At 38.9% G+C, this 142,808-nt stretch overlaps 3 protein-coding genes across 3 annotated transcripts; 1 reads left to right on the plus strand and 2 right to left on the minus strand.

The window, feature by feature from the left end:
- Nucleotides 1-1,578: 1,578 nt before the first annotated feature.
- Nucleotides 1,579-11,245, minus strand: LOC139742079 (uncharacterized). Its single transcript, XM_071652643.1, has 5 exons — nt 9,626-11,245; nt 7,326-7,478; nt 5,739-5,927; nt 4,790-4,919; nt 1,579-2,264 (listed from the first exon to the last, which is right to left on the minus strand). The coding sequence occupies exons 1-5, from the start codon at nt 11,075-11,077 to the stop codon at nt 1,579-1,581; spliced, it is 2,610 nt and encodes an 869-aa protein (XP_071508744.1). The 5' UTR covers nt 11,078-11,245.
- Nucleotides 11,246-34,611: 23,366 nt separating this feature from the next.
- Nucleotides 34,612-105,619, plus strand: LOC139742077 (myosin-VIIa-like). Its single transcript, XM_071652636.1, has 44 exons — nt 34,612-34,941; nt 38,103-38,201; nt 47,754-47,867; nt 49,878-50,030; nt 51,735-51,919; nt 53,033-53,154; nt 55,141-55,283; nt 55,774-55,887; nt 57,904-58,134; nt 58,395-58,654; nt 59,314-59,392; nt 60,090-60,221; nt 62,380-62,515; nt 64,093-64,337; nt 65,032-65,093; nt 65,822-66,005; nt 68,515-68,694; nt 69,689-69,784; nt 70,431-70,553; nt 75,830-75,937; nt 77,072-77,266; nt 77,936-78,145; nt 79,120-79,203; nt 79,629-79,724; nt 80,609-80,850; nt 81,739-81,856; nt 83,898-84,029; nt 84,884-85,057; nt 85,729-85,956; nt 86,347-86,517; nt 87,994-88,238; nt 89,329-89,501; nt 89,916-90,103; nt 90,589-90,713; nt 91,390-91,538; nt 92,024-92,180; nt 93,518-93,776; nt 94,791-94,905; nt 95,371-95,457; nt 96,555-96,844; nt 97,436-97,552; nt 103,346-103,429; nt 104,297-104,416; nt 105,462-105,619. Exons 2-44 carry the CDS (start codon nt 38,184-38,186, stop codon nt 105,537-105,539), a joined length of 6,522 nt encoding a protein of 2,173 aa, XP_071508737.1. The 5' UTR covers nt 34,612-34,941; nt 38,103-38,183; the 3' UTR covers nt 105,540-105,619.
- Nucleotides 105,620-113,119: 7,500 nt separating this feature from the next.
- On the minus strand, nt 113,120-117,472 carry LOC139742080 (2-Hydroxyacid oxidase 1-like). The gene is made up of 5 exons (XM_071652644.1): nt 117,310-117,472; nt 116,279-116,370; nt 115,565-115,726; nt 114,437-114,506; nt 113,120-113,190 (listed from the first exon to the last, which is right to left on the minus strand). The coding sequence occupies exons 1-5, from the start codon at nt 117,470-117,472 to the stop codon at nt 113,120-113,122; spliced, it is 558 nt and encodes a 185-aa protein (XP_071508745.1).
- Nucleotides 117,473-142,808: the final 25,336 nt, after the last annotated feature.

A 142,808-nucleotide genomic window follows, 5' to 3' on the forward strand; every position in this document is an offset into this window, starting at 1 on the left:
CCTTGTTGAATAGACCAGTGGCTTATCTTGCGCCTCGTGCGATATTCGTGCCTAATGCACTCACAACTCATAAATTATTCGTATAATAGCGATAATTTTGGGACCAGAAGCTTTACTTAGTTATAACGAAATTTCGTTATAGCCGTGTTCGCTGTAACGGGAGTGCACTGTATAAGAAAGTGATATCTCACAGGTACAATTAGGCTCACATTATTGTACTTTAAGACAGATGAAAGAATCTTTACATTTATAATACATAGAAACATATTTACTATATACAGTGTATATGCACTTATACTCTTTGGCGACATACTGTTATCGGTACATGCGGTAATAAAATGATTTGAAATAATTCACACGAGCAAAGAAGTGATACTCTGAGCATGTATGAGTTGTCTTTCTGTAATTGAGTTCACAGAAAGTTAGAGTGAGAGTACAGAGACTATCAGGGCAGTCAACAAATTTAGGACATGTGTGTCAGGTTCTAGAAAATGTGTACGCCCCTAAAGAGAGGGGAAGGTAATGAAATCTGGGAACAAAAGAGTAATACAACTGGAAGAAAGAGAACCATAAGTAATGATATCCATAATCAAATTCTGTAACATTTTCTAGAAATACTGGGATGAACTGAAAACCAACCAAGAAAATCTTTGATTTGGCTCTATCGTAGGCACAAATGCTCCTGTGAACCTCACACTGACACATGTTGGTCCACGTGTATATTATTCTACAGGAGAGATATTCTCTCACAGCATGACCGTACACATTTCAACAAATTAGCATGTTGTCTTGTATGTAATGCTCTCAATAACAAGAGAACTTTACATTTTAAGGGTGCCAATAGGCACAGCACGAGGTACAAGTAGGCAATAACAGATGAATACAAACATATTTAAATCATGCTGTCAGAATTGCAGCATAGTGAGCTCCTCAAAGATGTATACATATGTTTTAAACAAACCTTAAAGTAACACAAACATTTTATGAATAAAGGGGATGCTTTGGCTTTTTGGGTGAATATGGGTATATTCATCTGACAACGAAGTTGGCCAAAAATATGCAGAACTGTGTATAAAGTGACTGAATAATACGTGCAGCTACTATGCACCTAAGCCATTCATATTTTTGTTGTCCATACTTATGTCACAACTGTTAATCAGCTGAGTTAAAAAAAAATAAATGGATAAAAATCTTGCACAAAATACAGTGGCAGTGGAGACCCAGTAAAACTACACTGTATTCTGTACATCCTTGAGACCATCTTATTACCATCTTACAGCACTCTCTTTGTCCAATCTAGGTTAAAAATACCAGAATATGGCTACAGAGCTAATAAAATATTGCCATATAATATTAGGAAAATTGTATTCAGTCCTCTTCATTCAAACTTTCTACTACTTATCATGTCTTTTCATCCAGTTTAATACTTGTACAATACACACATACGAACTGTCTATTGCTCATGTCTTTTCATCATGGTAATACAGAGTTTGTATTTGGCAAAGAAAAAATCCAACTTTTTTTCAGAGGATTAGCTCGACTCTTTAATCAAACATTAGCACACCATGAATTGGCTACCTAGGGACTCTGTGGTTCTTCCTTGCAGACACGTTTTACTGGTGGTGGTGTAGAATCACGTGAAGTCGACAGAGATGACCCCGATGTGACATTACATTGGTCAGATGACTCGACAGCAGACCCCTCCTCAACCTTGAGTGTGTTGGGATTATACCCTAACTGACTTACAGTCGGGTCATCGTGTCCGTCACCGTCACCAACAGCAGACTCCTCCTCAACCTTGAGAATGGTGGGATTATACCCTAACTGACTTACAGTCGGGTCATCGTGTCTGTCACCGTCACCAACAGCAGACTCCTCCTCAACCTTGAGAATGGTGGGATTATACCCTAACTGACTTACAGTCGGGTCATCGTGTCCGTCACCATCACCAACAGCAGACTCCTCCTCAACCTCGAGAATTATGGGATTATACCCTAACTGACTTACAGTCGGGTCATCGTGTCCGTCACCATCACCAACGACAGACTCCTCCTCAACCTTGAGAATGATGGGATTATACCCTAACTGACTTACAGTTGGGTCATCATGCTTGTCACCATCATGTCCATCACCATCATCTCTGTCACCATCATCTCTTTGCTCTGAGAAGTCCTCAAGGGGATCTTTGGAAAACTTCTCGCTGAGTATGCATCTGACGCCAGGTTCTGATAGAAGTTCTCTCATCAGCTGAACAAATGCCTTGACTGGAAAATAAAGAAGCAAGAATTTTCAAACAGCAAATTATCATTAGGGCAATTCCACAGTTAGTAACGTTACATTTAAAGAAATTTAGATATTTATTTTTACTACTAAATTACCATTTATTCATTTCAAGTCAAAATCATGTTAAAAACATGTTCATCCTTCCCAGGTTTATGATATAGAAAAGAATGAATACAATCTAATAAATAATAGAATTGCTATGGCAACTAAAAGGGCTGGTTAGTAACGTTACGAAAAAAGGACATGACAAAAAAAAAAATCAATGTCTTGTCACAAAAAGTGTGCAAAATTGCAAGTTACTTCAAACAAAGTGTTGCATTAATTTCAATTATTGCATCATGACAAATGTTCACACAAATATTTTAGCAGTTCGACTGATAATTTATTAGCTAGACCCTCAAATGCATGGTTAGTAACGTTACATTTGTCCAGAGTAATTCCGCAAGTCATTTCACCCTTTTGTAATTGACAAAATGTCACATGACTTCTGGAGTATCTAAATGTATTCATCTTATATCTTATAGCAAAAATTTGAAGAAAATTTTTCAAAGCAACCCACTGTAATTTGCATTTAAGTGAATTTCAGCATCCCCAGTCCCACATGCACATTTTAAAATATGGTTTTAGATCTCGCAAAATCAATAAATATGAAAAATAAAATCGACTGAATTTGAAAGACCTTAGTGATCGGCGAACATCCATGGCATTAGTTGATACCTAAATTAAAGAGTAAGATAAAGAGGCACATTTCTTTTATCCGTGTCATGTCCCCCTAACTGCGGAATTGCCCATTGGATGAATAACTATTAAAAGATTTGACAAAAAAAATCAACATTTCTCTTTTAAAAGAAGCTATAAACTAATTCTCAGTAATGATCACACCAAAAATAGATAAATAATTAAATAAATAAATAAATAAATAAATAAATGAGCAAATAAATACTACTACTAATAATAATAATAATAATAATAAAGTACATAATTATGCATTTATAAAGTTTAATACAGTGTAACACAATTTCATGCCTGTGAATTCTGCCATTTGAGGGATGGTATAGTTTTGATTGAGATTGGAGGTTCTGAATTCATCTTTTTTTTAAGCCAATTAGAAACAATTTCTCAAATATTAGAGAGCATACATTAGTCAAATTAATTCAAAGTTTATCTAATGAAAATTGATTCAGAAGTGGCTTCTTCTTCTTCTCGAGTCACTACGCAGAATGGAACGTTAGATTCGTCCAATCCAACGTTGGATGCACTGCCTGGCACAGGGCGATAGAGCTGCCAGATGCTCTTTTGTGCAAGGCTCTGGTAGAAGTGGACAGACAAGGAGATGTTGCATAGTCTGCCCTCTCCACACAGGCAGGTGGTGTCATCATTCTCACTATACCCCCACTTTGCTAGGTTAGATTTGCAGCGGCTGAAGTGGCTGAGATATAAAAACAAGGAGAGTGCCAAAATGTGTCTCGCCCGTTCATTGACCCTTGTCTGTGACCTTTGACCTTGTGATGACCTTCAACTCCCCAAGGGACATCTGCCATCCAAGTTTGGTCACAAGCAGACATAGGAATCAAAAGTTTCGAGCCATAACCGAAACGTGACGTAAAAACTTAACTTTGGGCCCTAAAGTTTGTTGACCCCTGTCTGTGATCTTTGGCCTTGTGGTGGCTTTCAACTCCCCAAGGGACATCTACCATCTAAGTTTGGTCACAAACAGACATATTATGGATCAAAAGTTTTGAGCCATAATCAAAATGCATCGTAAAAACTTAACATTGGTGCTCTAATAGTTTGTTGACCCCTGTCTGTGACTTTTGACCTTGTGGTGACCTTCAACTCCCCAAGGGACACCTACCATCCAGTTTTGATCTCAAATCGACATATTCCTCAAAAGTTATGAGCTATAATTGAAACGTGTCGTAAAAACTTTGATAAAGGGATCATATAGTTGCGGTTAAGATCTAATTTCAGGTTTCTAACATTTTTCGGTGAGATAATGAGAAACCTCTTATGAAATATGAAAGAGCATGTATTTTCTATGAGGAATTTAATGTTTATTTGATAAAAATTGGTTTTGAAATGACTGAAATATCCAAAGCAGAGCAATTCTGATAAAGTGTGGGACCCACACTTTATCATATTATCATTGCTTTAATTGTTTTACTTTGTTTTTGGATGTTTCAGTCACCCCAAACCCAATTTTCATCAAATACACTTTGAATTCCTTTTAAAATGGTGTGCTATGTACTGTATTATAAGTGTTTTCCTGGTATCTTGCAAAAAGTTAAGAGCCCAATTTTCATCTCCTCCAATACTGTACCATTCCTTTATTAACGTTGGGCCCTAAAGTTCATTGATCCCTGCCTGTGACCTTTGACTTTGAGGTGACCTTGATGTTTGGTAAAATGTGTAACTTTTGGAAAGTTTTAGAAAGTTTCTCTAGCCAAAAGTAGTACAAGATTCAAGAAAATTATATGTGCCGCAAAACTTTCTGTATTTAGAGTACCTGTGGACATCAGCTCTTTCAGCGTCGGCTTGCTCAAACAAAATTTGTCTTTGTCGTCATCAGTGAGCCATTTCAACTGGCTCTCTGTCTCCCATTCTTCCAAGAATGACAGGAAGTCCTCCTCCAGCCACTGCAAAATAAAGACAGACAAACAAACTCCATGACTAAAAAATAATAGGTTATCAAAAGAGACAAGCAGTTTGCATCCTTTGCATCCTAGCCCTAAAATATTTTATTCTAATTGCATTAAAAAGAAAATCTTCTCGTCTGCTTTATAACACAATCACATGAAAGTTTTGCATATTTGCAAAAAAATGTGTAAATGTTCATATGTTCAAATGAAAATACAAAAATGTTCATAAAAATGTGTAATAAGATATATAGTTACATCATCCAGCCCTATGACACACCTCAACCCCCCCCCCCCCCCCCCCCCCCCGCCCATGCATGGCACAAGAGAGAGAGAGAAAAAAATCCTAGAGATTCTCCCATATCCTAATATATAAACTGACTTCATGGAAGAATCTATCCCCTTATTAAAGGCATTGTTTACCATTTGCAAGATGAAATAAAAACCCAGCTTTAGTGCTTCAAAATAGTTCTGAAATGTGAGTTAGGGATAGAAACAACCAGTACAAAAAAGTTAATCAGCATATATATGCAATGTTAAGTTTGTTAAATACACAGAATGTGTACAATATTCATAACAAAATTGTTTCCAGACTAAACTGTCTGGAGGTATGGTTTTATAGTGAGAATTGTAGTGATATCTCCGTTTGTTTCAGGCTTTATTGCAAAATTTTTATATGGTAGGGTGTTTTGTGATAAAACTGACCTACGCGTATGCATCATATGTGATAACTCAAACATTTCTTAAATCACTGCTCCCAAAGGTAAACAGTGCCTTTAATCTCAGCCTCACTGCTCATAAGTGATGTATTGAACTTACTGTGAATCTCCAGTCTGATACATCTGTGTATGGACGAAGCGCGGCGTTCCGGCGCCGCTTCCCGCTGTTGACCTGCGACACATTCATGCAGTCGAAGAAGGTGTTGATGTATCTGATGAACAGCGCAGTGCTGGCCGTTTCAGGGTGACCTTGGCTTTTCAAGGCATTTGCCATTTTGAGACTCAAAACCTGGATTTGACCATCAAAACACACAGGAGCGATTCTGATAAAAACAGGGACCTGGGAGTCTTGTGCTCAACTGCGTTTTGCAAATTCACCTTCTACACATTCTGGCGGGCTACTATCTAAGAACATTGCAAACTTGGAAGGTGGGAGTAGCTTTAAAGGCTCCCATGGGGCATGTTGTCCATTTGCATATTCCATCACAATGGTAAAAATACTGGCCAAGTGCACAGTATCTGAAAATATTTACTATGCTAAAAAAGTAATAAGCACAAAGTACAAACTGCCCCCCCCCCCCCCCCCGCCATTCCATCCATGCGTCTGCAATTTCACAGCAAGAAGAATTTACCCAGAGCTACCAAGTCTCACGCATTGTTCTGCGTGAGACTCAAGCATATAGGGGCCATCTCACGATCTCATGCATGGCACCCATTTTTTTCACGCATTGGGCGAAGTCTGCAACTTGAGCCTATAATAAGGAGCATAGCTCAAAAGATGAAAGTGATAGTAAGCAAATAATCAACGTTGGTGAAGGTGATGGGACAAACTATCACTTCCGAGGCGATCTGGATGTAGCTATCTTTCCGATCTGGATGTAGCTGGATGTAGCTATCTACGCTATCTTTCCTCAGCTGCGCTTCGGAAAGATAGCGTACACATTCAGATCGCCGAGGAAGTGATAGTTTGTCTCATTGCCGGAAACTAAAAGTTGATTATTTGCTTTATATTCCACATCAAGGGTCCTAGAAATTCCCATTTTATTCCACATCTGAAACAGTTTTAGCTGTCTTTAGGTATCCTTAGGGCTTAGGCTACGCGTGCGCGTAAATGACAAAACAATGAATTTGCTACGCGCACCGCTCGGCACTGAAGTGAAAGTGCGTTGCACTGTGTACTATCAAATGACCTAGTTAAATGATAGTCCACAGTGCAATGCACTTTTATTTCGCGCGTACTCATCTCGCGTTAAGACTGTATGGACTGCCAGAGATCAGCAAAACAAACAGCTGTCTTTATAGATGACAAAACAATGAATTTGCTGCGCACATCGCGCGACACTGAAGGGAAAGTACGTTGCACTGTGTACTATCAAGTGACCTAGTTCTTCTCAGGTGATGTGATGGGCAAAACTACGCTTTATCACTTGATCAGTTCTTGACCAATCCTATAGCAAGATTCTTAGTATGTGGAATATAATTGCAATTAAAGGTATATTTCTCTTTTGTCTTTCAAAATAAGTAACCTGATCGCACCATTTAGAGCTAAAAATTGGAAAATCTCCTTACAGTGGGAGGTACAAGGGGGGAAAAACCCCTCCCACACCCTCGCTCGCACGCACATTTGCGCGCCAAGAAGCTGAGTTATGAAAATCTCACTCATAAAAACTTGGCATCCCTGATTTACCTGAGCAGCTAATTTGACATCTACTCGATGACTTGGAGTAAGATGTATGTGTTCCTCCGTGATATGATGCAGCGTCCTCAAGAAAGTGCACTGCTGAAGGTCCCAGTGGTACGCATCAATTATGTGCTTCCAGGAGACATCTAATCCTCTGAACTAATACGCAATATTGAAAACGGAAACTTATGAAAATTATTTGTGACCGTGCACCTCAAAACGAACATAAAGTCGCACACACTGATTCTGCGTGAGGACTGAAAATAAGTGAAATGGGTCAACCTAGCCAAACTTGACTTTTTCACATTTTCTGAAAGAGCGGATCTTCTTTTACATTATGCTAAAATTTGGTATCATAAAACGGGCGGGAAAGTGTGTTTTTTTAGCAGTTCATCTTGAACATTTTTGGTAGAATAGTGTGATTAGGTGTTTCTTTAGAATCCCTTTTTCATTTCTGAAAAACCTTGTCCACACTCTTCATTTCAACTCTAATAACTTTTGAAAGGATAGTGCTACTGCTTTGAAAGTTGGCATTAATTATGGACAGAATGTGTATGAGGCATGCTTAATTTCAGTTTAATCTGATAATCCCTTCATTGTTGTTACTCTGGTGGTTTACTTCCTGTTTTTTGTCCCATTCATCGCACAGCCAGCACGGTTTGGTAAAGATTAAGCGCTTGAATAGACATTGTACTTCAGAGCCTCTTTTCTCAGTTCACACATTTCCTGAGTTTGTGCTTTCTTTCCAATATTTAGATAGGTTAGGTGAGTCCATTTGATTTGAGTTATACATCATTTTAAAGCTTAAAGTCTGCTCTTTCAGAATATGGTCTTAACTAAAAATTCCTGTCTGGTGACTTTTTGTTTGTTTTGATGTGCAGGGTCACATTTATACTTCTTGGGGGAGCATACATAAAACAAACATATTGAAAAAGCATACAGTGCAGATCTTGGATTGAAATTCTATAATCAGAATGGAAAGATGGTTAAAGGCATTATTTACCATTTATGCAAATGAAATAAAAACCCACCATAAGTGCTTAGAAATAGTTTTAAAATGAGAGTCAGGGGTAGAAACAACCAACGTAAAAAACTGAATCAGTGAAATCGATATAAATATTGTTACATAATACAAAATGTGAACAATAGTTACAATAAAAACATTTCAAGACTAAACAATCTATAGTTACTGTATATTGAGGAAAAAGAGTGATATTTCTTTTTTCTTTTAGGATTTATTGCAAAATTTTGATATGGTAGTACATATGTTATGTGATACAAAGGACAGCTCTACACATATGTATCAAATGATCAAATCTTGGACATCGTTTAAATCAAGTCCTGCTCCCAAAGGTAAACAGGACCTTTCAATGATGCATGTAGATAGGAGGTGAAGTACAAATAAACTTCACATCTCAAATCCCCAAGAAATTCCTAATTTTCTTTAATTCAATAAACATTTTCACACTTTCACACTGATTTTGCAGAGACTCTATCAATTTACATGCTTTATCTCATCATAGGCAAGAGATAAGGCATCAATGGTGTATATAAATGGCAGTAACACATTATTCTATTCTTTACACATTTTGATGAATTCTCCATATCGCATATATAGCCGATATCAAGGCGATATCAAGTGATATCGTTCGATACCTCTGATATCGCACCTCTTAGGCTGGGACAGTAACTTCCGGTTATTGATTTGCGTGTGTGCTTTTCTATAGGCGAACTTACAAGCTTTGTTTTGGATCCAAAGAAATATATTGTTTCGACTTTAGTTTGTTTATTTCTTGAATATAACTATCCATTACACCATGGGGTTTTTCTGTGAGGCAGCAGAGTGTCCTTCTGATGATGCTAAAAGGAAAAACTTGACAAATATCCGTGCTCCAAGCAGTAGAGGTGGATCACATGCACGGGCCACAAATATTTTTTCCGTACATGGAAACGCTATGGGCCTACTCTCTGCGCGTGTACCTGCTCTCCACGGTCGACTGCATTTTCTTTGAACCATGCTTGCCATGCCGCGGCGCCGGCTGCCTTGGCTGACAATCACGATGCACGATGAATAATATCCCATAGCGTTTCCATGTACGGAAAAAAATGTTCGCCGGTAGCGCATCGAGCTAGCTCGCACGCATGAAACCAGAAGTTACTGTCCCAAGTTTTAAAGGTAAAAAAATTAGAGCGCCACACGCGTTCAGATTCAGAGAGCTATATGCGATAGGGAGAATTCAGATTTCACTTTAGAACTGAAAAACTTGGGATTGATATACACAAGCCAATGGAAATTCAAAGATTACCATCATATGCCGGTTGTTCCTGTGGTACCCAGAATTTTCCAGATCGTTTCTGCAAGCTTTCAGCAGGTGAGGTGCATCAGTGAGCAGGTAGATTGGGCGTCCACTGAAGCGATTGGGGAATGATACATCTGCAGGGTCTTTCCTCATCATGTTGTAAAATTTGCGACTCCGAGGTGCCCCATCCGAAACAAGGGCCCGTACATGGAAACCCGAGAGCTCAAGAACCTCAATGGCGCTATTCACTATGCAGGCGAGTTGATTATGGGTGCTACCAGATGTTTCAAAGTGTGCTATTGTTGCTTTGTAAGAGTCAGAAAGAGCCCTGATCATCAGAGCAAGGACGTGGCCGGGGCTGTCTCGTTTCTCTCCCTCGCACATCCTGGCGTAACGGTCAAACTCTTCCGACAAACTGCCCAAGGTAGTGAAGCCAATGATGCTCTCAGAGGAGCGTGAATACACAAGTCCCTTGCCTACTTTCATCTCATCAAATGACAAGACGATATTTCTCTTGTGATCTTCCTGTTTACTGAGACCAATGTCAGAGATGATGCGTCGTAGATTGTCGAGTTTGAAGCCAGATTTATCCATCGTGAAGTTGGTATATTGCTTGAGTGTTTGTTGGTGCGGAAGTGCGAGCAAACCAGATTTTCTGAACAGTTCATGAGATGAAGGAGACTGGGCTTGTAGGGCGATGCATAATCGCAGAATAGCTGGATGCCATCTTGTGGCATTCGGATGATTCTGAATAGACGTCAGTTGTTGGTCCCAAAGAATCTTCATTCTGGTTCCTTCTTCAAATTGGTCAGGGACTTCACATGTCGCTTGCATGAATACGGTGGAAAATGATGTATTCTCTTCCATGCTCAGAGATTGAGATTCTTCTTCAAACATTTTGGCAATCTCAGCCTCCAATTTTGCATCTTTGCATGCCGTGGCCTTTGACGTTTGAAGGTTTTCTGAAAGCCTCTGCTGGGACATGCAGCTGTAAGCAGAATTTGGAGACACAGAGCAGTCCGCCTGTAGGCAGCGCAGCACCTTTGCTATGCTTGATCGATGTATCCGGCATCTGAAACACCTTGGAGATTCGTTGGTGAGAAGGGGACAGTTATTGTGTCTGATGGTGGTTGCAGAGGAGGAGTAGTGTAGGTATACTGGATGGTTTACTAGCAGATGGGGAGGCACGACGTATTCTGGGTTACCCGGACATATGTTGAGGGAATCAAGGGTGAGAAGAAATTGCTCGAAAGCCTCCCCGCTCTGGAAAGACGGAGGAATTTCAGGAAAAACATCATTGCCAACTTCTCTCCCATGCACTTTTACTGTCCACTGACCACTTTTCTCAACAATAACACACACTGACGTGTTCCCATCGTCATCGATCCGCACAATGATTGTCCTTCCATTGCGTCCCTCTTTCACATAGTAACCATTTTCCTCCGCAAAATTTCTCATGAAGACCTTCCATGAGTGATTTTCAACGTTTTCTGCATTGAGACATATGACGCAATCTTGTCCATGCAGCTGAAAAGCAAAGAGGTCTATGTTTACTTCCTTCTTTATCTTTTTGTTTTTATAGAACCTCCACCTTTTCAATTTTGATTTGCAGCTGTCACACACCGAGGGTGGGTGTCGCCAGTCATCTTCTGCTATGTTTATGGACACAGCATCTTGGATGAGTTTTGAAAGGTTGTGTTTGTCATGAAGCGTCCTTGAGTTCATCTTTCCACAGAGGCGACACATGCCCAGCAGTATTCTTAGATGGGTCTCCATCGTTATTTTCTATTAAGGAATAAGCACACAAACATGGCATGTAAATATGTGAACATATACAAACCAAGCTACATATATATTTTTCAAAAACTCACAATACTTGCATTTTCAATATCATCACAATAAACAATATTTCACCCTTCACAATGGCATTACAGAAAGTACAAGAACACTTTTTCATGACTATGTAGTACCTGGTATGTATATACTTTAACAGTATGCTGTAGTATTGGTGGAGATCAAGATTGGGATTTTAACTTTTTACAAGATACCAAGAAACCACAAGTTTATGAAATAATACAGAGTATGCCATTCTAAGAGGAATTCAAAGTTTTATTAGTTAAACATCAGATTGGAAATGGCTGAGACATCAAAATACAAAGTAAAACAAAGCATCCTTTAAAGGTGGGTTCCACCAAATATTCGAATTTCTCCGTTTTAGATATCTCAGGCATTTCAAAACCAATTCTCATCAACAATCATGTTAAATCTCTCTTGGAATTACATGATCTTTCATATTTCATAAAGCAGGGCTGCACAATAACCCATTTTTTCTACTGGTCTGGCCTGGCTGTCGGACCAGTAGGTACCTGGACCACAGGTACCCTGTTGTTGTTTTTTTGTTTGTTTGTTTGTTTGTTTTTTAAGATCTGTTCCTGAAAAAAAGTTACTGGTCCAACAGTGATTTTTTTTTTTCTGGAGAGGGATCGATCGTCGGTTTCTCATAATCTCACCAAAAAAAAAAGTTACAAACCTGAAGTTAGGTCTCAACCAAAACTATGAAATCCCTGTAAATATTATAAATGATTAGAACAATGTGGTATGCAGGTTTTGTATTGTTAAAAAGACAGAAGAATATATGTAACGGTTAGACCTAGTTTAGTACTGTTGCTTTGTATATCCCATAATGCTGAAAATACAATTAAATATTGTGAAGGGCAAGGGCTGAGTGAAGGCTGACATATAATAGCTAGTAAATTTACAATATCAATTTAATAGACCCTAGTCTAGATATAGGCCTACATGTAAACATTGATAATAACAAAAAATATAGGTACATAGGGCCTAACCAGTGTGGAGTGTAAAGCGAAATATTGGCCTCACACAATTCAAGGCATATTGATGACATCCCTTTTTTACTTAGCCTACCTGTACTTTTAAATAATTGATTTCATTTCTAATAATAAATACTTTTCTAGAATTGCCAATGATGCTTGTAGTAGCCTGTAGACATTGGTAGAATCTCAACTAAATTTAAGTAAAATTTACTCTTAGTCTTAAGTTACAGTTACACGTTACTCGTTAGGCTGTGTGTAAATTTAGTCTGTAGCCGTCGTAGGACAGCATGTTCGCTTGTTCCGTACCCTACCGGTATTCTTCTTCTTCCGATGAGTACCGGTACATCCCTCTGCTCTGATAAGGGTATTCGAATCTATGGGTTGGTTCTGCTCCTCTCCTTCCAATAGCCTGTGCTAATCCCATTCCCCCCCCCCCCCCCAAAAAAAAAAAAAAAAAATCATGCCCTAAAAAAGTGATAATTATCCTATTCCTAAATTACATTCCCTGCCAGCAGCCAGTTAAGCCTGACCCTGCTGAATCGCTCTGAAACAGCACACCAAATTATATTAGTGGGACAATGCAAAGCAAGTGTCTCGGCCTCGGCGGATGTAAACAAGTTTCTAAAAAGGATTCATTGGACGAACGAGACCGAACAGTAGAGTGATTATATCGTAATATTGTTACGAAAGAAGCCGCGCGAAATAATGGACATCCTTTCCGCTACATCAATCGTGTCTATGTCTTAACTCACCTTATCGTTAGCCGGGAGTTTTGTAGGCACCAATCTCAACACCAGACGTCCGGTGGGCATGGGGGCCTGGCTAAGGGATGGACGCATTGGCGCGGTTTAATAGACCCATAAGCCGGGTTCACACGTACACCAATTAGCGGCATACAATACAAATCTCGAGATTTGCATCGCGATCGTCATCCCACTATTTTGTATATACGTGTGAACCCGGCTAGTGACTATCTTGTGTCATTTATTTTGTGCAATGCGTGTAGCATGGCCGGCGGAACCGAGGGAGGGGGGGGGGCTCAGTCCCCCCACTTTTATTTGCGCCATGCAAAGGAATACATATAAGGTGTCATCACTTTGCCCCCCCCCCACTTTTTTTTTTTTTTTAACCCCGGAAGTACGTAAGTAGTTTTTACGCTGAAGACCTTTTTTTTTTTACTTGTCAAATTTGTTAGCTGAAGAATTAACCCGGAAGTGGCACGTGTACCAGAAGTTGTGCTGAATGCCTTTTTTTTTTTTTTTTTTTTTTTTTTTTGCTTGTTACCTCATGAAACCCGGAAGTGCCCCCACACTTTTGAAAACGCTCCGCCAGCCCTGTGTAGACTCTATAGCAGATACCAACAAAATAATGTTAATATGATAATAATAATCAATTTATAAAGCGCAAAACCTATAAACATTGCTGATGAATTGTTTTGGTGTTATCTAGTGGGAAAATTGAGGGAATTCTAAAGTCACGGCAGGGTCGGCTCAACGTCATTTTTTTTTTTTTTTTTTTTTTCATGTTACATACATCACGTAGGGTTTAATCGCTTTGGCCATCACTTTTTTTACGTACCCGAAGTGACACCAGAAAAGCTATTCTCTCTCTCCCTCTACGGTCAGCTCGCTGTCAGTCAGCCAATAAAAAGTTTACCCCCGGAAGAATAAGCTGATAAACTGCCCTCCCCCCCCCCCCCCCCCCGCATCCTCACACACACATTTGTCTATTTAGGGCTATCATTATCCTTTTGAAAATGATGTCATCTTCCATATTATGTCATACTTTCGGGATCATAGAGTGCCAATACGTGAAAATAAAGAAACCACAAGTCATGTGGCACTGAAACAATGAATACACCGGCCGCTGTCAAACACACTTCGGCAAAGACAGGCTGAAAGAAGACATTTGTGTTGTGCGATGTTTTGTTTGTTTTTGTTTGTGTTTGTTTGTTTTTGTTTTTGTTTGTTTTTGTTTTTGTTTTGTTTGAGTCTCGGAAATGATTTTTTCTTTGAACAAGCCTCACATACGTGTAATCCCTTTTGGAAAGAAGTATTCACAGCTTACGGCGAATTACTTTCGGTTTATTGTAATAATTTTCAGTGTCAACCTTTGTGGAAAAATAATAAGATTACTATAGGACATGCGTCGGTTTTTAAACGAAAGTGGTATCAAAAAGGAATTCGTTTTGTTAATGATTTGTTAGATGAAGAAGGAAATGTATTATCATTTACTGCCTTTAAGAGGAAATATGATGTTGACGTTAATTTTTTAGATTATTTTGGAATATGTCATGCGGTTAGAAAAGCAGGTTGTGATAGAAATATGAATAATATGGAAAAGTTTTGTCAACCAATTATACCTGATATTTTACAATTGGTTATAAAACATTCTAAAGGATGTTCACATATTTATGCTGTTTTGTTAAAGAATAGAAATAATGTATATCAATGTAAAGGATTTTTAAAATGGCGACAATTGATACAACTTGAAGAAAAGAAATGGCAATCTTTTTCGTTGGCCCCGTTTAAGAGCACGGAAGATGTTAGTTTACAATGGTTTCAGTTTAAAATAGTAAATAGAATTTTATATACAAATAAGATGTTGAATAGAATTGGATTGGTTGAAAGAAGTGAATGTTCATTCTGTAATGTGAATGTTGAGACTTTAATACATTTTTTTTAGTGAGTGTCAATATGTTGATAGATTGTGGGTTGAAGTAAGAGAATGGATTAATATTAACACGGGGTTAGAAATAACATTTACGACGGAAAATAAATTATTTGGTTTTGGGGGTATTAACAATTCGGCATTGAATTGTATTACCATGCTTGTGAGATATGAAATTTATGTTTGTAAAATAAGAAAAATAATACCTCGTTTTGATTTATGTAAATATAGTATAAGGGAATATTATGATAGAGAGAAATTTATCGCAAGAAATAATCATAAGTTGCAAGTGTTTCAGAAAAAATGGTGTCTTTTTAGACACATTTTTTCTTGATGTATATTGTATTGAATTCGAAAAAAAAAAGCATGATGTTATTTGAAATATGTTGTAATATGTGTATAGATGAAAGAGAATAATAAATATCCCAGTGAGGGAAAAAATGAAAAAAAAATGTTTTGTTTGTTTGTTTGTTTGTTTGTTTGTTTGTTGGGTTTGAGAATTTGTTATCCTTTTGTTTCATTATATCATATTAGTGTTATATGTAATTATGATTGAATCATCATTGTTTTTGCATTAACGTATTGTACGTACTTGCTGACCGGCCAAACGGCTGAGTGCGGCATCTTATAAAACAAACAAACAGACAAACAAATAAACAACTTACGAACGAACGAACAAACAAACGGACAAACATTTTGGCTTTATAAAAAGAAAAAAAGTGCCCACTGGGTTTGAGGAAAGAAAATATTACTTCCTAAACAGTTTTATTATCTCTTCACGCCAGCAAATTGCCCAGCATGCATTTGTGGCGTGGTGTGAGGAGCCGGGATCTAAATGGTTTTAATGTGTTTTACTTTTATTTAGATGCCACTGAAAATATTGTGTTAGATCTGGATGAGGAATTACAAATGATCCACATACGATCACAGAATATGTGCATGGGCGTCACCAGGGGGGGTGCGTTGGGTGCGAACGCACCCCCCTTCAGATCCTTTAAAAAAAAAAAAAAAAAAAAAAAAATCAGTCTGCGAGCGACCTCAACGGCGGACGGTAAATAATTACTCTTTTCTAATTTTGTTTATATTTTGCACCAGGGACACACACACACACACACACACACACACACACACACACACACACACAAAAACAGAAAATTCGCACCCCTGTTTCTGGCAGCACTGATTTTGTACATATCTATTAGTATTCTACAGTGTTTACTATTATTATCGACCGTACTGTAAATCCGTACGATACGGAGCACTTATACACGTTTGCCCCATCCCACATAATCAAAATATCCGCGATGAAAAGATCTTCTTGCTTTTTTTTAGAATTCAAGAAATCTGTCCAATTATTTCACCCAAAAGCAGTGGCGTAACTACGGAGCGGGGGGGGGGGGGGGGAGGGGGTGCGCCCCCCTCCCAATCCGCTGGTAAAAAAAAAGACTTACCGAAATAGTATTCCTCAAGTGTTAGCAAACTGCTTTCGAATGAAAGGGTGATATTTTTCTATGATTTCTTTTAACCATAATTAGATAGGTATATAGTGGGAAACATTGTTCAAAAAGCCCGGACCCGACAAAAGATTGTGATTCAGCGTGATTCCTGGTTGGCATTCTGCATATTGATAAGCAGGATGTGCGCAGTGTACTCAGTACATCCGAACGAAGAGTCGCTACAATGTTGCGCAATGTGATGTAGAATGTACACCTTTGTACCTTACGCTTCGTTATATCAAAGCTAGATCATTGATTTTGCAGAGTTGCTTTACATACTAGTCTATGTAAAAATTTCTTGCATTGCCAATAAAAAGACTTGACCTGGGCTAATTCCTAACTTTTCCATGTACATATAAGACACACACACAAACAAACACGCACAATTAGTTTAGGGGATGCTCTAAAGTGCAGATTTTGGACATCCTTTCCCCGCTTGGTCACTTCGACGCCACCTCGCTGGTCATACCTCCCCCAATCATGAACATAAACCCACACCCTTGACTACCAGTGGCGGATCCAGGGAGATGGGCGCACCGGGCGCACCGGGCGTCCCCCCCCCCCCCCCTCCTCCCCCTTTAAATTCCAAAGCGAAAAAAAAATAATATAGCTTCAAACGGCATTTTTTGGACAGTAAAATGTCAAAATTTTCAAGCTCGCTCGCTCCTCTCGCTCGCATTTAGTCGTAATGCCATTCTCCTGAAGTTGCTGGCAGTAATTGCCGGCAGTTGCGCCCGGTGCGTGCCCCTTAATTTCCAAAGCGAAAAAATATGGCTAAGAACGGCAGTTTTTGGACTGTAAAATGTAAAATTTTCAAGCTCGCTCTCTTCGCTCGCTCGCATTTGATCGTTATGCAATTCACCTGATGTTGCTGCCAGTAATTGCCAGCAGTTCCGCCCGGTGCCCCTCCCCCCTTAATTTCCAAAGCAAAAAACATATGGCTAAGAAAAGAACGGCAGTTTTTGGACTGTAAAATGTGATATTTTCAAGTTCGCTCGTTCCGCTCGCTCGAATGTAATCATTATGCTCTCCTGATATTGCCGCCAGTATTTGCCAGCAGTTGTGCCCGATGCGCCCCCTTAAATTCTAAAGCGAAGAAATATAGCTACAAACGGCAGTTTGTTTGTTTTTTACTGTAAAATGTCAAAATTTTCAAGCTCGCTCGCTCGCTCGCATTTAACTGTTATACGCAATTCTCCTGATGTTGCTGCCAGGAATTGCCGGCAGTTGCACCCGGTGCGCCCCCCCCCCCCCCCCACCTCCTTTATTTCCAAAGCGAAAAAATATGGCTCCAAATTGCAGTTTTGGGACTGTAAAATGTCAAAATTTTCAAGCTCGCTCTCTTCGCTCGCTCGCATTTAATTGTTATGCCATTCACCTGATGTTGCTGTCAGTAATTGCCAGCAGTAAGATGCGCCCGGTGCGCCCCCCCTTAATTTCCAAAGCAAAAAAAATACGGCTAAAAAAGGCAGTTTTGGGACTGTAAAATGTCAAAATTTTCAAGCTCGCTCGCTCGCTCGCTCGCATTTAATTGTTATGCAATTCTCCTGATGTTGCTGCTGCCAGTAATTACCGGCAGTTGCGCCCGTTGCGCCCCACCCCTTCTTCATTTCCAAAGCGAAAAAATATGGCTACAAACGGCAGTTTTTGGACTGTAAAATGTCAAAATTTCCAAGCTCGCTCTCTTTGCTCGCTCGCATTTGATTATTATGCCATTCACCTGATGTTGCTGCCAGTAATTGCCAGCAGTTGCGCCCGGTGCGCCCCCCTTAATTTACAAAGCAAAAAAAAAATATGGCTACCAACGGCAGTTTTTGGACTGTAAAATGTCAAAATTTTCAAGCTCGCTCTCTTCGCTCGCTCGCATTTAATTGTTATGCCATTCACCTGATGTTGCTGCCAGTAATTGCCAGCAGTTGCGCCCGGTGCGCCCCCCCCCCCCTTAATTTCCAAAGCAAAACAATATGGCTACAAACGGAAGTTTTTGGACTGTAAAATGTCAAAATTTTCAAGCTCGCTCGCTCGCTCGCTCGCTCGCATTTAGTTGTTATGTAATTCTCCTGATGTTGCTGCCAGTAATTACCGGCAGTTGCGCCCGTTGCGCCCCACCCCTCCTTTATTTCCAAAGCGAAAAAATATGGCTACAAACGGCAGTTTTTGGACTGTAAAATGTCAAAATTTTCAAGCTCGCTCTCTTTGCTCACTCGCATTTGATTATTATGCCATTCACCTGATGTTGCTGCCAGTAATTGCCAGCAGTTGCGCCCGGTGCGCCCCCTTAATTTCCAAAGCAAAAAAAATACGGCTAAAAAAGGCAGTTTTGGGACTGTAAAATGTCAAAATTTTCAAGCTCGCTCGCTCGCTCGCTCGCATTTAATTGTTATGCAATTCTCCTGATGTTGCTGCCAGTAATTACCGGCAGTTGCGCCCGTTGCGCCCCACCCCTTCTTCATTTCCAAAGCGAAAAAATATGGCTACAAACGGCAGTTTTTGGACTGTAAAATGTCAAAATTTCCAAGCTCGCTCTCTTTGCTCACTCGCATTTGATTATTATGCCATTCACCTGATGTTGCTGCCAGTAATTGCCAGCAGTTGCGCCCGGTGCGCCCTCCTTAATTTCCAAAGCAAAAAAAAATATGGCTACCAACGGCAGTTTTTGGACTGTAAAATGTCAAAATTTTCAAGCTCGCTCTCTTCGCTCGCTCGCATTTAATTGTTATGCCATTCACCTGATGTTGCTGCCAGTAATTGCCAGCAGTTGCGCCCGGTGCGCCCCCCCTTAATTTCCAAAGCAAAAAAATATGGCTACAAACGGCAGTTTTTGGACTGTAAAATATCAAAATTTTCAAGCTCGCTCGCATTTAATTGTTATGTAATTCTCCTGATGTTGCTGCCAGTAATTACCGGCAGTTGCGCCCGTTGCGCCCCACCCCTCCTTTATTTCCAAAGCGAAAAAATATGGCTACAAACGGCAGTTTTTGGACTGTAAAATGTCAAAATTTCCAAGCTCGCTCTCTTTGCTCACTCGCATTTGATTATTATGCCATTCACCTGATGTTGCTGCCAGTAATTGCCAGCAGTTGCGCCCGGTGCGCCCCCTTAATTTCCAAAGCAAAAAAAATACGGCTAAAAAAGGCAGTTTTGGGACTGTAAAATGTCAAAATTTTCAAGCTCGCTCGCTCGCTCGCTCGCATTTAATTGTTATGCAATTCTCCTGATGTTGCTGCCAGTAATTACCGGCAGTTGCGCCCGTTGCGCCCCACCCCTTCTTCATTTCCAAAGCGAAAAAATATGGCTACAAACGGCAGTTTTTGGACTGTAAAATGTCAAAATTTCCAAGCTCGCTCTCTTTGCTCACTCGCATTTGATTATTATGCCATTCACCTGATGTTGCTGCCAGTAATTGCCAGCAGTTGCGCCCGGTGCGCCCCCCTTAATTTCCAAAGCAAAAAAAAAATATGGCTACCAACGGCAGTTTTTGGACTGTAAAATGTCAAAATTTTCAAGCTCGCTCTCTTCGCTCGCTCGCATTTAATTGTTATGCCATTCACCTGATGTTGCTGCCAGTAATTGCCAGCAGTTGCGCCCGGTGCGCCCCCCCCCCCTTAATTTCCAAAGCAAAAAAATATGGCTACAAACGGCAGTTTTTGGACTGTAAAATATCAAAATTTTCAAGCTCGCTCGCATTTTATTGTTATGTAATTCTCCTGATGTTGCTGCCAGTAATTACCGGCAGTTGCGCCCGTTGCGCCCCACCCCTCCTTTATTTCCAAAGCGAAAAAATATGGCTACAAACGGCAGTTTTTGGACTGTAAAATGTCAAAATTTCCAAGCTCGCTCTCTTTGCTCACTCGCATTTGATTATTATGCCATTCACCTGATGTTGCTGCCAGTAATTGCCAGCAGTTGCGCCCGGTGCGCCCCCTTAATTTACAAAGCAAAAAAATATGGCTACAAACGGCAGTTTTGGGACTGTAAAATGTCAAAATTTTCAAGCTCGCTCGCTCCGCTCGCTCGCATGTAGTCGTGATGCCATTCCCCTGATATCGCTGCGAGTAATTGTCGTTTCACACCGTCATTCAATAATCCATTCATAAGGGGTACAACCCTCTCCGGCACTTCCACACCGTCCCCCCACCCTAGCTTGCTCGCTCCCTCGCATACTACCCCCCCCCCCCCCCCCCCCCCCCCTCAAGATGAAATCCTAGCTACCGGCGCGCCGGTGCCCTTTCCCCGCTTGGTTTCCCTCAAAAAAACAGTAAAAGTCTAGGGATTGAGAGCTTCCTATATTCCAAATGTCTGTCCAAAAAATCTCGTAAACATTTAGTGTCAAAACGCACCCCCTTGAAAAAAAGCTGGTGACGCCCCTGTATGTGTTGTGTATAAATCGCCTATATTGTCATGTCGTGCGATTGGTGCTGTTTACATTTTGCCACACATTGATAGATTATGTGCAGTGAAACATTGCATGGACAACAAAATAACGCTCTATAATCGAAGATATATAATATTCTAGCTGCTGATAAGCCTGCAGTTCATTGCAGTTGCGGATCCCGGGGTGGGGGGGGGGGGGGGGGGGCGCACCGCCCCCCCCCCCCCCCCATTTTTTTCTAAAACAAAAGAAATAAACAGAGAAAAGGAGCGTGCGCGGAATTGAGATCCGCCCCTGCATTGTAAACGGGCGCCTATGTTTTTCGGTGATATTTTCCCCGCAACGCACATCCGGCTTTTATAATACATGGTGCATTCCTTTTTATTCTCGCTCTTGCTTGCAGAATGTATATTTAGAGATTTGACGCTCCAGTAAAGTACCCAAAATTCAAAATCAACATTTAGATTACGTCAAAATTCATGAATAGGGGCATATTTTGATACGTGTTTCATATTCTTGCCTTTGACTTGCAATGGTGCCGTACAGGTGGACTTCAACAAACTCTCTGATATATTTCCTTAAGTCTTAATTGCAGCGATAAAGATACTATGAACACCTCTATCATATAAACACTAAACAAAAAGTAAGTTCCCCCTAAAACAAATCGCTATAATTTCTGTATTAGGAACCTTTGAGGAAATCTAAACACATTGCAGCCCTGGGCAAGTAGCTGTACTTCCAAGCTATACCTGTAATGTGAAATTCAGTGTTTATCGACGGGTCACGCTCCAGTGAGCACGCCTTGAAGGCAAAATGGTCACTTTTTGAAGTTCACAAGCCGTATTTTTTAACTTTGATTCAATGATATTGGGACAAATTTCAATTTTCCAGCATAAGAAGGCATGCAACGTACAATTTATGTGCTTCCTGTCATATGACCGGTGGGCAAAATTTCACGGTTGAGTGATCACGTGTGGATGGTAAAAAGTGCCAAAATGGCAGTTTGGACATGACATTGTTTCCCCTGGTACATTAGTTCCAACAGATGGAATTTATGTTTTGGAAAGCTAACAACGACTTTTGCACACATAGTATGGTCAATTCATGGTTGAACGAGCACATTATAAAACAAACAAAATGTCATATTGAAATTATGCAGTAGGTGTAGTGCTTTGATTTTGTGCACTTAAGTCAACTGAATGACATTTTTTCGTTGTGCTTAAGACCACTAAATACAGTTATCCTGTAGTATTTCCTTCATGATGTCACGCTTCAATGAGCGTGTGGGGCTGGTAAACCCCTTTACCCTATAAATGGACCAAATTCAGTTCCAGTGTTGTGTAGACTTCAAAATTATTCATGGGGAATTAGTCTAATTTCATTTTGATGAGGATTTGAAACTGCTACTATAGGAACGGTTTTGGAGGTAAAGTCTTGTTTCTTGGTGGCCTCAATTCATGTAGGCCTATCCGGTAAATCACTGTGGTATATCAAACATTTGGCAGGAAGCACATAAATTGTACGTTGCATGTCTTCCTATGCTGGAAAATTGAAATTTGTCCCAATATCAGTTGATCATTGAATCAAAGTTAAAAATACGGCTTGTGAACTTCAAAAAGTGACCATTTGCCTTCAAGGCAGCCTGTAATTTAGGTGTCATATTTGATCAGGAAATGTCATTTCGAAGTCATGTAACTCATATTCAGCGGAATGTTCGATATCAGTTGCGTAATTTAAGTTTCATAAGGAAATATTTGTCTAAATCTGCAGCTGAGATACTTATTCATGCTTTGATTTCTTCTCGGTTGGATTTTTCGAATTCATTGTTGTGTAATCTTTCAAAAAAAGATGTCACAAAACTTCAACGGTTGCAAATTCTGCTGCCCGATTGTTAACTTTTACTAATAAGTATGATTCCATGTCACCAGTTCTCCGTTCCTTACATTGGTTACCTGTAGAAAAAAGGATTATTTTCAAGATACTGTTATTAGTACATCATTCAGTTCATTCTTTTTCCCCAATATACATAAGTAATTCTGTTCAAAAATACAATCCGACACGAAGGCTACGTTCATCATCAGATGCATTCTTACTTCAAACACCCAGAGTAAAACATGGGTATGGTGATCGTGCTTTTTCCGTTATGGGACCAAAATTGTGGAATCAGTTACCTCTTCAGTTAAGGGAATTAATAACTGTCATCGACAGAGTCATTCAAATCCAAACTTAAAACTTATCTATTCCTTTCATACTGAGGACTGTAATTGCTGTATGTCATTAATATTGGATCAATATTGTATTTTTAATTGGTATATGTTGTATTCTTTACTTGGTATATATTTGTTTTTGTTTACCATTTTCTTATTTGTTGAAATGTTTGAATATGTATATGCATGTAAATATATGATATCTTTTCATTTTTGAAGCGCCATGAGCACTGAAAAGTGGACCTGTGCGCTATACAAGTAGCCACTATTATTATTAATATTATTATTAAGGCGTGCTCACTGGAGCGTGACCCGACGATATGCACTGAATTTCACAATATGATAGGTAGCTTGGAAGTACAGCTACTTGCCCCTGTGTTCAGATTTCCTCAAAGGTTCCTGATTCAGAAATTACAGCGATTTGTTTTAGGGGGAACTTGCTTTTTGTTTAGTGTTTAGAACGTATCACGACTACTGGATGGACCTGTATAAGGCAGTCCCATCAATAGCTCATTTCGTTTTACCGCTCTATTATGGACAATAATACAGTCAATTATATACGTTTAAAAAAAAAATCAATGAATCTCCCGTCGAATTGTTTCTCTTGCAACTGATTAGCTTTGGCCGAGCTGAACACTTCTTTTCTATGATATGGACATAATTTAAAGTCAATAATTTATTTTTTTTTAAATCAAGTAATCTCTCGCCGAGTTGTTTTTATTTCAATATTATTGATTAGCTATTTGTATATAGGCCCTACTGAACTTGAAGAGTTTGTTTGCAAAAACCGATAAGTCCATATTTGCCAAATGGATATATTTGCGATTAAAGGTTTAAAAAAATAAAGAGAATGATAAGAAAATTTTTGCTTCTTTTGACCATAACTTCAAAAATTTACCTTTATATGTAGTGACCAATATATATCATTTAAAAGGTATCATTTTGTACTTTATGACTGAGACCGTACTTCAAAATCTTCAATAATGGACTTATCGGTTTTTGCGAACAAACTCTTCACTTATAACTTTATAATGACATTAATTTACATTGCCATTGATGGATGTTGTATGCCCTGTATATTGATTATAGTGTGGAAACCTAATAAATTAAATCACGTGGAAATGAAATGACATGAAATGAAATGAAATGAGCAAATCGCCCATCATCGACACTAAGCTCGGTGAATAGTCACGACGCCTGTCTTGTGGAGATCGTTACTCAATGATAACGATCATAATTTTTTATTACGACTGTTATCAAGCCCTGCTATAAACGAACGAATAACCAGTTCTAATTTCTGTCTATGATTAATAGTTGCAACTTTATAATTTTGCGGCTTCTCTTGAAGTCATTTTTTAAATAATTTTTTTTCAATGCATTGGCAGTCTAGCTCGCCGCCAACTGGTTAATCAGATACAGAAATCCTGCACAAAACTCCACTTTTCAATAGATTCCTTGAAACATTTCTCCCTCATTCTGATGCCTTACTTCTGCATTAACGAAAATCATGTAAAATATAGAATTAAAAAATAGACATACTGCACAAGAAGCTTTCAAAACTTGCTTAGTATTACACTAGTTAACATTGATGTATTTATAGTATGGGTGTGTAATGTGCAATGTTTGAAATACATGATAATTATTGAGTCACCTTCATTACAAAGTGGGACTATAATAAAGACCCTAACATAGCTCAGTATATGTATAGAGCACGTCCAAGCATGACCAACTATAAAATTAAATATGCAAGCCAGGGAAATTTTTTATATAGACCTTTTACTGATGATAAATCGGAATTTGCACATTATCAATGATTGCTATGAACTTTATGTTTTGAACTTCTTATAACAAAATTAATGCTATTCATTGCAACTGATTGACAAATAAAAATCTCGACGGAAGAATTTCATGAATTTGAAAAGTCTTTGCTATTGTTTCAAAGTCTCTCAATATTGACAACCTATTGACAATTCATGCGCTCTCAAAGCGACATTATGTAGGGAGTCAATGCAAAAGCGCAGGCTTATGGTTTATGTTCGCTGGGTGTGGTTGTGGTGTGGGCAGTTTTTGCCAAAAACGACGAATATACTGAGGCCTAATTGCAAAGCATTCAATGAGGGCGTTAGCGTGTGGACAAAACGGCCAATACGCGATTCAGTCGCAACTCAGTTCACTGGTGTCTAATCTCTTTTTCATCTGGGCCATGTATCTCTTTGAATGTGAAGAACGGTACCTTTCTTCGTGATATAGTTTTTAACTCGATGGCCAAGACAATAGTGGCAGATTGGCCGGCCACACCCACATCTAGCAAATCTAGTAAAATACTTTAGGGACTGACTACCCGACATCCGCCACAAGACGGCGTTCTCTCTGAACAGGGAGGTGAGTGTCTCACCTCCCTGCTCTGAAGCAACAAGTGTACAAAACAACAGGCATTTTGTAATCCACCGTTAGCCGCCGCATACTCGTACTTCGACGATACACACACTCACACACACACACACTCACACATACAGTGTACTAGTATACACACACCCCTGCTCAGCTGTTTGAAAGGGGACTAGCGGTACTAGACTGTGGGCAGGCGTTGACAAGTGGTATCAACAGGTAAGAATTGAGTTATTTTATTACAAATGTTCAAACAGAATTTCCTGTTGTGCACCTGTGTACCTGGTCGAGTCGTAGTCATTATTCCATTTCAGTAACATGAGTCTTTTTGGGATTACGTCGAATCGATTTTAATTAAGTAAATATGATGCTACACAGCTCAGCAAAAAAGGTAACCCGGCGTTTATTAGTGGCGTCGCGTGAGCCCTGTGTACACCTTTGTTAGTGTGTGTGTGCGTGATGTGGCGCTGACCGTTCAGGCGAGCCACCAGCGAGGGTCATGCTGCCGTTGCTGAGGAGGTGGCGTCGTTGGAGGCAAGGGCCAGGGTCGCGGCAGCTAGCCGCCACATCACAGTACAGCGAAAGTTGCATTTGCAGTACCGTACGGCCTGCATTCTATTATCTACAGGACTGTATACTGTTCAGCTGTTCTGTAGTGTTACTCAAGATACTTGTAGTAGTCTAATTCTTATCGCTTTAAACTTTTACAGTTACACCGCCGTTCATGCAGAACCCACTTGTTGGAATGCACTGTCTTCGTTTAGTAGTCTTTTAGTTCGATCGTCAATCCAATGCAGAAGAGAGGTTTAATACTTGTAAAATAGGTACAACACTACAGCGCTGAATACTCTGCTGTCTCAGTGTATTTAGATGGATCAGCTCATGAGCTACATTATTTTAATGCCTCTGCCGCAAAGTGTCGCCAGATCAGCCGGAGGCACTATTGAGTTTTATACCTGGTCCAAAGTATACGTAAACAGTGTTTAGTAGACACCGTATTTAGACAGAAAGATCCGTCTGTCCGGAGGAGTCTTTGGCAAGACTTCCATATGTACCTCCCGCTATGTGTCATGTACAGGTATAAGTAACATGAATAAGTTTAGGTGGCTTTGGGATTAGGATTAGAGTTTACTCAGTTTAGGACTAGGGTTAGGGTTATAGGGTTAGAGTTAGGGTAACATTGATCTCGGTGTCCGAGGGAAATGCGGACTTCAGAAGAAGCTCATACAACAATGTACAATATAGGTGTATAATAGTGGGGGGTACATATGGAAGTCTTTCCGAGTCTTTTATATTTTTGACGTTATCGCTCTCCTCCGGAGGGGATCCGTGAAGCCAGACGCAGTCTCCGCGGAACATTCCTTGACGACCAGATACAGGCTGATCTTTCGGTCAAGGTCTAACCAAGAAGCTCTTTGCTACATGTAGAACCCTCCGGTACTCAGTTAGCTACCGGTACTCCGTAGAAACCTGCCTATCATTTTAATAGACCTTGTAATGTGGGCCTACAGTTGTAGATCTACATCGATACTACAGGAGTACAGCTACATACATGTAGTGCGCTTGATTCGTTTACTATTGTACAGCATAATACAGTGTATGTTGGTTTACGTGTGACATGGGATATTTTGCTATGTTACTACTACTACTGTAGTATGCAGTTACTGGTTCGATTGTTTGATGATGTTTATCACTGAAGGCCTATATTACCATTGTTCATTATGATAATTCATCTTTAGCAGGAAAATATTGTCATCATCATTCTCATGGTCCATTTCTACTATGCTGAAAATAAAAGCTTGCAATTTTTTTATTTTTTATTTTTTATTTTTTGCTTGCCTCATGTTTCAGTAGCGGTAGTTGCTATCTGGATTCTGCACAATTGAAACATGTGAAACTCTTTTGAAACTTTAGTACCCGATTGAGCACAAAAATTACACAAAAATATCCTTGTGCTTTTACAGTTTAATAGGACATACGAACATACAGCTTGTACAGCTTGTATACACATGTGTATAACCCTATGTATGAGTTTTTTTCTGGGTGAAGGAGAAGAAGAAGAAGAAGAAGCAGGAGGAGGAGGAGGAGGAGGAGAGGAAGAAAAAGAAGAAAAAGCCAAAATTAGATGTAATGGAGTGTTAATAACAAACATACAGTGCTCAGTGAAGCAAAAATATCCCTAATACTGTACTTTGTGCACTGTAATCATCTTCAGCTGTAGGTCTAGAAAGTCCGGTGAATCATTCCTAAATTATACAATGTGCACTGTTCTATACAAAACATTAGTCCTCATCTACTGTAACATAGAATCTGATTTCTTGATTAATTAAATTGTCTCGCTCTCTCTTTTTAATGTAAACTATTCTTACAGCTCTTCACATCAGCACCATTTTTATGAAATTGAAGAACCAATATATATATATATATATATATATATATATATTTTTTTTTTTTTTGTGGTTGGACTGTCAGTATACAACCAAACATAGATGTGCATCCACTTACATGCCAGCAGTTTATAAAATGATTAAATCATGCACAATTCTGATACATTTTGCTTTAATAAATGTCGTAATGTACAATGAACAAATTGGATAGACGAAGTAAAAAAAAAAAAAGAGAGAGAAGACAATTGGACAAGTCAAATACTGTTTAAAGGGCAAGTCCACCTTCATATTCATAAGGATTGAGAGAATGCAGCGATATTAGTAGAACACATCAGTGAAAGTTTGAGGAAAATTGGACAATCCGTTCAAAAGTTACAAATATTTTAAGTATCTGCGCAGTCACTGCTGGAAGAGAAGACTACTACAGTGTATGATGTCGTACAACTATATAAGGAAAATAAAAAGAGAATTTCACAAAACTTTACTTTTTGAATAAATTGCACATTTCTTCGACTTGCTACTGACATATGTTAAGGGTAATATTATTCCCCCTGCCTTCTGAAAGAGAGAAGTCGAGTGTTCTTTTGTTACAGGTGTATGCGAGAAAAATGGAAATATGTTGAATTTTCTTTATTCTTTCTTTATATGGTTGTACTCATGTGACATCACAAGCTATAGTAGTCTTTTCATCCAGCTGTGACAGAGCAGAAACTTTAAAAATTCATAACTTTTTAACGGATTGTCTGATTCTGCTCAAACTCTCACTGATGTTTGTACTAATGTTGCTGCATTCACTCAACCCACTTGTCTATGAAGGTGAACTTGTCCTTTAACTTATTGAAAGTAGATGCACAGAAAACTACTTCAGGAACAACATAAAAGTGTTTTAATCAATCATTTGCAAAAGAAAACAACTCAAAAGTTGTAAAGTTTTGTACACTTCAGAACAGTGTGTGTACGTGTATCTCCTATACGTGTAGATGAAAATAATATGCACCTGAAATTTCAATCTTTGTATACCAGAGACTCCAACCCAAAGTACCTTCTGATCTGGAGATTCTCCCGACTGAAACCCCGAGCAAACGGGAGACTCAAAGTTGATGTGTGCGAAGCGCGAAATTCCTAGGGTTCTAGATGCTCTCTGGTGCTATCTAAGGCTTATTTTTATGCCTCCGCCACGAAGTGGTGCCGGAGGCATTATGTTTTCGGGTTGTCCGTCCGTCCGTCCGTCCGTCCTTCCGTCCGTCCTTCCGTCCGTCCGTAATGAATTTTGTGGACAGGGTAACTACCAAAACCTTTTGAGGTATCCTAATGAAACTTGGCATGTATGTGTATTAGGGGGTGAAGTTGTGCCTATCAACTTTTGGGTGCACATGCTCAAGGTCAAAGGTCAAAAGGTCAAGGTCAAATGCTTAAAATTTTATAATTTCCCCCATATCTATGCAATGCCTGAAGATATTTTCTTGAAACTTAGTGTATACATGTACTACCCAATTAAGATTCTCTGGTGAAAGTTTGGGGTCATGAGGTCAAAAGGTCAAAGGTCAAAAGGTCAAGTAAAATGTTAAAATTTCACTTTTTTCTCTGTATCTTGGAAATTGTTCAAGGTATCTTCATGGAACATAGTGTATATGCATCTACTGACTGGCAGTGGTTATCTAGGGAATTTAGGGTTCATGGGGTCAAAGGTCAGGGGTCAAAGGTCAAGGGCAATACTTCAAAATCTTACTATTTTCCTTATATTTATGCAATGCCAGCAGGATATTTTTTTTTTTTTAAACTTGATGTATGCATGTCTAACCCAATAGAGATTCTCTGGGATTTTTTTTTTGCCAAGAAGGTCAAAGGTCAAAAGGTCAAAGATCAAGATCAAGTGAAAGTGCTGAACTTACTTTTTTCTCCATATCTCGGAAGTGGCTCAAGTTATCTTGAAACTTAGTACATGCTGAATTTATGTATGTTCTGCCTGACAGTGCTTCTCTTATAAATCAAAGGCCAGATGAAAATGATAACAAATTCCTGTTCAATACAGAAATTGCACTTTTTCTCCATACCTTGAAAATTACTCAGTGCATAAACTTATGAAATGGTCAAAGTCAAGTTAAAGTTCTTAAATCCCCAAGTACATAGGTCAAGGAAGGTAAACATTCAATACATTTGTGACAAACATGTCATTTTAATATTTTGCCAATTTTGTGAAAATGTAATCACACATTGTCCACATGTACTATAGACCTATTAGGAGAATCATGCATTATGGCGGAGGCATACCAGTCGCCATAGCGACATTTCTAGTTTCAACATACGATAGAAATATGCAAGAAATCCTTTCCAACGGGAGACAAAGAGCCAGGGCGGGAGAAATTAAATCTCAAACGGGAGAACGGGAGATTTTGCAAAAATTGGTTTTCGGCGGGAGATCTCCCGTCGAAAACGGGAGAGTTGGAGTCTCTGGTATACCACGTTTGAATGTCCCACTCAGTTGATGGCTTTCCAACTTCACTTACAATTTTGTACTATGCTTTTCATCAACACAAACACAAGCACACATGTGACCCACTACAACAAAAGGATATGGAGGTTGAGGGGGGTCAATTTTTTGAAAATAACATGACATTATTCCCCTACTCTCCCACTTTAATTACACAGAATATCAAAAGACTCGTATGAGTAATTGGTTGTGGAGATATCAATGACTATATGAGAGCATATTGAGTGGTCTGAGAAATCGGCATAATTTGAGAAAACAGGTGCCTTCAAAGTTTTCCTTCCGATGCAATCTTGATCAAGGGGAGGTAAAGACAGTTTTCACCTCTTGACAACATTGATGACCTGCAGTTTCAAGTGTGTTTATGGTAGAGCAAGGGGTGCCCCTCTTGGTGCCCAGGAATGGAGAGGGGGGGGGGGTCCAAATGGGGCCTAAATTTTATTATTCATCGTGAAAACCCTGGATTTTCACCAAACTTGACAGTGTATTTTGTAGTATCCCTACACAATAGGGGTAAAGGATCTCAGTTTGATCAAATGGGCACCATGCTCAGTCTCCTGGGGGCCCCATGGGGTGCACCCACCCCCCAATTAAGGAATTATTAAAAAAATCTTCTCTAATGCCAGAAGTGATCAGATAAAATCAACACAATGAGGAACTGTACAGTGTATTAGTGACCACAGATTCGTCAGACCCAGGGTTGCCCCCCACCCCACCCTTGGAGCCTAGGGATTATGGGGGGGGGGGGGGGGGGAGTGGAGGAGGTTCCAAAAAGGGGCCTTAATTGTACTTAATCGTAATTTTCATCTTCTTGAGAATGCATCAATTGTCAAATTTGACTTAGGTGAGTATCCGTTTGTACAAATGGGCATGATTTCCCAAGGGGGGGGGGGGGGGACAGACAAAATCCCCAAATTAAAGAATCTTTTCAAATCTTTTCTTAAATTGTAAATTAAAAGCTACATGTAAATTGTAGTGCTATGTGTACTGCGTGGAAGGTGGACTTGTGATACTCAGGTGAGCGTGACACCTCCCAGGTCTCTTGTATAATGTATAAAAATTTATTGATGTCAACACATAATACTGTACAGTAGTATCCTCATCCTACGGTTCCAACACTAAAATTGTTAACATTTTTGCATTGATTGTCCAATTTTCCTCAAACTTTGCTGATATGTTTTAATAATGTCGCGGCTTTCACTTGATCCACATTTCTCTTTTGGTTTGTGTTCCTTTAATCGCCCAGTTCACCCATATCTCAATTGTTGTTAGCCTTTGCACTTTGTCAACAATTTAGGTATACTGTATTTAACAGTTTGTGAATAAGAGTATTAAAACTGTAAGCAAATAATTACATGATGGCAATCAAAGATTATTCCCTTTCAATTTATAGCAAATATTATCTACTGTAGGAGTGTAATTGCTCAAGTGTTGAAATGCTTTGTAATATAATCAAACAGGATTGTACTTCAGACTAGAATTTCTATAAGCACCACCCTGTATTCCCCTTGAAGTATTGCTGTTGAAATGTACAATGTACATTGTGTATCTCACTGTAAACATAAAAGGAGTGTGCATTATACAGTATTGTTATAGCATGGTACATTGTACATTGTAGGATACAAGGAGGAATTCCTTTTTTTTTACCACTTGCCAAATCAAGCAAGCAGATTTTTAAATTGCTGCAGAACGCTTGCCTGAGTATGACTTGTACATGTCTCGAAAGAAGGTCCGAAAATTCGAAAATGTTTGTGAACATCACATCTAAGTCAAGAGCTTACTGAAAATGAAACACAATCATTTGAATGAACAACACACATTGATTTGCACGATTCAACAAATTGGAGTATGAAACTTGGTTCGATCAAGTGTTGGTGTTGCAATGCAGTGAGACTTCTTCACAAGTATTGGAAAGTTGCTGAAATGAAATGAAATTTTGTTGCCTCACTATTGAAACAGTCATTATCTGTGGGCTTTCTGTATGGTTGACTTTGTGGGTTTGGGGAAAAAGTTAAAAAAGGTGACTTCAAAACTTTTTGCCTGCCCAAAGCATTTTTCTTCTCGTTGTTCAAACACACAGGTCTGCCTGACTTTTATTCCACTTGGCCTGGGCAACCAGGCAAGCGCTTACACTAGTACAGTGTACCTTGTTCTTCAAATTCATGAAATTCTTCCGTGGAGATGCTTTCATTTGCAACTGATTGACAAATTGCCCTGCATTGACGTGTAAGTGCTCACTGTAATCAGTGTTTTAGTAGTAGCCATGATAAAAAATCATGGGCGTGTACATATTCGAGCAGGATTCGAACCCTCATGAATTTGAATAATTACGCAGTACCCGCTGCATACTATAAGGATTAGAACCAACACTTGCTGTCGGGCGAAAGCTCGGTGGTCTAGTGGAGATGACGCCTGTCCGGTGATCAGGAGGTCATGGGTTCATATCCCGCTTGAGCATGTACGCCCATGATTTTTTATCTCGGCTACTACTAAAATACTGATCAATTCAGTGCTTATTTACGTCAATGCAGGGCAATTTGTCTACATGTATCTTGTTCTTGTTTACTTCATGTACAAAGTATTGAACAGATTCAAGTTTAGTACAGATTGTACCATGACATGCACAAGTAACATTAATACGGTAGGGCGCCTACAATGTACTCTCTACATTAGATTCTGTGCTGTACTTCAGTACAGTGCATTATACGTTGTACAAGTACATACAGTGTGTTCATGTGGTACATTTTGCAGTATTTTATTCTAAATTGGGAATTTTGAAAGTCAACTGATATTTGCCAAGCAGTTCTCAAAAATATATTGCCACCATTTTGTACTGCAGCGCGTGTTGTGATACAACTGAATAAACAATATGTATCAACATGTGATAATTCAAACCTTTTTTTAAAGTACCGGTACTGCTCCCAGTGGCAAACAATGGCCATTAGACCATTACTTTGTTAACGAAGTCATGTGATCACACACCTCTTTGCATTTGCAAGGTTTATCAGCAAAACGGTGTTTGCCTGTCCTACTCTGAACATTGTACCATTGCAGTAAACCTTTAACCAACTTAAAAGATCTTTAAATCATTTACGAGATGATGTCCTCGGAGAAGGTCCATTCTGAATTAAGTGAGCCTACAAGTGTATCTCCATGATCTTTTAAAGTACATAAATTCTTGAAATTAAACAAAAATGAGGGCGTTAACAAAGAAATTCATGAAAAGAAAGTTTGCATGACATTTTAAAAAATGACATTTTGTATACCTGGTACTAGTTTAACATAAATTTGATTGGAACTGTCATCAGTGGACTCAAATAAATTGTGGAAATCATGGACAGATGTAAAAACTCTGATAATGTTAGTGCAGTACTGATGTTAATCAGAAGTTGTAGAGAATTGATCGTGTAATTTTATCATTCCATTGTATTCATTTTCACACGTATTCACACCATTTTGATAATGATAATGACTTCAACATCATGATAACTTCTACTATCAACAAAAGTTATTGTCATCATGTCAATAATGTACCAAGACCCATTACCAGTAGTCTCTATTATTGAGTGTCAATCACTTTTTTTTCCCCAACTGGCTGTTGGTTGATCCTTCCTCTGTCTCGTGCAGAGCATTAAATAGAACCCATTAAATATTCTGTTCCAAAGATGATTCACTTTACCTGATGCTGTCATCACAGCAAATCAAACATTAAATGACAAGAACAAGAGGGAAGGTTTTGCTTCGATCACGATCGTCCCGAGCGGAGTAAACACTGGAGTCAAATAAAGGGCCTGGACTAAAAGACTACACCCTCACACCTTTACAAGCCCACTGGACTGTGCCCAGTGTACTGTGAGTCACAGGTATTTGTGTTGTGCCCCTATCTATTGTTACCAAGAATTCCTGTCTATTGTTGTGAGCTCCCTCGCTCTCATTACATACACACACACACACACACACACACACAGACGTAGGCGCAAGCACACACAGAGTCTTGGGTGTTACCTCCCTTTTCGGTGGGCGAAGTCCCAAACTGAAGTGTATTCGGGGTATCTCAATGCATGGATGCTCGTTCCACTCATTGAAATATACTCCAAGAGGGGGGAAAAAACCCTATGTTTAATAAGGGGAGGCTCAACGTTGCTCGTCTATGATGGCACACTCTATTCGAGAGAGATAGATAGAGGCGTGTGTCTTCTTACATGAAACCCACTGTGATGACGAACTTGTATTGTGTTATCAGCGCATTGGTTTAGGAGTGTAACCGGCGTTCAGCATGTTTTTTCCCTCCCAAGAGAGTAATACCACGCAAGACCATTGACTGCTGTGTGAGCATAGGCGGCTTAAAAAACATTCTTTGCCACATAGGCATAATAATCAGGCGGAAAGCGGCTCTACTACTCCATTCGTTGGCCTACAACTACAGAGTGTTTGATGGTCGGTGGTGAGGTTAATTAGATAAACCCTGGATCCAATTAAAGTGAGTGTCTGGCTTCTGTTTTTAGTTCTTTTTCACTTTCCGTCTCGTGGTAGTTACATTAGTCTCATATCTTCCATTATACAAATACCGTATGGTGAGGGGCATTACTTGATCTTTCCATTCTGCCTGCAATGGGACATTACTATATATTTCTTTTAAGTCATTTTAATCATTTAATTTGATGTGAATGTCCTCTTCCACTTGGAATAAAAGCTGTGCGTGTTGTGAATTTGTGGGAGAAAATCCCCAGGCCCTGAAAAATTCATGGAAGTACTTTATACCAAGAATTAGGGATGGCTCATATAAGATTTATTCTCTGCCACGTATACTTCTTGTAAGAGCAGGATGAACAAGTCTCCTACCAATTTACATCTTGTGAATACAAAAACAAAGTTTCAAAAGAACTTTTGATGCTAAGGTAAGTTACAAGTTAAATAGAATTATGATACACATTGTAATTTCAGTATTTTGTCAAAAGTGAGCTATTAATTTTTTACCATGCAGTTAAAATTTAGTAGGGTTTGAGCATATTGTGATTGGGGGGGGGGGGGATCTACAAAAGAAAAGTCCTACATGTATATAGTATAATACATATAATGTGCATACACTTTATAATGCATATAAATTCAGTGTTGTGAAATCTGACATCGGCATGATGTAACCAAACCCATGACCACTATCTAGCATTGCACATATACCTACAGTGTATTTCCCCATCTTTTCCAAATTAGAAAAATGCTCTTAAGTGTGTGTAAAGTATGTAATTACTGCAAATTTATTTGAATAATGGACTGAATGGTTATTCAAATTGTCTTTCCATTTGTTTTGCATCTTGCTAAACCCATTGGAAGGGTATAAAATCTAATATTTTCTCACATTGGTTTCTGATATCGTAATTGTCCATTATACAAAGTTTCTTGGACTGGATACAACCTGCAAATCTTGGGGATGGTTTGATGACTTTGATGAAATTGTATACGCGTGCATGAGTGTGCGTGCTATTGAAGATCAAATGAATGTACACATGGATGTTTATGTGATACATATTATCCTCAGCAGACGGAGAAATATTGCAGAAACCAGTTTCTAAAGTAGACAATGCAACAAAGCAGAATGAAAACATTAGTCTTGTGAGGTGATGTTGAAGTAATGAGGTTATTATTCCATTACTTCAACCCCTTAGATTTTTTTTTCTCCCCATTTCAGAGGCATACCCCATCACTAATAGTGGGTTATGAACTATTTTGTAAGCTGCTGCCCGATATATAATATGATTAGTTGCCACATGTTTTTTTTTTTATTATCTTATTTCACAGACTGATGATGTTACAGTACATTGTAGGTGATATCACAGGGGTATTATTCCCTAGGGAGCATATTGTACTAAAGCTGGGATATTTATAACTTAATGAACCATGTACAGGGCTCCTACTTAATGAATGGCTGACGGCGAACGTTATTGATTTTGAAACCTCCCTGTCATCAATTTTTATATCATTTGGATATTGAACTGAATACTTTATACCGTGTACACAAAAAAGAAAACAACAAAACAGACATGGTTCTGCAATGGAACGTTGGAAACAATATGTATAGGAAGAGTTTGATTGCAAAACGAATTAACTCCACTTTTGTCAATTTGAGATTTTTGCAATTGAATATGCTAAAAAAAATCCCAAGAGAAAATGATTAGAAAATATGGGATATTTTTCATCATTTACTTCAAGAATATTCCTTTGTGAAATGCAACAGGTGAGGTTTCATTGTAGAGGCTGTAATTTTGCTCCATCTAGTGATGGACTTGTTTGAAAATGTGCTTCAGCCATTTTGTGTTCAGTCTTCATGTGTGTGGAAATAGGAATGAATTTTAAATGGTGTTGTGAATTTAATGCTTGATTGGTTGTCAGTTTCTCCTGAAGACGAACTTTGTACACCAATGTCTAATGCATACATGTGTGTGTTACAATGTATATCAATTTCACTCTGTAGTAATAATGTAAAATGTGTTAGCATTAGCACAAACTATGGAGATTAATTGTTTCTTTCAAGATAATGCAAACGATATTTTGTGTGTGTATTTTTTTTTTCCTTCATGGGAGTGGGGGTAGGGAAAATTTCTTTTTCTGTACAGAATACTGAGATACAACTATGTGTTGTACTTAAACAAACCTAATGAGTTTGATTTTTGTAATATCATTTTTCATCAATGTGAAGGAATGGTTGCAGTGACAAACTAATAGAATCACACATTTGTTGATATTTTCAATCAATCAGAATTATGTTATAAAATCTGGTTGACTCTACCAAGATTGTCACTTGCTTTCAATTTTATAAATGCACATTCTTCTTAAAGGGGATGGCTAGTAACCGATCAGTGGGAATCAGTGGGAATGCTGAGGGATGATTGTTCCAATCCTTGAGGGATTCATCTAAGAGTACATTATATATCTACTGTTGTGTGAAAATTATTTGCTTCAGAATGGTCTCATATTCAAGTAATGTGCAGATTAATGCCCCGTCACTGACCAGGCACGCTAACCTGGAAACATTAAACTGCACATTACTTGAATATGAGACCATTCTGAAGCAAATAATTTTCACACAACAATAGATATATAATGCACTCTTAAATGAATCCCACAAGGATTGGAACAATCATCCTCCAGCATTCCCACTGATTCCCACTGATCAGTTACTAGCCATCTCCTTTAAATCAATTGAACTCTCTTGCTATTTCTAGAAATATTTGAAGAGCTTGATTTCAAAACAAGATACAGTAACTCCATTCTTGTTAGTTTGAGATATTTGGCGATTAAAGCTGCTAAAAAACAAGGAAAGTTATGAGAAAATATAAAGTTTTTAAATCATAACTTCAAGAATATTTCCCTGTTGTGTAGCAAGTGATTTATTACTGGAAAGGTTTTATTTTGTTGATGATGGACTTACACTTTTTGTACTTCAATCAAGCTCTTCATTAGAAAATTGCCAAATAAGCAGTCAAGCCAATAAACGACTGAGATTGGTGGTCTAAATCATTGTAAATCATTGATGATTGCAGGTATAAACATTAATGTTATTAATTGTTTGATAAAAAAAATAATCAGTGATATAATGATTATGTTTTGTTTTGTTCATTTTCATTTATAAATTTTGCACTACAGGTCCTGTAACAAATAAAAGATACCTGGATGAGTGGCAGGAAGTGAAAGTTCTTCTGACGTCTCAATAGGCTTGCTGCCACCATGGTCATCCTAGTGAAAGTAAGTGGCATATTCCACTCTCACTCACAAGGGTACAGCTAGGATTGCATTTTACTCATTACAATTTGTACCTCTGCCAAGGAAGGAGGAGATTTAGTGATCATCGGCGTTGGTTTGTCTATTTGCAAAATAACTCAGTAAGTTGACTATAGATTAAAATGACACTTTGATAAAAAGACTATACCGACACAAGGAAGACCTTATTGAATTTTATTAGTGATCTGGGAATTTTTAAGGATTTTTTTACCTGTTGGCATTCATAAGGTTAACAAACTCTAATAGGGTTCAAGCTGTGCTAACTGGAGGTTAATATACACGCGCTTAAGTGCGTGCTCTACTCGGGCAAGGTGGTGTGCAATGACGTTTACAAAATGCTTCTATTTTGGGGAAAAATTGTGTTGTGTGAGGCAGTGTTGCTGGCTGGACGGAGGTCTGTACTGTCCAAGTGCTTTTGTAGTTTATTATTGATAATTCATTCATAATTCTTGTCCAAGTGTAAAACCCCATGTAAGTGGTTTACACACTGTTATTTTTAGAGCCCTGTTCGCAACAGAATTCCAAAGTACAGCAATTAATTTGAAATACACTAAGTATTAAACAAATCGAGGACATCCTGTTGTACATACATGTAGCAAGATCAAAACAATGGCAATGCTTTGTTAAGTGCAAAATAAGTCTTTGATGATAATAATTCACAAATTCATCACATTTGAAATACACAGTGTAGGATGATGCCCTTTACACAATATAGGGATATCAAAATGACCCAATTCTACCCCAAGTGAGATATGTTCTTAAAGGACAAGTTCACCTTCATAGACATGTGGATTGAGTGAATGCAGCAATATTAGTAGAACACATCAGTGAGAGTTTGAGCAAAATCGGACAATCCGTTTAAAAGTTATGAATTTTTGAAGTTTCTGCTCAGTCACGGCTGGATGAAAAGACTACTACAGCTTGTGATGTCACATGAGTACATGTACAACGATATAAAGAAAGAATAAAGAAAATTCAACATATTTCCATTTTTCTCGCGTAACAAAAGAACACTCGACTTCTCTCTTTCAGAAGGCAGGGGGATACATCAGCAGCAAGTCGAAGAAATGTGCACTTTATTCAAAAAGTGAAGTTTTGTGAAATTCTCTTTTTATTTTCCTTATATATTTGTACGCATGTGACATCATACACTGTAGTAGTCTTCTCTTCCAGCAGTGACTGTGCAGATACTTAAAATATGCGTAACTTTTGAACGGATTGTCCAATTTTCCTCAAACTTTCACTGATGTGTTCTACTAATATTGTTGCATTCTCTCAGTCCTTATGTATATGAAGGTGGACTTGTCCTTTAAGAATGGAGGGAGGTGGTGTTTTGGGCTTCAGTGGGGAACTGATTCCAAAGACATGCAACATATTGTGAGAATTTTTTTCCTTCTCGAGTTTTAACTTGTGGATTTATGAGACCATTGTACAATACATTGCATTTTTCGTACTATATGAGTTGTGCGTTACCAAGGGGTGTCATGAGTTCCTCCCTATGTGTAGCTATGTAACTCAAAAGATAGAACCATGTTTCAAAGTGTGTTTTGAAAAAAATGCTAATTGATTATCAATATACAGGTACATGTACATACAATGAACATGGTTTGAAACATGTTTCTGTGGAGTTTGAGAGTACCATTATGTTTTACGTAAAAATCACATAGTTGTGATCCAGCAATTCTGTCACTGCACAGTTTTTTTCCCTGTTTTGACAAGTCTGATCTTAAAATTCCTTCAAATCCTTAAAGTCCTACATATACACACGTGTTACATACTACTTTCTACACAAAATGTTCTTGGGCAGTGACCATTTGGATAAAGTTTGCTTTTTCACACCAAAACTAGAATGACCTCGGAAGAGGTAAACTGCTTGAAAAAATGCTAATACCTGGCATACAGTATCTACTTATACTGGATCTTGTACATCTTGCTATTATTTAGTAACTGTAGGCCTTTTAATAGTAGTTCAAACTCCCAATTAGGCAGAAGTATTTATAAACCATCATTCTAAGTATTGAGTTTGTTTGTTACATCTGAGTGCTGTACTATGCTAGATTTTCTTCTCTATATATTGTCCATTTACCATGCAAGTTTCAGGCATCACTTATCTGCAAATGCTAGTATTGTAGTCATGAAACTGGGTGTAGCATTGTTGATGACCCGTGAATGGGCGTTAAATAAGCAAAACCTATTGCCCCCAACAGTGTAAAGGTTTCTTAAAATATTTGCTCGGCTTACTGAAGATTTGCTATTCTGTGTAATGCCTCGGAGTAGTTTGTACTACAAATGTAAATGGTTGTAGAAAAGTTTGTACATTATATCACACTTTTAGTGCATCCATACTTGATAAGGGATACATAAGTGCTGTATTGATGCAAACACACAATTTTGTCAACACAGAACACACACTGGTAAATGCTTTTTATCTGTTTTTCACATTGATCTATTGAATTTGTATATATTCAGACTTGAGAAATCAACACTTACCAACACACATGTCTGTGAGAACATGCATACATGTACATTGTACATGTATCACATGCTGTTAGTGCAGATTAATATGAACCTCACTAACACATGACTGACAATATACCACTGAAATGCTTGTAGGATACAATGTCCAAATTGTTTGATAACATATTTAAATGACTTTAATTGACAGTCACATGTTTGAACTATCCTATATTGATAATTATCCAAGTTTGCATCTCAAAATGTCTTCCACTCCTTCATGTAACAGTATACAGTTAAAATACCTACATTTTTAGCTTTCTTTTTTCCTGAGATGCTTTATCAGGATATTACATGAATTCCTTGATAAAAAATGTTGTCTTTTGCAGTACAGACAAGGGCTTATTCCCATTTGAAAATCTTCTGTCTCAAATTACATTTACTCAAACTACATGTGGTACACTCAAACTACTGTATGCACAATGTTCCAAAAGCATTGTATAAACAGGGGTTAGTCAGCCTACAATGTAGTTCTATGGTAGTACAGAAGAGTGAGCTGACACAAGATCTTGAATGCACAATGTGTATGTATAGTTCTACCCAACTGAATCAGAAAAAAAAAAAAAATGAAATGACCAACAAAACAAAACTTGCTAAGTTGTGGGTGAATAGAATTATGATTTGATTACCAAAATATTCCAAACATGCACTTATTCTGCCCCCATAGACCATTTGGCAATGTACGTTGCATATTTCTCCCATTGTGGCATACAGGGGAATATGTGTCACGCAGACCACAGTCTGTCTTATTTGTATAGGGATTCTACCATGACGTTGCACAAAGGGTGCGACTCTTTTGTGGCACAGTATTTGGGATGATATGCAGTTGTTTTGTGGCTGCTCTACTACATTGTATACACATTTTGATAGATGAAATTTTTATACTAATGGACCCACCTGAAATACTATCTACAACTGTATGAACTTCGGTATTTTATGTTTGTAGGTTCTATGTTGAGAAAAAGTGTCTTGAAATATTGTTAGGCAGCAATATTGATTTAGAATATCTCCAGCCATAGGAATTTGGGATAAATGCACTCAACTTGTAGTCATGTCTTCTGTACCTTCAAATGCAGGCACAAGGGAAAAACAATGAAAATGTTGAGACAGTGGAAGAAAAATCATGCATAGAAAATACTAATGATAGGCCATCACACCATTTGCAGGGTTTCTATTTTCCTTAAAATAATGCCTCAAGTCAAATGCTATTCGCAAGATTACAGGACATGAAAAATATTAGATCTGATCCCGGCATGCATGCCACTTGCATTGTGTACATTTCTCTGTTTACCACTACTGTACTCCACGACTCTCGTGAAATTGTTGGAAGTCTCAATTCACGAAAAATTGGACTCGCTATAAACATGGCACATACAGTTATTATAGTAGTGTGCTCTGTGTGAAATTGTATAAAATTAAAATGCTGTTTGCAATGGTCGACTTACAAGTGTAGTCACTTTGAAAGTATTGTAATCTTTTAATACTTGGTTAAATTTGTGTGTTACATTGTATGTTTGCATGAAAGATTTTGCTTAACCCTTGTACATGCTGTAGATCTATCAGAATTGCTTTGTACAGCATCCTGGACAGAGCAATGTTGTGTGTAATCATACTGTCCCCTCTAGCAAGAGGCGAAACACTCTGTCCCTCGGATAGGACATAAAATGCAGGTGCTGTGTGTGAGAGAGTCACATCTCATGCATGTACAACTTTGTAAAAGATCCCGCTTCATTCATTCATCACAATGGTTAGAGCAGGGTGTTTGACCCAGTGAAATGGTCCCGCCTCACACGTAACTGGACCCCATGGAAGATCAGCTTAGCATAGCTGAATATAGGCTATCCAGCCATTTTCTCAGATGGAAAATAAACAAACAAACAAACAAACAAACAAACAAACAAACAAACTGCCCAAAACTCCCTGAAAGTGTGTTTGGAAACCTTTATTCTGTGCCAGAAGGGAATTGATAAACACAGCTTTTGAAGTCCTCTGTTCCCTTTGTGCAGTTGTAAATGAGTGAATTGTCCATTAGGTAATCAGTGCAACAGAGTGGTCCAAGCAGGCACAATCATATTGAACTATGCAAAGGATTCAAAGGTTCTCAGTTCCGCTATACAGTATTGTGATGCACCATTTAAAGGCACAGTTTACCATAAAAAAACCCAGTATTAGTGCTTTAAAATAGTTCTAAAATGTGAGTGAGGGATAGAAACAACCACTGTAAAAATTGAATCAGTATAATCAATGTTAAGTAATTTTTACTTATCATTAACATATGTACAAAATGTGAACAATACATGTCGTTATGATAAAAACTTTTCCAGACTAAACCGCCGACAGTTATGGTTGAATGTGAAAAACAGTGATATCTCCTTATATTTCAAACTTTATTGCAAAAATTTTATGTGGTAGGATGTTTTGTGATACAACTGACCTACGGTACTTGTACACATACATGTATGCATGAAAAGTGATGTCTTGAACATTTTTAAATCATTGCTCCCAAAGGTAAACAGGACCTTTAAGCAATAGCAGAGAATGCAATTTGGATCAAAGTACAAGCCAGTCATTACTGTGGTTGTCAGTCATTTGCAGGGAAGGCACTGGAAAAGGAACTTTTAAATAGAAAGAGGCGATGATTAATAGTGATACGAGTACTACTTGACACTTTTGGAGCATCAATTATTTTTTATTGCTCATTACCTCTTTCTGTGACATTTTGGGCCACTCATCTTTAGCTTGATAAAGGCATTAGGAACTTGTCAACAGTGACATCATGGTGGGGTCTAGGGCAATTACCCCCTGGGCAATTACCCAAGACCCTTCCCCTGACCCTAACCCTGTATGTGATATAACCCTAATCATAATCCTGAACCTAATCCATCACTGTCCAACTGTGGACAGTACAGTATTTATTGGGGGGGGGGGGGGGGGGGGGGTACATGTAATTGCCCTGATAGTGACGCCAGGGTGGCAGTACACAACTGGAAATTCGAACATTTTGCAAGCTCTGAATGTGAGGATATTGAGGAAGTGGCACTCATGTGTGCATAGCGCGCAATATTATAGCGACTTATTTCTCGTTGTGCTACTTATTATTGATGTTCTGTCTCATGTTTTGTGCACAAATTTTCTAAGAAGTTTTATATTTTTTCAAGTTTAGCGTGTACTTTTCACTGTTGCGCATGTCACCAATATTATTCTTGAGGATATTACATAGAATGTTGCTGGCTATTGAAGATGTTGCACAAGAATTTGAGCATGTTGCCACAACATGCTTCATTAATTTCCGTGTGGACCACCCTGAATACATTGCCAACTTGGCCCAAAGCTGCATACCACTTGCCCCACGTTTGACCACCGTGTAGCATACAAGTAGAGCAGTGAGAGGATTAAGGATTTATTATTATGACAAAAATTATAAAAATGAGGGTCTTTGAATCTCAGTTAACTCTCTGGATTACCACTGGCAGCGCTTCTGCATTGAGCCATCAATGGCATTATTTCTAAAGCACACATCTTGGGTCTGTGAGGGTTAATGTGCCATTCTACCTGCAGTATTGGAGAAGGGTGTGTCTGGGATTCAACTTAATAATAATGCACCGAGCTAGCCTTACAGAGTGTTTTCCATTATGGCATATTAGTTGCAGGCTGCAGGTGAAAAAGAAAGAATTCAGCATTCTATACGTCTCCAGAGTGTTGCATGGTACATGGGTCATGATAATTAATAATGCACAGTACAGGTCCTCAGGTGTATATTTCTGTATTTGCATCTCATGTACAGTAGGTAGAGAAGGAAGTAATGTGTGCAGGGATGATTACAATGCAGCTGTATACACAGACGGTACCTAGCAGTAGAGGATTCATGAAGCGCATCATGAAACATTGAAGAATGGAGACTGATGCGGATTTGTTTTAAAGGGAATGCACATGAAGTTGTAAGCTACCGGTACATTGATACCTCTCAAATCCAATCTTGATTTGAATTTTAGTGTAGCTTCTAAAAGTTTAATGGGATTTTAATATTAATCAGCTGTGTTTACAGGATTCATCTGTTTTTTGAAAGGGCCAGTGGTCATTTTAAGTATTTTCAGCTATGAATATTTCCAGTAATTATGTATTGTGAGATACACTTGCAATGTAAAGTGGTATACAATTTGTATGTGTAGCTTTTTACTTCCTTTGGAACATTAGCTGTCTCTGATAGTATTCTATAGAAAGGATTTGGCTGCAGTGTGGCATAAGAATACACTTTCCTGGTCTATCTTTTCAGAGACTCCAACCCCAAGCACCTTCTGATCTGGAGATTCTCCCGCCCGAAACCCCTAACAAACGGGAGACTCCAAGTTGATGTGTGCGAAGCGCGAAGTTCCTAGGGTTTTAGATGTTCTCTGGTGCTATCTAAGGCTTAGTTTTTCAACATACAATAGCAATAAGTAAGAAATCCTTCCCACCGGGAGACACAGAGCCAGGGCGGGAGAAATCAAATCTCAAACGGGAGAACGGGAGATTTTGCGAAAATGGGCTTTCGGCGGGAGATCTCCCGTCGAAAACGGGAGGGTTGGAGTCTCTGTCTTTTCAGTGGGTCTGAATGCACATGTGCCACTTTTCATTTTCCGGGTCTGTTAGCTTGTATTCTGGTCTGTCCCAAATGCTGTATTTCAATCTTTTATAAATTATATTAAAGCCTACAGCAATCTATTGAGGACTAAAATTCCTTCATTTTAAACTAAGTTAAGGTTTTTCTTTCATGTGCCATTTCTAAAGACTTGATCTCATTTACTTGTAGGCCTATATTGTTGTTGTTGTTGTTGTTGTTTTTTTTTTTGGGGGGGGGGGGGGGGGGGGTAGGGAGCCTGAATGTAGAAATACATGTATTCCCCTAAGTTGATAGAAAATGCATGATGTATCTGTTCACAGTTTATAGTGATGACATTTATGTAGCTGGAAGAAATCCTCTTCTTGAAATAAGCTGCAAGGGTACTGTATGATGTTGTCACTGTTAGATTGTATGTCGGCCCTAACTTGTTAGTATACAGCTTGTAGGCCTACACCATGTGTACGATATAATTTAGCTAATGGTGCATTGCATTATCCAGTGATTACAAAATGTATCTAAAGAGTCATACAGCCTGGTGCACAGGGAATAATTTTCCAACTCAAATTTGATTAGCAATTTCAGACGATGAACAATATTTCACATGGTATCCTGTACATTTCTATGGAAGAAAACTGCTACACAAAAGATAGTTTGTGTAGCAGTGGTGTAAATAATGCATAGCAAATTGCGATGCGATACCAGGAAAATTATTCCCTGGTGCGATTATCACACTTTAATCTACATGTACAGCCGTAGCTGGAACACAATTAATGATCTATTCTTACTAAGTTTGGAATAAACTACAATGTAGTACAAACTGTATGTGTATGTATCATTCATTTCCAAGCAATCAATATTTCAAGTATTTAAAACTAAACCTATAAGATACTTGGTGGAGCTGTACACTGGTGTATTATGCCAGGGAGGTGAGACACCTCCCTGATTATGCCCAGTGAGTGATGGATATGCCATTGTGTGTTCAAGAGTGTCTTTTACACTCAGAAGAATCACCTGTTGCATTTACATTATTCATTCAAGTTCCCACCAAGCATCTGTTGGATAGCAGGGAGCTTGTGATCACATGACCTTCAGACCTGTCGCCAATCTTAGGCCAGCACACGCCCATCTGTATGTAGTAGTCTCATTTTCTAGACCCATGGATTCAGAGCAGGACAAATGATAACAATTATGCAATGTGTGTGCATTGCATAGTGTACTAGTACAGTTTGTATTCTTTGATTGGTTTAGTATACATTGTACAACAGGCAGTATGAGAGGTATGCCTGCAAGCTTCTAGCTTTTATGTTTCTTTGAAACTTACGCTGACCAGAATTGTTCCGGGTGATTGCATCGTTCTGTGGACCACAAAGGAAAATTGGTGCAGTTGAGTGATGCTGTATGGCCATGAATTTCAGTCATTGATCATTTGATCAGCATTTGTACTGGGGGAAGTGTGTGAACTTCCCCATGTGCTCAAAGTGATCATAAAAAACTTTATATTCAATCCATTATTAGGTTGTGTGTGTTACAGCTGTATGTTTGTGTGTGTGTGTGTGTGTGTGTGTGTGTGTGTGTGTGTGAGTGTCATAAAATCGGCTGATTGCCTACAAATACATGAGCAGTGGGCTTTGTTAGGGTGTATCTGTGTGCTTGTAAATGATATATTATATCTTTCTTTTTTTTTCAATATCACTGTTACCATCGTGGCATTATGATATGTGTGTGTAAACCTTTCTCCATGCAGTTTAAATTAAATTTAATTGCATTGTACATCAATTACTGCATTCATTTTCAATCGGAAGTACGTCTTCCAACTTGAGTTTTTTTAAATCCCTCTCTTTTTTTAAAATTTACCTGCATAATGTGTACATACATGTGTAGTGTTTACAAGAACTAAACAGGAAATAAAAAGCAGGATGATGCCGGAAATTGAGAGTCTCGAAATCCTGCTGCAATGTAGTACATGTACATGCAGAATGTATGCAAGACTACTTGTATTACTTCAATGCCTTCTAACCTTGTGGACACTCACCAACGAGACACTTCCTAATCAAATACAGTACAGTGTAATTGGGCTATGTTCAAATGATTAAAGAACAAAGTGCATGAGGCTTGCCCAGTTTTACAGTCTGTCCAAAGAAAAACACTATGACAGTCACATTGCATGGGGCATCATTGATATTTTTCTGAGGACAGTGCTGTGTTATGTTGCACTTCTAAAGTTGAAGTGTACGAAATGAAATAGTTCAGATGTTTAGGTAAATTGTCTGAAAAGTGACGCATCTTTTTTCTAGACTGCATAATGTTAATAATGTTGTAAAACAGCAGAATGGATGAGATTCAGAAAATCATGAATAATGAGGCTTTTCATTATTTTTCATTCCCCTTTTATCTTTAATTAGGGAGACTTTGTCTGGTTGGAAGACCCCAGAAAGGATGGCCTCAAAGTCCCCATCGGAGCGGAGGTCAAGATTGCCGACTCGGGGCAACTCCAGCTCACAGATGACGAGGGAAAAGTAAGTCAAACTTTGTAAAGAAATATCCATGAATTGTCATTTAGCGTCATTATTTTGACATAGCAATTTTGAAGCATCATACATATGTATGTATATATATTACTCTTGTACTGCATTTCCAATACCCTGCCATGGAGAGAGAAGATACAACTGTAATTTTTGTAACACCAGTTTATTAGCAGTGACGTGTCATATTTATATTTAACCTCCTGCCTGATCAATTGTCATAGTAGTGCACTCATGGATTAAAGGAGAAGTCCGGACGATTTTGAAAAAAATGAACCAAAATCTACATAAATAAAGGACCATAATGACTAAGTTTCATTGAAAAAGACCCTCCCAACTCGCCACAATCGATTTTTTAGCATCACTAATTTTGAATCGTAACCGTTCGATTTCTGTACGCCGGCGAGAAAGATCACGTGACAGCGTGACGTTTCATCCTCACATTGCTTTTTGCTTGGAGCGTCAGCTGGCTCGGGGGAGCCCTGCTTGAGCAACGGTGATACGGGCCAAGCAAGCGGTAGTAGCGTACCGCTCAACAGTCTCTGACCACACAGCGGATGCACGCGGCATGATCTATTGCTTCATTAAAAAAATGCCGATGTGTCAAGTGTTAGGGTGTTGTCAATACTTCAACTTTACTAGTAAGTCTTCAAATTGAAGAAATATTTCGATTTTAAATTGATATCTATCCACGATACTACCTTTACATGATCCTGAATGCTACAACACGCAGCCCGATTACGCTGTGTGTATTGGGCTGCTGGTCGTAGTTACCGGCGCGGCGCGGCGGCGGTACCAAGCTGGCGCTGGCGTTTCTTCCTCGGTTCAAGTTACATGTATACTGTCGTATTTTATCACCGTCAGACACACTTTTCAACAGTCTCGGACAACAAAAGAGGCAATAATTCTGACATTGACAGACTGATTTCAGATTGTTCACACTCACAAGTCGAAAAAACGATCGCGGATTGTGATAGCACTTGGCAGCAGCAGACGTAAATGTATGCCTGCACAGCCCGACAACAGCTAATGCATTGTAAGTGATGGGGTGGACACTAATAAGTACGGCAGTATTATAATACATACATATTTCAATTTAAACGAAAATGTTATAGCATTGCAACTATTTTACATTAATCTTTGAAGATTTTATATAGATATATAACGAAGATTATTTGAATAAAGGAATACAGCGTTTGGCAACAGCACTCCTAAATCGGTGTACGGTCTCCTGCAGTAGCGCCGACAAGGCACACATGCAGATACCGCCCGCAGTCAGCAGTGCAATGGGAGATCGATGCGTAGCTGGGCTTCGCTCGCGGTGCTCTCAGCTGAGGAAACTGCGCCCGATACGTCACGCGCAATGCATCCTGGGACAGATAGTACGAAGGGCAGCTCGCGACGGATTCGAACATGAAGAATTACCTTATTTTAAAAAAAGATCATAGTAAATGTATCTGATGGTCTTTTCTCGTCGGGAAAAGGGTAATAGGTTCATGAAATATTGTTCTTTACACACGAAACGGCTGATAATCGTCCGGACTTCCCCTTTAACACTAGACACTGCATATTGGCCTCTGCTACAAGAAAGAGATTTGTTTTACAGAATGTTAGCCATTCCATCCCATCAACAAAAACCAACTTTCTTCCTTTTTTGTTGTTGTAAATTCTAGCAATGAAATTCAACTACAACAACAGCAGTAATTAATTGTCATTCTTTCTTTAGTTTAATCGCAATGAAAGTGAGACACACTACCAATGAGAATATGATACTTTCTTTTCCTACCTAAAGTGGAGGATGATGGTCTGTGAATTGTCATGTTTTGCATGCAGCACTGGTGATGTAGTGGCTGATGGCCACAACACCAGTGATAACCATCTTTTCATTGCCCACCTAACCTTCTGGCTAGCGCTAGTCTTCAAACTGGTCTGAATAATACGCACAATACAAGGCACTAACGATCTGAGCATTGATGTCGATCCCTCCGTCTCTTTGCTCTTCAGGAGCACTGGTTATCGGACTCCGTGGCTCAGAAGCTTCGGACGATGCACATCAGCTCCATCAACGGAGTGGAAGACATGATCATGCTTGGAGACCTCCACGAGGCTGGTATCCTACGCAACCTGCACATGAGATACAAACAAAACCTCATCTATGTGAGCATCAATTATTTCTTTATTTTTTATTTGCTTTGCTTAAGTTTTTTTTTTTTGGTCATTTTGTTTGGTCTTTTTCGTTTTTTATTTTTGTATTTGTAATCCAGCCTTTGCAAAGTATTATAATATAGCACTGTGTTGCTGTTTTGTGCAAAAGTCTTAATTGTTTATGAATATGTTCAGTGGGTTTAAATGGTCTACCTATTACTGACTGATGATTGGTTGTGATGCAATCACATGATTAATGCAGCAAAGAAAAAAAATTGTAATATATTGCAAGCAGTGACGTCACGTCAGGTAATGTAATTTCAGAATTTGACTGGCTGCTAACAGGCTACAATGAAATGATGTGTATCTATGTGGACCATGAAATATAACAAATATTGCCTTGTTTATCAGTGATATAACACTTGCCAGTCCCTAGAGATTTATATTTCCCCCTCAAGGCAATATTTTCCTTCAGTGCTGCATGCTTCGGGAAAAAAATAAGATCTTTCATTGAAAATATAATTCCCTAACAGATGTCAAGTTTTTTACTGCACCCTGAAAGGCAACATCTGTATGATATTCTCTATCTACCTCCCCATCCTCCATCCCAAAATCCTGCGTGACCAGAAATAACTTGTTCAGTTCATTTGTTGTCAGAACTTAGATATATTTCATTGCAATTTTTCTTGCGATGTCAGGTGCTTCCTTGAGCAAACTTATTCCAGTTGTCAGGAATGTGGTAGAAATCTTCGTCATTTTAGATAATATTTTGATATATATGTTTAAATGTGTGTATTCACCGAGATGAATTGGTTTATTTCAGGAGTGAAATGTGGAATGGACATGAAATTGGGCCTATTCTCCCGGTTATCATGGTCTGTGCCTTGTACAGTAATAGGCAATGGAAGGATTGTGTGACGATTGCGAGTGTACATAAAAGTGGCACTCACTCACAATATGCAGGATGCATTGAATGAGATGCATGCACAATGCATGGACATGATCCATGATCCATGAAGACCATTCAGCTGCACACAAAAAGAGAATTATTCTACTCTCAGGGCATGAAGTATTGGCAAGCATAGCTATATATCCTTGATGTTAAAAACTGATGGGATTAAAAAGCATGATTAACATTGTGGTGACTTGATTCTAAAAATTGTATGAACATCTTAGCTGTGTAATAGATGAAGAAATACTTGGGTTGTTCAATAATGTTTTGAAATAAAACTGTCACTGTCAAGGTTTATACATAATTGTACATATGAACAAAAATCCCCATGCTTGTAAACTGGGATTCCAAGTTGGTTTAGTGTTGCACCACTTTTTATGGGGAAAATTGGGTAATGTTTGATCTCCGGGAAACATTCACTTTTTTGAAGTGTGTACCAATGATTTTCAAATAAAACTTGTCATAGCTTTTTACACGATTCCAAAAGCTCTGGTTGTATTTAGGACTATGTGGCTTTGATAGGCCAATCTGGAAAAATTTTAGAATACATGTAGTGCCCTTGAGAAAAAAGCATGGTATTAACTCGTTGAAGACTAGTCCGTGTATACTTGAGCAGGTGTTTGTGGGAAACGTGTTACAGCAAAATCAGCTGGTCCTCAACGGGTTAACAGTATGAAACACCGGTAATCCTGGCACCCCTCCCTTTGCACGAACAGGAGTTATTACAGCACATATATTCCTTTGCTTCCTTCCGTTGTCCACAGACCTACACAGGTACCATCCTGGTAGCCGTCAACCCCTACCAGGTCCTACCCATCTACATGAGGGAACAGATCGAGGCGTACCGGGACAAAAGGATAGGAGAACTCTCCCCACACATATTTGCCATCGCCGACAATGCCTACTACCGTATGCTGAGGGGCCTTAGAGATCAGTGTGTCATCATCAGGTGCGTGGCACCTACCCATCTAATTTTTCACTGTTCGCATTGCTTTTCTTGTCACTGTGTATACACTGTACGTACCTTGTATCATTTGTGTGGGCTGTAAATATGGGGCTACTTAGGGGCTAGCAAGAGGCTGCACTCAAAGAATTTCTGTGCTTCACAGATCTCACATGCTGGTTTTGCTTATCAGAAAGAAATGAATTCAATAAATCTCTCTGTTTTGTGGCATCACAGAAGATGTGTCTTATTTTGTAATAGCAATCTTTATTACCCAGCTCGAGTGAAGCAAATGTAAACACAAAAATTTGATTGTTATTACATGATAGATTGTGAGTATCCTAGAATGCAGTTGGTTGGGGCTCCCCCTTCTAATTCATTTCACCTACACGTAAATCTGTAGATTGGCTGATTGTATCAGTACTATAGAAAACCAAAGACAATAGACTGGAAAGATTGTTCCTGAACAAGGAAATTATAGGTTTCCATAAGTAGTGTTTTTGTTGTTGTTGTTTGCACTTTGCCTTCAATTTTCATTTTGTCTGCTTTCCACTATATCTGTGATGGCTCACACAAAAGTTGTGCTTCCCAGCTCATGTCTATTAAACTCTGAGCTCTATCTTCTTACAGTCCCACAGTATTTACACCAAATCAAGACTTAATCTCAATTCTCAAATCCTAATTGTGTTCTGAAAAGAAGAAGAAGATAGAACTAACCATATGGAATTATGTGGGTAGATGTATTTAAAAAAAGTTGTTTTTCTGTCATGGATGTAATATTGATGATGATAGTGTAGTCTATTTTCTTAAAACTATTAGGCCTCACTGCACAGTATTGATACCAGTTTTGCTCATGTGAAAATAAATAAGTGTATAAATCAATAGATAAATAAATAAATAAATGAATAAATAAATACATACATAAATACATCAATAAATAAATGAATAAATAAATAAATAAATAAATAAGAAGTGATGAGGAGATAAATTAATTAATGAGTAAGTAAGTAAGTAAATAAATAAATAAGTAAGTAACTAACAAAATGAATAGATAGATAGATGAATAAATAAATGTAATATCCCGACTAATCATTGACTTCTTTGATTTTCATCTCTCAGTGGTGAGAGTGGTGCAGGAAAGACAGAGAGTGCCAAGCTGATTCTACAGTTTCTGGCAGCGGTGAGCGGACAGCACTCATGGATCGAACAGCAGATCATCGAGTCCAATCCCATCATGGAAGGTGAGAATAGAGCCTGCCCTCGCTTGGCTGACACTTTACATTCACCAAATCAACCCAAACATCTTTTACTCGAGGAAGTAAAGGACAGAGCCTCATTTTATGTCTCATTACATCGATCTGTTTAGACTGTGTTACAATGACTTATCAATGAAAGTGAATGATCTATCATAGTCACTTTGGTCAAGTAATTACTAGTACTTACTTGACCAACTGACCCATTGGATGATATGCAACGAAGGCATTGTGTCCAGTGTGATAATGTTCACAACCTGTAAGATTCATTATCTCCTTTTGATATACTTTTGGGCAGTATGTTTGCTTGACATGATGTAGAAATATGAATGCACTTGTCCTCGAAAAGTAAATAATGTCGACCAATATGGTACTGGATATATTACAATGATATAAAGGTCAGTGAAAACATGGAAAATGTAGCACAACCATTTAGAAATTTAAAGTAATTTACATAACTTTTTTGTTCTTGTTTTTGTTTTGTTTTGTTTTTGTTTTCTTTTCAATTATTTGAGCACCAAAGATAAGTTTCCATTTTCTTTTCTTTTTTCTGAGTACCACACCTTTGACAGCTTCCTTGCCATTTCCTTGTTGATTTGTAGAACACCCTGCAACTCTTTTTTTTTTTTGTGAGTAGCAAACATTACAGTCGCATTCCTAGCATTGTTTTGAAGTTTCATGGCATGCCTTGCCAAGGCAACCGTGACCCTGTGACCTATAAATCTCCCCTCCAGTCAGTCATGTAGAGGGAGTCCCAGGGAGTCGGGGAGTGCCGGATCATATTTCACCATGTTCTCCTGCTGGCATTAAAATGATGCAATTTACAAGGGCTGTAGGGCAGAGGCGACAGGCAGACCCACAGGGAACATCTATACATATAGTATTGTAGTACCACTTCAAACCCCCCCCCCCCCCCCCCCCCACTTTTCCACAGGTTATCAAACACACGCCACGCAATCATCACACATCATCGCAAAATACTGACAAGACTTGGGCTACTATAGACCAGTTTGGTTTGGGCACTATTTTTATAATAATGTCTGTATCAGCCATAAATGGGTGGTTTCAGTGTGCCTGACAATAGTTGATTTATGCACTGACATAGCAATGCAACTTACTCAATTGCATAACCCATCGAGTCATATTTTCATCTTATTTTGGAAGCCCTGCAGTTTTTCCCGATATAAGTAACAGTGTTTTTTAGCCAATCGGGTCTATAATTCTTTCTCTTTTATGTATGAATCTTTGATATAAATTTGATTGTAATATTGTTTGAAGATAATGTATAGCAACAGGTGTACATCCTGGCTGTATAGAATGAAATATGATGTCTGTAACACAATATGCTGTACAACTGCACACGAATGCACAGCCAAACTGCATGTGTGTGATGGCTCTCCAGTGTACACAAACACAATGTACATTGTGTAAGCCTAGGTGCGTGCATGCCCCATGCTACCACAACTTCTGTGCCTTGATTGTGTAATTGCATACATATGAGAATCCACATTGCCAGCTCTACATATCCAGGAATATTGTAAATGAAGGGATGAAATGATTTCAGCTCTACTTGCAGCGGGAAGGTCTCTTTCCACCTCCCTGCTTGCACCTGTCTCTTGCTGAAGATATGAAATATTCAGGGATACGCTGTATGTGGGCAAAGAGGTAGATAGAGAGGAGGAGGAAGAGGAGGATGAGGAGGAGGAGAAGAAGGAGGAGGAGGAGGAGAAGAAGGAGGAGGAGAAGGAGAAGGAGAAGGAGAAGGAGGAGGAGAGGGAGGAGGAGGAAGAACAAAAAGAGGAAGAGGAGGAGGAAGAAGAAGAGGAGGGAGAAATAGAGATGGGGGATCTCATTAACTTGGATATTGAATACATGATGCATGAATGATGCTTACATTTTTGACACGAGTAGATCATGGTGAATAGACATAATACTATATACGTATATGTGTTTTCTTTTTTCTTTTTTCTCTAGCATTTGGAAATGCCAAGACCATCAGGAACGACAACTCGAGTCGGTTTGGGAAGTACATCGACATCCACTTCCAGGAGAGGGGGGTCATTGAGGGAGCAAAGATTGACCAATACCTGCTGGAGAAGTCTCGACTGGTCAGCCAGGTAAACCTTGGGGATATGATCAATGTGGAATATTTATTTGCAGTACTGCAAAACCAGAAACATTCAGGCATGAAATTTTCTCAAATTTCGAGCCAAGAGCCTTTTTTTGTGGCATGAAAATGTCACAAATTGCCACTGACATTTAGTGCATTGTGTGGACAAAATCTATCACATACATTTTACTTTCGTGAATCTTGGCTCCTCGTGAAATTCATCAAAGTTTTATGCACACAAAATTTGGGGTTTTACATTAAATCGATTCTGCAATGTGCCTTTCTTTCAGTAGAATAGTAAATTATTTCAGTTGTTAGTCCATCTGTTATTTGTCGATGGAACTGTTTTTTGATTATCACATTTACTGAAGTTATGTGTGCAGTCAAATTCTCATCTTTAGAGCGTGTTTTACTTTGTCTAGTGAAAGTCACCCGACTGGGAAAGTATGGTGAATCTTATCCTGTTTTCCCTCTCCCTTTTATCTCCCCCTAAACAGCTACCAGATGAGAGAAACTACCACATATTCTACTGCGTCTTGGCCGGGATGCCTGAGGAGGAGAAGAAGGAGCTGGAGCTCACCAAGGCAGAAGACTACTACTACCTCACACAGGTGAGTTTTGCTGGGGTGGAAACTGATGGTAGTGAAACTGATTTTGCATTTTGTCTGAGGGATACCCTAACCTGTTTTAAATAGGATGGGCTGATTGTGCTGTAAAACTTAGTTTGAGGGTGCCAGTTAGAAGGGACATTTGTTGTTGTTGAGATGTACTCTGATAAAATATTTTTTGTATACTGTATTTTTTTCCTTTTTTTTTTTACGGGAGAGGTTGGAATGAATACCCATTTGCCACTATGATATTTTTAGTTGGTATGTAGAATAATCCACCTGGTGTATACGCTCAATTCAACATTGTATTATTTCTTTTCTTTTATGCTCAACTACTCCCTGATGTGATTCCTTAAGTTGGTTGGAGAGGCCCAAGGGTCATAGTGATTTTGATTGCTTTTTTCCAACCGGGCTCCTTAGGGAAGCTCAACAGGGAAAGCCTGACACTTCGTTTTCTTGTGTTTTGTTTGTTTATTTTGTTTCTCTGTTATCACTTGTATTGTTTTGCAAATGCCGAATGAATAATAATAATAATAATAATAATAATAATAACACGCATTTCCGATAGACACCTGCTAAGTATACATGTACTTAAGAGTAGTCTTCAATTCAATTCAATTCAATTCAATTTATTCGGCACAAAATAAATCAAAAGTACATTATGTACACAGTAAAAACAAAAGCAATGTGTGTAAACATACATGCACATATTATGGAAGTTAATGCCGGGACCCCTTTGAAGCATCTGGTGCTTGTTGTTGGGGCCCAAAACAAAATTATACAAAATACAGTTGCCGAATAGCATATTGTGCAAAAATGAAAATGAAAAAAGAAATATACCAAAAAAAAAAACTTATCAGCCCTACACTATGCACACACACACCACATTCTTATCACTCGCACACATACAGCGCACACCAAACACACTCATTCAGTAGCAATGTCAGGATCAAAGAAGTGAACAGTAGAAGAAATTTGGTAGCTACATGTAGCAGTCTACTCAGACATGGATAACAGTTAAAAAGTATGTTTTTTTAAATAATGTTCTGAAGCGAGAAAGTGTAGTGCTGGACTTGAGATCTGGGGGGCGTTTCATAAAGCTGTTCGTAAAGTTACGAACATCTTACGAGCGACTGGTGATCAGTTCTTGTGCTGAATTATGGCAATTCTGATATGTATAGCACATCACAACTGATCACCAGTCGCTCGTAAGACGTTCGTAACTTTACGAAGAGCTTTATGAAACGCCCCCCTGGACTGATTGAATTCCATTCATTTACACCTGTAAAACGAATTGAATGGGTTCTAACTGTTAAACGGGCTAATGGCATTCTCAGGCTATATCTTTCCCGAGTAGAATAATCATGGAAACACAAATTACATTTAAACATATCATGAAACGAAATTGGGAGAATACCTTTATGATACTTACACATAAACACTAATATATTAAATCGAACAAGTTCATGAATGGGTAGAATTTTCAACTTGACAAAAATTGAAAATTCTACCCATTCATGAACTTGTTCGATTTAATGTCGTGTCATGTCAAAGAAGGTTTGGGGATTTTGTGAAGCTGATGATCATGATAGTGAATGATTATGATTAATGATGTGACATGGTAACGGAAAGGATACATTGCAATATTGTGATAAATGTTAAAGAGAGCTGAGATTTACAATGTATGTTGATTTTGTGGTAACAAAAGTGTTGAAGGTTTTAAGAGTTTTAAGGAGTTGTGATTGTGATTTACAACACTTTTTTTGATGTTGTTAATCAGGGGAATTTCTGTCAGGGTTTTATTCACGGTGTTGGCAATGATAGTAGTAGTCAATCTTTTCTCCTCCAATTGTTGAGAATTAACTTGTTTGCTAATTCATTTCTTTTTAAAGATTGTTCAATCATCATATGGGTTTTGAATATCTGTCGCTCTGTAAAACTGATCATACCAATAAACATTATATGACAATGCTTGTGCTTGAAATAGTCATTGATCTCATTAATGCCTCTTATCACTAGGGCAACACCATCAAATGCGATGGGAGAAACGACCGCGAGGATTTTGCCACGATCCGTGCTGCCATGAAGGTTCTCATGTTCACGGACGACCAGATCTGGGACATCTTCAAGCTCCTGGCGGCCATCTTGCATCTGGGCAACATCAAGTACACCGCCATCGAGAAGTCCAATCTGGATGCAACAGGGTTCTCCAATCATGTGGAAACTGGAAAAGTCTCCAAGCTGCTATCAGTATGTATACTGAAGTTCCAGTTTTTGTTTTGTGTTTTTGTTTGTAATTTTAATTAGATTTCATTCCATACATAATTAGGTGGAAGTTGCAAAGAAAAATGAGATGAAAGATATAATCACAAGGGAATTCTTAGTACCAGATTCAGAAAAAAAAGACATATACATGTATGTAGTTGTGACTTATAGCATATTATTTTAATAGTGGACGAGGGTACAAGGGAAAAATCATGTAATGTTGTATACTTTTGCTACGTCTAAAGGTCAATCAAAAAGCTCTGGAAGAAGTACTGACCACCAAGTCCACCACGGCATCTGGTGAGGTCATCATCTCTCCCGTCTCCATCGCCACGGCGACGGACATGAGGGATGCCTTCGTCAAGGCCATCTACGGCCGCCTCTTCATCTGGATCGTCAACAAACTCAACGTGGCGACCTTCAAGGAGCATGATCCCAACACCGGGAAGAGAGTGAGCATCGGCCTCCTCGACATCTTTGGCTTCGAGAACTTTGGCAAGAACAGGTAAAGATGTCAGTCTGTTTGTGCAAATTGCCAGTAAAATGCTTTGAATATGAAATCTGGGCTGTGTTGCATGAGAAGATGCAATCATACATTTGTACATAATTCAAGAAAAATCAGACTGAAGTCAGGTATCAGCCGATGAGAATTGAATATTCACAGACTTATGTTTGATTTTCTGACCTATGTCTGATCTCAACTTTTATACAAAAAGGCCCAAATAATAAAAAAAAAGGGATAGAAATTGTGGTCATGCAAGTATTGTGGTGCTTCCACATTGCTCTCGGTAGAGATACCTTTTTTTGAACTGCACATATATCATGCCTTTCTAACAGAAAAATAGTCATGAAATGTTATTCTAGTAAACTTTTGAAGGTACTGAATACAGTGATGCAAACGAGGACAAACTTTTTGAAACACGCACAAAATGAAGTGTTGGCGAAATGGGGCAGAAGTAGATATTCAAAGACAGTTTGCACATTCTGGACATTACAGTTAACAAAGGCCAGACTTTTTTTTTTTTTGGGGGGGGGGGGCTTTTACTGATGTTAGGGTCAAATACAAAACACTTTGATGTGAGCAAGTAATATTGTTTTTTAAAGAGTTTATCATGAAAGGGACCCATGGTCTGAAGTTTTGGTCCTATTATTTTTGTCCCACAGCTTCGAACAGATGTGCATCAACTACGCAAATGAGAACCTCCAGCAGTTCTTTGTCAGACACATCTTCAAACTGGAGCAGGTGGGTTGACTTTTGATTATCTATTAAATATGCTTATACAAGCTATGTGTATCGAAATATGTATTGAGGCACCTTTCATGGCTGAATGGTTAAGACTGGTGCCACATATAAAGAGAGTCTGGCCAACTACTAATTGGACACCATGTCGTTACCGCATGTATGTTACGCGTTACAGGGTTAGCATGTACACTCAGACGTAACAGTATGACCAAGCCAAATAGCGGATGGGCGCTGCTTATGAGCGCACTTTGGTAACGACATGGCTCCACAAAGATCATGGGACCAGTTTTGACCAATCACAGGCTTAAAAACTTGAGTCGAAAAGCAAGTTTGCCAGACTCTCTTTATATGTGACACTGGTCAAGACCATGTGGCTAAGGCCCGCAGGCTTCCATGCTCATATAACGAGGTTTCATTGCCAGCCTGGCAGTAGTGCCCTTCAGCAATGAATACAGTCAGAAAGATAACAATGGCAGAAAAATGAACGTGTAATTGGGATCTTCAAAACGTGAATGCTTCGCCAGCTATTCAATAACGATATAATTCTCTCTTCATCGATACTTGAAATGAAAGAGCTTTTCAATTTCTCCTCTGAGAAACAGATGTGCCTCTCATCCCATTTCACATTGAAACGCTAAGGCTTTATTCCCTCTTAACATTCAATGTGTATGTGTGCTGCCCTCTTTGACCACAACAGGAAGAGTACGACAGAGAAGGTATCCAGTGGCAACACATCAAGTTTGTCGACAACCAGGAAACCCTTGACCTCATCGCCGTCAAGCCCATGAACATCATCGCTCTCGTCGACGAGGAATCCCGCTTTCCTAGGGTAAGCCGAAAAGTCTCTTGAAGAGTTCATATATGATTTCACTAGTGAAAGAAGACATGTCTCTCATTTGCATAGACGAATCTCCTTCCTAGCATAGTGAAGACCAAAATTCATACATACCTCTCTGAAATGTTGGTGTAAGCTTGGGGTATCCTCCATTAGCACTATTTAAATTATGTTATCAGAAATACATCTGTACAGTTTTAGGAGTGTAGAAACCAGTCTTTGAAAAAGGGGAGTCTCAGCGGTGCACGTTGCCATGCTATGTAAATGTTGTGCGGCATTGTGGTACGCCTGTGTACCTTGTTGCCAGCAAGAAAGAAACAATTCCAAGGAGATAATATTTGTTTCTAGAGATGAAAAAAAAAGGAGTCAAATATGTAACTCACGTGAAAGCAAATACATCTCAATAACTTGAGTGCAGAACGTTATTCTGGATTCAGAATTGTTTAAACCCACTCCTCTCAAGCTTTTTCAACCCGAGGCCCACTTTGGCTTCTACAAAATTTTTAGCGAGCCATTTAGATGAAGATTCGATATTTATACCCCCGCCAAACGAAGTTTGAAGGGGGTATATAGGAATCAGCGGACGGTCGGGCGGTCGGGCGGTCGGTCGGGCGGTCGGTCGGTCGGGCGGTCGGTCGGGCGGTCGGTCCGTTGCAAATCTTGCGTCGCGAATTACTTCCTCAGTTTTCAACCGATTCCCATAAAACTTGGCACAGATGTGTGCCTTGGGTTGTAGATGTGCAAGACGTATTTTTTGACAGTACCCAAAATTACGTTGCCATGGTAACGGCATATTATGGGCAAAAATGGGTACAAATCTTGCGTCGCGAACTCCTCCCACAGTTTTTGATCAATTTTTATGAAATTAGGTACAGATGTTCATCTGAATATGTTAATGTGCAAGACACATATTTCCGCAGTGGCAAAAAGTGCGTTGCCATGGTAACGGCATGTTATTTGTAAAATATAGGGCAAAATGCTTCATGGCAAAACTGCTTCATCAGTGTTCTTCCAACTCTCATGGAATTCATATTGAATGTTTGTCTTAGGATATAGGTCAGCATGACACATTTCTTGACAGTGACAAAAAGTATGTTGCCATGGTAACAGCTCACATATTATGAGCCAAAATGATGGAAAATTTTGTGTTGCAAACTACTTCCTCAGTTTTTGCCCAATTTCCATGAAACTTGGTACAGATGTGTGCCTTTGGTTGTAGATGTGCAAGACGCATTTTTTGACAGTACCCGAAAGTACGTTGCCATGGTAACGGCATATTAATGGCAGAAGATCAAGAAAAGATCTTGCGGATTTAACTACTTCCTCAGTTTTTTGACCAAAGCTTATGAAATGTGGCACACACCTTGATCTTGGTGGGAAGATGTGGAAGACATATTTTTTGGACGTGTCGGAAGCTGCGTTGCCATGGTAACGGCATATAAATGGCAGAAGATCAAGGAAAGATCTTGCGGATTGAACTACTTCCTCTGTATTCGACTGAAGCTCATGAAATGTGGCACACACATTGGTCTTGGTGGGAAGATGTGCAAGACATATTTTTTGGACGTGTCGGAAGCTGCGTTGCCATGGTAACGGCATATTAATGGCGGAAGATCAAGGAAAGATCTTGTGGATTGAACTACTTCCTCAGTTTTTGACAAAAGCTTATGAAATGTGGCACACACAATAGTCTTGGTGGGAAGATGTGCAAGACATATTTTTCGGACGTGTCGGAAGCTGCGTTGCCATGGTAACGGCATTTAGATGGCAGAAGATCAAGGAAAGATTATTCCTTGGGTAAGACTGTCGTCACGGGGCGGGGGTATTAATCACGTTAAGTGATATTTCTAGTTTTCATTTTATTTTTTGCTGATATCATGGCTTCACAGCCCACCAGTTAAAAAGCATTGATTTCAGATGTTATCAACCTGCTGAGGACGAGTCCCACAATACTCTGTGTCTATGGGAAATGAGTGTTGTAGCAAAATCAGCCCGTCCTCAGCGAGTTAAAAGACAGAGCATGCACTATATCTGTTTTACGAGTCATCAGTGAGCTACTATATAGAAATAGTGGTGATTGACCCCTCAACTCAAAATCTCCTCATTATGATTCATTAATCTCCATTATGCCTGTCATTAATTTCCACCCTAGGGGACAGACATCACCATGTTGGCCAAGCTGAACAAGCAGCACTCCAAAAACAAGCTCTACATCCCTGGAGCTTCCGCCAGAGGAACCCTGTTTGGTATCAAGCACTTCGCTGGCACTGTCTACTATGAGACAACTGGTGAGTGGTTCTAGGAAGAGTACTGTATACGGCATATGTGTAGCGATAGTCTCAATTTGTAGCGAATCGGGACTTCCTGTCGTGTCAGGATCAGAGTTGAATTTGAGAAAAGCACCTGACTCAGGAAAAATAGAAACCCCATGAATTATATGGCATGTGCAGTAGTTGATCATTTGGTGACTGAAATACATTTGTAAGCCAGCCTGTGTTTATTCACTCTGATTTCCTATGACTTGTTGAATAGCGTGTGGGGTAGGCTTCCCTATGTGTAAGATAATCCAAAGCTGCTAATGAGTAGGGTTCATTTACAATATGTAGCATGATTTTTATGCCTCCGCAACGAAGTGGCCGGAGGCATTATGTTTTCGGGTCGTCCGTCCGTCCGTCCGTCCGTCCGTCCGTCCGTCCGTCCGTCCGTCCGTCCGTCCGTCCGTCCGTCCGTCCGTACGTCCGTACGTCCGTCCGTACGTCCGTCCGTACGTCCGTCCGTCCCGTTTTGTTTTTGTCAATATCTCAAGAACCGTGTGGTGGTTTTACATCAAACTTGGTATGAGGGTATATCCTTGGGGGATAATACTTTGTGTAGATTTTAGGGTCAGAGGGTCAAAGGTCAAAGGTCACAGGTTATTTTGTGAAAAAAAATTGAAATTTCATGTTTTTCTCCATATCTCGCAAATGGTTCAAGGTATCTTCATGGAACTTAGTATATATACTTGTACTGATGGGCAGTGATTATCTAGGGAAGTTGGGGGTCATGGGTCAAAGGTCATGGGGGTCAAAGGTCAAGGTCAACTCCTCAAAATATCACTACTTTCCTTATATTTATGCAATGAATGAAGGTTTTTTTTTTAACTTGATGTATACATGTCTTACCCAATATATATTCTGTGGGAAGTTTCTTGCCAAAAGGTCAAAGGTCAAAAGGTCAAAGGTCAAGTGAAAGTGCTGAATTGCACTTTTTCCTCCATATACCTCCAATACCTTGAAAAATTACTCAATGCATACTCTTATAAAAGGGTCAAAAGTCAAGTAAAAGTCATCAGTTCCCCAAATACCTGCACTCTGACATTTTAATCATTCATCCAATTGAACCTAGTTCTAGGAAAGTGAACATTCAGCACATTTGTGTCAAACCTGTCATTTTAATATTTTGCCAATTGTTTGAAACTGTCATCACACATTGTCAAGACATTGTACTATAGACCTATTAGGAGAACCATGCATTATGGCGGAGGCATATCAGTCGCCGTAGCGATATATCTAGTTCTTCATCAAATTAAGTTATGTTTTTGGCCATCAATTTTTCAACTGAAGTTTGATGTAGCTTATTCTTCAAGAATGTAAAATTCTATCATGCTTGCATGAGTCAACACATTGACAGTGCAAATCCTACATTTCAAATTCATGAAATTCTTCTGTCGAGGTATTTTTTTTTTTCATTGCAGCTGATTGACAAATTGCCCTGCATCGATGTTATTTGCAATAAATCCTACATTGTGCCTATAATGTTACATATAAACTGTTCTAGGATAAATTTGGCAAGTAGAAAAAAAAAATGTGTTTGTTTTTGTTTTTAGGTTTCCTTGACAAGAACCGCGACACCTTCAGTCCCGACTTCATCCAGCTCATCCGGACCAGCCAGAATGAGTACCTCAAGCTCCTCTTCAATAGCGATCTCTCTGGCTCCACGGAGACCCGAAAGAAGTCTCCGACACTGGGGGCACAATTCAAAAAGTCCCTCGATCTCCTCATGACCACGCTCAATGCCTGCCAGCCATTCTTTGTCCGCTGTATCAAGCCAAACGAGCAGAAAAAGCCAAATGTGAGTGATGAGAGGAGGGCTTATATAGCCAAAGCAGCTCCTTTTTTTTTTTTTTCCCAGAAGTGTGTTATATAATCTATCTGAAGGTTTTAGAGATTAAAGCATTTTCTCAGTTCTAGCCATATGCTTTATTGGTGTTGTTTTTGTTTTTTGTTATTCCTCAAACATGACTGCCATTGGTGTGTATGTTGGAATGCTATAGCACATTGTGTGCAGTCTAAATGTTCAATCAATTTTCAAACCAAGATTAGCTCTAATGGTGTAAACTTTTTATTGTACGAAGCAATGGATGAAGCCTTATGTAGGAAAGTGAAAGTAAAATAGTTAAAAGTTGAAATTCATTTATTGAAATGTAATTACTTGTATATGTCACCATGCAGAAACAATACATCAAATCAAATCAATGATATTATTAAAATTCCTTTAATATACCTTTTCTCTTTAGTTTAGACATCAACATATGACACTTGCTGTATCAAATCTGTATAGTGCAACTGCTAGCAATGATACCTTGAAAAGTCATAGAAATGTGTAGTATACAGACATACAGACACACATACCTTGTTAATACAATCATCAAACACAGTACGTACACTACTTACGTTTTTTTCTTGAGCAGGGGTACAACGATAGATTTGTGCATTTCATCTATCCGCTTTTTAAGTCAAACATCATCGTCTCGTTTACTCAACAGATGTTTGAACGAGACTTGGTTGTGCGACAGCTGAGGTACTCCGGTATGATGGAAACAATCAGGTGAGAAGTCTTCTTTGTCATGCAGTATTGTTGGTTGCCATGACAACCTGATTTAAATTCACTTGTGGCTTAGAAAACTCTTGCAATATTTGCATCTCACTAGTTATGAGTGCACTTTGACTAAGTACAGGAATATTCCAAAAAGAGATACACTGTAGATCTCTATTTTTATGCAAATAAGAATGCAATGCAAGTCTTTTTACTTGAAGGAACTCTTCATGGTTCGAAACCAATGTTTTGACTGTGGGCAATTTAAAGGGATCGTGTAGTTTTGGTTGAGACCTAATTTCAGGTTTCTAACATTTTTTGGTGAGATAATGAAAAAGCTCTTATGATATATGAAAGAGCATGTAATTCCATGAGGAATTCAATGTTTATTTGATAAAAATTGGTTTTGAAATGGCTGAGATATCCAAAATAGAGCGATTCTAATAAAGTGTGGGACCCTCATTATATTACGATCTCTTTGTTTTACTTTGTTTTTGGATGTTTCAGTCATTCCAAATCCGATTTTCATCAAATAAACTTTGAATTCCTCGTAAAATGGTATGCTCTGTACTATTTCATAAGTGTTTTCTCGGTATCTCGCAAAAAGTTAAAAGCCCAATTTGCATCTCCAACAATACCGTATCATCCCTTTAAACATTACAATAATCCAGGTCAGGGTAAAGATCACAAGATGAAAGTAACATTGGTTGAACAAACTAAATAAATTTATCGCCTTACAGGATCCGTCGAGCAGGCTACCCGATCAGGCATACATTTTCCGAGTTCATCGACCGCTACCGGATGCTGGTTCCGGGCATCAAGCCGTCTGCCAAGGAGGACTGCCGTGCTGCCAGCAAAAAGATCTGCAACGTCCACCTCCAGGGAGAGGATTGGCAGCTCGGTCACAAGAAGGTCTTCCTCAAGGTGGGCCTCTAGGACATCCTCGGTGTCCCTCATTTATGTATGTAACTTCCAATACCAGATTGATAACTCTTACCAACTGCACTGGCCACATGACATTGTGAAATTAGTCTGCTCTTCAACCCATTGAAGACGGGTTTTGCTACAACACGCATCTCCCATAGACAGCTGCCTGAGTATACTCAGGACTCGTCCTCAACGGGTCAAAAGAACTGACACATTTTTATGAACAGAATATTGGAATCATAACATACAATGTACAGATAGGTCAGCACCTGTTATACTGATATACAAATGATGCACAGGATAGAGTGTGTTAGTGGAGGCATATAGTGCACTCGAGGGTATTTACAATGTAGTGCAACATGCACTCGGCTTCGCCTCGTGCATGTTTCACAATTGTAAATACCCTCGAGTGAGCTACGCCTCCACTAACGCCACGAAATAATCCTGTGCATCATTTGTTTTATAAAATGGGTCGAAAATCCGAAAACTAACAGCATTTTTCACGTACCTTTGTGGGTCAAGACGTCCGAAGATGTTCGTCCCAAACATTTACGCACGTCGCACTCGGAAATCCCGCACATACAGTAGAAGTATGATGGGGGGTTGGGTTTCCGGACACTTAAGTTCCCGCATGAAAACTTACTTATTTTACATAGAATATGCACCCTTTACCTTAAAGACTTGATATAGACTCCTCATATAGGCCTACTAGACAACATACTCTGAAAACAGCGTGAGAATTAACCTGCTAAATCGTTGGATTTGCCCTTCAAAGTGACTCCATGTACGCGTCCGGTCCCACAACGCTTGGTCTACTGTACTGTACAAAGTGTACGTATATAAGAGTATATGTACGCCACACATGTTATGCACAAGGGAAGAAAGGCCGGCCGGCCGGCAGCCCGAACTAGAAGTTGTTTACAGGATTGACAGCGCGTACTGTATGTATGCATGCAATTCAAAGGAGCCGCCCCGCGCACAGACGATCGGCAATAGGATTTAACCACGGTGGATTTAACACGCAGTGCGATGGGACTAGAATAACCAAAGCACATGTGACTCATTTTAGTGCTTCCTATTGGCTACATTCTTGAACCCATTTTATAAAGCTAGATATTATACTAGTAGATCATGAAAATCCCTTCATGATTTCAAAGAGCGCTTTTGATCTTTTCTGTTCATGGTCTCATTTTCACCAGAAGGGATTTGATTGTGTTAAGAGAAACATACTTTTACAGAGGTGTATAGACTTGCTGTGAATGATTGTTTTCTAATACAGCAAATTTTTAGTAGCATTGATGGTGGTATTGAAAGTAAGATGAGTATAGGACAATAATGTTTTAAATTTGTTCACACACAATTGACACACAAGCTTGAGTGCTTTCCTCGTCAACTGGCAGAGATATCTTGAAACTAATTGTACATGAATATGCGACCCGCTACAACAAAATGATCCTAAAGTTGGGCGAGGTCAATTATTTGAAAATTGCATGGCTTAATTTCCTAATCTTTCTGCTTTAAATTGATATATAACACATCTTATAAAAATAATCGGCTGCGGAGATATCGATGTTTAAAAGAGAGCATGTCGAGACGTCTGGGAAATCACTGTTTCGAGAAAAGCACCCTAAAAGTTTTCCTTGCGACGCAATCGCGATCGAGGGACACGCAAGTCAGTTTTCACCTCCGGACAATAGAAGGCAAGCCCTAGCAACTCCCGAAATGCTCATTCAAGCACAGCGTCGGCGGTCTCCTCACCGACCAATCAGTGACCAGGATGCCAGGAGAAGCGGCTGGGTATAGCGCACCCCGCCTGCAAGCACCAGTCGACTGGGCATAGTGTGTGAGCTTCACGCTTCAGTTAGCGGCAAGCAGCAAACTGACCAATGAGATCACTCTGGTCGTTGTTAGGGGCGGAGCCTATCTGTGGCGCTCAAGCCAAATTTTGGAACCAGTTTCTGCTTCGTTGAAACGCCAAAAAACATGGCCCAGAAAAACGCTATTTTTTTGTCTTTCCTTTCACCATTTTGCTTCAAAATTTCGACAGATGATAGAAGATATGTCACACTACAATAATATGCCAACATCAGAAAATCATAAGTTTTGACCAATTTTGATGCTCTGACTTCAAACTCGATTTTCACGGCTTCGACCGTGCGCGACTTTAGGATCTTTTTGTTGTAGCGGGTCACATATAGATTACCTAATCCCCCTAATCTCTATTGTGTCACCATGGCCTCCTGTTGTAAAGAGGCACATTGTTACACCCGAGTGAAATGGGTTTGCTATAACTTAACCTGTTGAAGACTACTCTGCAAGTAGGCTATACTCCGGCCAGTATATATGGGAAATGTGTGTTTTAGCAAAATCAGCTCATCCTCAATGGGTTAAAAACTACCTGAAGTTTGAAGTGACGAGTGAATGCTGATAAAAAAGAAGGTTAGCAAGTTAAACACAGTGCCTGAGCATGCAAAGGGTTAATTTCTATTTGTCTTCCCTCCCAAAGGATGCACAAGACTTGTACCTTGAGAACGAGAGGGACAAGGCGCTGACAGCGAAATGTGTCACCATCCAGAAAGTCTTCCGGGGATGGTTCTACCGCCGCCGCTTCATCCAGATGCGCAAGGCCGCCATCATCATTGAGAAGGCGTGGCGCAAGTATGCTCAGAGGATCCGCTACCTCAAGGTAACACATCCTTTCTCTTCAGTAGGGCATTTTCAAAAATTTTCAGGACATAGCGTCTTTATGATAGAGGGCAAGTCAAATTATCAAGACTTAAAATGTGAAATGTGTGTTGAACAGTATTTGAATTCCTCTCAAAGCTATCTGTGTGTCATATATTGGGCATTTGGGTTCTTTTTTGGGGGGAGGGGTATTTGACGGGAAAGCCCATTTTACACACAAATTTGCTGATTTTTTTTTAAATGCACCTTCCAATTTGAAGTCCTTTCATTGGTCTGCCAAATTGGATTTGAATTCTCTAGCCTTACCAAATTTATTAATACAGAACATTCTTTATGGTAAGGGTGTGCTGTTGTTGTTATTGTACCAAAATTATCATTCCTAAGTTCTTGGCCTGCATGCTGCTGGTTGCCAGGGGAGGAAAAGGCAAACTTAATCACCGAGGCTTGAGACCTTCCTCCCCTTTGGCAGTGTTAGGTTAATGTACTTTGCAGTAAATGGGCAAAAGGTTGGGGGGGGGGGGAGCTCAGAGGGATGGGCGGGAAGAGTGCTTACTACAGAGTGGAAAGAATTCTATTAAACTAGTCAGAATTAGTGTAAAATCATTCCAGTCTAGCGAGAAGTGTGACAAGTTAGTCAAGCAGTTTGTTTGTCTTCTACATGAAAAGGACAAGCAAGGCTTATTTCTTTTTCATTTTTTAGGTGAATGCAAACATAGCAGCTGCAGTATTTGGCAATAATACTATTACGGAAGGGAAGGAAATCCTGGTGGCACAACATGTCACACATTCTGACACCAAAACAAATCACCACTACCAATGATATCAAACTTAGTAACAAAACTTTATTCTTCCCTTGCCTCACACGGCAGCGTCCCGGTCTCGTCTGGATCCATCTTTTTTTCAATGTGGTCCGACCAGGCCACACCCACTTTGTACAAATGCATATTCATGACAATACCATCGTAAATGCATCTTCTCATGTTCTGTATACGCAGATGAAGAGAGGTTACCTCAGACTGCAGGCCGTGCTGCGTGCGAGGATTCTGGCCTACCGCTACGAGTTCACACGTCGGAGGGTCAGGGGTCTCCAGGTGAGGAATTATTTGTTGGTCTCAAGCCAATGTTTTTCATAAGTATTGATCAATTAGCTCAACGTGAGTCAATCAGCTGGAAACCCAAAAGACGTTATTCACCCTGTGCTGTCTGTGGAGCTAACGGCCTTTTGATTCTGGACCAACTTGATTAATGTCATTCTGGAGTCAGAATTCACTTATCAGAATTTCTGGGTTTTTTTTTTTTTGATTTGTGAATGTGCTGTGATTTCTGTCAGCCGGCTGATTTGCAGAAAGGCATAAACAAACATATCATAGGACTATAAAGCAAGAAATTTTCGCGGCATGAAATTTTTGCAGCATGAAATTTTTACAGCATGAAATTTTCATGAATTAGAGCTGACGGCCTTTTTCACGCCACAAAATATGTGTGAATTGCCACTGGCATGCGATGCATATAGAGTATACAAGAACTTTTGCATGCATTTTAATTTTGCAAACCATGGCTCAAGAGAAATTCATGAAATTAAAATATATACCAAAATTTCCAGTTTAACAGTAGTATGGCATATGCCAAGAAGAGATATCAGGTTACGTGCACTGTAATTTTTTTGCTAGTTTGATGTTGTACTAGTGCTCAGAAATGTCCACCATAATGTCTGTTTTTCTGTTTTTCATCCGACAGGCTCACGCAAGGGGTTTCTTGGTGCGTCGCACTGTCAGGAAGTACCGAGCTAGCATCATCAAAATTCAGGCAGGGTTCCGCATGGTGCTGGCCAGAAGGAAATACAAGAAGCTGTTGGCTGAGGTGAGATTCCTAGAGAGATATTGTATCTGCTAAATTCTTTCGGCACTGCTGTCTCAAAATACCATTGACATCATGCAGGGTGTTACACAAGCACTTGCCCGATTGCCTGGGGCAAGTGAAAATCAAATTCGGGCAAGTATTTTTGAACAATGAGAGAAAAATGCTTTCCCAAATTTAGCAAGCAGAAAGTTTTGAAGCCTCCTTTTCTTTACTTATTCCTCCCAACAAACTTAGAAAGTTAACCATACAGAAGCCCAAAGATATTAATGGCTGTTTATCGATGAGATGCAACGCACTTTACATATTTCAGCAACTTTCCAACACATGCTTGAAGAAGCCCCAATGCAATGCAATAGCAACACTTGATCGAACCAAGTTTGTTACTCCATTGTGTTTAAGTGTGCGAATCAATGTGTGCTGTTTATTCCAATGACTGTGTTTTTAATAAACTCTTGACGAACACATGATTTTCTATATTATTTCCTATATTTTTGGACTTTCTTTTTGGGCAAGTAAAATGAATGTTTGAGCAAGTGTTTTGCAGCAAAATTGAAAATCTGCTTGCCCAACTAGGCAAGTGGTAAAATAAAAGTTATGTAGCATCCTGCATCATGTATGAAGTGGTTATTTCTTGTGAGGACAAGATTAAAGGGACCATGCAGTGGGAAAAACATCAGACACACCCACACAAAATTATGAATTATAAAAACTTAGAAAATAAGACAATTTGGTATCTCTCTGCCATCTAGGTGTTGAGCAGTTTTTTATTCATTTTGTACACAAAAAGTCATCAATTTTCATTTTCCTCTTGAGAAAAATTGTCTTCAGACCTATTCTTGGTCTATGATTTGAAAAATTGTATTTTTTTTTTGTTCTCCTCAGGGGTTGTTCTGTCTGTGCCCAAATATTTGAAAAGATGAAAAGCATATTATATTACGATATTTTATTACGACTGACAAAAGGCAGCATTTCCTATTCGGGCTTCATAAATACACATCATTTCATTCCAACCACATTGACAGCCGCTCATATTCTGAAATTATCTTATAACCTGAATTTATGGTACTGCTTTCAGTTTAATGATTTTGATTCTTGCCGCGCTAAGATCATGTGATTGCATTTGCGACCAATTGCGTTTCAGTATTTACATTTTATAGTTATCACAAATTGTCCTCCCATTTGGTACAATACCGGTACTCCAAAATCTCTGTACACTCTGCACAGTGCCCACCAGGATTCCTGTTAGCAATGGACAATTCATTGCTGTCATTATCATCATGGTAACATGTTTTCTATTTCCTTCGTGCCAATATTTGTTGATGACAATCTAAAGTGCACAGACAGACATATAGACACACACATGTTCTTTTGGTCTGTACAGAGGTATTCTCACATTCATCCAGTACACACAGCAGACTTCCGTCATGTTTATAGGGCCTTATTTATGACATCCACGCTTAAAGCATGCAGAGAGTGAAACACCCTCACCAAACATTGTAGCCTAACAGGTTAATTGCTCTGTTTGTGAATGCAAATTGCAGCTTTTTCCATAATTCCTTAAAGATGCATATGATTATAATCCTTGAGAGAAATTGCTGTCAAAGATGTGGAAATTGGCAATGAGAAATCATCTTCCGTATAAATGGATGAGATCTCCAACAAACTGAAATATACTATATATGCCATATATTTAGCGAGTCTCATTTTCGTGAATCGGAACTTTCAGACGATTTTGCGATCTCGATTTTGCGATTGGGGAATACAGTACTGACTGGAGAAATGTATGCGTGCATGTTACATTCATGTCGGGGTCAGAGTCATTTTTCGTGTGTCTTTAAATTCGGGGATAGCACCTGACCCGTGAAATTCGCAAAAATATAAACTGGGTGAAATTTGTGAAAATAAAAACTTTGTGAAATATTCGGTGTATACAGTAGATCCAACAAAGTCTTGGCCAAGAAAAACATTCTTTAAGAAATTATTGAATGTATACATGCTCTCTAGTACCCTGTATTAGTTAATTTCTTACAGTCTCTATTGTGCTAAAAATGTATGATGCCATTGCAAAGGTCTCTATTAGTGCTCTTTGTAGCAAATGCCATAAGTGGCCTTTCTATATAGTGCGTGGAATAAGCACTGAGTATTTCCCTGTCGCAAATATACCTTGATGTGGCTATAAATAGATATCTGGGGGGCATTTCATGAAGGAACTTGTCGGATAAAATATCTGACAAGTCAGTTATATCCGACAAGTTCAGAGAAATCAGCCAATCAGACTAAAGAATTTCTCAAAACTTGTCGGATATAACTGACTTGTCAGATATTTTATCCGACAAGTTCCTTCATGAAATGCCCCCCTGATGTGGTGTGTTAAGATGTTGTAGTTCTCTGTTGTCGATTGGTTGAAGACTTCAGAAAATCTTGAAGTTTGATCTACACTTTGTCTTAATACTGAGTACTTGACGTAATCTCATATTTCACATCAATCATAATCCGCGATGCGCAATATTTGCACATTTCAATTGCAGTAGGCAGAAATATTGAGTGTGCCATCATAAAGAATGAAGGGGACAAACATCCAAATCAAACGTTACTAAGCGCTAAGAGGGTGGTTTTGCAAATATTACTTGTGCTGGTAACAAAATTTTGACCTTCGGAATTGCTCTCTGCACCTACGCCAGGGCAAGCAAGAAATGTCAACTCAGAAATTAGGGGGTTACAAATCATGGTGTAATTAAGTGGTCATTCTATATCATCACGGCTGCAAATTGAGGGTGTGTCTTTGTGTGAGCAGGTTGAAGATTGCACTTGTTTCATTGTTACAGAAATGTCACAGCGAGAGGATTAATGGATAATTATTGAAAATTGCGACTACGCTTGCTGTGAAGCTGTGTGATCGGTCTCCAATTATCTCAGCACTGCTATAAGCGACTGACCATTGCTTCATTTTTGTGGGAAGGTTTGCAGTTTTGTCCCCAACATTGTGGAGTCTCTGAATTGATATTGAGAAATGCAGAGTGGTAGCGTAAGTTCTACTTGTTGCATTCTGTTTTACAGTGATGGCTCTACCGGTAGTCGTCAAGCTTATCAAAAAATGTTGAAGGCAATTCCGTGCAGAAACAGCTTGAATTATGCCATTTTTTTTTTTGATGAGGCCATTATAATGCCTAGCATGGAAAAATTCAAGTTGAAGGTGGGAGTAAGCTTTTAACCCTTCTGTACTGCATTATTTGGCTCCATGAAAATCCGGGGTGGGGGGGGGGGGCCCATTGATCTCGGAAACGCAATGTCCGATGAACTTGAAAATTTGCATGCTGATAGATCTTCGCTGCTGAATCTGATGGTGTAATTTATTTTAATCAATTATGCAAATTTTTGCATAATTAGCTAGTTAATTATTCATAATGTGTATTTTATGCATTTGGGGGATGTTTTCATAATTTCAGCCTAAACAAGTACAAAATTACATGAAAACTGCAATAATGAAGAGTAATGTTTCCCAAATGTGAAATAAATTAGAGAGATAAAAATAAACGAGAAAAAAACTACTTTTTTGTTTTGTTATGTATTGTTTTTATTTCTTATGTTTCCTATTGTTTTGTATTCCTTATGTATATCATTGTTTCTAAACATTGCCCAATTTATTTCAGAACAATATAGAAGCATGAACCAAGTGGAAAACCAATTCCTGAGCAAAATGTATAAAGTAATGCAAGCCATGGTCTATTGACAGTATGTAACTGTACACAAATATATGCAGCGATTAGCCATTTTAATGACATGCGCATACTAATTGGCCCATAACACCCCCTAGGTAGGTCCGATATGGACAAATGTGGTATCAAAATGTGTGCACAACTTCAGGGGAAAAAGTCATGAAGCGAGAATCCGAAATTCCCAGCGGTTGCGATGCAATCGCCAAAAGTATGGAGGGGGGGGCCTCCCAGGCCCCCCCCCCCCCCCCCCCCCCCCCCCCAGTGCAGTTAGGATTAATTTGGACTGCCTAGCCCATGTGATGTATTAACAGATATTCATTTACTGGGAACATGCCAAAATATCTATTTTTATTATTTACTGGGAAATTATTATTATTATTATATATTATACAACACCTCAGAATGATGTCGAATTGTGATTGGCCAAGAACATGTCACATGACATTCAATAGAAAATACCTATCAAACTCATTGAGAGTGACAGCCATACAATAGGCCCCTGGCATGGGCCTATAGCACGGCTCGAAGGTACTATAGCACGGCTTCGCGGGGGGCTACTAATGCATGGCCGCTCACAGAGTTCTGTGGCTCACACCCGTAGCAAAGCGCCAGCAAACTACATTGTACAGTGTACGTGCTGGCCGGCTGCGCTGCGCTGCCGGTAAGTCTCACAGACCAGGCGCGGCGGAGTACTGCAATGTTAACGTGTACGCGCAGTTACTTTACCTAGCTAGTTGCATGTATCGCGGCCTGTATACACCTAGCGGTACTGCTGTGTTTTTACTTTTGACTCTGATCTGCTACGTGGACCACAGTGATCCCAACATCAAGACTTCATTTCAAGTTGAGAAACCGTAATTTGATTATTTTTCTGTGTTTTTATACAAAATCATTTTCGGAAATAGACAAAGTCTAGACCTACTACTAGATCTACCGACATCTCAGATCGACCTAACAGTCAGGCCTAACTCGATCTAACGTTAGCGTAGAATGGGTATAGACCCTGCGGAGTTCGTGATTCCTGTGACTGTGTGGTCGAATCATGACGAGTGTTTGAAAGCAGTACACAGGGTGGTTTACAATTCTCTGCCTAATTGTTACATTTATTTTTGGGCCTTCCTGAGTTGGCGGTCACTAATTTTGTATTGTGATTGTGGACAAGGTGTTGTATAAAACGAATAATTTATGATTTTGTTCGTGCATTGGGGCACGTAATACCGCACTCGGCGCGAGATTCGCCACTGGTCTATTCAACGCGGCGCTACGCGCCTTGTTGAATAGACCAGTGGCTCATCTCGCGCCTCGTGCGATATTCGTGCCCTATGCACTCACAACTCATAAATTATTCGTATATTATTTACTGGGAAGCTATTATTATTTACTGGGAACATGCCAAAATATCTACCTCAGAGTTTGAAATGCTCCTTTTGGGGAGGATGCAACTTTTCGCTTTCACCAATTCCATTTCAAACCCTCTGAATGTATCACTCTTTCCATTCCTTCCCTTGGTAATCGTTATATGTTACACCACCTGTGCTTGTTCTGCCTCTGATCCTGTAGCACCGACGGCGGCTTGAAGCTGAGAGAATACGCAAGGAAGAAGAGAGGAAACTTAAGGCCAAGCTCGGAGCCAAGAAAGCTGCAGCAGAAGCTCAGAGGAGAGCTGAGGTGAGAAAGGCAGTCTTTCATGTAATGAAGTCTGTATGTATACTCTCTGTCTCAAAACTCAATCTTACGTCAATCCAATTTGCTGTCCGATACTCGAAAGTGAAGTCACGTCATCAGATCATATGTGACGGTGCACCTCAAAACGAACATAAAGTCGCACACACTGATTTTGCGTGAGGACTGAAAATAAGTGAAATGGGTCAACCTAGCCGAACTTGACTTTTTCATATTTTCTGAAAGAACAGGTCTTCTTTTACATTATGCTAAAATTTGGTATCATAAAACGGGCAGGAAAGTGTGTTTTTTTGCAGTTTATCTCGAACATTTTTGGTAGAATAGTGTGATTAGGTGTGTCTTTAGAATCCCTTTTTCATTTCTGAAAAACCTTGTCCACACTCTTCACTTTCAACTCTAATAACTTTTGAGAGGATAGTGCTACTGCTTTGAAAGTTGGCATTAATTATGGACAGAATGTGTTAATGAGGCATGCTTAATTTCACCTTAATTTGATAACCCCTTCATTGTTGTTACTCTGGTGGTTTACTTCCTGTTTTTTTGTCCCATTCATTGCACAGCCAGCACAGTTTGGTAAAGATTAAGTGCTTGAATAGACACTGTACTTCAGAGCCTCTTTTCTCAGTTCACACTTTTCCTGAGTTTGTGCTTTCTTTCCAGTATTTAGATAGGTTAGGAGAGTCCATTTGATTTGAGTTCTACATCATTTTAAAGCTTAAAGTCTGCTCGTTCAGAATATGGTCTTAACTAAAAATTCATGTCTGGCGACTTTTTGTTTGATTTGAGGTGCAGGGTCACATATTGAAATCTATATCAGTTAACATCACACTTGAAAAGTCAGTACTTTGTTGAATTATACAACAGTGTAGGCCTTGTTGTTTTGAAGGGAATATTCACATGTGTTCTTGTTATTTCCTGCATGATTAAATGTGTATTTTTTGTGCATCATTCTTTATGAGAAGGAATAACGTATTGATTATGATAATGATTATGATGATGATGAGGAGGAGGATAATAATGAGGATGATGATGAAGAGGGATGTACATTTTCTTGAAGTCTTTGACGAAGAGAAGAAAGGTACTGATAATGATGCTGTCTTTCTATCTTTCTTTCTCTAGGCTGCCTTGAGGGAGCAGGAGCAGAGAGCCAAGGAACAGGAGGAGCGTGAGAAGGCAGAACGTCTGGCCAAGGTGGCGGCCATCGAGGAGGCAGAGAGGAACAAGAACCAGCCGCGTACCGATGAGGAGGTAGTCGATGCCCTCTTCGGTAACATCACCTCCGATGAAGTAGGACAGGCTCCAAGGGGATTTGAGGTATTTATAGACATAAGTTCCCTTCAGCAGTGATGCTCTAAGAGTACAACCATTTTTGCAATTCTTCAGGAAATGTTCTCACTGCTTGACTTGTGATAATCAGCAGACTCTCATTGACCCTGAATGATCATTAGAAATCACTGACAACGGATTTTAAGATGACTGTATGAAAAATATTTGGGTAAAATATATAATATGGCATTTGTTAATAATGAGTTGTTGAGCTACCATGTCTCACAGGTAGTTCAGTGCAAATTGTAGCATGTTCCTCAGGATAACTTTTAGAGTACCATGATTAAGCAAATCTCTTCCCAAAGATCTGGGTAATATGAAATGATTATTGCATACAGTTCTCCAACCTCGCAAAAGTTTATATTAGCGATATAACAAAGAAAAAGAAGACAAAAAATTACAAGGTTTATTCTGCCTGTGCTGCACATACCTCATGCGATGTATCCTTTCTCTGACTTTTAAAATGAGCAAAAAACAGATCAATACAGTTCAGTATGGTTTTCCCCAAGCCTTCTATTTTGACCTGAACCCATAAAGGACTGTGTGAGTTTATCTTAGCCCACACACTTTACTAAACTCAGGCTGAGTCAATGTAAAAACTATCCCTGAAGTAGGTGAACAACTCAGCATTAAACTTTAAAAAATTCTCACTTTCAGGACTTGGAGCAGTCGCATTTAGATGCGCTGAATCGACCCCTCGATGACCCCAATTTGAAGCCTATTGTGCCAGAAGCTGATGAGGACATCTCTGAGTACCGCTTTGAGAAGTTTGCCGCCACCTACTTCGAGGCCGGTCACACCTCCTACTTCATCCGCAAGCCAATCAGCGAACCCCTTCTAGATCTGAAGAATGAAAATGACAGACAGGTGTGTAATAATAAAAATATTGATGATGATGATGATGATGATGATGATGATGATGATGTTGAAGATGATGATGATGATGATGTTGATGATGATGTTGGTGATGATGACGATGATGGTGAAATGATTCTGATGATGACAGTGATAATGTTGATGATGATGCTGTTGATGATGATAAATGATGACAATGATAATAATAATGATAACAATAATGATAATGACAATGGTAACGATGATGATGATAATGATAATGATTACAATAACGATAGTGATAACAGTAATGATAATGATAATGATTGTGATAAAGATAACAATTACGATAATGATAATGAAGATGCTAACGATTACGGTAACGATAATGATAATGATTGCAATAACAACTAGAAAAGCACTCTGAGAGCGCAGACCTCCGCCAATTCTGCAGCTCATTTCCATTACTGATCTTGTTCTTCCATAGAGAGATTTCCAAATGTACGTACTTATGGCATTGTGTCGTGAAAGTCACCTGACTTCCCAATTTAGAAGCCTTTGTTACATCATAAACCCTCTGCTGCACGGTGTGCCTCGCCCCTGCAGAAACTAGAGCACGCACTTTAGTGTGCGCAAGTAAACCTCAAGTATGCGCAGCCTGAACTCCCAAGTTCATTGACCCTACCTGCCAAAATATCAAAATCCTTCTTGAATTCCCCCCAAATTCTCGGATCACTACCAAAAGTTAATCGTTTGTTACTCGTGTCATTCTCAACCTTTCCTGCAAGTTTCATCCCAATCCGTTAACTACTTTTTGAATTATTTTGCACATGGACAAACGAACGAACTAACTAACAAATAAACCAACGGTAACGAAAACATAACCTCCCCCCTTGGCAGAGGTTATAATGATAACAATAATGATAATGATAATGATTGTGATAAAGATAACGATAATGATGATGATTACGATAGCGATAACGATAACTTTTTTTTTCTCGTTGTAGGCTGCCCTTGCAGTCTGGATCATGATCTTGAGATTCATGGGTGACCTCCCGGAGCCCAAGGCCTCTGCAGCCATGGCGGACAGGGTGAGTTCAAAGTTCAGGGGTCAGAGTTTGCTAATTTCGTGCACAGCAATTTTTCTTTTCCATTCTTTTTCAAATGTTTTCCATTTGGTTTTATGTTTGGCTTTCTACAATTTCTGTGTTGGTGATACATAATATGTATATAATCATTACAAATACAATGTAGTTTGAAAATTTTGCAGTTCTTAGAAAGATAAGAAATGATTTGATCCTAGCTAAATGCAAGGGAGATTATACACTGTCAGTAAAAGGTCGTAAAATCAGTAGGCAATAAATAATGACAAAAACTACACTTTCAGTCATAAATACTTGTGAATAATACAATTCTGTAAGTATAAGATGTGATGAAAAGGTAAATGTTCATATCAGTGAATAACACTGCATTTGAGACATTTGTTTGCTGCCCTCTTCCCTTCCATCTTGACCAGGATGGCAAGTCTGTGATGACCAAGATCTACAACACGTTGGGAAGGTCAAAGGGCAAGTCGGCAGCTGACCAGCTGCAGTCTGGGGATGACATAGCTGTGAGTATTCTTCAAACACACGCCCTTTACAGCTCTTCTTCCCTAGTTGCCAAGGAATGTGTGTTTACATTCAGCATGATATTGAAAGAGAGCCCTTACTATTATCATTACCTGAGCATATATTGGCAAGTATTGAATTTTATAGATAAAGAGAACAATCACTAATTTGATGACATTAGTTACGCCATTCTATATCAGTCTTCACTCTCTCTGTGTCTAATAAATTTGTGCACTCTGTCCACCTACATGTATCCAGTGATCAGGGCAATAATAGTCTGTGAAGGGCATTGAAGATACTTAACAAGGCTCTATAAAAACCAGCTATTATTATTATTATTGTTTTATGTATCTGAAAATGCATTCTTCTTATAACTGCACTTGCTTTCGATCTCTGCTGAATTTGAATGTTTTGTCCTCAGAAAGTGCAAAATATTTGTCAACTGATATAGTTAAAGTTGTTTATTCACTTGTAACAGCCAAAATTGTGATACAAGTGTATGATAATTTCTTGTTTATTCATACTCCTACCATTCAATTGGACCAAAGGAAACTGTATTTCTACATTTATATCTCATACTAATGACACTTTAATAGGTGTAACCAACAAACAGGTATAGCCAGGAAATGTTAGGAATAAACATAAAATAGTTGTTCATTTTCTTGGTTGTTTGTTGTTGATTGATATTGAATCATATGAAACGAAAGGCGAGATAATCATGTTCAATAGCTATGCCAATTTGATACTGGCTTTGAGGGGCTTAAATTGTATGTTTTACTACCTGCTTTTGTATCTATATGCATAAAGCTTTTAACTATTTTAAAAGTAGAATTGCTGGAAAAAATCAGTAATGATATCACAAATTGTTTTTATGCTTTGTGTGCAGCCATACGATGGGGTGAACATGGGTACTGGCACGGCGGGTCGCGGCAGCAAGAGCACCGTGCGGCGCAAGCTTGTCTCCATGACGCTGAAGCGCAAGTCCAAGATCAGCCAGGAGATGGCGCAGCGCATTCAGGATGGCAACGAGGCCGAGGTGGGGAACAGTATGCTGATCGACCGGCCGACGTCCAATCTGGAGAAACTCCACTTCATTACGGGCCACGGCCTGCTCCGTCCAGAGCTCAGGTGGGTTTCACCTCCCAGATGAAGAAGATCAAGACAGAAAGAAAGAATCCTCTTATGTGTGTGTCTTCCTTGCCCATGCATTTGTAGTAATGTGTGATTGCATTTTACCAGTATATATTATAGTACTGTGGGATTACATAATGTTTATTTGGTCATTGGTCAGTGCCTTGTGTATAATACAGCATTTCTTTTAGACAAAGTAACATTCCCACCCCTTGTAAAAAGAGTTGATGCAAAGGATGATGATAAAAAAAAAGAGAAAGTCCAACTCTCTGTTCTGCAACCTTAGAATGATATATTCTGCTCAGAGAGAAAAAAGGTGTTTTGCTGTCTTTTTACCACCCCATCAGTTTTATGGGGGATATTTCTCAGTAATGCCAGTTTTCAGACCCTGAATTCAGACCCTGGTAGTAACAAAGTTCAGGCATTACAACTGTGTCAAAAACAGCTTCATGTAGGTGAACTTCAGGCCCTCTGTGCCATTCTAACTGGCATCCCTGATTATTTTCTGTGACATTGGCTGCATATTTTGTGGTAGTGAGGCACAACTTATAAGCTGCAAGTGTCAAGTATATATCGGGCACATCGGGAGACTCAAATTTTTTCAAAGTATATCAGGTACATTGTACTTCGCTGAGTCATGGATGAAGATATATAGGGAGAATATTACAAGAATTGTTTAGTGTAGGATCTATTCTGTATAAAGCCAGTGTAAATCTCAGAGGTTCAGAGTTCCGCTGTTCCATTTCTCGTTGCTCTTACTTTTTTCACATAATTATGACCATGACAAGCTTCCTCTTAATTGTCTTAGATGCTGTCACAGATGTTGAGACAAACATGTATGGTAACAAGCTAACACATGGTGTTATCTGTTCTGTTTTAATCCAGGGATGAGATCTACTGCATGATCTGCAAACAGCTGACCAACAATCCTTCAAGAACAAGTCTCCCACGAGGCTGGATCCTCCTCTCCCTCTGTGTGGGATGCTTTGCACCCACGGACCGGGTAAGGACAAACCCCTTCGCACTCTTGGTCACCACATTTGTCATCTCAATTGCTCTTTGACAGCCAGACTTCATCCTTTAATCAATTCAAAACACATCAGAGCATACTAATATTGAAGATTTTGTTCAAAGTGGTGTGTTCTCCAAGTGAGTGTTGAATGTGGAATGAATATGAAGCCCCATGATCTTATTGTCATCATTGTTTTAATCATCGTCCTCAAAGAGACTCAAACCGTAAGCATCTCTTAAACTGGAGATTCTCCTGCCTGGACCCCCAAGCAAACTGATGTGTCCTCATCATCATCACTATCACTATTATTAGTGATGTTGTCATTCATTTTTTGTTGTTGACATAAATGCAGTTTATGTGCCTTGATTAAGGTTGGCAAATCTCCAGCCTAGAGATATGTCCAACATTGCCCGAGCAAGTTTTCAGAGATGTTCTTACTGAAGCAACTTTATGTGCAGTCTTCTTTTAAAAGATATGATTTTATGTACTGGCTGAGAAAAGAACGTGTATGGAAAAGACTTATTTAAAGAAAAGTGAAAGATGAAGGAGATCATTAACAACTTAGGGACTGAAAACGTACACACGTCTTTAGTTGCCTGGCTGCATCCCATCAGGTAACGGATCATAGGGAAGGTTGGCGTGAGCTCATCTATGTCATAGCAGTGCATATTTGTGCCAACTGAAGTACAGTATTCATCGCATAATCGGGACAGGTTGGGAGTAGCAAACACGGCCCCTTTAAGCGAGGTGCCCGATTTCGCGATGAGTACTCACCACACACTAACGGCATACGACATGTACATGTAGTGCACACACACACACACACACACACACACACATGCATACTGACGTACTGTACATGTACATGAATACACAACACGCTACCCCTCGGCGCGACCCTCCAGCTCTCCCTGCATTCTCGCAATGATGTAGAGTAATCGCAACCGGGTTCGATTCTTCTGTCAAACACGCGTGTAGTGTACAATTGTACACGTAATCAATGTCAGCTCATAGTCTAGATTCATAAAACGTTACGTATTCGCACATACATTGAACCCTTCTCATCTTTCACGCTCTCCCTCCCACTCTCTCCCCCATTTCACTGAATACGTAACTGTTCATAGCCCTCATTTCAATCGCGTAACTTTTGCCCAGTCACAACTGAGGAAGATTGTGACGTACACACAGATCACAGTGTACAGCTGTATTGAAAGTTGAAACCAAAGACAGTAGATAACAAGATACGAAGGCGCGCGATAACAATGGACTTTGCCCTCAGAGTGTATGACTGAGATTAAACAACGCACACAGCCTGGGCTGTATGAGCGAGGCATGTTTTTTATTGGATGTGAGTCGAGTAGGAATTGCAAGCGAGCACATGGCTTTGCTTATGTAGGGGAGAAGAATGTTCGCGAAGGCATGTGCTTTGCAATGGCATGGATACTTACACGGCGCTTTCGTGGCTATGCATGTACATGTACTGGATGGACGGAGGTCAAAACACACCAATCCGAAGCTTGCTTTGTCAGTTTGTTGTAAACGACAACTGATACGGAATCTTTGAAATATTGTTGTGGTATTTTGGTAGATTTTTGTGTAAAATATTAACAAAATAAAAGATCGCTTGAAGAAAAATTGTCCCGTTTATCAGAGGTCCCCGCCCGATTATCCAGTGAAAATAACGTGCGTTGGAAATGTTTCTGGGAAGCGTATATCATTTAAGCGAGGATCCCGATTATCAGATGCCCGATTATGTGATGAATACTGTATTGGCGATTATGATGATGATGATGATGATGACGATGATGGTGATAGTGGTGGTGATGATGGTGATGATGGTGATGGTGGTGATGGTGGTGATGATGGTGATGATGATGGTGATGATGGTGGTAGTGGTGGTGATGATGATGAAGATGATGATGATATGACGATGATGATGATGATGACGATGATGGTAATGATGATGATAATAATGAAGAAGATGATGATGGTAATGATGATGGTGATGGTGTTCTCTGTTCTCCTCCTCCAGTTTGTGAAGTTCCTCCGCTGCTTCATCATGACTCAAGGTCCTCCAGGCTATGCAGCCTACTGTGAGGAGAGACTCAGGAGGACCCTGGCTAATGGCACCCGCAGCCAGCCACCCAGCTGGCTGGAGCTACAGGTCAGTGACCTCTACTGATATCTCTCAAGGGAAGAATAGTTCTTGTATGAATGTGCTATTGTCTAAAGTGTTTTATTCAATATTCACGCAATAGACATATTGTATCATCGGTTGCCGAAGGGTCAAACTTATAGCTTATTATTGGAGACCATTCTGTATGGTAATCCATAACGCATGTACTGTGATTATGTCACAGATGTATGTGTAATCAAAATTGTTGAAATTGTAGAAACTAGCTATAATGAGTATCATAATTGTATATATTATGTTTTATTATGTTAATAAAAAAAATGTAAATGATGCCATACAAAGAATGGATAAATCAAATCAAATCAAATCAAATAAATAGACATTTTTAAACTTGAAGCCGTAGTGCCCCTTAATCCTGAACCTATGTTCATGTCTCTGTCTCTATCTGTCTGTAGTAATAATATAACTATAATTATGATTGTTATTATTATTATAATCATCATCATTATCATGATTGTTATTTTGATTGGTGAAATTAGTAAGAGCAGTGATAGTAGTATAGTAGTTGAAGTGGTGATACAGTTGTCATCATAATTCAGCTATTGGTCTAATTTACAAAAACGTAACAGGTTATACATTGTATACCTCAAGAAAAAACTCAAGTTCCATTCATTCATATTTGGCCCAAATTCTCAGATTATTTTCTTTTAAAAAGATGAATGACCTGTAATGTGTGTTTGATATCAATGTCTGGAATTACATGAAGGAGACTGACAAGTTAATGTGTGATTTCTCGGTAATATGATGTAATGGCCAGAAGACTTTGAAATCAAAGTTAAAAGTATGCGGTGGATTTTGTCTCCATCGCCATGGTAACCCCTCAGGCCACCAAGACCAAGAACCCCCTGATGCTTCCCATCACCTTCATGGATGGGACCACCCGCACCCTCCTGGCTGACTCTGCCACCACTGCCAGGGAACTGTGCCAGCTGCTGGCCCAGAAGATCGGACTCAAGGACCAGTTTGGCTTCTCCCTCTACATCGCCCTCTTTGAGAAGGTTGGTTCAGCTTTCATACTCTTCTTTCTCTCACAATCCTCACGAAGTGATGTCCAGCCATGTGATGTAGATGTTTCTCTACTAAAAGTGATATAGAGGTTTCTCTATTTACTGTCACTCTCTGTTGATGAGATCCTGTGCTCTATCTGTATCATTATGAACACCAAATGAAAAAGAAGGAACTAGCTCGGGATTTGAACCCACATCACATACTGCTTGCTGAGCAGAGGCACTATACCACTGAGCTGAAGCCAGTTCAATTCATTCATGTTTACAATGCCTTTCTGGATGCTTATAGATTATGAATAAACTCAAGAGAGAATGAAAGAGAGGCGACATTAAGTCACTGTCAGTGCCATGATATGGCTTCACATCCATTGGTCAGCTCAATCAAGGATTGAATATTAAAAGACTACACAAAATCAATATCTCTGTTATTCAAAATATTTCATGATAAGTTTGCAAATAAGAAAAGTATACAATAGAAACAGTAAACGATCTACAGCTGTATAAGTGAACAGCATACAAAAAAAAAAAGACTTTGATTGCAATATTACATTACCATTAATGTCTTCACAAAAATATGACAAAAGATAAGGAAGTACTATCATTCACTTGAGGGAGTTGAAGACAACAAACTTTATCAATTCTCCATGACATCTTGTTTGAAGGTGTCCTCCCTTGGGAGTGGTGGAGACCACGTGATGGACGCCATCTCACAGTGCGAGCAGTACGCCAAGGAGAAAGGTGCCCAGGAGAGGAACGCTCCCTGGAGGCTCTTCTTCCGCAAGGAGATCTTCGCCCCCTGGCACGAACCCGGCGCTGACCCTGTTGGCACCAACCTCATCTACCAACAGATCGTGAGGGGTGTCAAGTTTGGAGAGTACCGATGTGACAAGGTAAGTGCAGTGTACCTTTGTATTCTTTTATTTGATAAGTTTCATAATCTATATTTCAATGATTGATGGGATAGTAACAATGGTAACATTGGGCATTTAATATTACTACAAATGATATTGCACTTAATGTCTATGGTGATGATGATGTTTCGAAAGTCATTGCACCCTCTAAGCAAGTTACAACTCCAAACACAATTGGCGTTAATCATTTATTGATAATTTTGAAAAAACAAAACTGCCTAGTTATGAGTTTGATTGCCTAGTTATGCATACCGTATTTCTTCTTTTGGAACATTTTGGAACATTTCATACAACCATGAAGTTAGCACAAATACAGTATAAGCAGTGACTAGTCTTGACCAGTGCTTGTATATTTTTCCTTTCACTCAGGATGAGGACTTGGCAGCCATTGCAGCCCAGCAGTACTATGTGGAATACCAGAGTGACATGCAGTATGAACGTCTCATCAAACTAGTCGGTTCCTACATCCCCGACAACTCCATGACCGGGGCCAAGACAGCCGAGAGATGGGCCCAGATGATCGTCAGGCAGCACAGTAATGTGAGTTCAGTAGGGAGCAAGTAAAAAAGAAACATAGCTAATGATGACTGTATACAATGCGTATGTTGCTGTTGTCATACTACAAGAATTATGCAGTGTAGTTTGAATGAAGTCATATTCTGTATGTCATCCAATGTCAAGTACATGTAATTCTTTTATTGTTTAGATTTTAAAGGGACAATACAGTACTTGTTGAAGTGAAGATTCAGCTTGTAGCGTTTTGCGAGATATTTAGAAACCACTCTTATGAAATGTTAAAGAGCATACAATTCTAAGGGGAATCAAAAGTTTGTTTGGTGAAAATAGGTTTTGAACTGACTGAGATATGTAAAAACAAGGCAAAATTTAATTTTATTATTTCTATTTCTGTTGATTCTGTTGATTTTATTAGGGTCGCTTTTTTTGATATCTCAGCCATTTCAAGGCCAATTTTCATCAAATAAATGTTGATTCCTCCTTAAAATTACATGCTCTTTCATATTTCATGAGAGGTTTCTCATTATCTCACCCAAAAATGTTGTAAACCTGAATCCTCACCACAACCAGTACTGTACAGTCCCTTTAATGTTGACACTTGTGAAAGTTTCCCTTAGACTGTAGATTACATTACTCTGTGCAGTGAATGGGTGTGGAATATTTGTCATGCGTACCGTATTGAGTGGCTTGTGAAAAATGAAAAAGTATGAAGATTCTATTTACAATTTTTCTGATTACTAGTAATGTATGTTTGTTCCTATTGATATCTATGTGCTATTGCTTTCTGAAGATACACTGGGGATGCTTTGAAATGAGTTTTGTATATTTTGATATCATTCTCAGAAGCCTTTATACATAGTGTATACATCTGTAGGACAGCATTGCATTTGACAAATTCTTTGCTCCTTTCAAATCGTGAAGATTTGCAGTAGTATTTTAGCTCACCTTTTTTCGTTTCAATTGACATAACCAACTTCTTATGATGTAAGTTGCCGTTTGATTTAAGTCTTTGTATACTTTGAGTGCTGATAGACCCCATAGCATTGTACACACTGTCCAAAGTCCCCGACACAGAAAGTGTTAAAGGGGATGGCTAGTAACCGATCAGTGGGAATCAGTGGGAATGCTGAGGGATGATTGTTCCAATCCTTGTGGGATTCATTTAAGAGTACATTATGTATCTACTGTTGTGTGAAAATTATTTGCTTCAGAACGGTCTCATATTCAAGTAATGTGCAGAGTAATGCCCCGTCACTGACCAGGGACGCTTATCTGGAAACATTAAACTGTACATTACTTGAATATGAGACCATTCTGAAGCAAATAATTTTCACACAAGAATAGATATATAATGTACTCTTAAATGAATCCCACAAGGATTGGAACAATCATCCCTCAGCATTCCCACTGATTCCCACTGATCAGTTACTAGCCATCCCCTTTAAACCTCTCTAGCTGAATTAATTACCCTTCTTGTCTATGCTGGCTGTGTTCTGACAGAGCTACTACGTGAAGGACCATGCCAAACCCATGCTGGTGAAGGAAGACGTGGTCCGGTACGCCCAGCTCAGGTGGCCACTCCTCTTCTCACGCTTCTACGAGGCCTACAAGTTCTCCGGACCCAGCCTCCCCAAGAACGAGGTCATCATTGCCGTCAACTGGACGGGTGTCTACGTGGTTGACGACCTCGAGCAGGTCTTACTTGAACTGTCCTTCCCAGAGATCACCCAGGTGTCCAGTAGCAGGTGAGCAATATACTCATGAAAAAGAAAGAACAATATTATTTTCATCGTTTTCTGTAACGGCATAATTAAAGGTATAATTAATAAAAGGTATAATTAATAAAGGCATAATTAAATTAAAGGCATAATTTACCATTTGCGGATGAAACAAAAATTCAGCATTAGTGCTTCAAAATAGTTGTAAAGTGTGAGTTAGGAAAAAAACAACCAATGTAAAAATTTGAACCAGTATATTCGATGTTAAGTATTGTTAAATACTCAAAATAGCAATTGTTATGATAAAAATGTTTCCAGACTAAACTGTCTACAGTTATGATTTAAATAGTGATATATCCTTATGTTTTTGGCTTTATTGCAAACTTTTTATATGGTAGGATGTTTTGTGATACAACTGACCTACACATATGCATCAAGAGTGATATCTTGAACGTTTTTAAAATCACTGCTCCCAAAGGTAAACAGGACCTTTAAATGCAGTATAAACGTCCTTCTGTAAGCACTTGCATCTCCATTCATCTCCAAAGGAGCAAACCTTTCTCTCTGAGCCAAGAATTTGAGACTTTTTTTCTAACAAAAGAGAAATACTTATAGACTCTTTGACAGTTAAGGTGTAGCATTTATCAACTACAGTTAATGGTGAAATAGATATCTTTCTTGTCATCTAGCCATCTGCTTGTCTATTCAGTTCTATAGGTTTAGTGAGCAAATTTTGAGCGGTCAATGCTGGGCAGCATCTAAACTGTAAAAGAGGGTAGTGTGTCTCAAATGAGGACCATTGTAATTGTGTATGTTGTGACATACAGTCAAACCTGCCTTAGCGGCCACCTGTCTATAGTGGCCATGTGCCATATACAGCTGCTAAAAAAACACCACACACACCTTAGAGCAACTTCATGATAAGACCCTGTCTTTAGCATCCACCTGTCTGTAATGGCCACAATTTTCTTCTTCCTTGGATAGTGACTATAGACAGGTCTGACTGTACATACCCATATCCGTGTATGGTAGAGATATCACCTCACAGTGGCAAATAGTGGCCTATCAACAGTAGTTTATCTGGTCATCTTGTCTCGTTGTTACCCCTTGACCACAGGACTGGCAAACTGCATGGACAGAGCTTCACCCTACTGACAGTCAAGGGGGAAGAATTCACCTTCACCTCGTCCAATGCTGAGGACATCCGAGACCTCATTGTCTACTTCCTGGACGGCCTCAAGAAGCGGTCAAGATACGTGGTGGCGCTCCAAGACAGCCCAAAGCAGCAAAGTATGACACTTGATTTTTCTTCATTGTTCTCTTCTGCTTGTCCTCATGTTATTAATCACCAACCTTTTGTTCTTTATTCATTATTCCACTCACTTATGGAATCAGTTCTTTTTCTTTATTTGCTTTTTGTATCATGAAATATATCAATTCAATAAATGGTTAATTTGTTATCGCTTAATCATACATCAGTAGGTCAAAGAATGATTTCCATACAGACATCTTACTTTTTAATGAGCCATGAAAAGTATCAGTTTTCTTTTGAGAATTTTGGAGAGGTAAATCAACAATCAATTTAAGTAGGTTAGAAATGACTGTCCACCATGATGACAGAAGAAGTGTAAGGCTGGAATCACCTGCTCTTTGATCTGAGAATATGTGAGGTCAAGCATCGATTGGTTTCCTTTCTGACCACAGGTCAAGGGTCATCATACCTCAACTTCCAGCGAGGCGACCTCATCATCCTAGAGCAGGAGAACGGTGAGCAGGGGATGAACAGCGGCTGGTGCTACGGCCAGAATGACCGCACCAACCAGAAGGGGGACTTCCCCGCCGAGTGCGTCTACGTCCTGCCGACCAAGACCAAGCCGGCTCAAGAGGTTGTGGTGAGTGTTGTTGTCCCCACTCCACCCCACCCCTGGTGGCAACAGGGATGACAGGCTAATGTCCAGTCACTCTCTGCAGTGACCATGTAGTATTTCATTGACTTAAGGTGTTATCAGTTCAGCAGTATGTTCTTATGATTTCATCTGCTGTATTTTCTAACAACATATTACTTGAACAGTAAAGAGACTAAGTCACTATAATGAGTAACTACAAAGCAATCCCATACAGTTTATCCACTCAGTCAATTCACAAAAGTTTCATACAGTGAATGTACATATCTTCAGCATGCAAGTTATTTTGAGATGTAGCTGTTTTTTGGTTTTGTTTTACATTTTGTTTTGTTCACTTCAAAGAGTCCACCCTTCATTGAGCCAGACTTTGCTTTGGATGTATTATACAGGAGCCTGCTTTTCTCCTCCATACCATGCATCATCTTTTCATCAGTCCAGAACTGTACTTCAACTGTTTTACTTTCCACACCCAGGCTCTGTTCACCATGCACCCAGGTGAGATGACCGACCGCACCATAGGTCCAGCCGACTTGGCCATGAGCCAGGAGATCCCCAACAAACAGCACTCCCTAGAAGAGTTCTCTATAGATCACTTCAGGTACGTCTACCAGGATGACCCAATGGCTTGCGGTGATGATGGTGGTGGTAGTTATGATGATGATGATGATGATGATGATGATGATGATGATGATGATGATGATGATGATGAGGAGGAGGAAGATGATGGCAATGACATGAATGGAGATACATGTATTGATAACGGCATTGAAGAGGATGATAATAATGGTGACAATGACACCAGTAGCAACGACACAGATGATGATTTTGATATCGATGATGATGATGATGATGATGATGATGATGATGATGACATTGATATGACACTGATATAGGTGATGTTAAATTGGAGTATGATGATAACAGTGACAATAGTGCCAGTGACAGCAATAATGAAGATGATGTTGATATTACTAATGATGATGATGACAACATTGATTTGTTTCTGATAAAGATGATGTTGAAGTTGATTAGTATGAAGATAATTATAATGATAATGTTAATAATGATGAAGATGTTATTGGCAGTGAGCATCATCATTATGGTACAGTAGAAGTAGTAGCAGTAGTAGTAATAATAGTAGAGGAGTGTCATCTTGAGCTGATATGAACCTGTTTCCATTTTCTTTTAATATTTATTCACCTTAATGCATTTTCAGACTCTTTATAGGAACCAAAATCAGTAAAAAGAGTTGTTTATTTTTCCCACTGTCACAGAGCCCCACCCAAGCGTACCATTGGGAAGGCGATGCGGAGGACAAGGGAAAACATCTGGAACCACACCAAGGAACCCATGAGACAACCTCTCCTCAAGAAGCTCCTTCAGAATACCGAGCTCTCCATGGAGGCTTGCCGAATCTTTGAAGATATCCTTTTCAACATCAGACACTATTCTCACTGCTTATGCAGAGAGACAATTTCCTCTTCCTCTTGTTTCTTTCAAGCACAATTTATCACTCCTCAATCTTTCTATCATTCTTTCTCTCATTCTCAGTATGTTGTTATTGTTATTATGGTTAACTTGCTTTGAATGCATTATCTAATATTTGTAGATATTTGGTAACGAATCGTCAGTGAGAATGATAAGGGCATTAAGGAGCCTCAAACACATTGCTTTAGTGGCAACTTAATGCCCTCATCATTCTTGACATAAACATGGCGCAGATACACGTGTACACTTGTTTCTGTGAAAGCCAATGAAAGGTTTTGCATGCCATGAAAACATTATTTATAGCATGTAGCAGGTAGAATTGTCATAAGAGAAGTATGGGTACATGTATATTGTCATCTTGTATCAGATGCGTTCATCACCATATCATGCAGGCAAAATTTTCTCCTTGACATTTCACACCTATCCTGAAGTATATGGGTGACTTCCCCGGCAAGCGTGCAATTCGCCACGGCAACGAGTTGTCGGACCGCATCTTTGAGCCAGCGTTGAAGTCAGAGCCCCTCAAGGATGAAGTATACTGCCAGATTATCAAACAACTCACAGACAACAGAAACAGGTACATTGTGCCATGATGACGATGATTATCACAGCAAAAATGATGATAACATATTGCTTTCAAAGTTCATTACACACATCTTATAATGGATTTCTTTTGAGTTACTAAGTGCACTTTGTAGAAACTGCAAATTGATTAGACATTTTTATCACCCTGTAAGCTTATGATTTTATACAGCACTGTAGTCTATGGTTTATGCAAAGTCTGACCAAAGAAATGCATGTGTGACACATTGGTTATGCTGAGAGACACAAAGGTACAATATCGTGGGGAGAGAAGGGTGGCCCTATTATATGTGACCGGCTACCACAATAGGATCCGAAAGTCGGGGGGGGGGGGGGGGAGGATAATTTTCTGAAAATGACATGACATTATTTCCATATTCTTCCCCTTTAATTTCATATATTACATGACTCATAAAAGTACTCGGTTGCGGAGATATCCATGATTTTGTTTGCGCATGTCGAGTGGTTTAGGAAATCAGCGTTTCAAGAAAACTGCCTTCAAAGTTTTCCTTCCCACGCTATCATGATCAAGGGGAGGCAAGACAGTTTTCACCGCTTGACAATAGAAGGTACGCTCCGAGCAACCACCGTGATGTTCATTCAAGCTTAGCGCCAGCGGTCTAGCACGACCAATCACTAACCAGGATGCCACGCACTGACCAATAAGATCACTTCCTCGTTGCTAGGGGCGGGGTCTAGCTGCGGCGCTAAATCCAAATCTTCGGACACGTTTCTGTTCCGTTGAAAGTCAGAAAAATCATGGCCCAGAAAAACGCTATTTTCTTGCCTTTCCTTCCATCATTTAGCTTCGAAATTTCGGCAGATGTTGGACGATACATCAGACTACAAAATTATGCCAAAAACAGAAATCCGATCGTTTTGACCGATTTTGATGATCTGACTTCAAACGCGATTTTCTCGGCTCAGCCGTCAGCGACTTTAGGATTCTTTTGTGGTAGCGGGTCACATATTGATCTTCATTCGCTGTTCAGTGCACTACATTTGAAAACCACAAATAGCCCTCCTTAGCAAATATGTGCATTGAAACGTACTTCGTCGGTAACGGTCGACTCCAGTTTATATTCTTCAGCTGTGTGTGTACGTGTAGATCAGTGATAAAGCCTTACACGACTCCTTACTGGGATTCTCGGAATATGTCCAAGTCTGTCCAGTCTTCCACTCCATGGTACACTGTATCCCACACTACTGGATCTTTGAATAATGAATGAGCATGCATGTGCAAGGTATGCCTATTCCATGCTAGTTTTAGTCCATGGACGAAACTTAAGACGTGGGTTTGATTAATCTGGGGCTTCGTGTGTGACTTGACAGGTTGAGTGAGGAGCGAGGCTGGGAGTTGATGTGGCTGGTGACCGGGATCTTCGCCTGCAGCCAGACCCTGCTGCCCGAGGTCACCAAGTTCCTGCGCTCGGCTCGCCACCAGCTGGCGCTCAACTGCCTGAATCGTCTGCAGAAGACGATGCGCTACGGCCAGCGCAAGTATCCGCCCCACCTGGTGGAGGTGGAGGCCATCCAGCACAAGACGACCCAGATCTTCCACAAAGTCTACTTCCCCGACGACACGGATGAGGTGAGGTTATTGCTTAAAGGCCCTGTTTACCATTGGGAGCAGTGATTTCTAAAATCTTCGAGTTATCACATCTGATGCATATGTGTGGGTCAGTTGCATCACAAAACATCATATCATATAACATTTTTGCAGTAAAGCCTAAAATATAAGGAGATATCAGTATTTTTCTCATTAAGCCACAACTGTAGATGGTTAGTCTAGAAACAGTTTCATTATAACTATTGTTTGCATTTTGTATATTTAACAATACTTAACATTGATTATCCTGATTAAGATTTTTTACAATGGTTGTTCTATGCCTAACTCACATTATTAGAGCTATTTTGAAGCACTAAATCTGGGTTTTTGTTTCATCTGCAAATGGTAAATAATGCCTTCAGGAGAGAGAAAGAATAAAAGGGAGGTTACTGAAGGCAGATGCACAACTTTGTAACATACAAATAACTTGATATACTTGGAGAAGTTCTGCGGTGATGGGCTGGTTCATGCACTCCTGCCTATCAATCAGAAGGTCGCAGGTTCAAGTCTCAGTAAGACTAGCTGCTGTCCCCTCTAGTAGGAGAGGCATACTCTTTTTCCCTTAGATAGAATGAATGATGGACTTCTTGTATGTGTATATGGTCAGAAACAGATTTGATAGGCATGGGTCCGAATCCAAGTGAATCTTACTCAGCAATGTGTGCTATCATGCTGTCCCCTACTGGCAGAGGCAAAACAAACAATTTCTGGATATCACATTTAATATATAACTCAGAAAATATGACACACTCAGTAAATGCACATTGTAGCATTCATTGTATATGTGATGATGTGAGGTTTTGGGTTCAAGTCCCAGTGAGACACTCCCCCACCCCAAACAAAAATATGTGGACACTTCATCATTTCAGTATATCACATGTGATGTACACCTCATATATGGCATACATTGTAAACACAAATTGTAGCATTCATTGTACATGTATGTCATGATAATGTAACATATCACATCATTGACCCTTTCATTGCAATCCCAAGGCCTTTGAGGTGGACTCTGGGACGAGGGCCAAGGACTTTTGTCGTAACATCAGTCAGCGACTCCGGCTAGTCTCCCCCGAGGGATTCAGCCTCTTTGTCAAGATTGTCGATAAAGGTATGACCACTACCACAACAAAAGACTCATGCCTGCAGTATTTTAATTGTAGTACAACCCCGAATAACTGCATATAGAATTAAAATGAGGGTATACTTTAATCTGTGAATTGCTATTTTTTTACCATTGTTATTTTTTATCATTCTACTTTTAGAGTTCCATATAGTGTGTCATCTCCGTAATTACTTTTCCTCAGTCTTACAAGTCAAAACTTAGTTTACATTTTCTGATGAGAGTATGCCACTTGATATCTTTTCCTGTTTTAAATTCCAGTAGTTTTGAAAAACATAGTAATGGCTAAATATTGTGAAAGCCCATTTGCTGCTGGTATGCTTGTTTTGAGAATACTTTGTAAGTGACCGTCAAAGCAAGTCCATCAACACAATGAGAGCCTTCTTGAATGATTTGCGGGTGTGACCAAGTCTAGAGTGTACCTCAAATGTTTTCACACTTCTGTCCGTACAGTAATAAGCGTTCCAGAGGGCGACTTCTTCTTTGACTTTGTGCGCCACCTGACTGACTGGATCCGCAAGGCTAGACCTAACAGGGATGGTGAGTCTTCAGCTCTCGAGTACCCTGGTCCTTGAAGACCTGGGCCCTGTAAGACCTGGGCCCTGTTTTATCAAAGGATATAATTGATTTTAAATTTCCTTAACACACAGGCTGCCATAGACTTATGGTAGAAATAAACTTTATAATCAATTTTAACTCTTCATAAAACGGGGCCCTGGTGGTGTAGGGATTCATGGATGGCCCAATTCATTTACTGCCTGCTTGGGTATATTCGAAGACCACGTATAGCACCCGTCAGCGAGTATGTGCATTGAAGCATGTGCTCATCGCTAATTGTCAACTCCTGTCAAGATTCTTTGACTGTGTGTGTACTTACCTAGAAAGCAGTGATAGAGTTGTACTCAATTCATTGAGGGGGCTCTCAAATATATCCAAGCGGGGCAAGCCTTCCCACTCCATGGTATCCCCACGCTACCGGGTCTCTAATGTAAAAAAAAACAAAAAATGATGCAGACGTTCTATTAAGGTTCAAATATAGAAAACTTATATAGAAAACATTGCACTCAAAACAGTAACACTCAACTCATTAAATTTGCAAAAGTAGAAACCTCGCAGAAATATACTGCAGTTCGACCTCGATTATCCGGCTTCCTTTTATCCGGAAATCTCTATTATCCGCACGCATTCACGCAATGAAGGACTTTTTTTTCATCCAAAAATTGAGAAAAAACAGTGACTTTAAACTCAATTAAAATTTCTACCAAACTCACATGAATTACCTACAATATTCCTGACAGAACTAACATAAATTCACACCACATTATCATCGTAAAAGTAAGGGACTACAATTTTGCGCAGGCTAGCATAGATTACACCACCGTTGCGGGGTACGCTACCTGCCTAGCTGCCAGTGCACTGGGATGGCAGCTTGGACGGCAGCTATATACACTAGCATTGTGTCTCCCATATCCGGCCAATTCGCTTATCTGGATGAGCGTCGGTCCTGACATGGCCGGATAATCGAGGTCGAACTGTATGTGTACTGTATCCTCCTGCGATTTAAATCACGAGGTCCAATTAAAGAAAGTTATGACTGCCTGCCTGCTCTTACGCTGCCGATTTTTTGTCTTCAAAAGGTGCCATGCCCCTGACATACCAGGTGTTCTTCATGAAGAAGCTCTGGACCAACACGGTGCCGGGCAAGGACCGCAACGCCGACATCATCTTCCACTACCACCAGGAGCTGCCCAAGCTGCTGCGGGGCTACCACAAGTGCCTGAAGGAGGAGGCCGCACAGCTGGCCGCACTCCAGTACCGCGTCCGCTTCGACAACGACAAGTCTGAGTTCCAGAGCATCCCGAGGCTCCTCAAGGAGCTGGTACCAGCTGACCTTCAGAGGGTGCAGTCCCCAGAGGAGTGGAAGAGGGTAGGACTCTTCATCCTTTCATTCAGTAGGGGAACAAAAAAAAAAAATCAAAGCATAACAAGAGTTCCTTATCGCCTCCTCTTGTATTGATATTAACCCATTCCGTACTGAATTCTGAAATCCCCATAGACTTAATACACCGACCACCAGGTTCCCGTATGGAACGGGTAACAGAAGATCCAAGAGATGCCTCTTCTCTCCGAGAAATTCACACAGACATAAACAAAAAGGCTTTTCTAGATTTGAACCTGTCTTACACTTTGAACACTCTCATTTTAAGTCCCAAGCTTGATAAGATTTTTTTTTTTTTTTTCAAAACGAAATTTTCCCAAGGAGTGAATCTGTCCTTTTGAAGAATTCACCCAATTCTGCTCTTCTGGTGTTTTCAACCATTTTGAAATTTTCACTTCCTGGCAATCAAGGCATTAGACCTATTGGAGATTTATATCTAACAAGACTTTAGTTGGAGAATATTCTTCCTCTGCTAAACTATTCTAATATTTTGGATGTTACTTGCTTTTAAAGACCCACAATAGATCTCTCTAAACAAATTTATTATGTAATTTCTGTCCCCTTCTTTGTCTCATTCAGTCCATCGTTGGAGCCTACAACAAGCACGCGGGTAAATCTCAGGACGACGCCAAGATCGCCTTCTTGAAGATCATCTACCGGTGGCAGACCTTTGGCTCCGCCTTCTTTGAAGTCAGAGTGAGTATCCATGGCAACGAAGACAAGCTTCAAATATTTGCCTTTCCAGCCCACTTCTCTAGAATTACGTACAAGATTTCACACATTATGCAGAAAGTTAGGGAAAGAAACTAATTCAATACTCCATGCAGTGTTCAACCATAATCTTTCTCATTCCCAGTCCAGCAGTAGAGAACAGTCTTGCTTAAATATCTGTTGTGTATGTCCTGTGGTCTTTTCTCAAGGATGCCAGTTTTCAGGCAAAAGCCTGAATTCAGGCCCTGGCATTTTCAAAGTTCAGGCTTTTTTGTGTACAAAGGAGCTTCATGTAGATGTATTTCAGGCCTTCTCTTTCATTCTAACTGGCATCCCTGTTTTCTATAGCAGTTAAATTTTAGAGACCACTAGTAGGGACACACTTGACCAATACAGAGCTCTGGAAAGACATGAGCAAAATAATCATGCCATGAATAATGTAAAAAAAAATAGAAAGAAAAGAGAGTATCGTTTGTATCCCAGTGAGCTGATTTACTAAATGTATTGTTTTCCTCAGACAACCAAAAAGTAACAAGCTGCCATGTTAACCTGACTGTATTAAATTCTCAACACATTTGAGTGCTTTGTATCTAGTTTGCTTGCCCAAGTTGTTGCTATGTAAAGCCAGTCTCGGTCAAGTTTAACCTTTTCCTGAAGAGATACATGTGTGCATAGAATTTTAGTCTGTTAGTAAACTGGTCTCATGTGTGCCATTTCTAGCTCTTTGTGAGCGAATCTTCAAATCTGTGATAGCCAGAAATGTCTGAAAGTAGTGACATTTTGTGTATGAAGAATACTCAAGTCGCCTTTTTGGTAGCCCACCCGCCTTTTCTTCCCATCTATACTGCTTTAATGTCTGTCTTTACTCTGCTCCGGATTAGGATTATTTTGAGTCTTTTTTTTGTTTGTTTTTTGTTTCTTGGGCTTTTTGTTTTGGAATAGGTGTAAATAAAATATATTTGTACTCTTGAAATGATTTTGTGCACAGCACATGTACAGATCTATTTCCAATAACACAAGTATGATGCTCTACAAATTTTCCTCTTGGTTCTAATTCCAATTCCTATGTTTAGACTACATAGACAGACTTTTCAATAGGGACTTTGAGTATATTTCATGCTTTAGTCAATTCATACGTCATTGGCAAAGCATCTTAAAATGTTTAGACTATGTAGCCAGACTTTTCGATGGAGACTTATCAAACTGATGCAGGTTGAGGGCCCCATAGATAAACAGTGATAACTGGATTTGGCACAAGTTGTTTGAGATGCTGAACAAGTAAATTGTACACTGTCAGATCAATCTTTTGCGTTCTCTCATGTCATTAGTATATGTCATACTGCATGAAGATCAAAACATTATTGTCTTATTGCATTATTTCTCATAATACTCAATTTACATTTTCACCAAGGATTCAGTCTATTGTCTTGGTAATCTTCTTCTTCTTTTTTACATAAGATGGGACCTGTTTCCATACTTTCGTAGTTTTCACTTTCATTCTGTGGGACTGTTTTATATTACTGTATTCTCTTCTTCACGTAGTGGGATCTTGGGGTTATATTCCTCTAACAGCACTTTGAATATGTGGGACTATCAGGGTCTGTGTTGGCTCATCATTTCATTTCTCTCTCTCAGTCAGTGGCATTACAAACTTCCATGTATTCTCCATTAAAAAGCAATTCTGATCAGTCGGTGAGTTAGTAGAGATTCCTCTATCAACCCACATACACTCCTGCATGCATACGATGCACTTCTGTATATCCAACCTTCAATCAGCCCAGTATTATTATCGTTTTTCTTTTTTTCCCCAGGAAGAGTGCAGCATGTATTTTTCCACAACATGTATATTTCTATCACCTTGTGATTTTGTATTTATGAATTTGTTATAAACTGTCATGACCAAGTGTAGTAACAGTCACATGTCATTAACAGTTCGTCCTCACTGCTTGTGCTAATTGAAAAATCACATACCTGTCTTCATCTGTTCGGAAATATTATTATCACTGTATAGTTGCATGGTGTTCATGTCTTTGGATCAAGACTGCAAAACTGTCTTAATTTATAATTACCGCTCCTTAAAATCTGCAAAACTACAATGTGTTATCTTAAGTTACACTTGCATGGCTGCATAGTCAAAGGAAAGTTCTACAATTACACAGTTTGATCGCAAAAGGAGGTAACTCCATTCTTGTTAATATGAGATATTCGCGATTAGACCTGAAAAAAAAAAAGAAAGAAAATGTGGGATATTTTTGATTAAAAATTCATAGAACATACATTGTTATGTAACTAGTGAGGTATCACTGGAAAAGTTTTATTGAATTTGCTCTATCTGATGATGGACTTACTACTTAAAGATGTTTAAAAATGGCGCTTTGCCCTTTTTGCGATTGCACTTCATTTCTTGAGGCAGTAGAGGCAATAAATTATGATAAGAGCAAAGGCTTGATAAATATTCTCAAAAGACTGCTTCCATGTCCTGTCATTTGTTACAGCTTGTTGTACCTGGTACAGCCTGCCCAGAAGAATAGATACAAGCATTTGTATTAAAGGCATAATTTACTATTTGCAGATGAAACAAATACCCAGCATTAGTGCTTTAAAATACTTCTAAAATGTGAGTTAGGGATAAAAAAAACCACTGTAAAAATTTGATTCCATATACTCGATGCTAAGTGTTGTTAAATACACAAAATATGAACAATAGTTATTACAAAAATGTTTCCAGATTAAACCGTATACAGTTATGGTTTGTTGAGAAAAACACTGATATCTCCTTATATCTTAGGCTTTATTGCAAAAAATTTATAAGGTAGGATGTTGTGTGATACAACAGACCTACACATTCGTATGCATCAAATATGATATCTTGAAAATTTTTGAAATCACTGTTCCAAAGGTAAATAGGACCTTCAAGGGGAGAAGGTTTGCAGGCCTGAACATCTGCCTGGCTCAAAAGATTTAATCACTTTAGTTTATTTACAAGTCAAGAAAATGATGGAAAATATGACTTACAGCTGTACTTACTCAAGAAATATTAATTTGTTTATGTTGTGTTGCAATACTGCTGCAAATTTTGAAGTTGATTTTAACCCATGGAGGACGCATTGATTTTGCCTATAACATGCATTTTCTATAGACACCTGCCCAAGTATAATGGGGCCTAGTCTTCAGCAGGTTAAATTAAAGCAAACTGAAAAAGAAATGTAGCCTTAAAAAGCACCCCAAAAAAACAAAACAAAACGAAAATCCGTACATATACTAAAAAATTTGCTCTTCCTGAATAGAAATCAAGGGCTTACGTGTACAATATATCTTGGGGTAATTCCCTTCTTTCATTCACCATATCTTGTCATTATTTGGCAAAGTTAGCGAAAAGTAGCACTTTCATTTTTCATGCAAGCCCTCAATGAAGGTATGCATGTATAGTATGTGATATTTGTGACCCTGCACCACATAACCAACAAAAAGTCGCCAGACATGGATTTTTAGTTGAGGGCAAATTCTTAAAAAGCAGTCTCTAAGCTTTAAAATGATGCATAACTCAATCCAAATGGACTCCCCTAACATATCTAAATATTGGAAAGAAAGCACACACTCTGGAAAAGTGTGAACTGATAAAAGAGGCTCTGAAGTACAAGGTCTATTCAAGCGTTTAATCTTTACCAATCCGCGCTAGCTGTGCAATTGCAGGGAGAAAACATAGGATGTAAACCATCCGAGCAACAAGAATGAAGGGATTATCAGATTAAGCTGATATTGAGCGTGTGCTATTAACATATTCTACCCATGATTAATGCCAACTTTCAAAGCAGGAGACTTATCCTTTCAAAAATCATTAGACTTGAAAGTGAAGAGTGAGTGAAGGATTTCAAGAAATGAAAAGTGAACTCTAAGACATACCTGATCATTCTATTCTCCCCCTAAATAGGGTTGTAGAAAAACTGCTGAAAACACACTTTTCCATTCATGTTGTGATCCCACACTATACAACAATGTAGAAGAAGGATAGTTCTTTCAGAAAATATGAAAAAGTCAAGATTGACTCAGTTGACCCATTTCACCTATTTTGAGTCCTCACGTAAAATCAAGGGGTGCGACTTTTAGTTCGTTTTGTGATGCACGGTCACATTTGATCTCAAAGTTTATAAGTTTTCTTCTTCTTTCTTTTTTTAAATAAATAGATGCTATACATACAAGTACATGTAGCATACATTTTGGAATTGAAAGGCTTGTGGATGAGAGAGGTACTGTCTATGTTAGCTACATTGTAACTTAGCAAAAATACATGATATAAAAGATATGAATATACATATATCACTTATATGCTAATCACCTCTTTCTTGGCACTTCATGATTTGTGATGACCTGTGAACCTGCCTGGCTGTATCCCCCCCCCCCCCCAATATGTGATCTTGTCACCAAATTACCAGTGTTGTGCAGTTGCTTATAGAATGTTGCTATAAAACTGTGTATACATTCCTTTTTGATCGTGCCCATTATGCTACTGAGCTACAAGGGTAGTTTGTATCTTCACTTGTGGATATCAGTATGCATTGTGTGTGTTTGTTTGTGTGTAGGAAAATACTTGGGTACTTGTTACAGAAACATATAAAGAGATCAAATGGTGAAGAATGCATTAATGGACTAAAGGCTGTGTGTACAATGTACCACTGATCACAGGAATGTCATCAAACTAAAACTGCTATGGCTTTAACCCGTCGAGGACGGGCTGATTTTGCTACAACATGCTACTTAGGACTCATTGTCAACGGGTTAATGTCATCTTATTTCTCAATCCCATACACACTTTGTTGTAAGATTTGACAGGGATGAGGGTGTTTGGTGATGACTTAGCCTATCTTATTTCTAATCCGTTGAGGACAAGTCCTGAGTATACTTGGGCAGGTGTCTATGGGAAATGCGTGTTGTGGCAAAATCAGTCCGTCCTCAACGGGTTAATCAAAAACAGATGATTCCTTTCAGGATGATGACTTTGACCAGAGGCAAGGTCGATGCTGAAGCCGATATATATATATATATTTTTTTCTTTCTTTCTTTTCTTTTCTTTTTCTTTGAAAATAGGAATGAAATGCCAGATTATTTTATTTTTTCTTTTCTTTTTCTTTTTCTTGGAACAAGGGAGATACCTACACTGTACCAGTGAACCATTTCTTATGTTATGTTCTACAGTTACAAGTTGTAGTATATTTCATATCTGACAATGTACACAATCATGATAAAGAGTCACTACTGTCAAGGAAGACACAATGTATTTTGCACATTGAATGTGAGTATATTGTAATTTGTTTGTGACCATGAATAGTGATTTGATATGTAATTTTGCGGACTTCATTTCATGCATGCTACTCCTCACATTTCTGATCAGGTTCTTTCCTTCCTCCTCCACCCCCCCCCCCCCCCCCCCCACACACACACACTTTCAGGGTCACCAGCCCCATCCCATACACATACTGGTATATGCAAATCAAAGCCTGCTTCTTCATTACACAAAAACTTTATAATAGTAACACCCCTCTGTTTGACATCTTTACTGTCTGTATTCAAAGACTAACTAGTTGAATGCAGGTCATTCTGACTGTTTCTTTCTTCACATATTTTTTTTTCATGATGAGTTTGATAGTCTGCTACCTAAATAGATTGACTTTATATTGTTTTCAGCTAATAGTTCTGACTCGAGTATTCTTGTGAATAATAGTCTTACTTTTGTTAATTTTTGGTATGTTTTTTTCTGATTTTCATATTTTTGTTGTGCAGCAAACGTCAGCCAATCATCTCCCAGATATTCTGCTGATTGCAATCAACAAACATGGAGTGAACCTCATCGATCCCAGGAACAAGGCAAGAATAAGACATTTCCTTGTCCCTTTTATCCCATATTGGTTTCTTTTATTTCCATTTTAAGGCAAAAAACCTAATGAACAGAAATAATTAGATTCCTGTTTATACATATGTGAGAGTGATTATATCGATATACCTCAGAAATATCTTTATCCATTTGCCTTGCATTGCAATGGAAATAGACCATCAAAGAAGTACATCATGTATACAATGTATGTACGTATCAGTCAGAATACAAGGAAGGTAATCTCATATGACTGTGTATTCACATGTACATTGGATTATGAAGTCTTATGCAGGAGATCGAGCGCAAGCTGTGCTTCATAGACACCAGAATCAGAATTGATTCCAACAGTTACTGAATTAAAGATTCTACAGTAGAGAAGCTATGCATGAGGATGCCAATTGATGATTAGATGTGTATTCTGGCTTTCTTGAATTCAATTAGTATGCAAACTGTTATGGTAACCGTACTATGAAGACATTGTACTGTAAAACGAGAAATTTTTGCGTGCTTGAAACTTTCATGAATTTCACGCTTGCATGAAACTTTTCTGAACTGCATGAGGAGCCGAGATTCATGAATATAAAATGCACGTTAAAGTTTTTGTTTATACAGTGCACTGATTGCCAGCACATGTAGTATACTTATAATTTTTTCATGGTCGGCAATTCGAGAAAGTATCATCATACGAAAAAGGCTGTTGGCTCCACTTCCTCAAAGTTTCATGGCATGAATGTTTCTGGTTTTGCGTCAAGATGTAGTTCAGTTACTAAATGCAGGTATACCCAAATGATTTCACTGCCACAAATTGAAGCAAACCGGATTGTCATTTACCTCTCAAACACTCCCCCATTTCTCTACAGGAGCCTCTGGCCACTTACCCCTTCACCAAGATCTCGAACTGGAGCTCGGGGAACACCTACTTCCACATGACAATCGGAAACCTGGTCGGAGGCACCAAACTGCTTTGCGAGACATCCCTTGTAAGTGTTTCCCCCTCCTTCGACTTGATTCAAGTAGAATGAATGATGCTAGGAGAATCGTTACTTAAACCTCTACACTGTTTGTTGAGTTTGTGTTTTCTAGACACCTGCTCTTACTTTTATTTGTAACTTTGTAACATTGCACCCTGTATCAAAATATCCAGTGAAATTTCTCCTCCAGGCAGCTATATTCCTAAAGCAAGCTATGATGCTTATTTTCACTGTGCAAACCTTAGTGGTCATGGCAGTTAATTCATATGATAATAGCCTGGGATGTGATACAGTGCACTCCCATTGTAATGAACACGGTTATAACGAAATTCCGGTTGCGACAAAATAAAAATTCAGGCAGCAGCATTACCGGCTCTTTGTCTTGTTATTTTTTATTTGTTCGGTTAGAACAAAATTTCGATTTAAAGAAACAAAACTGCTTGTCCCATGGATATTGTTATAACAGTAGTTCTCTGTACGCATATGGGACATAAATATCAGAAATTAACAGCTTAATCTACCAATGCATCCACTCTACGTAGTTTCAGATAAATGGCTGATAAATACGGATTCTGGTATGGATCATCCTTTATGAAAAGTTGTGATGGGTCCACACCGTAGTACTTTTGTGATGCACATTGGTGTGATTTTTGTCTTGGTCCAAAGGGCCTCTTCTTGTTGAACATCCATTCATTTGAGGCAAGTGTGCAAAGATTAAAGTACTTTCTCTAGTTATGTGGGGTTGTATTTTACATTGTACATACTTTGGCAGCGGCATTTAAAGAATGCATTACATTGCAAGATACCTTTGCATAGTGAGTCAACAAAGTCAAACTGATTGAAAAATTGGCCTTCATCCACATAAATCATTTGCAATGAATACAACTTGATGCAAAAATCATTAACTTGAATAAACTTCAAACATTATACCACATAAGTGAAGTAAAAGACTTTCATTCCATCCCAATTATTCCTTATGATAATTTTCACTCCTTCATATTTTTCAAGTGTTCTTTAAGTCTTTTCATATTTTCGTTTCTCTTTTGCTCTTTAGGGCTACAAGATGGATGACCTGCTGACCTCTTACATCAGTCAGATGCTGACCAACATGAACAAGCAGCATGTGAGATGAATGTAGACGTAGGGTCTCTCCTTTCTTGTCTTCAGCTGCAGTTGGATTGACAGGTCCGCAACTAGACGCGTGTTGACAAATCTGCCGCTGCATCCTTGTCCAAGCAGTAATATATCCCGTATTCTCACTAGTTGCATGGATTCAGTTTGATCTATTCTATTTCTATTTCTAAGAAAGGTTTTTCTTGAACAATCATACGTTTTAGAAAACCAACAGTTTCTGCGATGTGTCTTTTATTATTGCTTTTTTTTTTGGGGGGGGGGGGGGAAGGGTAGGATGAGCAATAAATATGTAAAATATTTGGCATCTACATAGAAGATAACCTGCATTAATATGATGAATGTTATAAATTCATCATTGAATAGCAAAAATTTTCTCCTCAGAAAGTTTTAGCCAGTGTAGAGTGTTCATTTAAGTAAATATGTGTCCGAGGTTGTGTATGTTGTATCAGGAAAATACCAGTGGTCATCCAATATGTAAGGTAGTTCTATACGTGATGGTTAGATGGCCACGTGAACTATTTCAGCTGACAATGGAGGCAGTGATCGATCAAGCAAAGAACTTTCATTTATTGCATACTATTTGAGAAAAATAAGTAGATCACATGGTGTTTGGATATAGGATATCTGGTGTGTATATTATTTACTCGGAGAGTTTTGAATGCATCTTATGGCTGTATGACAGCAGTAAGTGGTGTGATAGAATGAACGACTGTGGGTATGTCTGTGGAATACCTAAAAGATCTGGTTGCCTGTTTTCTGGGATCATTTAATACGTTTCCCGTCAAAACATGTTTGTTTCTATGGAGATACATAAATTCAGACACGTTTGAATCCATTTAAATCTATGTACGATTTATATCTAAGACACAGACCCTGTTGAATTTGTCTTTAACAAATTTATAGATTGGGATTTTGCTGCTGATTCAGTGTCAGGTGGAAAGCCGTAACAGATCTTGGCTTGTAGTTCTAGAATTAGTGTTGCAGATTTATGTAGAATCAGGATATTAATTTTTATCCTTCAGTACATTCATGCAATTATTTTGAGCTACATAATGCACTGCTGCAGAATATTACAAGTTTTAGCACAGAAATAAATGAAGACAGAACTTGAATGACACATATTATGTTGACTTTGTGGAAATAAAAATCTTGCAAAGCCGCGAGTGGGCTGAAATAGAAAATACCAAAGAAAACATGTGAACCTCCAACAGAAACTTGCTTGGATGTTTTGACTTTGTGACGACATAGTCTCTCATATTGGCAATGTCGTGTAAAATTTTGCCACACTTTGAGTGTCCTCACTGCTATCCTATCTCCATGCCGCAGATGCCTTTGAATTTTTATCCAGGGCGTGAAATGTATATTGGTACTCTTCATGACGTACAATAAATGTATTCATGGTGAAAGTGGTATAACACTGAATACAAGCTCATCATTAGGAAAGAGATACTTGTATGTATATCTCCTCAAGATTTTGAAATGAAAGGACGTTTGCTAGCACAGATTTTTTTGATAAACGTACACTAGGAATGTTTGATGAAATTAACAAGAATTTGAAGTATTGATTGACACTGTAAATTTCATGATTGTTGTTTCTGAATATGACTTTACCTGACAAATCATTTCTGCACTATTTAGACTGAATCTTTTTTTTTTATCCATATATTTTGATGATTTATACGTTAGAGATGTATTCTTGCTACAAGAGAGAAAAAAAATATCTTTGAGGTAATTTACAAGCATATATTACTATTCATTTACTCATTGTATTCAGGAGAGGAATAATGCAACAACAATCACATTTTGTCACCACATGACTATGTCTTTCAGCAAATGTCCTCCAATAGATCTGTTTATGTGATCATTCAGCAGAGTATTTAGTAGATATGAAAACAGTCAGACTTTCCTTCCAGCTGACCAAGATAGATCAGTTTCATTTATCGCTTTACTTGCTTGTTGAAGTTGATGTGGCATCAATCTTAGAATGTAGCATGCTGAAAGCAAGTACATGTATTTAAGTGGGTTGCCCTTGGCTTACTTCTAATGAGCTAGCAAGCAATGACTGATTCAAATGATATCAGTAATTCCGAATGTACGCTCTTGTAGATGTGGTTTCATGGTTTCTGTGCAACTTTGCAGCCTGTTCTAGAATTTTAGAACTTTTTTTTTCCCTCAAAGCTATGTGCTGCTGGATTGAGTGTTATATGGACTACAAGTGTTGTTCTTTTTCTATTTTGTTTTGTTTTGTTTTTTGTTTTTGTTTTTGTTTTTTGTTTTGTTTTTTTTTGGGGGGGAGGGGATATCACAAGCATTTTAAAAGTATGTTTAGATCTTGTAGATAATTTTTTCCCCCATTCCATGAAGTCTTGTAGGGAGGGTTTGCTTCTACTTTTGGGAAGTCAAGAGGAAGTAGTAATGTTAGATGAGTAGATTGGTTTGAATTAGTGATCAGTCCAATTTGTATTCATACATGTACGTACCTCATCAGGATTCCGATCTTTGTTGATGTGATCTATTGGTATGATTATTCCAAAGATATAGATTACGTAAATGTTCACTCATTAAATTTACAAGATATGCTATTTCCAAGTCACACGCATATGCATATTTCATCTACAATATTTCTATTTCTTCAACCACAATAATGTCCTTAGAAAGATTTGATATTGTGCCACGTGTCTTAAGGTCAGAGCTTGTATGAGTTTTCTTTAAGTTCAAGTTTGAATTGTTTTCATTCTCTTTTTTATTTTTTGTGTGACAGTACTCGGACATTTTCAATGTGAGAAAGATCAAGATGTAACTAAAAAATGACACTTCAGAAAAAGGTCATGATATTCTTGCTACTTAAACTATGGCTGAAGTCAATTTAGGAAGTGAAGTCATTCTTTTACTGTGTTTGTCTTTGACCAGGAGCAGAAAATTGAGGTCGTTGATTTTGGCACAAAACTGAAATTTGTCGAGTTCCTTGTTAGCAATGTGAATCAATTGAGAAATGGCTGAAGTTGAAAATGACACAATCTAAACATCTATGTTGATCTCTCATATACTTGTAAGGAATAGCGTTTACTTATTAGGTTTTTTCATAAAAGTTTATTTTTAGCAGATTTGTCTGACGTTTATTGTTCAACTATGCTGGCCTTGCACATGTACATGTAAGAGATAATGATACATAAGTGAAAGAAAAGTAAATGGCCAAATTAGTCTTTAAAGAAATAAACTTAGAGCACAGTCATGGTTGGTAAACTATGACAGATTTTATGTCTGTAAGTCAAATTAATGTATGTTTATTTCTTTAACAGTTATCTTTACATGGTTGTAGATTACATTACCTTATACATTTCAGTTATTTAGTTTTAAAAGTATATCATTTGTTAAACAAACCTGGGAAATTCTCATTGAAATAGTATTTCAATGTTTACATAACAGGAACGTGGTTAGATGTGCATGTTATGTTCCTAAAGTCAGGTTGTATGCAATACAGTATATCCGTGTAGTTTAATTGAACATTCATTGTGACAGTTGTCAAAATTACGAAACAAATGTGACATCTTTGATCTTGTTTCGCAAAAGCAGAGGACTGTATATGTGTAATGTCATATTCTGTCCTTGAATCTTGCTGTAAATTCATGACATCTGACAAGATGATCAGGTTTGATTTTGGAGTGAAGTGAGAAAATCTCTACGTGGAGCAGTCAATTTGTATATTTTTGCAGAAATTATTGTGGAGAATGAGGTCAAGTTTAGATATGAGTCACAGAATCGTACATATATATCTGGCAGAATAGATATCACACTGTTTGGCCATTTGTAGTGGCGGTTGAATATTTGTGTGTGTGATGCTGTGGCTAAGTGGTATGCCAAAGCAAAGTGAAGATTTGTGTGGTTTGGAAGCGTGAGGCAATATTGGGGGCCAGGTCGGCCTTGTGAACTTGGCATAACTTTACAAGCTGCATGGCACATGAAACAGAATATTATGTACATGCAATAGTCTACACAGAATGCCATATCTGTTCAATCGATATACATTGCTATATTGTTACTTGATGAGGTCATCATAACTTATATAGAAGTTTTAACCATTCCTTTCATGTACAGTTAGTTATTTGTGCCTTTGCGCTGGATGTATTTATATATTTGTACTTGTCATGGATATGGTATGATGAAGGCTTGTAATTGGTCTAGAAAGGAAATATAATTTTGAGAGTATAGTCAATCAGATCATAGATTATTGATTCATGAGTTGGAGCCAACACGTTAGGGCAAATTAATGATCCAAAATTATACAGATTTATATAACTGTGCACTACTTTTTGTCTTTCAACAACCATGCTTTTGATCCTGAGATTCACAAAACTGAATGGCTATGTGTCAAGAGGATTGAGAAACATATCCATACATGCATGTGTTCAATTGCTCTTACATTTTTGGATCATGATTCCAAGTGTGTCAAGAATTATACGTTCATTTGTATTCATTAGTTCTGTAAAGTGTTGGTGAAGGGTATTCCGTTTGGAATAAATGATAAATTTGAATAGAGTCACAAAAGGGACACAAGTGGAACATGCCTGGAATATCATAGGTGTGAAAAATGTGATGGTGTCATTGTAATTTAGATGTATTTATCATAACCGGGTCTTACAGATATCTGGAATTTTGAACTACTTAATCTAATCTTGATATAGATATTCTTGACAGGAAATTGCTAGGTACTTCTGTATTCACCTTATATTGTTTGTGACAGCTTAAAATAATGGAATAAAATTTGTAATTAGGAAGTCGGCTCATGAGGAATAAGGTAATAGAGAAGCCAGATTTAACAAGAGAGTACCAAGTGTATTACTTCTGATGTATTCACAAGAAAACAAAAATAATCTGTACTTGACTGTGGTCAAAAGAAAATGTACTTATACAAATAATTGAACTGTTGTCAGTGGTTGTTTCTGTATTTTGTTCATTTTCAACTCAATTGTTGAAGGTTCTGATTCATCCGGGTAAGATTTCATTAAGAAACAGGAATCAAATCACTGCATCTGGACATAAAGTTTACCAGACAAGCTGATGAAGCGTCCAAGATCAGACGTGAAAACATTCCCACATGCAGTGATTTAATTCTTGTTTCCAAATTATTTTCATCTCATATGGAAGAAGCTAATCTGGTTATGAGAAGTGTGTGCACGAAAGCAGACCATGTCCTGAAGTGGGTAACCCTCTCTTGTATCCCCTGTTCTCAAACATTCTAATTCTAGATGAATAAAGTAAAGTTCACATGTACTTTCACACCGTGACAAACTGAGAATTGGAAAGACATATCATGAGCTGATTAATGGAAAAGTGGAAACTTGGTATAACGAGCTCCTTGGGACCAAGACAACTTGTTCTTTATACATGTATCAGATATTTTGTTATATCAGTAGTCAATAAACAATACAAAACAAAGGGAATAAATTCATTGGGACTTTGCTGGAGAAATTAGTTTGTTATGTCAGATCTCTGTATATCGAGTTTCCACTGTATCTTTATTTCATCCAGTGGAATCATCCAATTGCAGCCCGAGGCTGAATTACAAATGATTTCACAAAGAATGCACACAGTATATTAGTTTGTTAAAAAAAAAGAAGCTAAATAACATTATGCATATAACATTTGAATTTAAACAAAACAAGTACAATTCAATATTGAGTGAGAACGCCATGTTATCCATTCAGCTTTGCAGTATAGACGGGGAAAAAAAAGGGGGAGATGGTGTGTCCAAAAATGGTAGGATACTAATTTTGACGAGTATGAAATATAAAAATTACACAATTGAAAAGTGAACGATTTAGAGAGTAATCAACGAAACAAATCACAGTATGAATTAACAATATGAAATCCTAAATGATACTTTAAGCCCAAAGGAAGATACAATATAATATGTTTCATTATCCATATGCAAAATAAAATAAAATAAAATACATGGGAGTTAAACTTAAAGAGAAAATAAATGAGAACCACGTTATAGACATACATTCTGCAAAATGAAACAAAATTAAAACATTAAACGAGTGGCTGGCCACAACATATTACAACTGTACCACTAGAAGTTTAAAATTGCTATACACGTATAGGCCTAATGCGAGCTTACATAAGAAATTGGAATACACGTATCTGATAAAATAGCATTCCATACAACATTTAGATATCTGAGCTATTGAAAAATGCAGCAATCCTGTAACTTCCGTCTTCTTCAATTTTAGTTTACTTGCATAACATGTATATTTAACATAATGACCTAATGCATTTTAAAAACAAGGAATACTAAAAATCAGTAAAATTAAAAATCAGTCGCCATGGCAGCTGGTATTCCTCCACCATATCGGATAATTCTCCAACAGGTCTATACGTCTTGACAATGTGAGATGACAATTTCATACGATTGGCAAGACATTAAATTTAGTTTCGTCTGGATAGATGACTAAATTGTTCAAGAGAGTATGCTCGTTGTGTGCTCGTTATTCGCATTTATAACGTCGCTCTATCAGAATGACATTGAATTTGCAGCTATCATTTCACGCTGATACTTAAGTTCAGTGCCTTCTACAATTCTATATGTTAAGACAGTTTCAATTTTTACCTTACAGTGATGATAATGTTTTTATGCATTGATCATGGAACTATTACTCGTTAATTTCATATTGCGGTGAACATGCATGTCAACTTGAAAACGGAAAGGAAAGAAATCACTTCTCAAATAGGTAAGAATATTCAAAGAGGAGATTGATTCGATCGTTGTTATGATATTGATATTGATGATGACTATGATAACGAGGTATTTCTCAAATCACACGGAGCATGTTTCATTATAAGCACTATTTCCTTGAGATAACTTTGTCATAATCATTCTGACTATAATACCCGAGAACTGTTGGGTCCCCACCTGGGACCTATACACAATTCCTGTCCCCGGATATGAAGAAACACTATGAGACAAATAAACAAACGAACAAACAAACAAATAAACAAACAAACCAACAAACAAAATATAATCCGGGCAACCGCTCTGGACAAAGTACTCCTGTTTCATTATTTCCAACTGTATTTCGTCTTCCTTGCAGAGTCAGTATAACAGTTATACAAGGTAGTTATATGCTTTAGAGTACATGTATGTACATTGTATTTATTCATATAACCAAATCAATCTATTTATACTGTAGTACATACATTGTTTACATATACCAAATTAACTTCTGCATTTTGTATGCGGCTGTCTCAAAGAAAGAAAAAACTGTCGACGTTTTGCTATGTACGGTCATCTGCACTTTAATGTCTGTATTTTATAAACTGCAACGGAACTGCATCTGCTTCATTAACAGGGGTAATAATTATGATTATTTTCTCTATCAAGTACAAATGTTGTGCGGTTGTGTTGATATCTGTCTAAATAATTTTGATTATAATATGCGGACACAGACTTTAGATTTATTCATACTTTTAAATGTCTGATAACATGACATCATATACTATCATTTATACATTTTTCATTCAGAGGAGTTAATTTACCCCCCCCCCCCCCCCCCCCCCCACCACCACCACCACCACCGCCTAGAGTTTGGATTTCAGTTGGGACTCCGAGACCAAAAGCGACGGCTGTATGTCACTTATGGAGGCACATCCTGTTGGAAGAAAAAAAAAGTAATACATGTAATATCAACGTGATATTTAAGCATCATTAGACACTAAACACACACATGCACAACCGTGTGCCACGTGAGGAGAAATATTGTTATTTATTTCTCTTCTTATCTGAAAGGACGTTAAAGGTCCAGTTTACCTTTGGGAGCAGTCATTTGAAAAAAATGTTCAGGATATCGCCTTTCATGCATATGTGTAGGTCTGTTGTACCACAAAACAGCCTCCCATATAAAAGTTTTGCAATAAAGCCTAAGATATAAGGAGATGTCAGTATTTTTCTCAATAAACTGTAGCAGTATACGGTTTAGTCTGGAAACATTTTTGTTACAGCTATTGTTCACATTTTCTATATTTATCAATACTTAGCATCCATTGTACTGATTCAAATTTTCACAGTGGTTGTTTCTACCCCTAACTCACATTTTAGAACTATTTTAAAGCACTAATGCTGGGTTTTTGTTTCATCTGCAAATGGTAAAATATCCCTTTAAAGAGGATTGCTCTCATGACCTCAACACTTTCAACTATACGAAATCTCATACGTCTTATAACTTGCATACTGTCTTTAAACGTTGTTAAAAGTCATGTCCGATGAATGATTGCATTGTCTTGATTTTTACATGGAAGAAGACTTATCAAATAAAAATTAAATTGAACTGAACATAGAGTCTGTCTGACTTGTCCATTATAGGCCTACAGCAAACTCGTTGGATATAATTATTTTTAAATGTCGGCATTCCTCTTTAGAAAATCACTGGTCGACTTTATGATCAAACGTACTACCCCCGCGTAAAAGTGTGAAATAAGACTGAGTTTCACTGGAATATTCTCATATGCGCTATAGTACCTGGGGACTTTATACGTCCATTTATAAAATTCATCGTAAGTATACAATATAACAGGACAAATAAATTAGTTCGTATTGCATGCTAATCACACTTCTAAACTTTTCAAATCGATAAGCAAGTTTAATAAGATAAAGTAGAAAATTCGGAATAAAACAAAATGTTGGAGATTGAAAGTGAATGACTAGAAGGTTCTCTCTGGAATATTATTAATAAAGACATAAATATATGATCATATATAGAGTTTTATGAGAGCCTCATATCAAGATTATGTTTGCAGTACGAAATCAGCCTATTTACAGGTTTACATAAACAAAAAGAAAATTACTACAAACATGTAGTAATGGCGCAGTCTACGTATACAGCCGAAGATTTTTCTTACCAGTCAGTGCCATGGTTCTACTAAATTCATCTTTAATGATATCAAGGATTTCCTCTACTCCTTGCTGGCCCTAGATAAATATGCAAAAAGGAGAGAAAAGCGAACAAATAATGAATAATCATGTTGAATCAGTGAGGAAAAAATGTCATGTGCACCGTATGCCGCTGTTCAAAATAAGTACAAACTTTTCAATCTACAACACGTCACTGACAAAATACGAACAAAATGTTTCTCTCATAGTTATAATGGACAGAATGTAATTTCAACCATATTTTCAGTGAAGTCGTTGCAGATTGCTTTATCTTAACAAACTGTATTCCATTTGTGTCTAAACGTAAGTGTTTGCACCATAGAAAATGCGGTCGAATGTGAAAAAAAAACATATTTGAAATTGTGAAAAATTGCAGTTTTATAGATGCTCTGTTTGTGATTGTTGAATATTGTATGAATTACTTCATTGAGAATTGGACGTTTTCTAAAAACCTGCTCTCGAAATGTGCAATTGTCTTTATGAGGATATTAAAACAGAGTGACTTACGACTTATAGATCAGACTACGAAAAGTTCATATCTACTTACGATGTTCCCCAGAATACCTATACACACGCAATTTGAGGTACTCTTTTAGCATTTTATGATGAAGTTCAACGTCAAGCTGTAAAACATCTTAGTTACAATATTATATTATCTGGTCACTAGACTTGGTAGAAGTGTTTTCCATAATGAAGACATCCTTTTTGGAAAGAATGACTTGTGACATTACCATTAAATGAGGTATAACAATAATAATAATAATAATAATAATAAAGATGCTTTATGTGATATGAAGAGTTTTACTGCAAATTGATCAAACTCAATTGTTGTTAAGTTGAGGTATTTGTATTTAAAGCTGCTAAAAAACAAAGAAAATGATAAGAAAATATAGGATATTTTTAATCATAACTTCTTGAATATTCCTTGTTATGTCACAAGTTAGGTATCACTGGAAAGGTTTAGTTTTGCTTTACTTTGAAATTTTTAAAAATTTTGCATTAAAACATTTTACAATGAAACTATATATATATATATATATATACCCTACATTCTCGAGTGGTAATTGTTTGTTTTGATTTGGGGTCACTTGACATACCCCACTGGCCAATCCCCAAAGCTGAGGTCTGCCGATGAACACCGCCCTGGCTCCGAGGGCGATGGCCCGAAACGCGTCCATGCCGGTTCGAATCCCTCCGTCGAGGTAGACCTCGGTATTTGTGTCACGTACCGCTTCGACAACTTCAGGTAGAGCATCCAGCTAAAAACAAGAACATGAGTCTGGTTAGGACATAACAGGCATGATAACCTTATTTCCTGCTGAAGGAAATTTCATACTTTTCCAGGCAGGGGCGCCCCAATAACCAAATCCTACATGCACGTTAAATGTGATAATCATAAATGTAATGATAATCATAGTCTCATTTAACTTGCGTGTTTCCGTGTTAGTAATAATGATCAACAAAAACATTCCTGCCCGGAAGAAGAATATTCTGATTAGCAAAAGACATTGCTGGGGAAAATCCAAGTTGCTAGTATGCTCCGTCCAGGGGAATGTCTTTTGCTAATCATATCAGTATTTCAACTCTCATGACAGATAACGTCACAGGCAGAATCTTGGTCTGGAAGTTTGTTTGTTTGTTTGTTGTTTTTTTAAAGGGGGTAGCCTTGAAAAGAATATGAAGGATAGTAATAAAATATCATTAAAAACATATGACAGTTATTTAGATATTCTTTTGGCCACGTAAGTGACGTTCATCAGGGTATCATGAATCAATACAATCCATCATGCATTTTCACTGCGGCAGCTCACCGGAGTAATGACGCCATCGAGTTGCCTCGCTCCGTGGGCTGACACGAGGATGGCATCTGCGCCCGCTGCTACCGCCTCTCTTGCCATGTCACCTGTTGGTTACAGTCACGTGATTTTAGAGCCAACACATGGGGTCACGTGATAATTACGATAATTGATCTTTGATCAACGGGTTTCTACAGGTCTAGGAGCAGTGAACTATACATAGGCTTGGTTTCAGTGGTTGCCCCATGGCTATCTAGTGATGATTACAGCGATAACAAAAGATCAACATGCATGATTATAAGAATCTTCGTATCTTTTCATAAATATATCCATCCGCTTGTTCTCATAATTGATCTCATCATGGCCTCGTTCTGGTTCTCATAATGGTCTACTATGTACCCCTAATGACTGAGTTCAAAGAGAGAAATATATCTTGCCAAGGTTACGTCCGTCAACTAGCAATTACGTCACCGAAAGATTGAAGACTCCTCCGAAAAATTAGAAGGCAATGAGAGCAAAGTCCTTGTCTCGGAGCACAACCTGTGCATCCAGGAGACTTTAAAACCAGGGACCTCACGACTAATATTCCGTGATGTCACCTATACTTGGTCTCATTTCCTCTAATGTCATGCAAAATCTCGTTAATGTATATCGGTTTATGATTATTAGCCCGAAGTTTTGTTAATGCGACAATGAAATAAGGTTCGTTAATCCGAAAATTAAATAAGGTCGTTTATTCCAATATTGTGGCGTTATTTCGAACGTTCGTGATTCGGAAGATTATTAATCTGAAAATGAAATGAGGTTCGTTTTGCGAAGGTTCGATAGTCCGAAAATGAAATGAGGTCGGTGATACAAAAAAGAAAAAGAAAAGTGCGTATACGTAATGAACCTTATTTCGTTTTCGGATTAACGAACTTTCGGGTATAACAAACACTTTTTTTTTTCATTCAGACTAAAGAACCTTATTTCACTTCGGATTAAGGAACCTTCGGAACAATGCAACTGTAACCAAATAAATCGTATCATCTTGGTTGGACATTCACCGCTTAATATGCCCTTGACCACGACGGGAAGGTCGGTGATGCTCTTAAGCCATCTGATGCTGGACCACGTGACCGAACTGTTCAGCTGACTGACGCTGTATGCCCAGAGGAATTCGTCTCCCGACGATAAGGCTTTCTGCAGGTCTTCGTCCACATACGCCATGTTGGCTAAGCTGAAAGACATGCATGTAGATACACTGTGATCAATACACCACTGGCATGAGTGATTAACTCCAAATAGGCATACAGATGTATTACAGTCTATGTATGAATCATTTTTACGCTTCAGGTCAGAGCATACTCCAAGATATGGAGCGTAAAAGTTTGCACTCTATCCGGTGACACTGTCAGGCTATCATACAAAATTTGTTCGAATCACTTAAATCAGTAGGTACCTACAACTTACATGTGACAATGACAGAAAATCTGAAGCTAAGTTCCAAAATTTATCAAACAAATTAATGATGAACGAGCCAAGTGTCCACAAACCTGCCAATAAAATAACCGATCACCATGATCGTTATTGGGACTTAATGTTGTGTTCTTCTTCGGTGTTTCCAAAGCTCTACTGGACGACCCTTCCATTTTCAATACGCTATAGTGTTGTCAGGTAGCCATTTATACATCTGGGTCGACAAGGACTTGGTGGATAAGAAAAAAAAAGTATTTTCCATGTATGCCTTTTAAGTCGGCAATTGACGGAATTCGAACTTGGGACCTCCAACTATTAAGTCATGAGTCTTAACCACTATGCCGCAATACCTTTACTAATCATTCTATGTATATGTAGTAGTAACTGTTGTGGTAGTATAGTATCAATAATAATTGTTAAAGTAGTACTTGTACTCTACTATCAATGTTCCTGTTCTGAATTTTTTTTTTTCAAATGATTCATCGTCTGATACATTATGTAATTCTATCTTCTGAAAAAAAAAATAGAAAAAAAAAAGGTGTTCACACTGTGTTCACAATAACTGCTTCCACACTATGGGACACTGTGTTCTTTCCATCAGGGATGTTAGGACAAGTTTGAAATGAGAGGAACTTTTGCATTTTTTTAAAAATCCTATCTTTCTGTTTTGTTATGAATAATTTGTCTATTTTGTGTTCGTTTTAGTATGGTCTTTTAGAGGGTTAGTTTTTAGTCTTAAACAAAGCACACAGATGTCATTATCATTTTTACTCACTAGGCGAAATGACGAGCCGTGTTTCTATTTTCTTTCACCCACGAAAGGAGATCATGTCGATTATCATTTCGCCTCTTTCCTGGCACTGGTCTGTCAACAGTTACAACGATTGCTGTTGGGGTCACAAGAAAATACATGTATACAAGCGAATCAATGTGCACACTCACAAAATAAGCAGGAGATTGTCAAAACTTTAGTACTTTTTAGCGGCATATCCAACAAGTATTCAACCCTTAGGGCTCGAGCTACACGTCTGAAATAATGAAGAGCTTGCATCCAAAGGGCGCTAAATGCATCATTTCCCAATGGATTTAGCGCCTTTTGGAAGCAAGCTCTGAAATTATTACATGTCCTTGTCTCACATTCTGTTCGTGAGATGTGAAAAGATGGGCAAATTTTACTCGATATGAATTATGTTGTGCTCCCTAGCTCATACGAACATATTTATTCGTTAATTTGAATTGAATTGAATTGATTTGAATGGAATGGAATTGAATGGAATGGAATGGAATGGAATGGAATGGAATGGAATGGAATGGAATAGAATAGAATAGAATAGAATAGAATAGAATAGAATAGAATAGAATAGAATAGAATAGAATAGAATAGAATTCAATCGAATTGGATTAAATTAGTGAAACTGCACTGGTCTTACACTCGAGACACAGTGAACAGTTCCAGCACGTTTATTTTCAGATTTCACTTGACATCTATACAATACTACTTAACAAAAAAACAACAACAACAAAACCAAAGAACAAACAAACAAACAAACAAACAAACAAACAAACAAACAAAGAAACAAGCAAGATTCAAAATATGACATAAAGTGGGTCATGACTAGAGAGTGTGTCAGCATACATTCGTATGTTATACTTAAAAGGCAATTCTCTATAACATGAGAAATATGAAGGAACCGCAAAAGCAAAGCTTGTAACCTCGGATTCCAGGAGAAAAAACACCAATGTGAATTCGTTTCTTTAATGCGTCCACATGCAGGCAGAGACGCTCGTTAACATACACATTCTTCTCAGACATGGGGAGGAGAGAAGAGAAGAAGATGAAGCAGAAGAAGAAGAAGAAGAAGAAGAAGAAGAAGAAGAAGAAGAAGAGAGCACGCACCTCGGCAGCCTGCTACCTCTGCAGCTCGAACCATTTTCTCAGTAAGCGCTCGGTTACTGAAGATGTATATTTGCATCCATAACCTCGCTTTCGGAGCGGCCTCGGCTATTTCCGACAGACGAATAGACGCGCAGTTGCTGATCGCCATCACAATCCCATGATGCTCTGCGACTGCATGACGGGAAGGCAAATCAAACCTTCTGAATGTCGTGACCAAATCACAGTAACATACGTTCAAAATTGCATTAACATGCCAACTGAAAAATAATGCTCTAAAAAACGAACATTGACGTAAAATGAGGCCCGACCAGAGGCCTCCCCCTCTCACCCACTTCCCCTTCCTCTTCCAAGATTTACAGTGTCTAAATTGGTGGGTCAAATGAAAGAAAAGAATATTAACTATTATAAAGAGTTACAAAGCCGTATACGCTTCGAATAGATATAACGTGAAATTATAAAACATCGAAAATATTGGAGGTATGGCGTATAATAATAAATTTTATATGAGTAAAAGCTACTAAAGCTACTTTTCAACACGACGCAGGGAAGAGGAGAACGTACAGCTCAAGCGTCGTCTTAAATATACGACCGCGCCGCAAATCTAAAGCTCCAGGCCTATTATCGATTGTGCAGTCAACAACGTTTATCGCGATTGAGTCGATGTGACAGTTTTGTGAAAAATATACAAATGTAATTATTTTTTCTTATCCCATTTCATCTCTTCACTGAAACTTTCGCTGTTTTATTTCTATATTCAGCAAGTCTAGTTTTAAGTGTCAACGCGACAAGAGTGGCTTACTCCTGCACAATCCCTGCTGGAGTGAACACAGTGTCCCTGTCAGGAGAGAAATTTATCTTTGATTTTGCCAGTGAAGTGAAATCGAATCTGTTTGAGTTTGTAAAAGATTTAGAGCTTTAAAGTTGTCCTAGAAAGCCACTAGGTCAAACTGTAAGAGATTGACTGTCTGGAAATTTATATTAAATGAGACAAAGTAAAAGTTAAAGAATAAACTGGCATAGCAACAGCATGTCTAGATCAGTCAAAGTCAGACAGGGCAGTCACATGAAATGAGACAAAGCAAAAGTTAAAGAAATAGCATGGCAACAGCATCCCCGGTTTGCAATATTATGTATTAACTCAGACTATAGAAATTGAGTGAATAGAGGTGTTATGTAATAGCTCCCATCCAGGTGGTGGCTAGGAATGTTCTCTAGCTCAGTCGAGACTCAGTTATGTCAGTGTCACTAGGGTGTTGGTTGTAGTTTATTGTTCACAAGTTCATGAGTAAGGATGTTATGTAATAGTAGTCTAGACGATGGCTAGACATATTGTGTAGAGTTTCAATAGGGCTATATTTAAGCATGATGATTGGATGATTTCTTTAGTGTAGGAAAGGCATGAAAAAGCAAGTGTATCGGAGTGTAAGGGACTTTAGTGTGAACATCTATGGTTAGGGAAGCTAATAAAAAGCTGAGTAATGTAGAGGATCGGGGAGAAACACTTTAATCAGACATCCAGCATAGATCTCCGCTTAGGCAGCAGTCGTTCTTCTGGGGGTTTTCCACGTCGGTGAGATGCGAGCTCCAGCTGCCGATAAACTGAACTCGGACAATTATTACCCGAACTTTGGAACGGAGCTCAATCTCCATTCGCCTGCTCGTCGTCGCTTGAGCTCGGGCATCGCGGGTCAAGGCAGGAGTCTGCGTGGTTGCAGGGACTAGTGAAGGCCGAGGAGCTGAGAGGACCGCCGATAGGGTAGCGTCTAGCTGAGTGGCCAAGTCAAGGGGTGCTTCCAAGAGACAAGCCAAGCGACTGTGCCGAGGTCGACGACGAGTGTATCCGGCATCGATGACGACTGAGCCATGCTGAGGGGATCACCAGTTCAGGTCATCTAAAATAACCTAAGTTATGTATTTGTGATTTGTTTCATACTATCTTTTATGCTCAATGTATTGTTATGAACGAGAAAGCTACAAAGACTTGAAAGATTAAACTCGAACATAACTGTATACGAACAGTTTGAATTTCCATTATTTCAGTGTCAGAGTAGCAGAGAGAGAGAAAAAAAAAGTCACTCACGTGACAGTCCCACAGTGTGTTCTCACTGTGTTTACATAAAGATTATAGCCGACTCGAATTCAACAGTGTGAAAATTATTTCACACTGTGGTATGATTTTCACAGGGTATTCACATAGTAATGGTCTGTTTCACACTGTGCATTGATGACTGTTTCACACTGTGAATCACTGTGAATTGGGATTCACACTGTTCACACTGTTAAAAACGTACGAATCTAACTGTGTGAGAGATTTCACACTGTGTTTCACTGACATTGTGTTTCACATTGATGCATGTTATGGGACACTGTGTTCTTTACAACAGGAATACATCGTGCATTCATTGTCAAGAAATAGTCTGAAATAAAGTTTTCCCTCTTAGCACATACGCCAAACAAACACAAATTGAACATGATATCGTTATGCATTTATATATTCATTACCTCTTGCCGTTGCTATCTCGCCCATTGGATGGGCGGCCTTGTGGAAAGCCACCGGGGAGAAGCCGACGGGAAACGGAACTCGAAGCCCGAGTATTGTAGTCGATGGGTCCAGCTTGGAGACGTCTCGCATCACTCGTGGTTTGAAACGATATCTAAGACGTCATCAGTGACGACAACAACATTGACAAAAAGATATTGATGCCATATTGGTCGTTTTGTAAATGTTCTCTTCGTGCATGGTTAAAAAAGAATAAAATCATATAGACATATTTTGTATTATACACCTTTTAAGCCCTCAGCATTATATTCTTATGTAAAACTACACTCCAAGTTAGATGTAAAATTTTATTTCAATATCATATTTTGTACATTTCTTGACGACCTGTTTCTGGTTTATAACATGTTTTTGTATTCGAGGAGTAAAGGTTGAGTAAGCTGTATTCTCGCTCGTCGAAACTATATGACTATATCTATATGACAACATATTATTATAATGATACTTGTCGACCCTGACGAAGACAAATGTACATTGTATTCGTCAAAAATTTGGTCTGAATAAATAGCACTGTTGGACTGAAATGCATTACCACCCTACTTCGTCATCTTTTCCACAACATTATATTTGTGTGTGTGTATGTGTGTGTGTGTGTGTGTGTGTGTGTACACCGCACCCCCTGCACCGTAGGGTATGTTGTAACCCTGCAATAATCTTTTAGAGCATGGCTTTTTCATTTTAAGAATTTCATCATACTTTTGTCAAATAAATGGAAATGTGACATATTTACTACACATAATCGACAAAATATCTTATTTAAAATACTAACATGACTAATGTGTGAAATTATGGGAAATATGTAAGGGCTTACGTTGCACGAGATTGTACTTACGCCCTTCCCTTCACCCCAAATAACTAACAAAAAACCCAAACAAACAAAACAGGTTAATACATCCTGCATAACCATAACGCCGTGAGCATGAGCAGCTATTATACACACTGACATAAAGTCATCTGTGTTTCCGAAGTCCTTTGGGAACTTCTTATTAAATGTGTTTCTTGTTTCTGTCAGAGCACTTTATCATCTGTGTAATTCAGAGATCATCATTGTTGCTGTCGTTGTTGTTATCGATCAGCTTGGTCAAACAGGCAGCACAAAGTGGAAAGCAGAGACCTTCCGGAAACCTTCAACAAAAGATAACGCTTTCATATTGGGAGCGCGCGCGCACACACACACACACTGTTTTTTCCTGGCCCGTGCCCATTGTGAAAGCTGTATCTTTTGTTGACATGAATCACCGAGCTTACACAATATTCATCGTATGGACCGCGTGTCGCACTCAAATTATTATCTCATAAGTCGCAAAAAATTGAAAATGACTGCATTTACAGAAAACTAGCGTAGAATAAAAAATGCTGAACCAAATTAAATGATTTTGATATCGTAGTCTTCTGCGGAAGATGCTCTTTCTAATGATGTCAAAAGATATATAACTTTTAGACCGTAAGGTACTGAAAATCCACCGTTCCGCCTTTTTGGGGACACCCGGTATAATGTGATATCAAAGCATTATACAATCAAAGCAAAGATTTCTGAGGAACCAAGTTTCTCAGGTGGTAAAAAAATTCCTATGCCTCTAGAAACTGAAGTATGAACATTGTGTAAATGATCATTCCAAGAGAAATTTGAATCAATGGTAATACCTAATAATTTAGTAGATGTCTTTTCAACAATTGGCTATCCGTCAATATAAATACAACAATCAGTGCAATTGATATTCAAAGAATTTTGAAGCTTAGATCTAACAGAATTTGTCTTAGAAATATCAATTGACAGTTTATTACACAAAAAACACTGAAATAATTTACTTATCTCCAAATTTAATGTGATAAGACTTTCAAATACTTTATGAGAATAAAAAGAAAAATATTTGTATCATCAGCAAAAAGTATAGAACTAAGAGACGAGGATGAATTTATAATATCATTAATATAAATTAGAAAAAGTAGAGGACCCAATATGGATCCTTGGGGGTGACACCGCATGTAATATTGGATTTGGAGGATTCTGAAGAATGAAATGCTACATATTGTTATCTGTTGGAATCACAAATCCAGGAGGGCTATACCTAGGATACCATATCTCATCAGTTTATTAATCAAAATGTCATGGTTGATGGTGTCAAATGCCTTAGACAAATCCATAAAAACGCCATTCAGATGCTCTTTATTCTGAAAGCGGTCAGTCAAGTGCTCTTTCATTATGTTAGAAAAGTGAATTTTTGTCGAATTTTCTTTAGATTTTCTTTATATTGTTGTCCACTCATACGTCATAACCTCTAGTAGTCTCCTCATCAAGCGGTTCCAACACCAAAACTGTAAAACTTCATAACTGCAGCATCGACTGTCCGATTTTCCTCAAACTTTCACTGATGTATTCTACTAATGCTGCTGCTTTCACTCAATCCACATTGCTCTTTGGGTTTGGGTTTCCTTTAACAACAGGCTTGTTGGTTAGTATGATCACAGTCATTTAGCACCATTCCGACAGACAAATGAAGAGCTTGCTTCCAAAAGGCGCTAAATCTACCATTTTTTCAATGGATTTAGCGCCTTTTGGAAGCAAGCTCTTCAAATATGGGATTTAATGATTAAAGAGCAGAGTCGAAAAGATGTCTTTTCCAGGGTAATGACATTAGTTTATCCGATGCCTTGATAGCCTTGATAGCATATCTCGGCATGGTAAAAAAAGAGCAAAGTTACCAACTAGAATCACAACAATCGCATCAGTCGATTCATGCGAAAGTCCAACATTGAAATTCAACGCTAAATTCGACAATATCATATCAACGCTTAAAATGTTGTAGGGCCTAGATGTCGGGATTCAAAGCACTTAAACAACGGAGAAATTTCTATAATTTTGATCAACATCACACGCTCGTGAAGTCATGGAAGGATCGGGTCAGTAAGATGTGAAACATTTTGTGTTAGACCTTCACTAACTACAGTGAACTATTCCAAAAACGTTAACAATTCCGGTATTTTCTGTTGTTGATGTGGGTTGGGGTGGTTTTGGTGTTATTTTTGCATTAAAGTTTACATAACGGAAGTGCTGAGCGAGAGCGCATGTCATTTACGCGTACCATGCATGTAAAAATTAAGTTGCAATGTACTATACTTATGTACACATGAACCGGTGTAGGCCTACAAAAACAGCAGACGTGAAGTTTAAGGTTAATCATTACAACTTGCAATTTCATGTGATGTTCTACCCACGTTCTCTAATGATAATAATAGTAATAAAAAAACTAACTAACTAACACAAACAGATGACAGCGAATTAATGTCCATAGTCGCACAAGGGAGCTTAAGCTTTTTTTTTTAACCATTTCTTCCTGTCTCAGTGTATCCCAAGTTCAACTAAAGAGTTACGAAAAGTTTATTCGCGTAAATGAGGATTATCATAATCATGTACATCCAAAATCACCAGACGTGTGCGTTCTAAGATTGATGTTCATATTGCTCTGAATAGCACACCATACTATAACTGTTGGGCACAATGAAATTGAAGTAACAACAGACTGTATAGGCCCTATACATACTCTTCATATGTGTAAACGCTTAGCGAAATCTGAAATGTATGTCACGACTTTGTAACCGCCGTATGCATACCCTATACATTTTTTTGAAATTCTCACCGTTATGTTTGTTAACTGGCTCTTTTTAAATTTTTAAAAATAAGCTCGGCTTTGATGCATTTGTGTGAAATAAATTATATATATATGTGAGAGAAAGGATGAGATGATAGTCGTAGCTTGAATCCTCACAGTTTGATTTTTATTCTGAAGCTTTCGGGCCCTGCCCTTTATCAAGACTGAGGATCAAAGAAGTCGGACAAAATAATGATGATGGAACCCAGAACATGATATAGATATTGTATACAAAAGCTTGAGAATGAATATCAAACTGTGAGGATTCAAGCTACGTCAACCGTCTCATCCTTACTCTCACCTACACACTACTAAGATGCGACAACCCAGGGGTTTAAACAACTGAAAACACACCTTTCTCTCTCTCTCTCTCTCTCTCTTCCTCCCTTTTAAAACTACGGTTGTCATGGTAAACTTCTGTAAATTAGAAGTTTATCATCGGAAAACCCCAGAACAGACGTGTTTCTGGCAGTAAACGAATGCAGAGCTTTTTGCCTCAGATCTTCCCGCTTAAAGTCGGACGCATGATGATGCGCCCTACCATAATCATTATCCTCCTTACACTGTAAAAACATCTGTGTTAAATCTAACACCGATCAAACTTCAATAAAGGACCACACCCACAGGTGTTGAAAATGCACTGTGATGGTGTTGAAAAGTGTTCACCTGACACTTCGTGGTGTTAATTTGACACTGTACCTGGTGTTATTTTGACACTGTACTGGTGTTAATTCAAAAATGACACCATATGGTGTTGATTTGATGTTTGTTGGTGTTAATATCATTGGTTTAACACCCGTCCAGCTTCAATAAGAGACCACACCAGCTGGTGTTACTGTGGTGTAGACTTATTTTCACATTTTTTCAAAAAATTAGTATTTTAATGTAAAATTCTTGATCGTCTTGTTTAAATAAAAAATCAACAAGAAGTGCAGTTACTAAGAAACTCTTCAAAAAACAGTTTAAAATTTGGAAATGACACCCGGAGGTGTTAATTTAACACCAGAAATGAGCACCGAAAATTCAACACCAGCTCGGTGTTCATTATTTAACACCGGACTTTTTGCAGTGTACTATTAATAATAGTCTTTATTACCAATAGTTACTGCTATGAAAGCGGTGCGTATAGCCATTGTATATTGTGGTTGAGATCAAACTTCAGGTTTGTAACATTTTTGGTGAGATATTGAAAAAATTATTGTGATATGTGAAAGAGCATTGTATAATTCCAAGAGGAACTAGAAATTGGTGCTCGGCGGGTCGCGCAGCCGAGCACATGTATCCCCCGAACCCACAGCATTATACATCATCGCAATATAAAGAGCTCACACAGAAATTCCATAAATAAACACAGTTATCATGGCAACAATGATCCTGTCCACATTTTGCCTCTGGGTACCAAATTTGATGACAATAATATGATGCAGCGGTGTAACTCTGCAGAATCTAAAGTATCCTCTGGTAGTACCTGTGAGGGAATACAATTATAGAGTAATCTGGATGCATTGTAAACCTAACCCTCTTCCAATCTGCGATTTGGATGAATTTGGGATAAAAATGTATAATATGGCAATAGGTGACAACAGGTATCAATGCAGACAATTTTTTTTTTTTTTTTTTTTTGGGGGGGGGGGGTTTTGTTTCCACTTCTGATATTTTATTGTTTTGTTAACTGACAAAGCGGGTTCCATGACAAATGCTGTGATGACAAATGCTCCGGCAAGGAATCCTAGTGTTGAAGCGCACATAAAGCTTAACGCTTACCCTAATGCAACTCTTTAGTCTGCCTTGAACCTAACACCCAATCATACCCATGGAGAAGAAACGCAGCCGGTAGAGCGCTCACAATGAAATCTCTGCTATTTCCACAAAAATTCTTGTTACCATGGCAACGATGTCTCCGCCCACACCAAAAACAATAGGCGTCTTCGTCTTACCATAATACACCTTCATGCAAAATTTGAAGATGATCGAAGAAGACCTGCAGCCAGTAGAGCGCTCACAAGCAGACCCTATTGAATTTACCTTTTCATGTATAAAGACGGAACAAGCGAGGGCGCCATCATCAAAAACCATAGGCATCTTTGTCTTATCATAATACACCTTCATGCAAAATTTGAAGATGATCGACGAAGAACTGCAGCCAGTAGAGCGCTCACAAGCAGACCCTATTGAATTTACCTTTTTATGAATAAAGACGGAACAAGCGAGGGCGCCATCACCAAAACAATAGGCCTCTTCATCTAATACCATAATACACCTTCATGCCAAATTTGAAGAAGATCGAAGGACTGCAGCCAGTAGAGTGCTCACAAGCAGACCCTATTGGGTTTACCTTTTCATGTATAAAGACGGAACAAGCGAGGGCGCCATCACCAAAAACAATAGGCGTCTTCGTCTAACCATAATACACCTTCATGCCAAATTTGAAGATGATCGAAGAAGACCTGCAGCCAGTAGAGCGCTCACAAGCAGACCCTATTGAATTTACCTTTTCATGTATAAAGACAGAACAAGCGAGGGCGCCATCACCAAAAACAATAGGCGTCTTTGTCTAACCATAATACACCTTCATGCAAAATTTGAAGATGATCGAAGAAGAACTGCAGCCAGTAGAGCGCTCACAAGCAGACCCTATTGGATTTACCTTTTCATGTATAAAGACGGAACAAGCGAGGGCGCCATCACCAAAAACAATAGGCGTCTTTGTCTAACCATAATACACCTTCATGCCAAATTTGAAGATGATCGGAAAAGAAACGCAGCTGGTAGAGCGCTCACAAGGAAATCTCTGCGGCGGCGGCGGCGGCGGACGCGGCACGACGAGGCCAAATCCATAGTATCCTCCGAACTGTGTTCGGGGGATACAATTATAATGTTTATTTGATGAAAGTTGGTCTTGTAATGGCTGAGATGTCCAAAACAGAGTGATCCTGGGATAAAAGATGGGACCTACCTTTCATTATCATAGTGTGTTTTTTTTTAACTTATATAATATGTCTCAACCATTCCAAAACTGATTGTCCTCAAATAAACTTTGAATTCCTCTTAGAATGGTATGCTCTGTACTCATTCGCAAGTGGTTTCTTGGTAGCTCACAAAAAGTTTAAATCTGTTTGGACCTGCATGCATCGTAAAAACGAGTCTGTATATAGACCCTACCTCTGGAACACTTCACGAGACTCTCTCAGTGTTCTCTCCTCGTCAGCTCCGCCCCGAAAGTAGTCCCACATGACCGCGGGGATCGACGCTGCGGCGGCTTTCTCGTAGTCTTCCAAACACGACTTCTTCTTCTTTGTCACCATCTCCTCTTCGTCTCTGCGGGGGGCCATGTCCGTGTCGAAATGGGTCTGAAGACGCACTAGTAAGTAAGAAGAATACTACTCTAGGACCTGGCTGAGTCTACAGACAGTCTATGGGATGTGGTCTTTGCCGACGAACATACCTGCGCCACTGGGAACTGAAGCGTAAGTTTATACGTATACTATGAGACTGTTATCAAGCAGCGAATCCCTATAGCTCAAAGCACAATAATGGTGTTCAACCAGGGAGGTCCCTGGTTCAACCGTTCGCCAGTCATTTTTGCATAGAGTTGAAAGAGTCACGGCAGTATACAATGCGAGAAGTAGAAGGTTGAGTGTTGAATTCAGTCTATTTTCATATTCTATGGATTAATTTCTATCAATTGAGACTGAATAGTGGCGAGGAGCTGGGGCGAGGCTGAAATCGAAAAGAAAAGAAAAAATGAAACAAGCAAACAAAAAAGGCACCCAAGCGATGGAGCATTCGATTTCGGGAAGGCCGACTGGCACTATAGCTTCACTCATGATATGCCACAGCCCCCCCCCCCCCCCTTAAAAACCCGAAGAGAAGTTTATTCATTAATACAACTGTTTAGATCGGGGGAAGGGTAAAAAATAATAAAAATATGTGCTGATGACTTGACACTAGAGCGTGAAAGAAAAGGCACAGACATAATGATCTTATTTTCAGTGTACCCAACAGGCCATATTATTCTATATTCTAAATATTCAATAATGTAAGACTGTTGTGGGGTTCTTCTGTGCTTGTTAATAGTTGTTTCGGGCTTGTATTCGACTACCAGGCCAGTCCTTTATAGGTCTCGTAATTATCGGTAAATATACGATCATTCGTCACAAGACCACCATCTACAAATGAGATATAAGGACAAAATTTTGTAAAACGTGTTGAAGATGGCAATTGGAGACCACAATTATGTACCGTCATACAAGACATATACAATTAGTCAAACCTGTCCTAGCGACCACCTGCAGCGGCGGATCCAGGGATTCCGTAAAGAGGGGCGCCTTTATAAAATCAAGGGGGGCGCCCCCCATATATTATGTTCTTTTGATTTCTTTTGTTTTGATAAAAAAATGAAGGGGGAGGAGCGCGCTCCCGGTGCCCCCTGCCTGGATCCGCCACTGACCTGTCTATAGCGGCCACCTGCCGAATAGAAGTGGTATTCGACAACTATAAAGTCCATTCCCTCTGAGTGAAAAAAAAAATATAATGAACTGTCACAGCTGTCCCCTGTCTATAACGGTTATTTTATTTCTTCTCCCTTGTAGTAGAGCGGTTAAGCCCTCAAAATCATGAGAATTGTGCAAAATTTGACTAAAGTATGAAACTTTCACCAGTGTTAGTATGTACCATAAGATTCATTTTAAGATCGGGAGGTAAGTCTGATTTGACCTCTGATGACCTCCAGAGGTCAATGAACTTTAAATATCAGAATATTGATGTTTGGAGGCATTTGTGAATGATAGGCTTAGATCTTGGTTACGCTGCACTAAATATGCATTTGTACTACAAATCTTCTGATTCCACAGGGCATTGACAGGCTTCTACCTTTGACCTCTGATGACCTTTAGAGGTCAATGACCTCAAAATACCATAACATTGATCTGTGATGTTATTAGTTAATAATAAACATGGTTAAGATGTGCAAAACAAGCATATCTGTTTTGCAATGAAACTGTCTTCATATTCCAAAGAGCAAAGACAGGTTTCTAACTCTGACCTCTGGTGACCTTTTAGAGGTCAATGACCTCAAAATATCATAATATTGATCTGTAGTGTCATTAGTTAATGATAAACATGGTTAAGATGTACAAAACAAGCATACCTGTTTTACAAGAATTTTTCTTCATATTCCAAAGAGCACAGATAGGGCTCTACCTTTAACCTCTGGTGACCTTTAGAGGATGTACAAAACAAACACAATTGTAACCCAGATGGCTACTAGCACATGTTTATAATAAAGAATAAAATATAATAGAATAGAATAGGATAGAGAGTAAAAGAAAACAGAACACTGCAGTCGTTTTCCTAGACACCCTGTGAGGTCAATATATGCTCAGTCTTTTCCCCTTCTTGGAGTTTATGAAACCGTCTATCTTCCTTCCAGCTATTTCCTTTCTTCTTTTTTTTTTTGGGTCAAAACCACCTCTTCCAAGAAAAGTCTATGGTCATAGGAATTTATGAGTTTGATGTTGGCTACTTTCCCCGCTAGTGGTCAGCACTCTCCATCCCCAAAGCCCCGCGCCAAATTACGGGGAATGACGTGATGACGTGTTTTTGCCCTCTGATCCCAAACATAAATGACCCTCTGAGCTGGAAGGTGGCCCTCCTGCCAGAATTTATCCCTCTATTTTAGCATTTATTGTTTAGTGGAGTGGGTCAAACAGGAATTCCAAAGACAAATTCAGGGATAATGACCCAGAACAACGATGACGTTGGTTGCCATAAGGACACTAATATTAATTTGGTTTATCATTTTGATATCCAAGGAACAATAAAGTCTTTACCAATGGTTACAGAGAACAAATGAATGAAGAAACTAAAAGACAGTGGGCGAGTTAATCAGAAATTGAGATGAATCATAGAAAATTGAGTTTTCACAGAAACGAATAGGAGGAGCAAATTGAACATTTGACCAGTAAGGAATTAATTTCTAGTGAACGCCACACCCCAATATAAGATTGAGCCAATGAAATGCTTTAGGGAAAGGAAGTTTGTTAGTAAATTAGTTATAACAAAAAAACATGTCTCAGCCGAGAAATCAGTTAGAGTGGCAAGCACAGTGGGAGCGGCTTCACGCTATGTAGTGAAGCAAAGGCTGCAGAGTATTTTGGAATTTTGAGGAACTTTGAGAATAGTTGGAGACCACAGAGATAAAGTCAGGAGTTCCCCTTTCTTGGTACATCATGCCCCCCCCCCCCCTCCAAGTCAACCAACTAATCTTTATCGACGCTGAATGCACCATCGACCTACGCTGTGAATGTGATGAGGATCTGTCATGACTGAACCGGCGAGCAGCAGGACATTAGGAAAAACTATGAGTCACGATAGCACAAAACTTTGGTTTACGCCAATTTGGAGTGCAATTACAAACTCCAAATAGTCAACTGGTGTCATCGGAGATGTTGAAGCGCCCTGTCAGACTGATACAAAGTGGAGAGTGATGGTGACGAAGAGAATAGGCCTACTGACAGCGTGATGGCAGACCGCTCAACGGACGGCCCATGCAGTCACACTGACGAGATCGACAATGACATGCAGACGAGGACCTCATTCGTCGACCGAGAGTAATCATTTAAGAGGAATGACTTTAATTTACGTTTGAAGATATTTCAAGAGATGTAGTAGTCTGACATGTTAAGGGGCAAATCATTCTACTCTTTGCAGTCTTGTGAACATCCGCTTGTATCTTTAGCGAAAACTGTTCGAGTACGTGGACAGTGATAAGTAGGCCCCTATAAATCACTCTGTCGAGTGAATTACATATTAAAATGGCTTCTTTTGAACATGTATTGTGTTGAAAAGTTCTTGGTAATTCTTTTCCAGGCAAAATGTGTACATGAATATTCCGATGTTAAAAGCATGTGATGGGAAATGTAAACAATATGTGCGAATGCCTCTATGTTTCCTGCTAAACTTGTTTGTTAGTGGGGAAAAGAAAAGAAAAGAGAAGAGAAGTCTCGCTCTACCTCGTCTACATACCACAACGCCTACGGATATCTTTGTTTCACATTGTTAGTGGGGAAAAGAAAAGAAAAGAGAAGTCTCGCTTCATGAGAGATGTTCAGATCCCGCTCGACACCACAACGTCTACAGATGTCTAGGCTGAAGGTGGGTTTGAATGTCTTTTATAGGGCCGATAGAGCACCAACAGTAAGTGCAGATTAATGGCACGCTATCTTTTGAAGAGAAACAATACTTTGTTTCACACAAGATGAAAAAGCAGAAAAACAACTGATAATCATCCGCTCATATAAAATCAAGCAGAAGTTTTTCAAAACATTTCAAGAGGCATCTTGGTGAGTTACAGTCTGTTAAACATGCCATGATACTGTGAAAAACAAATTGAAGGCCACCTTCAATAGGCCACCTGCAATACAGCCTCGCATTTTCCGACATCACAAAAACTTTGATCAACACGTTCCATATAAAATTATACTCGTGATGGAGAGGGAAAATAATAAACAACAACATTGCAAAATTGATGCATTTCTTCCAAGACAACAGACAGCAACTGATTCCACGTAAAATACATAAACATGTATTTTGATTTTTCCATGCATTTTTCCCATATCATTACACACAATCACTACACACTATACTTGATATGGTGCTCAGCTCACTGTGTGCAGACTGAGCACGACCCGATAATTCAGAACCTCTGCCTGAGAAAGGCTTGTAGCCTATCCCGCGATTCAAAAAGAAGCTTTCTTATCATCTCGTGCATTCTGTACTCTATGTGCAATGCACTCATCATAGAGACAAGCTTGCCTTCATCCAAACTGTTGAGATATTGCCATTGGAAGACTCTGATGATCACATACGGTGGCTGTGGACCTACATAAGAACGCTGGTCTGACCTCAGGATGTCTATCCAGTTTAGTCGTGGAGGGGATCTGTGTGCCGATCGCGTGCTTCAATGAAGACGCAGATGCTGCCCTGTCTTGAAAGAGATCGAGGGTATAGATCTAGACCAATTTCAGCAGGTTACACTGAATCATCACTTGCTGGCAGAGAGTCTTAACCGGATCATGCAGGTGATATTACCCGCTGCCAGCGTACCCTGATTCACACATTGGATGCAAACCGGATAGCGGCATATTGGAAACAACCAATATTTGGGCATGGGGGCACAACTCTTGGCCAGGCCCAAGTGTTAAGGAGTATCGAGCATAAAGAAGACAATTAGAGTAAATAGTAGTTCCACTCCTATTTCGAATTGAGGTTCCTAAACAGGTCATTGAAAAAATGCCCAAAATTGCCTGACGTAATGACCCAAACTTAACTGGATGACAATAGCAAGTTGCAAGACACAGGGTTGCTTCATGTGGAATGCATGTTATGCCTCACAGTATGTCGCTTTCCAGATGGTCCATGACGTCACTGTATGCTCCAGGACCATGAGTCATTCACCGGAACCATACAGCCCATGAGCTTGACACTGACCAACACAGGCCCGCCAGCTCGAAACTAGGTAGCATTGCCCATGAGCTTGACACTTAGGCAAACCAGGGCCCATAAGAGTCCGACACATGGGGGGAGGGGGAGGTCCACAAGACCTACACTGAATAGATTAAGCTTTCTGATGTAATACATATATTAATCTCGTGGGCCTTGTTTTCCTCGAGTGTCGAGCTCGCGGACCGCACAGCTTGTGGGCCTATTATATTTGATGTCGAGCTCGTTGACCTTGTTCATCTAGTGTTTAGGTCACGGGATGTATGACTCGTGGGCTGCGTAACTCATGGGCTGTACGACTCGGGTTGTTTGACTCGTGACGTACATCTGATGAGGTGGGCCTGTTGTTTTCTGGTTAGCATCTGTCACCCTTTCATCCAGTTCAAGGGACTTTGCCATATGCCTGTTCACAAACTATTAAGCATCAACCCAAAATATGGTACTCCTCTCCCCACCTTCCATGCGTAAGCGTACAAATTTTGTCCAGTGCAAATTGGATAATGTTGCACATAATTTCATGCAAGCTAGTCTGCATAACTAACCCAAACATAAATATTATATTTGAGGTCACTGCCATCACTGAAGACATGTAAGCTTAATTTCTGAAGTAATTGACCGCTCACATTCCTGAGACCTGTTACTATGAACCAATGCTTTGTGGAATGTACATACATACTTTGATTATAACGTCAAGGCGTGATTTGTACATGATTAAACATTTAGGATTAAACCAATGAAGCCAAACATCAATATTTGCAATCCTACACAAATTTTTAGTGATATTCTAAAAGTCTGACCTCACATTGTCCTTAGAGGTCAAAGTTGGATATACACAGGGTAATGACCAATGTTCCGTGGAATGAGAAGACACTTCTTGTACAATGTAGTATAAATGCTAATAGCATAATGCATGATTGCACACGAGGTATACAGTTAATCATTGAATATACATCAAATATCAATATTTTGATATTTTGAGGTCATTGACCTGTCACAGTCCTCAGAGGTCAAAGGCAGAGACGTGTAAATAATTTCCCTTGATCTGAGGAATAGGAAAAAGATTCAGTTGTAACACAAATGAATTTTTAGGACATCGTTATGTTTATCATCAACCAATTGCACCAAATATCAAAATTCTGATAATTTGAGGTCAATAATTGACCTCTGGAGGTCATTAGAGGTCAAAGGTAGAAACCTGTCAAGGATCTATGGAACATGAAGACAATTCCACTGTAACAAAAATGAGTTTTAGTACATCATTACCATATTTAACATTAATCAATGACGCAAAATATCATTTTTTATCAAATTTTGAGGTCATTGACCTCTGGAGGTCATCAGAGGTCAAAGGTAGAAACCTGTCAGGGTTCTATGGAACATGAAGACAATTCCACTGTAACAAAAATGAGTTTTAGTACATCATTACCATATTTAACATTAATCAATGACGCAAAATATCAATTTTTATCAAATTTTAAGGTCATTGACCTCTGGAGGTCATCAGAGGTCAAAGGTAGAAACCTGTCAGGGTTCTATGGAACATGAAGACAATTCCACTGTAACAAAAATGAGTTTTTAGTACATCATTACCATATTTAACATTAATCAATGACGCAAAATATCAATTTTTATCAAATTTTGAGGTCATTGACCTTTGGAGGTCATCAGAGGTCAATTCAGACTTACCTCCCGATCTTAAAATGAATCTTATAACATGTACTAACACTGGTGAAAGTTTCATGCTTTAGTCAAATTTCGCACAATTTTCGGCTTATCTGCTCTACTATTGGGTGGCCGCTACAGACAGGCTTGACTGTAATGTTGGTTTTTTTTTTCGCTCTGATTGTTCTCTTGCTGGGAAAGAAATAATGTGCAGCATGCTTATTTTTGTCCTTAAACATGCAACGACTGTTGCGACACGGATTGTCGCCCCTACACGGATTGTCGCCTCCTGCTCGGGGCGACAATCCGTGACGGGCGTTGGCGGCACGGATTGTCGCCCCCGTCACGGATTGTCGTCTGGCGACAATCCGTGACGAGGGCTGGCGGCACGGATTGTCGCCCGCCGTCGAAGCACATTTTACTGCATGGGTAATATTGTTCTGGACATAGTCATTGAAATACTAACACATAACTTACATGGCTACATCCATGCAAACATGCCATGTAAAAAGTCATGGTGAGGTTTCAAGGAAGTGTGGTGGGCGTGCACATGATAATTTAGTGTCCGTTTGTGCGTGCGTGTGTGTGTGTGTGTGTGTGTGTGTGTGTGTGTGTCTGTGTGTGTGTGTGTGTGTGTGTGTGTGTGTGTGTGTGTGTGTGATGGAGCGCTGCGCGTGTTGTGGGAATTGTGTCGCTTGAATGTTTCGTTCCTTTTATCTCCTGCGTGCTAATGCAACAGTCACACAGTGCTTTACGATGGGTTACGTACGCCGCGGATAGATGCGGATGAGTGGACGCAGGGGGACGCAGCGTGGACGCAGGCATCCGCAGGGACGTATGTAGACGTAACTGTCCGTATATAACTCGTCTGTAAAGAAACGTAAAATGAAGGCGGCAAGCCTGCGAAATTTTGAAATGTTCAAATTTCGCAGAGGGACTCTACGGACGCAGACTTAGGCCTACGTAAGGTAACCGTAACCAAACGTAACTACCCGTAACTGACTGTAACTCTTCATAGCTTGAACGCAGACCATCCGCAAAACATTTTACCTCCCTTCCGTTGCGTTCGTTTACGTCCACCATAAGTATTCGAAATCAACCGCAAGTTAACGTATCACAACACTTTCGTCCGCTTACGGATATTTGCGGAGAGTTACGGATGCTGCACACGATTACGTCCTTCGACGTTTTCTGTTTTCCACTCGCACGGGAGCACAGAGACGCTTGGGAAGCCACACAACTCGCGTTGCCAAACTGCAGCGCATTTACCTGAAGGAATGCTACAACACACTCGGAGCGGTGGAGAGGCAGAACCGCAAAGTCAAGTTACAAAATTTCTCCCACATATGGTCCTTTTAGGTGGCACCCATATACGCATGACATCGCTTGACCATTGGTGCTGAACATTTTTTCCTTGTACTATTTGAATGTATATTTTTCGAAACTCGGAAAGCAAGTTTTGGGTTGGGGATGAGGTGGCAGCATTTTTTTCACTTTTCTGGCCGGGAAGGTGTGGGACAGCGATAAACGATATAAAATGAGAACGAATTTAGTATTTCCCTATAGTCTTACCCACTTTACGCTCCATGGATATTACATTTTTTCAAATATTGTATTTGGGTGTGGGAGGGGTGTCCGAATGTCCTAATGATTTGTTTTTCTGGAAATGTAATAGGCTTTGCTTTATTATAACAATCTCCTTAACATAACCCAGAAAGTCATGAATATCGCTGCACAATGACAGCGTAACCACAGTTTGTCTATTCCATGACTGTAAGTAATATTTTCTTACTCTGTTTAACTTATCGATCTAGATAGTATTCTATTTGTTGTATAATTATGTTATGTAGTCTTTACATTTATGATGTTTATCCATATTTGAGCTGCACAAATAAAATTCAAACTTCAAGTTCAAAATTTCATATATCTTTCATTACTGTAAAGCAAATTAAAGAAATGCGAAAACTTTTCACAACTTGTACGTAAATTCAATTTCAGTTTTCCCCAGTGTACAATGTAGGACAGTCCAATATGTGATAAATTTGCAGTCATAATACATTGACTTGGCAGGGATCGTCATATTGTACATAATTATTTATAACAATCAGTAACTATCCGAAAATATCCGCAACTCTCCGTAAATAGTCGCAATTCTCCGCAAGTGTTCCGAACTATTCGGAAGTTTACGCAAGTTGAAAGAACAAAATTACGTGGCAATTCGTAAGAATATCTGCAAGTGGACGCAAGTATCCGCATTTGGTCGTATCTCTCCGTATCGCCCGCATATTTTTTCCCGTATGTTTTGTAAAAATGCTCTGGTGACAGCAAGAGATCCCCGGGTGTCCGCAGAAAAAAAAAAAAGACTTATTTGGACGTAACGCCGGACGAAGAGCATTGGGCCGGATGCATAAACGCTAGCAATTGCTTGTGCTAGCCTTTTACTCGAATCCGTATGCATAAAAACAAGCAATTGCTTACGAGCGGAAGCTTTTGCTAGCAAGCACAAGCAATTGCTTGCTGCCCGCAAGCAATTGCTTGAGACCAAGCGCTTGCTTAAAAACGTATGCATAAAACATACCTTTTGCTTGTTCTTGCTAGCAATTGCTTACGATTTTCCAAGCTCTGTAAAATGAGCTTGAGCTTTTGCTTAACTGGGACGTTCCCTTTTAAGTATCATTTTCACATTCATACAAGAAAGACCACACTTGTGCAGGAGTGGTATAAATCTACAAGAAATTACTCTTCAGCAGTGTAAGACACTTTTTCGTTTCAACAACGGGAATGTCCAGTGGTCAGCATGCAAAACGTAATGAAAAACAGGTAGGATGTCTGACTTCGGTGGAGAGCAAGGAGACCTCTCTCCACGTGCGATCTGGCAGATCCGGGCTATCTCTATAAGCAGTGATGAGAATTAGCCAATACGTGTGTGTGTGTATAGATGTGTGTGCGTCTGTGTGCGCATTTATGAGTGCCATTTCATAGCTCTATTGCTATGTCAGGAAATGTTTCCACACAGACATGCCCTTTCAAATACATGCTATCACACTCCCCTTTGTTCTTGTGTTCGCACAGGCGTGACGTCCCTTTTGTAGGAGTACGCAAGCAATTGCTTGTGGGGGAACAAGCAAAAGGTTTGGGCAGAAGCAAAAGGTTATGCATATGGATTTAAGCAATTGTTTGAGCTAGACCTTTTGCTAGACGAGCTTGTGCTTTTGCTTGAAGCAATTGCTTACAAGCAATTGCTTCTTTTATGCATTCGGCCCAATATGTGACTGGGGCCTTACGTAGACACACGAACGCTCACACACAACACACATATGTAGGGCCTACGTAGCCCACGAACACCAAACCCCTCAGAAGATACTCGTGCAGGCACAAAACTGCGCCCACAAACACGCACCATCACATACCCTTTGATATACCCTTTGATATACACATACGCCACTATATACCACATACACACGTAAGCATACAGGCACACGAATACACACAAACAAACCACTACCACTATACAGCCACCACACATGCACAGTTTCTACATATTGAGTTGAGTTGAGTTTATTTTATTTATACACGGAAATAAAAGCCTGCTTTCAGCTGGACAGCTGTTTTTCAGCAAGGCCGTGTTTCACATCGAATAACAAAGTATACATACACACGGCAAAAATGCAAACATATGCAATGATATACAATAAATAACAAACACTGAACAAGTTACAAAGAAGATCAATGAGAAAAAAAGAAGAAAAGATTCAGATATTAAAAACAAAAGAGAAAATCGATATACTTCTATGGACACATTAAGGGATTTCCGCTAACTTCATGATCTCTCTCGAGAAACTTTTGATGTCACTAATTCTTCTTAAATGAACAGGAAGGTTATTGAAAGTTTTACATGCAACATATAATGGGCTATTTCGGACAAAATTAGATCGAGGTTTTGGCATCACAATTTGAGTATTTGAGTTTCGTAGAGTGTAATTTTCAAATGATCTGAGTTGAACACTAGCGGACAAAGTTGTTGGAGCAAGGTTATACAACACTTTGAATATAAAGATTAAGGCTTGCTTTCCTCTTCTTTCTTTGAGTCGGTCGACCTGAAGAGAAGAATAAAGAGTTTCCCTATTGTAACGGGTGCCAACACCTTGCACCATTCTTAGGCATCTGTTCTGAATAACTTGCAATCGATGTAGTTGACCCGAGTGACCAGTCCTCCAGATTACACTACAGTAGTCCAAGTGGGGTTGGATTAGAGTTTTGTATAACAACAGGGAGGTATCCTTATCAATGTACTTTCTTATACGCTTGACTGCATGAAAGACTTTAAGCGTTTTGCTTCTAACGTTTTCAATTTGTGGGGTCCATGTTAGGTTTTCATCGAGAATGACCCCGAGATATCTGCATTCTGAAACTCTTTGCAGAGGTGTATTTTGAATGTTAAGATGAACATTCTGAAAATTTCGCAAATTCCGTTTAGATCCAATCAACATAAACTGACATTTGTTTACATTTAACAATAATTCGTTACTTTTAAACCATTCAAGAAGTGACACTAGGTCATCATTGATTGTTTTCTGTAAACAAGACGGATCCTTTGAAGGAAAATATAAACAAGTGTCATCTGCATATAGGGAAAGCGCACACTTCTTGACAGATTTATGCAGATCGTTTAAAGCTAAGATAAACAAAAGGGGCCCAAGAATGCTTCCCTGTGGCACTCCGCTTGTAACCGTCCTACTTGCTGACAAGTTTCCGTTTACCAAGGTTGACTGCTCTCTGTTAGTGAAATAATCACTGAACCAATGCAATGCTTGTGAGTCGAATCCAAGATATCTTAATTTCTCAATGACAACATCAAAGGAAATCAAATCGAACGCCTTTTCTAAATCCAGAGTAACGACACCAATTACATTTCCATTATCAATTTGTTTACACATTTCATCTGTTAAATACCACAATGCGGTTAAAGTGGAATGACCAGGGCGGAAACCATGTTGATGCGAGCTGAGTATGTCATTTTGACACAGGTAACGATATATTTGATCAAATACAATTTTCTCTAATATTTTGGACATTACTGGTAAAATTGATATCGGTCTATAATTTGATGGATTGTCTTTATCACCACCTTTGTGGATAGGTGTTACACGTGCCCTTTTCCATATACTTGGAATTTTACCAGTTTTCAATGACAGATTTAGAATGTGGGTCAAAGGTTCGACAATAAAATCAATAGTATCTTTTATGATACAAGCAGGAATTTGATCCAAACCAGTAGCTTTGTTCCTCGAAATATTTTTTGTAACATTCATTACATCATTTGGAGAAATTTGAGTAAAAGTGAACTGAGATCTAATCCTAGATAAATATTGTTGCATATTTTTACCAAATTTCGTATTAGACTCCTGTTTTCTTCTAGCAGCCAAGCTTACAAAATGATCATTCAAAGAGGCCGCTATTTCTTTTGAACCTTTAACTTCATTTACCTCAATGATCAACTTTTGAATGGGAGTATCACTGTTTTTCTTTGGCATTATACGTCGTATTGATTTCCACATTGCATTTGTATCCCCATTATTCCTTACAATGCTTTCAGACACATAAGCTCGTTTTGCTCGCCGTATCATATCAGTTACAGAGTTTCTCAATCTCTTGTATAATTTCCAATCCTCGTCGATTTTAGAGCGAAGGGCTTGTTGTTTCATGTGATCTCTTTCACGCATCTTACGTAATATATCAATATTCATCCACGGTGACTCTCGATGCCGTATTCTTTTCTTTCGAAGGGGGGCATGTTTATCCAATAGAGGAATAAACTTATGAGAAAATATGTCATACGCACTGTTCGGATCTGACTCACCCAGTACATCATCCCAGCTAATCTTTTCTAAATGAGCCTTAAAGTCCTCCAGATTAAGCATTTTCATATTTCGGCAATATGTAAACTTATGGTAACCTTTCCCAGCCTTGGCTTTACCTAAAGAGCAAACGATCATATAATGATCACTAATTGATAACGGCAGTACATCACAGAATTTCACTTTATCCTTACAAGATGAAAACAACACGTCTATCAATGTAGCTGTCGACGGTGTGATTCTTGTCGGCTTGTCGACATATTGCTTCAGATCGAAATCTTCAGCTAAAAGTTGAAGCCGTCTCGATTGACATGACCAACGTTTCTTCATTAAATCACAGTTCAAATCTCCGTAAATTATAACATCTTTTGAGGAAAATTCTAACGACTGTAGTAAAGTTTCAAACTGATCAAAAATCGCATCGTGGGAGTTTGGAGGACGGTACCAATATACTATAGTAATAGGTTTTTGCTTTGGCAAAAAAATTTCAATACACATAAGCTCTAGACCGTCAATGAATAAATCTTTTCTGACACTGAATTCAACATTTTCGTTGATGTAGGTCACAATGCCACCACCACTTCGATTCCTGTCTAACCTTATACATTAATAGCCTCGAATATCTACTTCAATATCAGAGATCGTGTCGTCCAGTCTGGTTTCGCATAATGACATTACGTGAATTTTCTCATTGCTTACAATGTGACGAATCTCGTCAATATTCTTTGTTAAAAAACAAATAATAAGATGAGCAATATTAAATCCAGGTAATGAGCGAATTTTATCAAATATATTCTTGGCATTACCATAATCATATTTACTGTGTAATGATACACCATCTGAGTTATCTTCAACTTCTGTTGATGGAGTATATCGAGGAAGTTCTTGAAAAATACACCTTGTCGCAAACCCAATCTACCTCGGAATTAAATATATCTCGAGATGCTCTCGAACATTTTAA

The sequence above is a fragment of the Diadema antillarum genome, unplaced genomic scaffold (assembly GCF_040938485.1).
Source record: "Diadema antillarum isolate AM-2024a unplaced genomic scaffold, OU_Dant_1.0 seq00000979_RagTag, whole genome shotgun sequence".
In the NCBI taxonomy this organism is placed as follows: domain Eukaryota; kingdom Metazoa; phylum Echinodermata; class Echinoidea; order Diadematoida; family Diadematidae; genus Diadema; species Diadema antillarum.

What these genes read in the sequence shown, in the direction of transcription:
- LOC139742079 (XM_071652643.1), bottom strand. Translation starts at nt 11,077, where the DNA reads ATGAGAAATTTTGCGGAGGAAAATGGTTACTATGTGAAAGAGGGACGC. An exon ending in ATGTCAAATTAGCTGCTCAG is followed by an intron (nt 5,928 to 7,325) that starts GTAAATCAGGGA and finishes GGTCAAATCCAG; the next exon opens with GTTTTGAGTCTCAAAATGGC. An exon ending in TATCAGACTGGAGATTCACA is followed by an intron (nt 4,920 to 5,738) that starts GTAAGTTCAATA and finishes TTTATTTTGCAG; the next exon opens with TGGCTGGAGGAGGACTTCCT.
- LOC139742077 (XM_071652636.1), top strand. An exon ending in GAGAACTTTGGCAAGAACAG is followed by an intron (nt 58,655 to 59,313) that starts GTAAAGATGTCA and finishes TTTGTCCCACAG; the next exon opens with CTTCGAACAGATGTGCATCA. An exon ending in AGGCTCCAAGGGGATTTGAG is followed by an intron (nt 77,267 to 77,935) that starts GTATTTATAGAC and finishes TCTCACTTTCAG; the next exon opens with GACTTGGAGCAGTCGCATTT.
- LOC139742080 (XM_071652644.1), bottom strand. Translation starts at nt 117,472, where the DNA reads ATGGCGTATGTGGACGAAGACCTGCAGAAAGCCTTATCGTCGGGAGAC. An exon ending in TCGATGGCGTCATTACTCCG is followed by an intron (nt 115,727 to 116,278) that starts GTGAGCTGCCGC and finishes TCTTGTTTTTAG; the next exon opens with CTGGATGCTCTACCTGAAGT. An exon ending in TAGAACCATGGCACTGACTG is followed by an intron (nt 113,191 to 114,436) that starts GTAAGAAAAATC and finishes TTCTTCCAACAG; the next exon opens with GATGTGCCTCCATAAGTGAC.